We start from the raw sequence: 144,179 nt of genomic DNA, 5'->3' as shown, positions 1-144,179 counted from the left end.
GGTTTAAGAGCGGTTAAGACGAGCTTTCTGCTTGAAATGCAATTGTTTTATAAACGTGCTTTGAATACCACATCTTCCTCCTCCCTGGCCTAATGTTTTTTCACACAGAAAAGACAAACTATACTCCTCTTTAGAGACGTCTGTGAGCTTGTTTGAAGCATCTGCTGTCGGAGGAAGAGGAAGAGGAGGAGGAGGAGGAGAAACTGTCAGAGCAAATTGTTTTAGGCCTACCTGCCAGCGACAGACTGATAAGGAGCAAAGGTTGTCTCATGTCTTCAGTCAGGCCGGTCTGCAGAGAGATGAAGCTCTTTAATATACAAAATAATTCTTCAAATGATGATTTTAAATATGCTTTTTATTAAATACTTTCTACACAGATTATTAATGTGCTATGTGCTATTCAACTTAGATGAAACCTGACAAAAACAAAGAGTAGACATTGTCTCCTGAGCAGCGATAAGAGGAGCTAGATGTGTGACACTCACCAAAGTGTTTTCCCCCTGCCTTCATGTTTATATTCGTGCTGAAAGAAACCTCCGTATGGGTTTTGTGCTAGCAAACAAATGAGTCAACTTCCTGTCTCTGCGCTGTTACCTGTCAAGGACGCACCTGTTCTCTTAAAGGAGCCGCAGCCTGCCACAGGGACTGGTCTGCACCAGAGGAACCAGATCACAATCCGGTTTATAGTCATGTTGTTTTTCACGTCCAAAGAATTTCCTTTGCTGTATTGGTGCAAAACCCAAACATAGTAGAGTGAAGTATTGAAAAAAATACAATAAACATGAAGAAAAAGAAGAAAACTACAATATATATACAAAAAAATATTAAAAAGGGCAATAAACCCTTGGTTCAAAAAAGCTCAAATACTGTTCTTAAAAACAGCTTTGAGAATGCTGCATGTTTTATTCCACATACATACGTATATGTATGTGTGTGTGTGTGTGTGTGTATGTGTGTGTATACATACATACATACATACATACATACACACACACATACATGTACATACATATTCGTATATATATATACACACATATACACACATATTAATGTATATTATTATAAATATTATTATTTAACATAAGACACAATCTTACATTAATTTCAAAAGCTTTATTCAAACATAAGCCTCCATTTATGTCTAAAATGCCACATTTAAATAAGATTTAACATAAAAAATATTATGAACATTAATCTTCATAAATGTTTTTGACTTTGTAAAGTATACATTAATGGCAACCTTAGCTACAATGATATTGCTTATGCATTAATGCATTATTCTAAAAAAAAAATGTCATATATAATCATGAAAAATGATTCACAGATGCTGCTTTTACTTTTGATACTTTAAGTACAATTTGCTTAAAAATGTATAAATAACATTGTTGAAGTGGCACTTTTTTTTACTGTGTTTGGTGTTATAATAATGTGTTTTTACATAACTAATTTAAAATGTATCATATATATATATATATATATATATATATATATATATATATATATATATATATATAATGTAACTAAATACATATAATAAAGAAACTATAAATGTACTGGAGTCAAACATATTTTTGGAGGGGATTTATATAAATTAAATTCATATTTCTGAGACAATGAGGTATAGTGTCCCACTGATAGCTGTTGCAATTTTCAGAGAATAAATTATTAATTATTTTGTCTTTAGTTTGTGGTCACTTAAGGCAGCAACGATCTGATGAAGCAATTGATGAAATTATGAGGTAATAACATCCTTATACAATAATTTTTTGGCTCAGTTTACTCTTTGGTGCAAAGATATGGATTATAGGAGACGTAAATTATTTTCCATTTGAAGCATGTGTTGTCTGCTGCTGGAAAAGAGGCTAAAGTATGGACAAATTATAGATATTTTTCAGCTGATGTATTAGTGCCACCCACTGGTTAATTCCCGCTAACATCACTCGTCTTAAGTCAAAGAACTCAGTGGGAACCACAGCTGTGATTCCCATGATTATTCATAAGCCCCTCTGCAAATACAAATGGATTTATAATCAGTTTTATATCACTGGTTACATCTGTGCCCCAGGATGCTCTTCATGAAGTGAGAAACTGTGGAGCGAACCCTCTGAATAAATGATGTCATTATGTTTCGTTGCTCTAGTCGTGTAAAAAGAGGTCGGTAGCTGACAAAACAAAGCCTTTTTTTATAACTGCATAAGAGTTATTGCAGCCAGTTGAGGGTTTATTCCTCTTCCGCTTCATACGAATTAGAAAAGGCACGAATGTCAACTTGATGTGACTCCACAGAAAATAAATGTTTTGCTGATTTAGTGAGGCCTACTTTGTACTCTGAACAAAAATATAAACATATGAAGCGAATCAAAATTCATTTTTGTTAACCCTCTATGGTACGGTGTTCCCTCAGGCAACATATCCATTTTTATGTCAAATTTTTACAATGTATGTATTTGAGTGATGCGATACTTTAAAAGAGGGGGAAGAGTATAGGGAACCAATAGCAATGCTTTAATTTGTCACATGACCTCCAGGAGGCCATATTGAAAAACCATGTTTTGCAGACTTTTCCAAAGGAAACAGCTTTGCCATTTTGCACCACAAAAAAATCACTCAAGACATCATTTCCTGGCACTTTTCCATCTGAAAAAAATATATTCCTATTGATAGGTGAGTAAACCTTCATTTTTGATAGTTTCATACACTTAGATTGTTCCAGACATTCATTTCAATGGGTCGTTGGTTCAGTGGTACAATGTTGCCTACAGGCAACATTCAGAAAATGTAAAATGTTAAATTTAAAATGTTATGTATTGTACCCTGTTGAAACTACTGAATCTTTTACACATGTTTATAAAATAAATTATGTTAAAATTAATTTAAACTTTTTTTTTAACTTTCTTTTTCACTTGTGCACCATTATGGTACAATGTTGCCTACGGGCAACAAACCCCAAAAACTTCCACACAAAAAAAAAAAGAATATTTCTTCAGATTATGTTTATTTAGTCTACTTTAAGACAAAAAAAACACTCCAAACATTTTTTCCCTTACTGGCATCATAATGCGTACCATAGAGGGTTAATGACTAATCTTCAGAGCAACGTCCATAACATAAATTGGGGGTCAGGTTGAAGAAATTGCAAACCATCAAATCAGGTTGTCTACCATGGCCTGTGGAATGTTATTCCATTCTTTCCAGATAAGAGGGCAACACGGAGCTGGAGCACATTATCAGGAACTGGAACACGGTTGTGGACACATCATCCAGAACATCCCAAAGATGCTCTATTAAGGGACATGTCCGGAGAATACGCAGGCCAGTCCAGAACTGGAATATGCTCTGCTTCAAGGAACTGCATGCAGATCCTGGTAACATTCAGCTGCCCAGCGAGCGCTCTGGTGGACATCCCTGCATCCAGCAGCCCAATGGTACGTTCCCGCATGACCTGAGACATCTGAGGCATGATGACTTATGACAAAATTTGACATTTTGGGGTGCACTGTAAAAAAGAATGTTGCAGCTGTGGTTGCCAGAACTTCACCGTAAAAAATAGAAATAAAAGAATAAAAGTGAGTTTTCTACTGTAAATGTATATGTAAAAATAAGCGAAAACTGTCATTTAGACTGAGTGGTCCCTTTATTTTGGGGGTAATTGTGTCCTTGTGACATTATGGTATTTCTCCATTCATTTTACATGAAAAAACTGTGTTTTCTACAGTTTAGAAGTTTTGCACTATTCCTTGATTTACGGTAATTACAAGCGTCTTCTAGGGTGATATTACATTTTTAATTTTACGCCCTATTTCTAATGCAATAAGTCAGTGTTTTACTGAAATTTCTACAAACATTTTTTATAGTGTGGCCCTTTATTGTCCCCAGTATAAGGAGTGTCTGCTCATTCTGTGTACTGAGTGAAATCACTGCATCACTGAGGAAATGCTCACTGACAGAGAGATGGATTAAAAATGTTGCACAAACCAAGATAAATAATCCTATTGTACAAGTAAAAGTCAGCATATGTTCACTTAGAGTTGTTAACTCTATGTGGCATCAATATTTGACATGGGGCTTTTATATATTTGTTCAGCATATTTAAAAAGTTTTCCATTACAGAGAAACTAAATATTCCCAATGGAATACATATAAAATCATCAGAATTCCCTGTTTTTACGTGCTTGAAGGTGTTTCTCAATTGCATGCGAGAGACAATTATAAAAAAAATGAAATACAATGGAGTAATTCATGTATTATTACCACCTCCTCTTTTTGCATTGAATTGTGTCTGCAGGGCAAATAGTGTTTGTGCTGGATAAGAAGCCTGCAGTACAAAGCCTATTTCATAATGAGTTTCAACATTGTCATTGGTTTCCCTTCAAGAGAATACCACAGTTTTTTATCTCTGTTTACAAAATAGTGCAACAACAGTGGTGTGAAAATCCAAAATGGATCATGTTGTATTGTTGCGTGAGCATGTGTTTGGACACAGGTCAGGGGAGGGGAGGGGTGCGCTCACAATGGAAAGTCCACTTATTTAAAGCAGAAAAGGAGCCTATACTGTACAGGAAGGGGGGAAGCTGGCGAGGGAGGGCAGGAAAGAGTTTAAAAACAAGGTGACGCCTACGTGACTCACTCTCTGGACCTGACAGGCAGAGGAAAAAGCAGAGACAAGAAGTCCTGGAACATTAAACCGTTTTGATATTGTTTGCGGTAACAGCTGGGGAAGCCGTCTCCTTTAATAGATTATTCTTCTCGCAATGCAATGGCAACTGCTTTGAAGATATTGTTTTATTTAGGGCCATAAATCCGCTCACTGGGCGAACCTGCGCTGCACCTTAACCTCTGAGAAAGTGAAGTGGAAGAGCTCTGACTGTATTGTTTGTCTCAATTTTGGAGAGGTAGGTGAATCCCGTGCCGGGGCCCTTTTTGATGTGGATGGCTTCAAGGTAAACAGCAAAGGGAACTCCAGGTTTATATTTAATGCATGCAGGTTGTGGGTTGTGTGTCTGCGCTGCTATCACTGCTTCCTCTTTCTGTGTTTTGTTGTAGCAGCTGTGCTTGGGGGGGTTCATTTGAGTTTTTGGCAGTGAACCCCCATCCCTATTTTGTTTCCAACTTCTGATTCTAGTGCCATAATGCCAATACTGTTGTTCTTTGGATATTTCACAAATAAATTAAGAAATGAATACCCTAAACATTTGGAATTACGTTTTTCTAATAGAGGTACATGCTGCTTTAATTGTTTTTTGCTCTCATTTTAATTTCACATTTTCTCTGGAGGTGGTGTTATTATTCTTGCTGTGGTGGCACCCCTGCTGCATAAGTACAGAGGAAATGGTGTGCTATTGCTGAGGTCATGGACAAATTCCTCTCTCTGTTCTCTGTCTACATCAGCAGGTGTTATGGATCTACAGTATTTCCTGAGCTGGAAAGTTTCCCTGCTGCTTCTCTTGGGTAAGGCTTTTTGTTGTAACCCGCCATCCTAATGATTTCGGTTTAAACCCCCTGCTTGATTCTCCAGGAAGAAAACTAAAAAAAGAACAAAAAAAATGTGCTTTTGCACCTTGACACAAATGCAAAAAGAGCTCTTGTAATCTGCCTTTTTGCATTAATGCCCAAACTTGCATTATTCACATCTCCTTCATCCTTTCATCCAAGTTAAGACGTGTGATTAATACTGCTCCTGGTGTATGCACAGAGGCTTACCGGGCCCACTGCCATTTTGACACAGATTTTAAGATATTGATGTGGTTTGATGGATATCACATTAGGCATGGCTGTCATGTGCTATAAATCATCGCTTGACATTGTTTGACAGAAAGCAACCATACATATTCATAAAGTACATGCTGAGGACGGAGATGAAGTATTATGCTATTGTTTGTTTTATTAGCTTCCTGTTCTACCCAAACAATGCAGAACTCTCCAGAAGCCAAGAGGTCAAAACTTATGAATATGAAATACTGTGGTCATCTGAATACAAACTGCATGAGGCTCCATTCTCATGCAATAACAACATCTCTGTCCTCCAGTCCCATGCAGGCTCCAGTGTATGTCCGTGCACATCTTCGGTAAGCAGCCAGTGTATATGATGCCGAAGGATGACCTGGTTCTGAAAGCTCTGATCGAGCATGGACCCCTGGAAGAGATCGCCTCGATAACTTGGGAGCGAGAGCTCGAAACTGGGATCCCGCCGGAGACAGTGACACTGGCCAAGTGCACTGGCAGCAGTTTGAAATGTGCTCCTATGAAGCCGAAGGTCCATGTGAACGTAGAGCTGCAGGAGGCCAAGCTGCAGGCCACGCTGCAGATTAGTGACTACAAACAAGAGGACAGCGGCGTGTACGCAGTGACAGTGACGGATCACGCGGGGAAAAATACCACCGCACACTGCATCGTCAGGAACTACGGTACAGTCTGAAACTCTGTTTGTCAATTTACTGACAAAGTTATGTAAAAACGTGATGCACAGAAGTTCAGCGATGTTTGAATCACATCGTTTACTTTTGTTTTAACATGATTTGTGTTAACCATGTTCTCCTGACGTCTGTTTGATCCATCCACCTTCCACGCGACCCAACTGCGACTTCCATCATTTAACTATCGCACTCAAAATACTTAACTATCCCAGTCATTCATTATTTCTATGGCCGCCAGAGGGCGGGCAAGGACCGTCTAAAGTGTAAATATTGGTCGTATTTTGCTGCAAAAACAACCTATGTGGTCGTTTTTTATGGGGGGAGACCAGTCTCCAATGTGGAAGTGGCTAAAGCTGCAGTTCCTCAACTGGCCACTTGAGGCCAGCTCTAAAAGCACGTCGGTCCTTATAGACATCCATAATTAAAATGCTCAAGTTTACAGAAATAAACTGTACAAAAGCGTTTTTTATAGCTCACCCATTTTGATTACAGCTTAAAGTTATGCATAAAGAAGACTGCTTGGAGTGACAGGAGCCACCGACTTTGAGCTTTATTTCCACTTTTCAGAAACCTGTTAGTTACATCACGGAGACTACATTCATATTTTTATACAGTGTGCGGTTTTGATGCTGTACAACACATCCTGAAATATTAGGCAGCATCACATTGAATGCATTAACTTTCAAGCTAAAATGCAGTGTAATGATCAAATGAAACTGACCAACATCTGAAGTTTCCAGCTTCTCCAATTAGAAGTTTTGCACTTCTTCAATGTCATTTCAATTCAACTTCTTGCCAGAACAATTTAATCTCAAGTTCCAATCATATTATGTCCTCTGGGTTTACAGCTGGGGGTTGTTTGGGTTTTGTTGTTTTTTTTAGCATTTTTCATCTTTGTTAAATAAAAAAATGAAGGCCCAAATTCATTATTTGACACTGGGAACAACAACTCTTATTGAATTCATTTGGCTTTTTTTGACAGTTTTTCAGACAACATAAGTAATCGAAGGACATTTTGGGCTCCGTGGAACTTGGATTTGCATGTGTCCTCGTTTTTCCAATATTTTCTGGACTGAACAATTGATTTATTGCAAAAATAATATGTAAGATGAATGAGTTGAGCCGCCTGCATTACAGACGATAAGTACAGTTTTAAAGGCTCACAGAGGTAGTTGATAGTAGAAATACCACCTTTTATAAATCTCAGAGTAATGAAGTGAAAGCTGAAATCTTTTAAATGCTCATCAGCTGACGATGTCCCGGCCTTTCTAGTGTTAACTCCAACAATTACCAACAGCGTAATGAATGTGTTTTAATTTCACGCCGGCGGGCATTGTTTCTTTCTGATTGTGGATGTCTCATTTAATAATGAAACACTTGAAAATTAAATTTGCCTATAGGCTTTGCTGGCCCGCTCTTCCCTTTTGTTTCTGTGCATCGAGATGATTCCTCTCTCTGGTTTTATGTCAAAGCTTCTCTGCTTTTACTCTCATCTGTCTGCTTTAACAGTATCAATTCATCAGCTCCACTCTCCTCTACATCTGCTCTCTCAGCTTCCAGGGCCTTCCATCATCCAATTCTCCGACATTATGCCTCACTCTCCGGTCTCATTATTGTCTCTGAAACTGAGCCAGTTTCTCCTGACAGCCTTAAACGTCTCTCATGATTCTTTGTCTTAGACCCTCTTGGACGGCCGTGTGCCATTATTCTTATTTTACAACAGAGAGATGCCCAAAGCTCATCTTTCCATCCAGCTTCTCTTTTTTTTTCTCACCTCTGTTCGTTCTTATCCTCACCTTCATCCATCTGTCTGTGCAGAGCCGGTGCACCACGTCTCAGTCAGCATCAATGAGTCTCACTCCTCGCTGGTTTGTGGCGAGGCCTGGGGGACCGACCCGCACTTCAGCTGGCTCCATGAGAGAGTCGCCATCACCAAGACGGTGGGAAGCATCTCCAAAGATGGAACGACGCTGTTTGTGACCATCACCCCGATCTGTGGCCACTTCACCTGCTTGGTCAGCAACAAAATGGGCGACAGTTCTGCCACTTACACTGCAGGTACGAGCTCACGCCCTGTTTGTTTCTCTGGTCTTCTATAACAAAGGAACAATGCTTTTTCTTATGTAATGTACAGCTACACTGCAAAAAATGGGTGATGGAGAACAAGATAAAAACACTAAATCTGAGGGAAATGATCTTGCTGCATGGACAGATAATTTCACTTGACAAGATGTCTTGAATTAAGATTGTTGAATCTAGAAATAAGCATGTTGAACACTTAAAATTAGGAATTAACTCTTAAAACAAGATCCAACACTTCTAAATCTAAGTTTGTTTGTTTTTTGTGAACAACGTTTTTATTGCTTTTGAAGACAGAACAAGTACAGCAGTCTGATAAAATTAAAAGGTACATTGCAGTCCAATTTTTTTTTTAAATAAATAATATTAAATAAATACTAAAAAAAAAAATAGGAAAAATTAAAAAATAAAAATAAAAATGGGACCAAAATCAAAGTTCTTTTTATCTTGGTGAGGAACAAATAATTTGCAGTGTAGAGCAAAGTAGATTTATTATCTCTCAAACAGTGGCAGTTCTAGACCAGCCTTACTGTGGGGGCCAAAGAGGGGCCAGTGTTTAATCAGAGGGGCACATAAAAAAAAGTGGCAAAGATGATATTTAAGCATTGAAAACCTTAATTTTAGCTCATTCAAAATCTAATTACAATGAAATACATTGATTTTTCCTCCAGGTGCACTTGTAAACAAGATTATCTATTGAAATTAAGGTTGTTTACGAAAATATGTATATTATTGTATATTTGAGTGTTGAAAAGAATCAGGTGAGTTAGATTTTTGTGAGAGAATTGTCTTCATTTTATTATTAATTTGACACAGGGGCCAAGGGCTTCTTCACACGGACAGTGGCCCCTGTAGGCCCCTGTAGGCCCCTGTGTAGAACCGGCACTGCTCTCAAAGCTGCTCTAATCAATAATTTTTTTTATCAATAAATTATTTAATACAACAAGAAATGGCTCACTTGTAGTTACAAACCTCCAGTGGTGGAAAAACTACAAAACTTACTTAAATAAAAGTAGTAAAGTATCACTCAGATTCCAAATATATTATTATTATTATTATTATTATTATTATTATTATTGATGCATTTATGTGAGCTGCATTTTAATTTCCTCAATGTAGGGCTCACTTTAACTACTTAATGCACTGTTATGAGGCTAAAGTTTTTGAAATGTCACTTCAAAATGATCATGTTTTTTATGTTAAATCTCGACCTGAAAAGAGACTAAAGCTGTCAGTTAAATGTAGTGGAGTAGAAATATAAAGATAGAAATATTCAAGTAAAGTTTAAGTACCTCAAAATTACAGTTACAAAGGTACAGTACTTGAGTAAATGTACTTAGTTACTTAGTCCACCACTGCAAACCTGCAACTTTTGAGTTTCCCTCACCTCTATTTTATAGCCAATAGCTTTATAGTTATAGTTCACAGCTAAAAATTAGCATTGTTTCCAGTTTCTAGCCAAACAAACTGTGAAAAAACCCTCCATGCACGACCTGCCAAACATCTAATGGCAGACACACAAGCTCAGCAGATAACTGTTGAACTTAATGGAGCATTAAGCACCTAAAAAGACTTCACAAGTGAAGATTACACAATCACGACAATGTTTAATCCACATTTATCTAAAATAGCTGATTGGGTGGAAGGTGGCTGTGCTTATTGACATCTTATTTAAAGTCAGCTTCATGTGTTGCGTCATGGATATTCAGAAATCACTCCATCTTTCCACCGTGCCCTGTGTGTGTGTGTGTGTGTGTGTGTGTGTGTGTGTGTGTGTGTATCTGGAGCCGTGTCCTGATGCACTTTGTTCTGTGTATTGTATTACTGCTGGTGTTTCAGTGATAAGATTTTCCACAGTGCGATCAATAAATCACTTCTGCTGCTACCACTGCTGCTAAACAGGCGAGACAAATGCAATTCTTCGTATCTGCCAAGAGGCGTGATGATCCAAAGACAGTCGGGGTATTTTAGGACACCTCCTGTTAGCTCGTGCTGTTCCAGTCACTTTACTGACTGTACAGACTTGTTGAAAGGGACCTTTTTGGCCTTTTAAGGGCAGCCATGTCAGATGATGTTTTTTCTCTCTCTCCCCCTCCTCATCGGGTGTCTTTTTCCTGGCTGACAGCACCTTGTGAGACAGAGGGCAGAGGCACAACGGCGGCTGTAGTGAGTCTCCTCCTCCTGCTGCTGCTGCTGTCTGGAGGAGTGCTGGCATTTCTGCTGTGGAGGTACAGTAACCAGCACAGACCCAAGCTGGCAGGCATACTCACAAATCTCATTTCAGGCTGTAATAAAGCCGCGCACCGAGAGAGAGAAGACACTGGTAGGAGCTGCATTAAAAGCACACAAGTTTACAAGATGAAAACAGCAAATAGCTACACAGCAGCTAGCATCCTACAAAGAGATTGTTTCAAACAATGAGACATGACAATGACATTTCTCATTTTTGTGCACAATTTATTTTTTTATTTTTAAAGTGCAGTACAGTGAGAATTATATATACATATATATATATATATATATATATATATATATATACACATATATATATATATATATATATATATATACACATATATACACACACATATACATGTACACATATACATATACACATATACATATACACATACATGTACACATATACGTACACATATACACATACGTGTACACATATACGTACACATATACATGTACATGTACACATATACATATATACATATACACGTATACATGTACACATATACATATACACGTACACATACATATACACATATACATGTACACATATACATGTACACGTATACATGTACACGTATACATGTACACGTATACATGTACATATACACATGTACATATACGTACACATATACATATACGTACACATATACGTACACATATACATGTACACATATACGTACACATATACATGTACATGTACACATATACATATTTACATATACACGTATACATGTACACATATACATATACACATACATATACACATATACATGTACACATATACATATACACATACATATACACATATACATGTACACATATACATGTACACGTATACATGTACACGTATACATGTACACATATACATGTACATATACACATATACATATACACATATACGTACACATATACATGTACACATATACGTACACATATACATGTACATGTACACATGTACACATATACGTACACATATACATGTACATGTACACATGTACACATATACGTACACATATACATATACACATATACATGTACACATATACATATACACAAATACATATACACATATACATATATATGTACACACACACATACTATATACACACACACATACTATATACACACACACACATATATCTACATACATACACACATATATATCTACACATAGCTGCATTAAAAGGACACAAGTTCACGAGATGAAAACAGCAAATAGCTACACAGCTAGCGTCCTAAGTGACACACATGAGGCCCGACAGGCCGAGCTGCATCTGCTGACAAAACCACTGTCATGTTTACTGGAGCTGGTGTTCAGTTTGTCACCGCCGTTTGATCTAAATTGGACACTTGGTTGGTTTTCAGGCGACACAGGCACAGCAACAGAGGGGAGAGGCTGCAAGAGCGTTTCGATGACACCATCTGAGAAAAGAAGAAAAGGCCAAAGATGCACTTCTGTTCCTCAGAAAGGAGAATAGGAAATAGACTGTGAGGTTGCAACTTCCTGTCCTGCAAGCAGTATGACCTTAAACAGCATTGGAACAATGTGACGAGTGAACTGCTTGTTGGCAAATCATTAAAATAAAATCTAAAAATGGATATTCAGCATGAAGAGCCAGCAATGTCTTTACACTGCCTCCTGCAGGGCTGCACCTGAAACTGTGTATTTAACAAGGTATTCTTTTTTGTATGCTTGTATCAGCTATGCATTGTATTTTAAAATGTATCTTCAGATGTTACTTTCATAATAAAATCCCTTTTAAGAATGTGACAATGAGGATTGAATTGTGTTTTCTGTTATAAATCATCTCATTTGCTTTTATTTGTTGGATTGGTTTGATTCCCCAATTCAAGAAACGGCCAATTAAAGGTTGAAAACAGGAGTTGGTGATTGTGAAACTGTGTGAATACCACTGCTTAACATACAGTGGTGGAAGTAGTATTCAGATCCTTTACTTAAATAAAAGTACTTATACAACACTGTGAAATGACTCCACTACAAGTAAAAAGTCCTGCATTTAAAACTGCTTTAAAGTTTTTTAACATTTTTTTTAACTGGCCAGCCAAATGGGTTATAGGTAGGTAAGCTATATGACACTTATTTCTACATGTATTGATGTCATTTTTATGCTCAGAAATCTTGAAGATTTTTTTTACCTTTGACCTCAAAAATGAAGTTACTGCACTCTGGTTTTTGCTGTAAAAGGTTCTAATAGTAGTGCAAAAACAGAGTGCAGTAACTAAAATGTTGTTGTCTTTTTTCAGCTTTTATATTTTTTTTTCAGTGAATTAATATTTTCAAATTGATTTTTTACAAGTGTTTAACAACTATTCAAAGACTTGTGTATTTTACACTTAATATTATAAAGTAATGTTATATTTCAGTCTTAATATAATTTTATCTCACTTTTTTATTTAATCATTATCTAGACAATAATTTCCCTATCAAATAAACTTAGAATTTCTATTATTTTTTTGTCTTCAATATTCAACACAATGAAGAAATACAAGGCTACACAGGATCACAGTCAAAGCAGACCGTGTTAGATGCTGTTACTGAGCTCTGCTTTGGTTTTGAGTTGGATTTTGTACTTAAAGCAATTTTTATCTCATTATTTCTCTGAAATAAAGCAAAATTGAAATCTAAAACGTTGTCACAAAATAAAACAGACATCAATGAGTTCATTTTTAGTGATAACTCAATTTTGACCAAAAATGTATTTATTGCAGTTATAGGCTTTGTAGCTCAGTATCGGTCGAAAGTGCCGTTACAATAATTCCCCGGCTGCAGAGACAGTGCAGAGATGCTTAGAGCGTGCATAAGACCTGGAAACATTGACCAATCAGAGCAAACCTTTTTTAGGAGAGGGCTAAAAAGACAGGTACTTAATACAGAACGTAATATGTATATATAGGTATATTCAGACAGTCTGAGAAACATAATGTCTTTTTTGGATGATAAAGCATGTAAACATGTTCTGGTAGAGACTCAAAATACAAGTAATAACCTTAAAATGAGCATTTAATGCCCCCTTTATTTATATAGTTGTTGCCTATTTAGTCTTTGATAAGTTCCGGTTTTAGTGCAATATGTTCCCAACCCACTGTGGATATAACTTTGTTGTGAAATCTCATAGAAGTCTTGTTAATTTCTGGGGTTTTTATAAATGTTCTTGCTGTTCATCCAGAAATTGCAAATTGTGTGTGAAAGATAACACTCTGAATACACATACAGTGCTAACTTTCACAGTACACCCATCACGCCACATAAGAAATGAGCTCTCTAACCTCCAGCAGTGTTATGGCTCTGCATTGGACCACATGGAGGAAACGGGGCCAGGGGGGCCAGAGGTGAAACACAGGACGCGTTATATCGGGCGTGGGAGGAAAAAGCAATTGAACATCTGCCATGAAAGTTTAGGTGTGCCTTTGAGAGTGTTCGCCCAAGATCGTTTCTGCCTTCTGTGACTGTAATTTGAAGAAAGGACGCTCCATTTGCAGCTACAAAAAAGTCTTCAATATTGCCAAAGCTTAAAACTGATACACGAATAGTAGATACAGCTTATAGCTCCCTGAGGCTATATCCCAAGGTGAGAAAGACAATGATGAAATATTATGAAAATGGAATGAAAACTGTGGAGTGATAGGTGAGGAATACCAATCACTCACTACTGAAGACAGACATTTATATGCAACTTCTAAATATACCTATATGAGACAATGTCAGCTTCCTGTGAGTCTTTAAAGTTGCAAATGTAGACAATATATAAAACATACCATGTGCAGATTATCCCTCTAAAGAGCACTTCTGACAGTATAAGCTATAAAGAAGGGCAGGACATTTCTCACACGGCTCCCTCACACAGATTTGTGCCAAAATCTTCTGTCATGAGCCCATTAGCACTGCTCCCTTTGTGTTGTTAGTCTACCCTGTGCTCTCCCTTTTGTTCACATGCCTCCCATCAGACTACAGGGGAGATGGAGGTGCAGGGGTGGCACATCCATCATGTGGAGCTGAACCTGCGAGCAGGGGAGCCTCCTCTGAAGCTGGATGTACAAAAGTGGAGCTCCATTGTTGTCCAAAAACTGCAAACATGTCACTGAGCTACAACACTGCACTGGGTGATATGCTGCTGCTTTATGCCAAACAGCCCAACAGTCCCATTGGACTGAGAGCCTGAGACAGTCCTCCCCCAACAAACAATCCCATAGGTTTTTTGTACCACTGTATAAATAATGGACGCAGTCAGCCGTTGGTTTGTGGCCTGTTTGAGGCATCGAGTTCAGCGTTTCACTCGGCGCCATCTTGCTTCCATTATGGGGAGCAGACCAAAGTCGCTGCTAATTCATGTTAGCATTAAACCTCTGGGGTCTATGATTGTTGCGTCCTGATTAGATCATGTGACATTTAACAAAAAAACCAGGTCACATGGAGCGCTGCTATCAACTTCACTCCAAAGTACAGACTTGAAACTTTCTCCCAGTTTTTGTTTGACATTCCTAGGTCACCAAAGATATGATAGTAAAAAGAAATTTGATAGTACAGAAATATTTGAGCGTTAGTGTAGCTCTTTGTGTAATTTTGCACATAGTTTGTTTTGAAGAGTTGCAACTAACAAGGAAAAAAACACCTATAAATATACATGTTTTATCTGCCTTTTTTGTATATAGTTTTATTATATTTAAAATTTACCTTTTTATATGTTCATATTTGTATCCTATGTTTACATTTTCAAGTTACAAAACAGTTCATTGAGCACATTTGTGGTTTTTATTGTAGTAAATAGTATCATTTTTCAACTCAATATGTTGATAAAGTAGGTTAAAGTTAAAATGGATACCAAATATGGGTATAGTAAATATTTTTATGTGGTACATGAAGGGCAAAATCAAAACTATTTAAAAACGGCGAAAATGGGCTCAGACCCCAGAGGGTTAACTGGAGCATTAACTGGGATGTAAGTTTTGGCAAAAAACTAAAAACAAAATGTTTGTTACTTACCTCAGAAAAATGAACAGCGACTCCTTGGAGTGTCTGTTAGTCCAACCAAACGCTGAACAAGACATTTTTATTGAACAAAACGTTCAAATAAACTGTCATTAAGTGAAAATACAGTGAAAGGGTCAAAGTTATGAGATAAAACCGGTAAACATGTTTGTTTTTTATATGTATATAACGTTATATATAAACTGTTATATATTGTTGTATAAACTTTGCTTCTGCTGCACTCCTTGTCAAAGTTCGATGACATCATTCTTTATAATAATTAGACATGTGCTTCTGTTTGTTAGGGTTAAAGTGTGTATTCTTGTTGCAATGGGCCTCCGGAGCAGTTGTTTTTTTGTTTTTTTCTGGATAATGAGCTGTCAGAACAATGGCCTGGCACCAGGAGCATGCCAAATTCAATGACTGAAAATAGCCCGCAAACACAGAATTAACTTTTGAATTATGACGCATTTTTAAAGATTTTTTCTTGGGTCTGAGTGTCACAGAGACGGTTAGTAAGTACTGACAGATGGACTCCCCTCAAGGAAAGTCGGTAGAAATGTGGACTGGGAACGTCCTGGAACGCTTAGTGAGGAAATGTGATTGGGATTGGGCCAGGGGATCACAAAAATGATTTAGATTCATCTGGACATCATGATTGTCTGTCCAAAATTTGATGGCAATCCATTTATAGTTCAGAGAAATGGACATATAATAATGTCAACTGTCTTGATGGAGAAAAGACTGCAGCGGGTACTTTATTTTACATAATATCTCCATCAAAATGATCTGTAAATAATCACATTTATTATAGATTCATTGCAGGCCTCTGAGGACTGACAATAACCGAGACAAGGCTGCAAAGGACAACTTGTAAGAATGGTCCGTCATAATTCACACAGTCCATAAAATAGAAAAGACTGTCTGCTGATCCCTGACAGCTCAATAATATCTTATCACCATCTCTGCACTCAGTCACACACACACAAGCACACACACACAAAACACAAACAATAGCTGATTCATAGATTCAGATTCTTGTTTGAGGGCGGCATTGTTCTCTGGAGCTGTAAAGAGCAGTGCAATGATTCGTGACACATCCATGAGAAACATCAGTGACCAGTCTTCCCTCTGCTGACCCCCAATTATTCAGCGTCTCCGTGCATTCCAGCCATGTTACCCTTATCACGGCTGCACTTCCTTGCCAGAAAAATACGTATTCATGTTGATAGAGAAAGAGAGGGAGCCAACAAAGAGGGAATGGGTGGTGTGGTGTGATTAGAGAAATATGTGACTACTATTATTAGTCAGACTCAAGAGAAGGTATTTTCATTTTCTATGAACTTCTCAGCTCAGGGGGAAATGTGCTTTTTTGCTTTCTTGCCAATAGATTGATGAGTAGATCAATACCGCTTTCATATTTGTAGAGTAAATATGAAGCTACAGGAGACAGTTAGCTTTGCAAAAAAGGCTGAAAAAAGGAGTTGATCACCTACTTAACTCTGAACATTACCCGTTTTAAACTGCAACCTTGTTTGCCTATCCATCCCTCCATTCCCCATCCATCCAATCACTCCATCCTCCTATTCCTCCCTCCATCCCATCCCCCCATTCTTCCATCCATCCATCTCCCCCATTCATCCAATCCCTCCATCCCCCTATTGCTCCCTCCATCCATCCCATAATCACCATCCATCCAATCGCTCCATCCATCCCCCATTCATCCATCCAACCATCCCATAATCCCCACCCCATCCATCTTATCCCTCCATCCCATCCCCTTATTCCTCCATCCATCCATCCATCCATCCATCCATCCCCCATTCATCCATCCTCCATCCCATAATCCCCATCCATTTTATCCCTTCATCCCATCCCCCCATTCCTCCATCCATCCATCCATCCATCCATCCATCCCCCATTTATCCATCCATATATCCCCCATCCATTTTATCCCTCCATCCCATCCCCCCATTCCTCCCTCCATCCATCCCATAATCCTCATCCCCCATCCATCCAATCCCTCCATCCCTATTCCCATTCCATCCCCCTTTCTTTCATCCATCCCCCTATTCCTCCATCCATCCCATAATCCCCACCCCTCTCCATCCAATCCCTCCATCCCATCCTCCATTCCTCCATCCCTCTATTCCTCCCTCCATCATCAAGATTATTATTTGTTAAGTGACCTAACTTCCATGCATAGCCTGTACATTGCTATGTCACGTCTAACTTCATGCTTTAAATGTTTCCGTTGTCACAAATTGAAACAGTGTGTGTTGCTCTGTCTGCTGCTGATCAAAAGGTTCATGAGATGCAGCTCTGAGCTTCTAAGAAAACTGGTTGATCATTGGTCACCTGAGAGCAATTCATCAATTCAAGACACAGGGAGAAAAAAGCCTCATAGAATTGTATATAAATTATACATTAACAAACATTATGACAACTGGAATGACTTGTGCAATGAACTAAATGTTTTTTAGGGGGAAATACCATTAAAGCAGAAAACCAGTATAATGCATTCTGAGCACATAAGCAACTGATAATGCAGGAAGCAGGAAACAGTTTATCATTTGTATGAATGTGACAAAGCAATTGCAATTTGTGCAAAAGAATGAGAAGCTTCTTTTATAATGTGCACACGTAACTAGATGATGTGGAGGTTGAACAAGTAGTTTAGGGAATTTTTAATTCTGCTCTGAAAAATGTATTAAAGCAACAGAAAAACTAAATTAAATTTAGTTTTGACGATCAGCAGGAGAGGAGAAGAGGGGTTGATATAATTGAATGTAACTTTTCGGTGTAAAAGCACCAAACTTGTACAAAAAGTAACACATATTATAGGAATACACTCAGTATTTGTTGCTTTGTTTTTCAAAAAAAGGTTCCCTATTGGACATAAGTCTGCAACAGTACCAGCTGTTGGCTGCAGCCACATATTTACTGGACAGACATGAGAGTGGGTATAAATCTTCTCATCCAATTCTCTCAGCAAATAAGCAAATTCCCCAAACTGTCAAACTATTTTAGCATGTGTGTTCATCACTTTGGCTCAAATTTTTAAAAAGTTAAAAGTGCATCGAAACAGATCTGAGCTACTTCATCTCTTACAAGAAACCTTTTAAAAAGAGCCAAATATTTACTCAGCAGACAGTCAATCACAAACTATGCTTACATGCACAAAGACTGTGGTATCATTAATTCAATATTTGTTGCTGACTCTGCCCAGCAGACGCCAAGTCCTGTGCTGGGATGGCCTTCTGGGTGTCTTCTGCACGTTGACATCTGTGATAATTCCCTGTGCTACCAGGTCATTTGTCATCTACGGGACAGAGGAGATAGAGGTGTGCAGCCTGTGAGTTCCCTGTATATCATCTCCCATCCTTGTGACCGAGGCAGCCGTGGAGGTTAGAGGTAAAATAAAAACGTCACACGCACAAGATACAGAGCTGAAATAAAGGCGTCAACATCCTGTGAAGTTTGGGAATGGTGCCATCAGGCCTGATCTATTCCATAAGTCTCCATCTATGTGTCCAAACATCCGTCTGTCCTTTCCAGGTCAGGCCTCATGCACGGGACTTTATCTGCCTTCACCTCCCAAGACACACACTCTTTATATCCTGTTGTACATGTCATCCATGAGTCCCAACAGAGGACACAGTCCTTACCAGACCAGACTTTCTCTTGGTGAAGTGCTCCCACTCCTGGTGAGACATGAAACTGCAGGGGGATAGTAAGTCCAGGACATAGATGGCTGTAAAAACAAACATGGACAGAACTCAAATTCAGCAAATCATCTTTATCTTAAAGTGAAGAACCGTGACACCAGATCGCAGGACAGATCAGCTTTGGAAGGTCTCCATAACAACTCTAGACTAAAACACCAGCAGGGTGAAGTCAGGTAATCAAGGACACTTTTTGGTGGATTATAAAGAAAACCACTTAAAATTCTGAAGACTAGGGTGCACAGTGACGCTGTGGGCGTTGGAGGCGTGTCCCCACCTCCAGTTCAGTCCAGGAGTTTGCATGTTCTCCCCGTGTCCCCCGAGGTTCCCCTTACAGGGACCTCCCACAAAAAACATGCATTGATCCTGGTCGCTACAGTGCCTCTGTTATGACTGTGGTCATATTATAGTTATTGTTTAGCAAACTGCATTTGTATGTGTGCCCTGTGTTTTTGTTTTCCTTTTTTTGTATGCAGATTGGAGTGTGCCATAGCCGTGGTGTTATTGGTGGAGAGGTTCCACGCCTCATTATTATGCAGATTGGGGTGTGCCGTAGCCACGGTGCGATTGGTGGCGAGGTTCCACATCTGGTCTGGGATTGGCTGCAGCCGGAACCACATGGTTTAAATGGAGCCAAGATGGCGGCCGTCGGTGGCAGCAGGCTTATTCCTCATCCTCCTCTTCTCCCAACCGGTTCACACCTTTTGAGTTAACTTGTGGTTTTGGACTTAATTCCCTTGTTTTGAGCAGTAAGGGTGGTTTGCCAGGTTTTGTTTCTCGTTTTCTCTTGTTTAAGTAGGTAGGGAGGTAAGATTTTGTATCTTTTGGTTTTTCAGGTAAATTTCTTATTTTTAAGATAGAATCATTTTGTTTGTTATTTTGGCTTTAGTCCACCCCTAAGTTGAAGAATATTTGTATTTACTTAAGTTCTCTCTTAAATATTTACCCATTCTTCAAACCAATCTTTGTTTGTGGCTACTTGGGAGATGGGGAAGATGGGGCCTTTTCATGTTGTGCTCTAGGCCCCCTAGACTGGGGCATAACAGCCTCCCTCTGGTCGGTCGGGGCGCCTGATAGGAGGGAGAGGAACCGGTGGGAATAAAGTGATCCTCCCTCGCGCTACGTCCTACCGGGGAAACTCCCCCTGTCAGGTGACAAGAAGCTGCTAACTGCTCATGTCTCGGAGGAAGCATGAGTCCAGTTCAGGGCTCTCCCCAGACCAACAGGGACAAGGTGTCGGGACGAGGTGGCGCCCAGGATCACGATATAGGCAATTGGGTGGTTAACTCTATGGAGTCTTGGGCTATTTTGTCAATTTTTGAATCCTTGTCATGTCTTTTTTGGTCATTTTGTGTCTTTTTTAGCTGCTTTGTTTTCTAGTCTGCAAGTCTGTGGCGCTTTTGGAGACTCCAGAGGGTTAATTAATGGGTTACAAAGTTGTGGGATAAAAATTGTTTAAAAAAAAATTTAATCTGAAGACTACCTCTCCTATAAAGGATATATGATGCCAACCAAAACAGTTTAGAATCTTGTGGCCACATCAAGAACCCCGACCTTGATAAGGTGCCACAATGATCAGATAAAAAGCTTTTATCTAAAGCGACTCACAGAAAAAGGGAAACAATCAAGGTAAAGTGCAATAAGAGCCATTAGTGCAACAAAAAAGTGCTAGTGACGATTCTTTAAGGAGTAGAGTTGTGGTGTGGTGCTAGGAGAGAAGATGCTCTCTCACTAGTCTCACAGCCTCTAGTCGTGTTTTTCGGTTCTGTTGCAAACTCTTGTGGATTGTAGAATAGGTCAAAAAACTATTTATTGGGCTACGGTGTCGCTAGCTTGTCAAAACCGCTGGGTAGCTTGTCAGAGAGCATCTGAAGCATAATGTTAGAGATGTTGAAGTCATGTGATCGTGGTGTAGTTTACTGTAGCATAATGCTTTTTACTTCTGTCAGCTGCATTAACACTTCAAACATCATAAAAATGGTGTTCATTTGTGAAGATTATCCTGCTGAACAAATTACTATGCCATCATTTAGTGTGTTCAATGACTTATTGTACACGTTGGAAGTGACAATTGTAATTCTACCATTTCTGTAGTCTATTTGTTGCCATTTTCTTTTTAACTAATTAATTTATTTATTAACTGTTTTTTTGTGTGTTGCCAGTTTTATTGTGTCACTTTGTTTCATGTGTAGGATCCCGTCAAAAACAAGATGACCCATACAAGGGTTTATCTGAAATAATTACATTTATTCTTATTTCAAAACAGATCTGGATCTTAATGAGTTTTCCTAATAATCAAACTGGCATCTCTCAGTGTCACCCTTATGATGAAGCCTCTTTTCTCATTTTAAACCCAACTTTCATTTTGATTGTGAAGCATGTTTGCTGCATCTTTCTGAAAATAGAAGTCACTGCAGTTTAGCTGAACCTTGGATTGTGTACAATGCCTCACTTTAAAGACCTTAATGGCAAAAGATTCCATATGTACGTCTTTTTTCCCCAGAAGCCCCTCAACATCCTTGATTATTCTCTTTTTTTAAACAGCTACCTCCAACACAACAAAGCTACTGCATAGCAGACTGCCACAGAGTCTACTGCAGAGAGCTCCCGCTCCCTTTCCCCAAATCATTCCTTTTATAGCTGCCAGGTCAAGGTGTTTCAGATGCAGCTAATCATCGTTAGCTAATCAAGGACACCTGCTGAGATGACAGCAAGAAGCAGGAGAGAGAAAGAAAAGAAAATACAGCAAATGGGCCCCAACAAAGTGCACATTTCACTGTGTTTGGATTCATTTTGCACAATAGAGTTTTCAGTCAAAACAACTTTTAAACCTCTGAAGTCCAGGAGATTTTGGCTCAAATTTGTCATCTTCCTATGCATTCATTTCTGTCTCTGTTTAGCATCTTTCAGTCTGTCCTTACATCACATGCATGGCTCCTTTTTCTCCACACAAACTTGGCTATCAGTCAGATTTTTCCTTTTATTTTAATTAATAAAGTATAAAGCTGCCAGGAACCGGAAATACAAACAAAAGACACAGGTGTCTATGGAAATGTACCATTATTACAAACAGCAGAAACATAATAAATAATAAAACTACAAAACAGTCTATTTGCATGTATATCAAAAATAGTAATAGTTTTCATTGTAGAAAGAAAATTCACATTTTAAAAATGGTCTAGAAACATAAATGTCACACTGTGAAAGCTCCTACGATGCACTTTCAACTGGCTTCCTCAGCTTGTCTACACATCATATATAAATAAAGTTATTACTGTAAATAAAACATGTATTTTCAATAAATAGATGGACTCCAGAGGGTTAACGAGAAGAAAGATAAAACAATAAATGGACAGAATATGTAGCTGTCTGTCCCATTCACCCAATCAGCTGAAAGAGAGACACCCAGGCAGGTCTGTTTGCACATTCAGTTGTCTTTTTAATTCATTTATGAAAAATGGTGATTCGGAGCTGTATTAAAGCTGACACATGTTTGCAGTTGGCATTTATTTTAATTAGAACCATTTATGTAGCTGTTTTGGTAATTATGATAAAGCGTTGGCTGCCTGAATTGCCAGCAAGAATTGTATTACATGTGGCAAGAGGGAATAAACATGACAGGTACTACACCAACATGACTGGAATACTTTTAAAGGGATCTGCCTGACGATCCAACAAACCTCCGCCTCACAACACAAATTATTGAATTAACTTCTCTGACTGTCTGAGGAACAATCCTGTCCAGCAGCAAGACTTGGCTTTGATTTTTACTTCGCTCGTCCTTTCATGACAGTAGTTGATTAATTTCTAGCCTGACTTATATTTAATGCTGCTTTACAAGAAAATCTGTCAAAAAATCTGCCAACGTGTCTGTGAGAGCTGACTAACTCACCACACAGAACCAAATATTTACTGGCACCTCGCTTGATGTATAAAATCATGAATATCTAACATATCAGCAGTCTTGTAGAGTGATGCTCAAAGAACGACATACTGCTTTAATTTAATATCTGCAAAAACAAATAGATGACGCACATGCCCCTGTCTACAGCAAGTGAGGTTTAGGCTTCACAAACCGTGTCACAAACAAGTTTTCTGGTCATCAAACATCTCGATCCTGGTGAAAGAAAAAACTAAAAAATTGCTGGACTTTTTAAGGAAACTAAAAGATAAAGTGTTAGGAAGCACTTTTTGAAGTTTAGGGGAAGAAAACACACGTTTAGGCTTCAGAAGTGACGTAAAACATGACATAGAACGTGACATAGCTACCATAGACTGTATAAATAATTGACGTAGTGACAGTGACGTCACCTGTTGGTTTGTGGCCCGTTTGAGGCATCGAGTTCAGCGTTACACTCGTCGCCATCTTGTTTCCGATACAGGGAGCAGACCATATCTGGACTGTGGAGGAGTGAGAGGGATCTGATCACTGACTACAGCCTCTCTACACCTCAACCTGACTGAGAGAAGTCGCTGCTAATTCATGTTAGCATTAACTGGAGCATTAACTGGGATGTTAGTTTTGGCAAAAAAAACAAAAACAAAATGTTTGTTACTTACCTCAGAAAAATGAACAGTGAGAGAGTGTCTGTTAGTCCAACGAAACGCTGAACAAGACATTTTTAATGAACAAAACATTCAAATAAACTGTCATTAAGTGAAAATACAGTGAAAGGGTCAAAGTTATGAGACCAAACCACTAAACATCCTTTTTATATATATATATATATATATATATATAATTAATTATATAATTATATTATTTATTGACACGTTGTCGTGGATACGCATTGCTCTGCTTCTCTCCTGATGACGGCTCGTCTTGTTAGTGACCTGTCAATCAAAGGTAGCCACGCCCCAAATCATAGGACTCTTTATTTTCTATTTTCTTTTAAATGGGGCCATTATTTACACTATTAACATCAAATTGTCTTGAAGAAGATTTTTAACTAGCGATTGAGACCACAGTGTTGTCCTAAAAAAATGTCTGAGGTAATAAATCAAGTGAGCAGTTTTCTCATTTTGTATTGAAATGAATGGACCCAAATGCTTCTGCAGCCACCGTCAGCGCCCCCTGCTGGAGTGTTTGGTAGAATGCAGCTTAAGGCACTTCCTGGTTTGCCTCCCTGCTCAGACCCGGAGTTTGCCTCCTGGTAGCTACGCAAGTTAAAATAATAATGTTGACTTCTGTTTGACCCATCCAGCACCTTTTTCCATCCTTAGTGGACATTTTTGTTCTTTATACTCTGTATCCTCACTTCCCCCTTGGGTTTTACACTCTATAACCCAATTTCTGCTTAAGCTGCTGTGATAAATTAGGGGGCGACGTCTCACGATCATTTTCTGCAAGGACAGTCTCCGTCCTCCACACTCCATAATGACTTTTTTTTTCTTATAAAGTATAAAAGGACTACCGCTACATTTTGTTGTGCAAACGTGCAAAGCTACACAAATCAATATTAATTATATCCATATTTTTAAATTTATATTGCTAACTTATTTCTAGCTCGCACTGATGAATCCACACCAAAGACTGCAATTCTATCACTCAGTTCTATGGAAAGTTTTAACATCTTTCAGCTTGTTGTTTTGGTTTTACAACCCGCCACACAAAAAAAACCCTCAAAAAAAGTAAAACTTCTGTCATTGTTTACAGTCTTATGAGCAACCTGAGACACTAGACTGTAGTTGTAGTTGAGAGAGAATGTCTACAACTGAATTATTTCTCTAAATATGAATGCCGAAAAAAATTAAAACACTTATAAAAAGCTAAATCGTTATAAGATAATAGACTGAATGCTTCCCATACTAAAATCTGTATGAGTTGCAGAAAGATACTGTGTTCATATGTAGATGTTTGTTTGTTTTAACAACTTGCTTGTTAACGCAGTGGCACATTTAACTGCAAAACAGCCAAATATTTCCCTCATCTGTGACCTTCGAGCTCCGCAGTCTCCTACTGCACTCAAACAAGCCTCCGGGGAAATGTCAAGTCATTCTTTTTTTACTGTTTTTTAGCATCTTCAAATGTGTTTTTACGAGCTCACAGATGTCTAGTGTGCCACTCCATTCTGCTCTTCTTTTTGGCTCGACATATGCTAAGCCCAGGTGGCTGGAGCAGTGTATGGAAATATTAGATTTAAACAGCTGGTGTCACACATGACAAACATTTTATCAGTCCTGGCATACAGACGGAGGATAACAATAACGCCATTGAAGATACAATCTACTGCTGAGTTGCTGGTGGCACAAGTACGATTTTGACTTTAATTACAGTGTTTTAAAAAAAGGGAATATTGTGGGAAATTTAACAGGTAGCCATAAACACAATGGCAAATGAATGCTAATGTTGCTCAGTTTCTGCAGGACATCTTAAAAGGCAGTTTGCAAAAGTGTTCAACTTGCCAACTTTTTAAAGTGATATTGTAGTTTCTCTGTTGCCTCATGCAGCCAAAACAATCAGTTAATGCTTATTTAAGTGTAACAGTTGGTCTTTCTAGGTTGTTGCTCAGGATTCAGTGTTAGAGTTAAATGCAAGGCTAACCCAGGCGGCAACCTCCAGGTCTCAGCAGGGAGGCAAACCAGGAAGTGCCTTAAGCTGCATTCTACCAAAAATTCCAGCAGGGGGCGCTGACGGCTGCAAAAAGATTTCAGTCCATTCATCTCAATACAAAATTAGAAAACTTCTCACTTGATTAATTACCTCAGAATTTTTTAGGACAACACTATGGTCTCAATCACTAGTAAAAAATCTTCTTCAAGACAATCTGAGGTTAATAGTGTAAATAATGGCCCCATTTAGAAGAAAATAGAAGATAAAGAATCGTATGATTTGGGGCGTGGCTACCTTTGATTGACAGGTCACTAACAAGGCGAGCCATCATCAGGAGAGAAGCAGAACAATGTGTATCCACGGCAACGTGTCAATAAAGATTTTTGTGGACGTTTTGCAGTTTGGTCTCATAACTTTGACCCATTCACTGTATTTTCACTTAATGACAGTTTATTTGAACGTTTTGTTCAGTAAAAATGTCTTGTTCAGCGTTTGGTTGGACTAACAGACACTCCAAGGAGTCGTTGTTCATTCTTCTGAGGTCAGTAACAAACATTTTGCTTTTGTTTTTTGCCAAAACTAACATCCCAGTTAATGCTAACATGAATTAGCAGCGACTTCTCTCAGTCAGGTTGAGGTGTAGAGAGGCTGTAGTCAGTGATCAGATCCCTCTCCTCCTCCACAGTCCAAATATGGTCTGCTCCCAATTTCCGAAAACAATATGGCGACGAGTGTAACGCTGAACTTGATGCTTCCAACAGGCCAAAAACCGTCCAGTATTTATACAGTCTATGGGCTAACCCTATCCATGTACAAGTATCTATTGTTTAATGGACAGAAGTCAGAATTGGCCAGAAGTGACAACATGCTGAAAACGACTGAGCAGTGCAACTTTTAACTGTGGGTTTGGTGACACTGCGAATCATCATCATCACTGATGTGAGAAACTGTGGCAGCTGCATTTGAGCCCACAGAGGGACGCCTGTTGACTAAACAGTGGCTCTGCCTTATTTAAATGATGTTCTGAAATTAGCACCATCATCTTGTCAGTTGGATGTAGCAGGGTGTGGGGGGACCGAGCTGTTAGGAAGTGAACATAATCAGTGTTGAGTCCCACCCTGCAGAGCATCTGGTTTCTCACAGAGCATCCATCTCTCTGTGTTTTAATGATAGGAAGTGTTGCTGCTCAGCTACGATCATTTGCTCTTATTATTCTCTCATTATGCTGTAGCACATTTTTAAGCTTCAAAGCAGTAAACTAATACTGATGCAAGTGGGCGCCATGAATTCAGCACAACGTCACAATTCTAAAAGGTGCTATGTAAAGTTTTATGAAAATCTTTGTTTTTAGTGACACCGGTGGTTGTTAAGGGAACTGCAGGCAGCATCTTGTTCATTCTGCAGGCACGAACGACATAAAATAAACTTTTTTTTGTGCTAAAAAACATATTGAAATGGTGGATATCTACCCTAAATGCACTCATACATCGTTAGAAATTGAATAAAATGATTCAAATATTTTGGGGTTTTTTTCAGTCCGTTCCAGTGGACAGCGAATCTGAACATGAAAAGAGACCTTAATCAACAAAAAACAAGAGTTAATCCATTTTTTTCATGAAAGGTTAACTCATATCTACAGTCTTGGAAAAAATTATTAGACTATTTTGTTTCAATTTCTTGTTCATTGTAATGCCTTGTCGAATTAAAGGTACATTTGTTGGAACAAATATAAAGATAACAACCAAAATAGCTCAAAAGAGTTTAGTTTAAGAGCTGATATCTAGACATTTTCCATGGTTTTCTTGATAATAACCAAAATCATCATCAATAAAACCATGGAAAATGTCTAGATATCAGCTCTTAAATTAAACTCTTATGAGCTATTTTTATTTTTACATAATATTTGTCCAAACAAATGTACCTTTAGTTGTACCAGGCATTAAATGAACAAGAAATTAGAGAAAACAAGGGTGGTCTAATAATAAATTTCATAACTGTACATAGAAAAAGATGATTTTTTTATTTTATTAAATTGCCTACAGAAAACAACATGTTCCAAGTCTCCTGGGTTGCATATTCTGGATATATATTATATAAATTAAATTAAATAATTATATTTATTCGTAGCTCTAGATATCCGAGAAGTTATATCCTTATATATTTATTTTATTTACTGCAAAAGAGTTGTCCAGTAACTGAGGTCTGAGGTTGTATGTGCATAGAGGTTAAAAAGAAGAAGAAAAAAGAACAAGACAATATTAAATAAAATATAGGAGTGATCTTTTGAGTTTTAGAATCACTGTGGTACGATGTCTATTTTTCCATCTTCCTGGGAAGCCGACTGTGAAATGTGAAAATAATCGACTTTAAAATGTCCTTTAGTGTTCGTCTTCTACTGCAGAGCTGCAATTTCTTAAAACGTATGACATTGACATTTTGTGTTAATAAAACCTGTGCACATATAAAACTGATTTAAAGGGCTTTTTGGGCCTCACACTCTCACACAGGTGTTTCAGTTATCACGGCCGATTAAACTTCTGCTCAGACGGTGTTTGGAGCTCAGTTTAGATGTGAAATCCATACTTCATGTGCTAACAAGAATAATTTAGATATAATTTGTTCTGCCCTAACAGGTGCATTAAACCTCTGAAGTCCAGGAGATTTTGGTTTGTCAACTTCCTATGCATTCATTTCTGTCTCTGTTTAGCATCATTATGAATGATTGATGTATGTATGATATGCTGCTACTTGCCCCTGTCTCCTGTCCTATAGGGACCACAGTGGAAATAAGCCTTAGGGCTTTATTGTGTCATCCCTGACTGTTTTTATTTATATATATAACGTATGGCACAGGTTGCTGTTTCATATATTTATATCAAGAATGGTCAAAATCAATCAATCAATCAATCAATCAATCAATCAATCAATCAATCAATCAATCAATCAGTCAATCAATCAATCAATCAATCAATCAATCAATCAGTCAATCAATCAATCAATCAATCAATCAATCATCTTTCAGTCTGTCCTTACATCACATGCATGGCTCAAATTTGTGTCTCTCGACACAAATTTGGCTATATTTTTCATTTTATTTTAATTAACAAAGTATAAAGCTGCGAGGAACCCAAAATACAACCAAAAGACACAGGTGTCTTTGGAAATGGACCCTTTTTTTTTTTTTTTTTACTATTTATACACACAAAAACAGCAGAAAAATAATAAATAATAAAACTATAAGACAGTCTATTTGCATGTATATTAAAAATGATAGTAGTTTTCATTGTAGAAAGAAAATTCACATTTTAAAAATGGTCTAGAAACATAAATGGCACACTGTGAAAGCTCCTATGATTGAACTTTAACTGGATTTCTCAGCTTGTCTATATATCATATATAAATAAAAGTTATTACTGTAAATAAAACTTATAAATAATAAAATTTAGTGTATTTTCAATAAATAGATGGACTCCAGAGGGTTAAAAACTGTCAGGGAGGTGAAGGACAGTTTCCTACACAGGAACACAGTCAAAGAGGTCTAATAAGTGAAAACACCTGTTGGTTCACCACAGCTGTGTGGTGTCCCTCACTCCCACCACTCCTCAGGTAGGAGGACACCAACACATCACACCTGCAGACACTTTAGCTCATTAGTAGAAACGTTCTGCAGAGCAGAGCGTGTCCGTCCGGTTGTTGGTAGGTGTTCATGAGCAGCTGCTAACTATTCTCACTGATTATCTCCTCAAATGTGCTCCTTCACTCTCTGCTTGCTGTGTGTGTTTAAGTGTTGCATCCTGCAAAATAAAGACATCTCATCATGCGTTTATTTATACCGCCGAAGTCTAGACTACATAAAAATTGGATGCATTACCATAATATTTTGTACAGACATTTCATGGCCTGCAGATTATCCATCCTGATGACTCTGGAGATCTCCTCACTTGTCCTCTGGCGCCACCATGAGGTCAGTTTGACTTTTATTCATGACCAGAAATCTGCAAAACTAACAGGTGCATCTCAATAAATTAGAATATCATAGAAAAGTTTAATTTATGTCAGTAATTCAGTTCAAAAAGTGGAAATAACATATTATATAGATCCATTACACACAGAATGAAATATTTCATGTCTAAATGTATTTAATTTATTCTAATTATAATGATTATGGCTTACATTTAATGAAGACCTTAAATTCAGTGTCTCAAAAAAGATTTAATATTTCAAAAGACCAATTTTTAAAAGTATGTTTAATATGGAAATGTTGGCCTCTGAAAAGTATGTCATCTATATGACTCTACTTGGTTCGATCTATTTGACTTGAACTACTGGAAATGGACTTTTCCATCATATTCTAATGTATTGAGATGCAGCTGTATTCCCATCAGATGTGCATTGTGTTGGTGACACAACAAACTCAGATGATGAGCATGGTAAACATTATAGCTGTGTCCCAAATCCATACACACTGATTCTAAGCAGTATACTTTATACTTATAATCTAAATAAACGTGTTCAGTAATTAGGAGACAATTCACTTCCTACAACTTTTTCCGGAGTCATATTCAAGCACTTTTCATGCATTTTCACAATGCATTTTCATGCACCTCACAGCTCGAGAACTGCTAATTGACTTTACACTCAACAGTGAACTCCCCAAGGTCCTCAACAATACACCACCTCGTGTGAAGTCATTTTAATGAACGGTACTTTGAGATATGCAAAGGACAGGGTCATACATATATACATACATACATACATATGCATACATGCATACACAAACTGGAAAACAGATTCCTTCCTTTACAGTTGGGTTATGCTGCTACAGCACCACCTATTGGCCAAATGGCACCAACTTTGTCATGGTCACTCAGACATTATACAGTCATGGAAAAAACAAAAACATGGAAACAAAAATAGCTGGTAAGAGTTTAATTTAAGAGCTGATTTCTAGACATTTTCCATGGTTTTCTGGATAAAAACCAAAATCATTTGAAGAAAACCATGGAAAATGTCTAGAAATCAGCTCTTAAATTAAACTCTTATCAGCTATTTTTGTTGTTATCATTATATTTGTCCAAACAAATGTACCTTTAGTTGTACCAGGCATTAAAATGAATAAGAAATTGAAGAAAAAGTTGATCTTATAATTTTTCCATGACTGTCCACTAAATAATGTGGTTGCAGTTTTTGCCCTTGAGCAAAATTTTGACTGTCAGCCATAACAAAACTGCAGAAAACCTAAATCTGAAAACAAAAAGAACAAAAAAAACAATGTTGTTTGCCAGCCTGGTCCAAAGATATTCTGCAGTTTTGAAAAAAAAAAAAAGAATGTTAGAAAATGGCAATCAAAATTTTTTTTAAAAATCAGTCTTGGTGCAAATGGGTGTTGCTTAAATGGATAAATTCCTCTGGAGCCTCTAAAAAACATTCTAAAGCATAAGGCAAAAAATGTTAAGTTTGTTGTGATAGCACCACTATCTTGTTAAATTGCACCAAATTTAAAAAAGAAAAAGCACCCCAGACTGGATGAACGGTTATCTACATATTTATAGGACACACACACACAGATGTTTTGCTTTATAGTTATATTGTAACAAAGAATTGAAATAGTCTGTATATCTATTAGAGGTTATTGTGCGTTAAACAACCAAAATATTGTGTGATGTGTCATGACACTGTTCTATAGAAGACATTTAAAAACAAAGTTTTATGTTTCAATATGCGTCACCTGTTTGTATGTAGACTTTGCATCCTATATAACCTCATTTTTAAGCACTTTAAAGCACTTAAATCCTTGAAAACACTGCATTAAAATGTGTTTGAGCTGTGACCAGCCTATATGCAGTTCATACACCTTTTCCGAGGTCAAATTCAAGCACTTTTCAAGCACTTTAAGGTCCATTTTCAAGCTTTTCCAGCATCTTACAGCTGTGATAAATTACATATTTCTTCGAATACATACATACTGAAAATGATTATTTTACAATTTCATTTCAGGTTCTCCAACTAATTATATTTCTATTCTATAGCATTTTGTTGTTAAAGAAATGCAGATACAATTTTAAGCACTTTATCCACAATTCAAGCACTTTTCAAACCTTGAAATTAAAATTCAAGCATTTTAAAGGGTTTCAAGCACCTGTACGAACTGGTACAACGGTGTATTGTTAAATATTTGGCTATTTTTTAGCTCTCATACTCTGAAACATTGCCATCAGTTTCACTTTATTCGTATTAAAACAACAATTTTTCTCACACGATCTCAACAAGACAACGGAGGTAAAGCAAAGCATTTTATTGCAAGTATTAGTCAAAGATACACTTCAAACTGAAGCAAAGCAACACTAAAAGGCCAACAACCTATAAGAGAGTTACAAAAGAAAGAGACATTTAAAACTGAGAGGAATAGAGCTGTTGGTACAACAGAGCCTTTGCAACATACAGAGAGACTGAGACATGGATCATCTGGTGGTGAAGGTTCACTGTATACATCCGTTTGCTGGTGCATCACTCAGAGGTATCAGAGTCCAAGATCTTTCGTTTGAAATAAGACCGACACAAGAGTGATGCTACATTGAAGAAAAGAAAAAAAAACAACTGAACAATCAGCGTACACATAAAATGTTTTAAATCCTTGGCCACTGTCAAATATCTGTCTTCAAAACCATTATGTGTATACAAGGGAAACACGGCTCCAGGAGCCTAATCTCTTGTGCAATATTTGGTTCAAAGTCATTATTGGAATGCTGATGGGATGAAAACAGGTTAAAACATCTGGTAGCCGTGGGAGTAAACATTACAGTAAAGGTATTAAACCAAGGTGATTTGGTTTAAAAAGGACAGAGGGCCGTTTTACTTTGGGTTAGCTCTGACAGCACTCAAAAGCTCCATGTCTCCGATCCTCCAATGGGGTGAGGGGACAACCATCAAAAAAAATAAAATAAAAAAAACAGCAATTCATTACAACGCAGTTCATCCTTGGTTCATTATACAGGCACAGGTTTCTGTAATCCAGCACTCTGGGGAACCTCCTGGTTCCTGTCCGGCCCGGGTCGAACCGCATCTGGAAATATTGTTTCTTTGGATTTACCATTAATAACAACCAATAGGCTTAGTGTTTGAGTGTTATCAGGTCATTTTTGAAGTTTCTCTTATGATGTTTTCTGAGGCAGTAAGCACTGCTCCTCTGGTTACGCCAAGAATTGTTTCCAAATGCCGTTTAAACCCGGGGCCTTGTTTCTGTTCTGACATCAGTACAAATGGGACAGAGCGATCTTTGAAAGCTAACACTTGTTCGTACATCAGAGTTCAGTAAGTTCTGTAGAAATGTTAGTGGTTTACATGAGAAATGAGAAGATGCCGGTCGGGGGGGGCGGAATCGGGGCAGATCAAGTACGTAGGCTTGTTTTTCATGGTAACGCCACCCAACGCCGGCATCGCAGAGTCACATAGAAATCTGACGATGATGTAAGAACGCACTTAAGGCTGAGGCATGTCTTTTTCGTGTGGAATGAGACCTGTTGCTGCTGTAAAATGTTCTGGCACAAGAAGAAAAAAAAAGACAATTTCAGAGGAAAGACGTGAAGCTAAAATTTTCACCATGCGTCAAAGAATTGTGCCTTTCCTTTTCCCTCCCCGCCGCTTTCTTCTTTTTTTTTTTTTTAGTTTGACCCTTTCCCACCTGCCCTTTTTTACTGGCTCGGGGAACTTGCATGACTAACGTACCAATTAGCAGCTTGGGATAAAAAAAAAGAAAAAAGTCAGCTATTCGACACTCAGGTTGAGAAATGGTTCCCTTCGTCAGAGATGAGCTGCAACATGTGGGGGTTGGCGTTTGACCTTCTCAGGTGGTAAAAGAAGAGCGGAGGGTAAAGAATAATCAGGAAAAGAAGGAGGGAGAGTTGACGTGAGAAAAACATCAGCAGGTCAAATCCACCTCTTCCCTCTCCGCCACCTCGCACCCCCCTCCATATTGTTGTGCTTGCGTGTCTCGGAGAATAAGGCGTCAACATGGAGGGGGTGGGGCTAAAGGCCTCATCCTCCTGGCTCCGCCCCCACCATGCTGCAAAAAAAAATGATGCGGAGACTCCAGCCGCTTGTATGCACTCTCAATAAATACACCATAAAATATTCCGCATATATATATTTCATATATAAATTTAAAGAACGACACATTTAAATAGGACAACAAAACAAAAAAAGTCGGCTCAAGAACAATTTCTCAAAATCGGATAAGTGTTAAGACAAAACAGAGAATATTTTTTACAGTTATACTTATTTTGACTCTAAAATAGTTACCGTATAAGAATATCGCAATCAGGCATTACTCAAGCATTATATGTCATAATAAAAGCAATTTGCAGTTTTCTTTCATGTAGTATAACATATGCAGCATACCAAGGTAAGTGAGGTGCAGTGTTTTTTGTTTTTTTTTGAGATCTCTTGTAATAGAAAGACTTCACCCCCCCTGGACTGAAAAGGTACCCACAGAACTACAGACCACCCTTGGTTTTTAGTCGACCCCCTACCGGCTCAAGACAGGGATCCTGCAGGGCACACATTCCCTCCGTCAGGGACAAGACACATGGCAGGGCATTGCACTAAGATGAAGGAATGCCGTGGGCTGCTACTAGGGCTGGGCGTCGTGAGAGAAGTTTCAATACTGACACTGGTTCTGTTCATTTCATCTCTACACACTTCTCTACGTACTTCACTCGTTTTCAGTCATTCGTGCTTTTTCAAAAAGTTTTCTATCCCACGGAAGTTGCTTCGTGTAAATGCCCTTCAAGAAGAAAACCGTTATTTCTCAGTGCAAGAATCTTCAGTAACACTTTCTATTCTTTCTGTCTTTGGACGACCTGACAGCTCCTTTGTAAGTGAAGCCAAAACGGCTCAATCGCCCCCTGGTGGCAGGCTGAAGTATTGGTCATAAACCCCGCCCACTCGTCAAATTTTTTTTTTTCCATCCAAAAACGGCTTCCATTTCCAGTTCCATTTACACTTTTTCTGATCAGTTTTTATCCGTTATTTGATTCAATAGAACAGGGGTGTAAATAAAGCCATGATTGACAGCTCGCATTGTGCTCTGATTGGATCTGGCTGGGTGTTTGGGTGGGAACTTGATACTACTGAGACTCTGGCTCCAAATGACATCATCAGGGAAAGATGGCAGCGGCCGTATACAGGATATTTTGGCTTCACTTTTGTACAGTGGGAGGATCATCCATTTTTTATGCAGTCTAAAAAACATACTTGTGATATATTATAATCTGCTCATAGCAATGTATTATTATATTTAGAAGCATTCAGATACTCAATGCTTTCAAGGAATAATCATAACAACTTTAAAAGCATTTCATAGTGACTTATAAAGTCTACTACCATAATGCTTCATAATTGCTGGTCACTACTGTGTTATAATTTTCATAGCTGTAATAAATCATATTTTTTATAATGCATTATAATAACCGTTATTATGTAAGATAATGTCATTATAAGGTTTGGGAAGTGGGCTTATCCTGACCCTGTGAGTTTATATTTAGAAAATCAAATCAGTTTGACCATAAAAGATATTGTCTTTGTTGAGTTATTAATTTAATATACAGTCATGGAAATACATTATTAGACCACCCTTGTTTTCTGCAGTTTATTGTTCATTTTAACGCCTGGACATATATAATGACAACAACAAAAATAGCTCATAAGAGCTTAATTTAAGAGCTGATATCTAGACATTTTCCATGGATTTCTTGAAAATGATTTTGGTTATGATCAAGAAAACCATGGAAAATGTGTAGCTATCAGCCCTTAAATTAAACTTGCATGGGCTATTTTTGTTGTTATCATTATATTTGTCCAAACAAATGTACCTTTAGTTGTACCAGGCATTAAAATAAACAATAATCTAAAGAAAACAAGGTCGGTCTGATATTTTTTTCCCATGACTGTATAATGTCAAGAAGCATTTGCAAATGATTACATTCCGTTTTATTTACGTTTTACACAGAGGCCCAACCAGCAATTATAAAATACTATGATACTTGACCTTATAAGTCATTATAAAATATTTTATAATGTGCTATGATTATTGTTACAAGCATTATGAAGGATTATGAGTGCATATAACTTTTATAACACAGGGCTATGAGCGCATTATAATGCTCTATATGTATGTTTATAATGCACTATAGTTACTGGCTTCATAGAAAGTGTTACAGACTCTACGATTGTAAAAAAAAAAAAAAAGAAGAAGAAAAAAATAAAAGCCTCTGGGCTGCTTTCTTTTTTTAAGTTTGAGATGCTTCAAAATGTTGATGCCAAAATCCGGGAGGTCCTGATATCGTGTTGTGACACCCAGCCCTAGCTGTAACAAAGAGTCGAGTGGTTGACCACCACTCGAGAGCAGGCTGACTCAACCGAGCTACCAACAAAGTCACAAGAGCATGAGGCACACTTTTTTTAATGACCGACTGCTTTGTTTGGTAACACACATCCCTTCCACCCCTTGTTTACACTGAGGCTTGGATCCTCTCCTCCCCCGTTTCTCGGGCGGGAGGCAGGAGGACACTGTTGGACGGACAGAGATCGGAACCTCTTGGCTATGTGTCTGAGTGAGAGTGGCAGTCTCTAAAGTGCTGTGCTATGTTTGTCATTCGTGGGCTGGGCTGTGTCACACCACGCTAGTGTCAGCTATGAAACCCCCCCCTCCCCCGCCCCCCCCCCCAACCACCCAAACGCACATTCCACTGTACCAACGACACCATTGGTCCAAGACACTAAATGCACTAAGCGAAAGCTCAACCACAACCACATACTTGGCATATATTCTATTTCTATGTAGGTTTAACGTCTAAATACATGAAACACGAGTTTGCATTAGCCTCTCTACAAAACAAACGTGTACAGTGAGTGTGTGTGTGTAAGTGCAGCCGCTCCTGCACTGCAATGTGTTCTTGAGGAGGAGATTCTATTTCTTTGATTATTACATCTTTATCTTTCAATTTTACAGCACCATCAAGAGGAAAGGCACTTTCAGTGGACTTTTTTTCTCACTCCGTTGCTACCTTCCACTGCAAATAGAGAGCAACCGAAAATCAGGGATATTGATCGATTACTCAAAAAATGGAATAAATCGCTTCCATTTTTTTTAAAAAGGAAAGACATTGACCTTTTGGGGGTAATTTAGCTATTTTCTTCTCGACAGTTTGTGGGTACAAATGTTTGTTCTTCAGCTTCCATAAAAAGACTTTTCTGTTATTGTTAGCAATCCTAATGGAGAGCCAAAGGCCACAGCTGGCTGTAAGCCGTGAGGGTACCCTTTCGTTTCAATCAAGTCTAACAAGTCATTTTAATAGAACTGGAAGTTCCAAACAACTCTATCCCCCTCGCCGTGCAACACTGCTGAGGACAAATTGACCAAATAATTAATGTCTTCGTATCCCTCCAAGCGTTCACTTCCACAGGCCCTGAATGGTCTCTTGCTCATGTTAGGTCACTTCTCTACCAGCTGATATTTGCAAAGCAGAGCTGATGGCATTTCAGTTGTAAGCGAGGCAAACACATCTGCTATGTAAACATGTGTTCAACTGCCCTCAAGAGTGTACTTTATACACAAACTGAACATCAATTACCGACAGCAGAGACAGCGAGTTACAACTTGATTCTTGCGATCAACCTCTAGACTCGTTCGACTTCCGACAAAACCTGCCGCATAAAAGTTATTGTCGATTCCATCTAAATCACTCATACCTAGAAAGAAAACAGAAGCCACTATATCTTAACCGACCAGACCGCACTATTGTCCTTCAGCCCTAATCTTTCTCACGCCTTCCAGGGGGATTGGATGGGATTGTACGGCCGTGGAATGTAGTCCTCTGGCACAGGGGAGTAAATGTTTGGGAGCAAAGGGGAAAGAGAGCAACAATAAGCTTACAGGCTTTGTCACACCACAGATTTACCGGGAGGGTAGCTCTTTGTATTTTGCGAGCACATGAAGTGGCTCGGGTGAGGAGAGGAGTCTGAGGAAAGCAACAGAGGTTGCAATCCGACGTAAATCCCCCCGAGGCTTTAACACAAAGGAATGGGAAACTTCTAGCCATTGTTACAGTATTCTTTGATCACACGTGTCCTTGAAATGGATCAACAAGACTTTCAAAACCACATTCTTTTTCCCTCTCCGTCCTGATAAGGAGCAGGCGTCAGCACCAGTTGGAAAAAAAACAAAAAACGAGGACATTCGAGAGCAGAAACTCTGCTCAATGCATCAACCGGCTCTCCTTCTATTCTAGTATTTGTCGTCACAATAGGGATGTGACGTCTCAATACAAAGCCTTTTGGAGTACAGTATGTAATATTTTCTCTCTTGAGATCCTCCTCCCCTCTACCACAAACCTCCGACTGTACGAGCATCTACACAGAAAAAGGAGAGAAATAAGCATTCTTGCAGATTTTTTTTTTCCAAACATCAAAGCAAGAGGCGGTTTAAGTCCACATCCCTATGAATAACAGTATGACAGTCCAAACACACATCACTAGTTTTAACGACCCCACCACTGTTCACACATAAACTATAGTGACACAGGAACAAGTCAACAGTCTATTGCAATAATAAAACTTTTTGTTATTATAACTTTTTAACCATTACTTATCATGATACATTTATTACTAAGATTAATAATAATAATTAGACTACTTTTTTTTTTCTGTTAGCAAAAATAAGTGGTGTGCATTACATAATTTAAAATGTACAAATATACTTTCAATCTGGCTTTTAAAAAGGCTTTCAGACACGAGTGAAATCATGAAGGCTCAAACCCACTGGCTTCCACGCTGGAAGGACGTAGGGCCCGACATTATTCCTCACCGTCCGAGGGAACGTCCGCCAAAGTACCGTTTCTCAACGCAGATCACATCTACCTCAAACCATAGCAGTGGGACCTTCTCCCGTCCTTAAAGTGAGTGAGGTTTTCCGTTTTTTTTCTACTTCCCTACCCACCTGCTCATCCAAAAGTCTCACTTAAAGAGGTTCAGCTTCTGATTCTTATTCAGACAGAGTAGCACCACACCTGTGTTCAGTCCCGAAACACAGCTTCTTTTAGTGCAGATAACTTTTTAAAAACACCCCCCAAGACGAGCTTCAGCTGCCCAGAGGAGCGAAGTTGTGGCTACAATCCAGGTGCGCGTTTCATATCGACAACCAGCTGTTCTTCTGCTGCAAATATCGGTCACGAACTTAACTCCTCAGGCTTGTTCTGAAGCAAGTCGCAACTTTGGGGCCGGTTACATGGACAGGGATCAAAAGCCAAGTCCCAGACTCAGGTTATCAGTTAACGATGAGGCTGACTCCGTGCCCATGAAGCCGGCCTTTTAGGTACAAACACACTGTAGCAGCTGGATCCATGTCTGGTGAAGATTAAGCAAAAACACAACTCGGCCTACTTTGCTTGAACGCTGCTCCGAAGCAAAGCCAACAGCTAACACTGCTGTATAGGCAAACACAATAAATATATTGATCTTAGGATGATTTGAATGAGATGTATAGAAAAGTCAGGAGTATAAGAGGCATCGGGTGAAACTTTCTTGCTTTTACACCATCTTATGCTGTCCTTTTTTTATGGAATATGCTTCTTTTTATTATTATTTTACCCCACTGAAATAGGATCTTATGCAGCTTTTGACCATTTAACACTTAACTTCCACCAGGCACTTGAATACTACCACTTTATGGCCTTGACACTCCACTTTGCTGCCGTGAGGTGAAAACCTTTGTCACTTTATAGGAATTAAGAAAATCAGCCTCATTAGCAAACTGATGATCAGGAATTCTGAAGCTATGCCCGTTGATGATAAAGTATTCTCAAACCACAGAGGCGCATAAAATCCTTCAATTCAAGTAAAAACATGAAAATCAATCAAAACTGCAGTTGCACCATTTTAGCCCCCACAGCAAGGGCAAACTCATAAAACATGATGATCAATCAGCCCACAGAGGAGCAATACATGAAAGTGCCTAGCGAGTGGCAAACTGTTCTCCTTTCGAGGACGCTCACTTTCAAATGAAATATCTTAACTGTTCTTCTGATTCATTAAGTCCCCTAAAATCCACTTCCCTTCGTTCAACTGATTATTGCACTAGAGGAAACCATCGACGTGATCTCTATTTACCCATCATCTCAAACTCAAGAGAGGGGAAACGTGAGATAAAGCACTGAGGGAAACGAATGCATGACCACTACGAAAGATTAAAAACAATATGCGTACATGATTTAAATGATTAAAAAAAAAAATTCAGAATCATAAAATGTTTCACATAATGTAGAAGAAAAATAACAGTGTTATACTTTAAATAAAATCCATAGATGGCTGCGTTTGATATATCAGCCAATATAAACTGCCTTTTTAAATGTGACAGCTGACTGCTAAAGATAAATGATCTTATAGGACAACAACTCGTTTTGTTGTTGTGACTTTTAAAGGGGCAATTATACCTCGTCGCCAACAGGTGGCAGTGTGCTCAAAAGAACATGTTGCTTCATACAAGAAACTGGTGATTTCACACACACCCACACGCACACACACACACGCGCACACACACTGGTGAAAAGTGACAGAACAGAAGAAACAAGAGGAAAAAAGGAAAGTTAAAAGTGGCAACTGGGAGGACCTTTGGCCCAATGAAACAACTCAATTCATTAATAAATCAAACACCAACTCCATAGATTCTGACCCTTCCTCCTGGGCTCCCTCCTTTGAAACACTGGGGAGAGTCAACAGAATGTAAAAGTGCTGCTGCTCAAACTGACTTGAGGTACTGTAGATGGCAGAGGATCAGATTAGTAGACTAGAAAGAGAGACTGTGCTAAAGGAAGGGGGGGGAAAGTAAAAACAAACAAGATAAAACACCCACTAGGCCACAAGTAAAGGAGACAAACGGGGGAGAACAGATAGGAGGGGCTGTGAAAAGGGGGCCTGATAAGGGGTGAAAATAAACTAGTTGGCTGGTTTAATATTGCATAATAGTGCTGAGTTTCTCTCTTGTTTGTTTTTAAAGCAGCGTTTGCATCCTCAGTCCAGTGTGGGGGTGCCTCCTCCCCTCCCTCCTCCCTGCTTTCCTCTGCACAGTGTCAGGTCCGGATTGACTAGGCGTGTGGGGGGGTGGGGGGGGGACTTGCACATATGAGGACTCCTTGACTGGCAAGCCAGATGTGCATGGTTGTTGTGTCTGTGTGTGTCTGTGTGTTTGTAAAGGGTGGCAATGGTTGGGGTTCGGGTCAGTGGAGCTCAGGCGAAGTACATGGTCCTCAGGGTGTCGTGGTGGATCTGAACAGCTTTGGCCAGCGCCTGGGGGTCCCGACCGTTACTCTGACCAGACACATGGCTGCCCTCAGCGCTGCAGGAGAGGGAGGAGGAGAGGAGCAGTTAGGACGGGTGTCACACGATGATGTCATGCGTGCAGGAAAACTGGGCATGTTTTACATGTAACAAAAGAAATCAAAAGACCTCTCTGGAAAGAAAAAAAGCTCTTCTACGACGGCGTATTAGGGCCAAGTATGAAAAAAATTAAAAATTAAAAAATACGGGGGAGGGGGGGTTACATTTTGAGATAGATTATCAATATAATTGGCAATTATTTTAATAGCTGTCAAGTATTCAATTAATAGTCTAATAATCTTTGCAGCTCTACTCTGAAGTGTACGACGGTGTATGAGGGCCAAGTATGAATTTTTTTTAATAAAAAAATAAAAAAATGCTGTATATATGGACCCGGGGGCGGGGGTAATATTTTAAGAAAAAAATGTATTGTCTTAAATGAGTAAAGAGAAAAGGTTCATATTTAAGAAGCTGGAATGAGAGAATTTTTACTTTTCGTCTTTAAAAATGACTAAAAACGATTAATTGATTAATCTATATTAGGGCCAAGTATGAATTTTTTATTTTTATTTTTTAAACCCGGGGGCGGGGGGGGTAATATTTAGAGAAAAAAGTGACATATCTACCAGAAAAAAAAGTCACAGATTTATGAGATTAAAAGTGGTAAATTTGGGAGAAAAAAAGTAGCAGATTTATGAGAAAAAAAGTCGGAAAAATAGTGTTTTGTCTTTGTCAAGGATCCTCAATTCACCACAAACGCAGCGTGGAAAGCAACACCACATTTTAGCCTGTCTCCATGACACGTAAAAACGCATCACATGAGGTGATGGTACTACATCAGCACATTTCATTTGTTTCTACCCGCAGGATGTCTACTACTTTCCATGACTCACTCTGTTTTGGGTGTTTTATCAGAGTGATGGTTTATGAGTGATCCGACTGTGCGCTCCCCTCCAGCCTGTCTTTTCGACCCTATTCTGCTCCTAGCTTGACAGTCACAGTGCGTAAAGTTCATTTAAGCTTTTTTCATAGCAGCATGTTTATTGTTCCCAGCCTTCATTCCTCACGGGCATTCTCATGTGATGCGTTTTTACGCGTGCCATGGTGGCCAAGCCTGCTTTCCGGGCGGCGTCTGTGGCGAATTAAGGTTCCTTGACAAAGACAAAACACAATTTTTTCAACTTTTTTTTCCTCAAAAATCTGACATTTTTCTTGCAGATTTGCCACTTTAAATCTGGTAAATCTGCTACTTTTTTTCTCGAAGATTTGCCACTTTTAATCTGGTAAATCTGCAACTTTTTCATGTAGATTTGCCACTTTACATCTCGTAAAACTGCGACATTGTTCTTGCAGATTTGCCACTTTAAATCTTGCAAATCTGCTACTTTTTTTCTCGAAGATTTGCCACTTTTAATCTGGTAAATCTGCGACTTTTTCATGTAGATTCGCCACTTTATTCTCGTAAATTTGCGACTTTTTTCTCGAAATTAAAAATTTGAATTTAATTTTGCTTATTTAATTATCCGTATTATTATTATGTGCTTATGTAATTATCTTATTGTTTAAAGACTGACTATAATTGACATTGTTAGCTTTTTAATGCTTTTCAAGCTGTTCAACTGTTGAATATGGGGAGTTGTTACCTATAATATTGGTTACAAGTGAGAGTTTTATTTGCATGTACTTTAAATGCTATTTCAAAGCATTTTCTACCACCAAAACGTGCTCGTTTCAAGTATTACTGGCTTATTGTAATGTTACCATAGTTGGGCTTTTCAAGCCACAATTGCTCAAAATAAGTATATTTGGATTTCTTTCAACATATCATTGGTTTTTCCAGTGCCTACATATTTTTTTACTTGTTTAAAGAATTCATACAAAGAAACATTTATTTAAATTTACTGCACTAGCAGATATTACTTGTTTCAAGCATGTATTTGCTTAATTGTAGTTATTTATTTCTTATTTTTTGTCAGGTTTTTTTGCAGTGCTCACCTGTCATGTTCTTTGTCCACCAGATGGTAGCGGGCACGGAAGGCCACCAGGTGGGCGTAGTAGGCTGGCGCAGGGATGGAGACTGAGCGGGTACAGCGCACGTAGGTGTGGCACAACTGGTAGGTGAGCAGCTGGAACTCGTCAGCGGTAAAACAATTGTCGTCCCACAGTACATGGTAGTGGGAGGGCCGACTGGTGCCCTGAAAGAAGGGGAGTAAATGATACATTTGGATTATTATTATTGGACATTATTATTATTGGTTTTAAGATATGTTATTGCTATTTAAAGGTAATTGATTTAGTCGATAGGAATACAGTCATGGAAAATATTATTAGACCACCTGTGATATAATGATAACAACAAAAATAGCTCATAAGAGTTTAACTTAAGAGTTGATATCTAGACATTTTCCATGGTTTTCTTGAGAATGATTTTGATTTAGTGGTGCTATAACAATAAACTTAACATTTTTCGTCTTATGCTTTATAATTTTTTATGCTTTTTTAGAAATTATTCTCCTCGACTCTGTGTGTCCAGAGGAATTTGTCAATTTAAGAAACACCCATTTGCACCAAGAATGATTTTTTAAATATTTTAAATTCCCATTTTCTGCCATTTTCCATGGTTTTCTTGATAATAACCAAAATCATTATCAAGAAAACCATGGGAAATGTCTCGATATCAACTGTTAAATTAAACTCTTATGAGCTATTTTTGTCGTTATCATTACATTTATCTAAACAAATGTACCTTTAGTTGTACGAGGCATTAAAATGAACAAGAAATTGAAGAAAACAAGGGTCTAATAATTGTTGCCGTGACTGTTTATGGATGTATACTTGTGTTTTTTTTTATACAGACCTACTGTGCAGTTAATCATATGAATTCATAGTTCAAAGACAAGAAAACTCCACTGTAAAAATGTTTTCATTAAATAATCTGTTAATAAAAAAAATATTTTGGAATATGCTCTTATATTTTGATTTTGAAGTGAACTACAAGTCCGAGCTACGGAGCCAAAAACTACTCAAACATACAGTTTCAATTTAAATTATGACTCGTTTAAGTGAAGAAATTACTGCAAGGCAAACTCAGAATTTTGTGCCAGCTGTTCAATTCAGTTTAGTTGTACCAGGCATTAAAATGAACAAGAAATTAAAGAAAAACTGTGGTCTAATAATTTTTTCAGGACTGTATGCTTCAGAGAACAGAAATAATAAGTGCTGTTGCAGAACCTTAATGTCCTAGTTCTAACACTTTTCAGTCTTTCAAAAGAAGTGAGGAAGTTAAAATAGATAGTGAGCTGGAAGGCAGAAGTCTTGCAGAATCTTGTGTCCCGTTTTCTGCAGCTGAATGGTGTAAATTTCAGTGAGGAGTGGTAGCTCCTGGCGTATAATTTTTTCGATGCAGTTGGCAGGACTTTGTCAGTTCCTGGGGATCTAACTAAATAATTACAGGAAAGCGAAAAAAAATGAGGAGCATTTCCCCTCGTCGTCTCTCGCAACCATTTTATTCCTGAATCCGGTTGCACAGCTCTGTAAAAAGCACATAGTCTTCAGGCTTTAGATTTTAGTGAAGGAGAGAGTGATGAAATCCTGCTGGAAAAGGCAGCAGGCTCGGGCAAAAATACAAGAGGTTGGTCTGACCTGTATTCCAGCGTGACTGCAGAGGTAAAAGTCAAACTCGTAGGGATGTGTGATGTCCGTATCCACGGTGGTACCAGCAGGAATGTTTCCACTACGTCCAACCTGACAAAAGAAAAGTTAAGTTAGTTGCTGCTAATACCCTTTCACCATTTCCTCCCCCTTAAAAACAACAAGATGCAGGAAAATAGCAGCTGAAAACAAAGCTTTAAAAGCACTAAATGATGGCAGGAAGCAGAAAGTGTAATCACAAAAAAAAAAAGGACTAGTTGATGGAGCGAGCCAGGCGAAGGTTTACCAAGTGCTTCCCAATCAACCAATTAAAAGCCTAATGCTCTAGAGAGCCATAATGCTCTGCACTGAAAATAAGGTTGTTACTAACGGAGTCTTACTCTAGGGGCCTTGAGTGCCACTCCAGAGCTCTCGGTTTGTACTGGGCCCTAATGCTTTAATCGAATGTAATTACAGGGGTTAGGAGGGTGAACAGACCAATTGACAACAAAAGGTAATTAAGGAAGCCCATTTCGAGTACTTAACATGCTGGCACAGAGCATAAAAAAAGAATATGGACTAACACATAACAAACTGTACTCCCTTTAATGGGCACCATCGCTGTGTCATACTTAAAGAGAGCCAGAGTGTGTGTGTGTGTGTGTGTGTGTGTGTGTGTGTTTGTGTGGGGACTCACTCTCTCGTTGCGGTCGGCACAGAAGAGGCGTGTATGGTGGCGTTTTTGCACAACAATGTAGGTGATGCCTGGCTGGTACTCCTTCTCCAGGCTGATACAGGCCTCACGAATGGCCAGCAGCTCATAATACAGCACCTGAAGAAGAAGAAGAAAAAGGGAGAAGAAAGAAAAATGTTCATAGAAAAACCTCTCTCAACAATATTCTTCATTCACTGTAAAATAAATATTCTTCCTAATTCATGGTGTCCTATCATACAGTCATGGAAAAAATGATTAGACCCTTGTTTTCTTCAATTTCTTGTTCATTTTAATACTCTAAAGGTACATTTGTTTGGACAAATATAATGATAACAACAAAAATAGCTGATAAGAGTTTAATTTAAGAGCTGATATCTAGACATTTTCCATGATTTTCTTTAGAATGATTTTGGTTTAGTGGTGCTATAACAATAAACTTAACATTTTTCGTCTAATGCTTTAGAATTTTTTATGCTTTTTAAAAATGATTCTCCTCGACTGTGTGTCCAGAGGAATTTGTCCATTTAAGCAACACCCATTTGCACCAAGACTGATTTTTTAAATATTTTAAAACATTTTCCACGGTTTTCTTAATAACCAAAATCATTATCAAGGAAAACATGGAAACTGTCTAGATATCAACTCTTAAATTAAACTCTTGTGAGATATTTTTGTTGTTTTCATTATATTTGTCCAAACAAATGTACCTCGAGTTGTACCAGGCAATAAAATGAACAAGAAATTGAAGAAAACAAGGGTCTAATAATTGTTGCCATGACTGTTAATGGATGTATACTGTTTTTATACAAACCTACTGTGCAACTCCACTCTAAAATGTTTTTCATTAAATAATCTGTTAATAAAAAACATCTTTGGTATATGCTCTTAAATTTTCATTTTGAAGTGAACTACAAGTCTGAGCTACGGAGCCAAAAACTACTCAAACATACAGTTTTTATCTAAAACATCTGAATTATGACTCATTTAAGTAAAGAAATAACTGCAAGGCAAACTCAGAATTTTGTGCCTGCTGTTCAATTCACTCTGTGACTCATGCCAAAATTGTTTTGTGAGAGAAAAGTGGGCGCTGACCTGTCTGAACTGGCCTTCTGAAACTCCATCCCTGTAGAAAATGATCCTGGTGGGCTTGTAGCGGGTTGACTTGTAGAACTGGATGAGCAATTCTCGCACCATGGAGGCCAGGTCCTGGATGACCTCCTGCCTGGGCCTCTGGACCCGCACAGTGGCACAGTACCTGCTGGGGTGGGCGTCCATACTGCCTACCACCTGGAAGAGAGGGAGGGGTGGTGGCGACAGATTGAACGAGGTCAGTAAGAGATACTAATCATAAAGGAAATAAATCCAACCAATAGGTCAGCTGTAAACAGAGCAGTAAGAGGTGGACGTAGACATTGTGGATTAGGGTTCTGAAGCCTAGAGTTTGGCATCTTTGTGTCGTCACCGTGTTGGTTGTTTTGGAGCCAGAAGTGACAATATTTGGAGGAGAGGGTGACTTCCTTCTCTTTCTTTACAAAGTAAGTGTTGCAACTGAATGTCGTGTTTAATCACTTAGGCCTGTCACAATAACATTTTTTAGGAAGATACATTTTCCCAGAAACAATAAAGATTCTATAATACGGTTATTTCCCCAGAAATAAAGATTCTAAAATACGGTATCTTCCCAGAAACAAAGATTCTATAATACGGTATCTCCCGATAATATGGTATCTCCCCAGATAATACGGGATCTCCCCAGAAATAAAGATTCTATAATACGGTATCTCCCCAGAAATAAAGATTCTATAATACGGTATCTCCCCAGAAACAATAAAGATTCTATAATACGGTATCTCCCCAGAAATAAAGATTCTATAATATGGTATCTCCCCAGGAACAATAAAGATTCTATAATATGGTATCTCCCCAGATAATACGGTATCTCCCCAGAAACAATAAAGATTCTATAATATAGTATCTTCCCAGAAACAATAAAGATTCTATGATACGGTATCTCCCGATAATACGGTATCTCCCCAGAAACAATACAGATTCTATAATACGGTGTCTCCCAAGATAATACGGTATCTCCCCAGAAATAAAGATTCTATAATACGGTATCTTCCCAGAAACAATAAAGATTCTATAATACGGTATCTCCCGATAATATGGTATCTCCCCAGAAATAAAGATTCTATAATACGGTATCTCCCGACTGTGTAGAATGTTATGTGAGGGGTTTGATCTCGATAAACTATAGTATCGTTGTATCGATGTTGTTTTAGTTTTATGACGATATGAGAGCATAATAAGTACATCCTTTTCCACAGCAATGACTTTTTAAATCTTGAGAATATTAACCATTGGATTTGAAATGTGGAAAAGAAATATTAAAATATCCAAGATAAATAAAACGTAAATAAATAAACTACAACCAAAACCAATAAAAAATAGACTTTAAGGCTCTGTTAACAATAAATTACACTGAGATAAACTATGTTATTTTAATAATAAAATATAATACATAAACAGCTGGAAAGGCTGCTTGGGAAATATAGTTTTTTTCAGCAAATCATTCTGCCTGTCAAACATTTGCAGCATTACTTTAAATACAAAAAAGCACAAAAAGTCACTCATGTAAACGAGAACATATTGAGTCCAGAAAAAAACTATCGTGTCCATTTTTATATATCGAACAATCAGTCAATATAGTAATTATCGTGACAGGCGTAGAATTAATCAACAGCCGACTCTGTAGAGTCTTTTAGGACAACTGAACACCGTTTTAGGCGGCCAAAAATAACTTTCATGAGCTAAAAACACACTCCCTTAAACAAATTTACAGCAATTTAAAAGTACACAGTGCACCGTGGTTGTGACTTGGCAATCACAAGGTAGCACCGCCCTAAAGCATACCCTACTTTATCATCTATTTTACTCTAAATCACCATCATTTTCAAAATTAACATCATGCTTTATTGAATAACTGACCTGAACGTAGCAATTGAGAACATAACCTCATTATAAAAATGTTTACTGAGGTGATAAATCAAGTGAGAAGTAGGGTCATTTTCTCATAGACTTCCATACAATCAAGACTTTTTTTGAGTCGCCCCCTGCTGGTCGTTGGAAAGAATGCATGTTTAAGGCGCTTCCACATTGGCTTCACTTTTTTTCAGGGCCGGAAGTTTCCAGTTGAGTATAAAATGAAGATGAAACTCACTGCAGCAATTGAAGGCTTCTTCCCATCTCCAGCAGGTGGATGTGTAACATCTGCTCCCAAGAAGATAACTGGCTGCTGAAACACTGATGGTCTATTGATTGAGAGACATGTTCGTTACTATGGTGTGTATGTGTGGTTGTTTTCTGTGTACGTCATATCACTTATATAACTTGCATACATGTGAAAAAATTATTAGACCACTCTTTTCCTTCAATTTCTTGTTCATTTTAATGCCTGGTACAACTAAATGTACATTTGTTTGGACAAATAAAATGATAACAACAAAAATAGCTCAAAAGAGTTTAATTTTAGGGCAGATATGTAGCCATTTTCCATCTTTTTCGTAATAATAACCAAAATCATTATCTGAAAAACCGTGAGAAATAGCTAGATTTAGATTTTTTTCCATGACTGTAGCTTTATTTAAGAATATTTAACATTATTATACATGATATATGCAATTTATTACATATTTACCAGTTTAAGAAGGGAAAACTTAAAAAGTAAAGCACAAAAAAATATAAATTAATTTTACATTTTTGAAATTTTATTTCATTTTAAATAAAGAATAAATAAATATATAATAAATAGCGGTCGGCACACTATTTCTGAATCTTACCAAGCATTGTTTTTCTGCCTTTTGTAATGTGTAAAAAAACCCAAAATCATTATCAAGAAAACCATGAAACATAGCTAGATTTAGATGTTAGATTAGATGATAAACTGTCAAGTAGACTGTCAAAATAAGATGCCTTAAATAAAATATACAAGAACCCTTATTCTTCTTTAAAATAATTCTTAAAATATGCAATCATTAAGATTTAATAAAGTGTATATGATGGAAAATGTCTAGATATCAGCTCTTAAATTAAACTTTTATGACCTATTTTTGTTGTTATCATTATATTTGTCCAATCAATTGTACCTTTAGTTGTACCAGCCATTAAAATGAACAAGAAATTGGAGAAAACAACGGTGGTCTAATATTTTTTTCCATGACTGTATTGTGATATTCTGACACAAAAATGTTGCTCCAGGAAGCCACCATCACTAGAGTAGAGCAGCAGCATATAGATATAGATAGATAGATTCCATAGATACTTTATGTACTATATGTGAGGAGAAGAGAGGAGGACTGACCGTTGGTGAGGCACCAGGATGTTGTTGATGCCTCCCAGCTTCACATTGATTTTGAGGCAGAGGTTGGAGAGGGTCTGAGGGGACGTCTTCACCACGTTCTTCACCTGGACACACTGCGTGGCCATGCCCAACAGGGTGTCTCCCACACGCTTTACCTCGGCTGTGGGTGGTTACAAATAGTGAGAAAAGAGGAAACAGTTTTATCATTATTTGGATTATAAAAATACATAATTCTAATATTATTATTTTTGGTCATTTTGTTTCTTCTTTAAGTAATTTAGCTTTTTTCTGTCATTTTGTGTCTTTTTTGGTCATTTTATGTCTTTTTTGGGTCATTTTGTGTCTTTTTTCTGTCGTTTTGTGTCTTTTTTGGTCATTTTGTGTCTTTTTTTAAATAATTTTGTGTCTTTTTAAGGGTCATTTTGTTTCTTCTTTAAGTAATTTTGTTTTTTTTCTGTCATTGTGTGTCTATTTTAAATAATTTTGTCTTTTTTGGTAATTTTGTGTCTTTTTTGGTAATTTTGTGTCTTTTTTTGGTCATTTTGTGTCTTTTTAAAAAAAAGTAATTTAGTTTTTTTCTGTCATTTTGTGTCTTTTTTTGGTCATTTTGACACTGCCTCCAGCGGCCCCCAGGTAATTTGAGTTTGAAACCCGTTTTAAGCAGTTTTCTAACCGTAGACAGGAGTCTTTCCCGGCAGAATGACGATGATGAGCTGAAGTCCAGCATAGGTGTTCTTCAGGTGTCTGAACATGGGCTCCACGCTGTCCGCTCCCTGGGCGTATTTACAGAAACATGGCTGGCCCTGGATGGGCATCCCAGCGTCCTTAGAGATCTTACGCAGCTGGTCCGTGAAACCCCTGCACAAGGAAGAAGCAGGAGGTCAGTGTAGGAACCAATACAACTACAATCAAAGCTGCAAGCTTGTGCCTATGGTTATGGACAGCTGCAAAAATTTTACATTTTGAAATATGCTTAATATAGCCAGACAGATTTATTAGTTGACAGATACGGATACACCTTTGATAGGTCAATACCTGCTGATAATATCCATCAGTATAGGCACACATGTTGTCCGATTTGCACCAATATGAAAATTTTTTAACACATTACAAAAGGCAGAAAAACGATGCTTGGTAGGATTCAGAAATAGTGTGCCCACTGCCATTTATTATATTTTTATTTATTCTTTATTTAAAATGATCTGCAACTGACTGGCGCCCAACATACAGTGCTGATGTTTATTTAGGCATTTAAAAAAAAATGTTATGCTTTATTTTTTCCAGTTTTCCTTCCTAAAACTGGTCAATAATGTAATAAATTGCATGTATCTAGCTATTTTTCATGGTTTTCTTGATAATGATTTTGGTTATTATCAAGAAAACCATGGAAAATGTCTAGATATCAGTTCTTAAATTAAACTCTTATGAGCTATTTTTTTGTTATCATTATATTTGTCCAAACAAAAGTACCTTTAGTTGTACCAGGCATTAAAATGAACAAGAAATTGAAGTGAATTGAATTGAATCTTTAATAAAGCTTTTTGTTAAAGAAAGCCTTCTGAGTACCGATGGATTGTCATGACTGTGCAAAAGTTGACGTACAATCCAATAGATCAGGTCATTTATCATTCCAGCTCAAAAATTCACTACATCTGCTGCCATATTGGTAATAAGTGAATTTTCTCCCCTCTAAAATCTGTATCAGTAACCATTTATTTTATTATCCTACAATACAAAATCGAATTTAAGTGAATCACTGCATTTTCCCATGCAGCATAAGGCAGTCTGTTAGAAAAATAAAGGCTTTTAAACTTTCATGAATATACTAAATCCTCATTGAATGCACAGTGAGAAGAGAATCTCAGAAAAGGATTTTTAAAAACCTATTCAGTTTATATATTTTTTTCCATAGAAAAAATGCGGTTATCTATAGTCAGATTGCAAGAGAAATACAGTAAAATAGGAAATACCAGTTTGCCTTGTATACAGTACAGGCCAAAAGTTTGGACACACCTTCTCATTCAATGCGTTTCCTTTATTTTCATGACTAAACTATTAATGAACACATGTGGAATTATGTACTTAACAAAAAAGTGTGAAATAACTGAAAACATGTCTTATATTCTAGTAAGCAAAGGGTGGCTACTTTGAGGAATCTAAAATACAAGACATGTTTTCAGTTATTTCACACTTTTTTGTTAAGTACATAATTCCATATGTGTTCATTAATAGTTTTGATGCCTTCAGTGAGAATCTACAATGTAAATAGTCGTGAAAAGAAAGAAAACGCATTGAATGAGAAGGTGTGTGTCCAAACTTTTGGCCTGTACTGTATATGTTTGTCTGTTTACCCTATGTTTTGTTATTTACTTTGTGAATATACACCTTGAAAAAAAAGGAGAAAAAAATGCAAGGTAAAATATTGTAAAGAAAACGAAATGACTGATTATGTTTGTGAAAGGAAGAAGCCTTGCAATAAAGTATTAGAGAAATATAGTAAGAATTTCAAGCATTTACAAGCACTTAATCCAAAATCCAAGCCCTTTTCAAACCCTGAAATTCAACATTAAAATCCAAGCATTTTCAAGGATTTCAAGCACCCGTACGAACCCTGTAAAAAACATTTACAAATAATCATACTTTAGTATTTCTTCCCGACACTGCCTCTGTGTGGCGAAGCAGGCGATGGCCCACATCTTGATCTCCACCCCGGTGTGGAACTGCTTCCCCCTCATGTCCCACACCCCGTGGCTGGGCGTGGCTACGGTGCGGTTCTGAAACAACATTGCAGTCTCACCACATGTACTCATGATTATGTGGGCAAACACTCACATTCATACTGTTCATACAGACTCACTCTTAGACAGGCAGGAAGACAAGTGTGCACTCACTCACATACACACACACACACACACACACACACACACACACACACACACACACACACACACAAGTACACACTTACTTTCTGAAAACCCACAGAACCCACACACACCCTTCATCCATACCAAAATGTATTAAAACACTCATTTTTATACATAAATTCACACTTTGAAAGGAATACAAAACATGTCAGTCAAAGAAACATGCATTTGCAAAAAGTTGTGTTCTGTGCTCACCAGAGAAACATTTAACCTTCAAATCAATTCATTTAGATTTTATATCATCAAGTTGAATGTTATGGCAAAGGCAGCATGAAGCACTATGTGATGGAATCTACAGCTGCATCTCAATACAATAGAATATCATTAAAAAGTTTATTCCCACTAGTTAAAGTCAACTAGCTCCAACCAAGTATTGAGTCATATAGATGGACATACTTTTCAGAGGCCAACATTTCCATATTAAATATACTTTTTAAAATTGGTCTTTTGTAATATATATTTTTTGAGACACTGAATTTTAGGTCTTCATTAAATGTAAGCCATAATCATTATAATTAGAAGAAATTAAATAAATTAAGACATGAAATGTTTCATTCTGTGTGTAATGGATCTACAGTCATGGAAAAAAATATTAGACCACCCTTGCTTTCTCCTTGCTTTCTTGTTTATTTTAATGCCTGGTACAACTAAAGGTACATTTGTTTGGAAAAATATAATGACAACAACAAAAATAGCTCATAAGAGTTTAATTGAAGAGCTGATATCTAGACATTTTCCATGGTTTTCTTGATAATGATTTTGGTTATTATCAAGGAAACCATGGAAAATGTCTAGATATCAACTCTTAAATTAAACTCTTATGAGCCATTTTTGTTGTTTTAAATGAACAAGAAAACAATGGTCTTATATTTTTTTCCATGGCTTTATATAATGTATATCATTTCCACTTTTTGAATTGAATTACCGACTTAAATAAACTTTTCTATGATATTCTACTTTATTGAGATGCACCTGTATAATATGTATTAAGATGCTATTGTGTGTGTGTGGGTGTGTGTGTGGGTGTGTGTGTGTGTGTGTGTGTGTGTGTGTGTGTGTGTGTGTATAGTTTGTAACAAAGTGTGCATAAATATTTCATAGTTCTCACTAATAGTACATTTAAATGTATAATAGTATTATGTGATGTGTGTCTCCTTAACAGACAGATGTTAATAATCAATGTGATTCAGTCTCAGTAAGTTGCTTCTTTTTGCATATTTGAAAAAAGTCTTTAACCCACCCACTTTTTGACTTCATGAGAGAAACATTAACATTAGGGAATTTCTGGCAAAGGATACAGTACATAAATTAGAAGCAATCCAATCATGATTTGGACAATCTTGTTTGTTTTGTTTTTTTTAATTAAAAATGTCTTTGACAGACAAGAATGTTTTCTTCTCTGCTTTGTCATTCTCAAAAATACATAAAATTCACAAAGGAATAGCCTTCTCTTTAAGGTGGAATCAAAGTTTACATTACTGAGACTCAACCACAAAAAAAGCCAAAAAGACTGACATGATGAAGTACAAACAGAAGCCAGTTGAGTTAGTTCCCCTTAGAGACAGCGGAGTAAAGGCTGAGGAAGGGGAGAGCGTGTCAGACAAACAGAGAGAATGGGCGTGATTTAAAGGAAGGGTACCATAAAGTGCTCTGTGCTCACCCTGCCGCCGTACTGCAGCATGGGGGCGGGTAGCACTCGCCCCGTCACGTGGGCCATCTCGTCGCGCACCTTAAACTGGAATTCCTGCACAAAGGGGTCTGCCTCATAGTTGGCACTGCGCACCTGCAGAGAAAAGGGAAGATTGGACACAGAGTCAGGCCGTGGTAGGGAATGACAGCATGCGTAAAGACCATAGTTATAGTGATGTTGGACGGTTTTTGGAAAGGTTTATTGAAGTGAAGTGGAAGGCTGGCATTTAACTTAACCCTTTATTATTTTCTCTTAGGTTATCAAGTTTACTGATATACTGTATGTTTTATGTGGTAATTATAGTATTGTAATAGTACTGCGATATTTTGCGTGACAATAATATATCGATTCAAGTATTGATATTTAGTGTTCCGGCGGGCTTTCAGTATTTTTGCTTTTATTGTTTTTTCTTCTGGATTACGTAGTGGGCTCACTTTTAGGAAATATACTGGAGACTATAGGCACCATGTACATCAGGATATTGTGTTTGTTCATTAAATCAATTCATAATTAATTCTTATTAACGTCATCCACCCTGTTATTGTCTTGTGTATTTGTATAATTTCTCATTTTACTTCAATACGACAGCTGGGGGTGACTGAGACCCCTTTTTCTTCTTCTCCCTTTTCTTTTATTGCTGCTTTAAGAAAAAGTTTAGCGGTTCGAACATAAAATATATTGTCTTTGTACAGTTTTTTAGTTTATTATATGTCAAAAAACAATGCGATCCTTTAGCTAATCCTTTTTATTTATGTTTTGGACAACATCCCACCTTTCTGGGAATTGTGGTTGCCTGATTCTGAACCAAAGGGCAGCAGCAGTTCAGTGGGCATAAGATCACAAACCTTGTGCCATCATTGTTTGAGAGAGACCTTATGTCCATGCTGGACACTCTAATGAGACATTGCTTTACTTTCTGGTGTTTGTGTAGGTAGGCCAGTCACAATAACACATTTTTTAGGACGATATTTTTCCCTAAAAACTATCACGATAAACGATAGTATTGTTGTATCGATGTTGTTTTAGTTTTATAACGATATTAGAGCATAATAAGTACATCCTTTTCCACAGCAATGAACTTCTAAATCTTGAGAATAATAAACATTGAAATTGAAATGTGGAAAAGCAATATTAAAATAAATATAAATAAAACATAAATAAATATACTACAACCAAAACAAATGAAATAGACTTTCAGGCTCTGTTATTATTATTATTATTATTATTATTATGCATTATATTATTTTATTATTAAAATAACATATAAACAGCTGGAATTGCTGCTTGGGAAATATATATTTTTTGGCAATTCATACTGCCTGTCAAACAATTGCAGCATTACTTTAAACACGACACAAAAAAGCCCAAAAAGTGAATATATTGAGTCCAGAAAAAAACTATTGTGTCCATTTTTATATATCGAACGATAAGTCGACACAGTAATTATCGTGACAGGCCTATGTGTTTCCCTTTATGCTTCTTTGTGCAATTTGTCTATTGCAGATATTAATTATTTCAGAAGATGTCGGAGGAGAGGAAACATGGAATGGTAAATTGGTGACATGCTCAGAAATGTCAGGTGCAAGCAGCTTTATCCAAAACGACTGAGCACAAGCTACATGAGATCCAAATGTATTATAGAACTCATTATGTAGTTACGGCAGACACAGCTTATCTGCTTGTTTTGTCCCTTTCTGTCTCTCAACCTCTGCTATTCCACCCACACTAGCCTGTCAGCTACAAGCTACTGTGTACCTAAATGAAAACAGCATCACAGTGCTGTCTACAATGATTTCCTGGAAGCAAGTCCAGTCATTTTGCTCCTGAGTGAAGAGATAGGCAGACGTGGTTTAATAAGGTAACAGCAGGTACTAAATGTGCATTGCTAATCTGATCGTGTGTTCAGTCTGCCAATCTTTCCATAAACAATATGCTGCAGACACTGTAGCAGCCCCACACACATTAAGGCCATTAAAACGGTGGTATTTTGTTGACCCCAGGTAGGCCTGCCTTTTAATTGCTAAATGCAGTGGACAAGCACGCAGACATGCCTCCGTTAACAATAATAGATGAGAATCTGGTGATTGCAAACAAGCAATTTGATATCAGGATAAGCAGCATGGCAACCAGAGTGTTGACAACCTTAGCAACGCAGCGGCCATCCAGGATGTGTTTTGTCTTTGGCCGTGTCCAAACCAATTTTTTTTTTAATGCAAGAGCCCTAAAAATAGCTTGAACCTTATACCATGTATGCTGCCCTACAAAGTCTAACTGCAGTAACTACGCAAAAGGTAAAACTGAGAAAAACTGCTTCAAAGTTTTTTTTTAACATTTTTTAACTGGCCAGCCAAACTGGTTATATGTAAATAAGTGTAAGTTCATTTTTAGTTATAACTCATTTTTGTAGGGCAGTATGGTATAACCTGAAACTAACTACGTGAATGATGGTGCATGCTTAAATCACTGTACAACATGACAACATGACTGTAAAGAAACAGTTTTTTTGGGATCCAGTTCAAGGTTTTAATAATTGTTTTTAAGAGCTTAAATGGTCTGGTACCGTCTTATTTATCAGAGCTTTTAAAACCCCACAGTACTTCAAGAGCACTTACACCAATGGAAAAAATTATTAGACCACCCTTGCTTTTTTTTTTTCTTTTAATGCCTGGTACAACTAAAGGTACATTTGTTTGGACAAATATAATGAAAACAACAAAAATGGCTCATAAGAGTTTAATTTAAGAGCGGATATCTAGACATTTGCCATGGTTTTCTTAATCATGATTTTGGTTATTATGAAGAAAAACATGGAAAATGTCTAGATATCAGCTTTTAAATTAAACTCTTATGAGCTATTTTTGTTGTCATCATTAAATTTGTCATAAACATTATTTAAAACATTATTAAAAACCTATTTATTCTCCTTGGCGTTCAGTCTTAGTTAGGCAAGAATCCTTGGTTTTTTTATTTTCTTTAAAAAAAAACTCTAATTCTGATGTTAAATTTAGTTTTTTTATTACTATTTTATTGCTTTAGTATTATTTTATTGTTTTCATTTATTACTATATTTGCGAATGATTTTATTGTATTTTAATAACTATACAGCACTTTTAAATAAGAGGTTGTTTTTTAAATGAGAGTAATATATGAGTAATAAAAATGGAATTTAGATATAAACACTTTTCCAAGTGCCCACAAGTGTCGTGAATGTTTGAACTCTTAAGGTACTATAGTATTTTTGGTGATCTTTAAAATTAAACATTCAGAGGGTTAAGATGTGGTAAATAAGTGTCAAACATATATTATATACAGCATGATATTTGTGCTCTATAAATAAACTTTGACTTGACAAGATGTTCTGCCCACTATATGCATTCCAGTGGGAAAATCAGAAAAATTTGATGTACAAACATGATTTGTTTTTGTGTTCAACTGTTTTTTTTACCATTAGTAATAAAATACACTACAAAATGGTAAAACATTTTAACCAAAGTATTTTTTGCAAGTGCCTGCTGAGTAAAAAAAACCTCATCCAAGTATGTGAGTAACTTAATGGCACAGCCATGAATTTTTATTCTGTTGGTGTGATTACTTGACATCTACAGTCGACTTATCAACAGATGGCATCGGTTTCATTTCAGTATTCAAACAGGGTGACTGTGGAGTGATAGAGAAGAATTTGATCCAACTCACCAGCCTGCTGATCTCCTCCTGCCTGTCGGGTGCAGAGCGAGCTGTGGCTTTGATCATAGTGGAGGTCTGATTATCTGTCAGCTTCTTGATGCACCTTTGACCAGCTACAATGTTACACACCTGCAAGAAAATTAAAGGAAAACGTTTTGGTAATAATTTGATTATTATCTTATTCATATTAGGGATGGGCATTTGGAAGAAACCTGTCTTGATTATCTATAATGTTAACAATCAATTAATCGATAAATCTGAATGAATACATGGGCAAAATAAAAGATATATATAAAGTATTGTGCAAAAGCCTGTTTTGATAATGGACGCTTTTATTTTGAAAGGACGAAAAGAGACTTGATCCTGTCGATTAAACTAGATCACGTGAGATTAAACTGTAAAGATAATATCAAAGAGTTCAATGTTTTATGTTTTAGCCCCCGAAGAGGCATGAGGTTAGTTTTCACAGTAATCTTCATATTTAAATGTGTTTTGTTACTGTTTTGGATCAAATTAAACTCAGTAATTCATGCTAGCAAGGTTTATTCCCATCCCTAATTCATATAGCAGATGCGCAGGCAGACCTGGGACCTAACACTACAGATTTGATCATACTTGTAGTTATGTTTAAACTGAATCCCAAAGTAAAAATGGGCTATCAACTTGTTTTCTCTCACCTCCAGGGGCAGATAGGTGTGCTTTTGCTCCTGACCCACTTGTAGACAGGGCAAATGTGGATACTTAAGCTGCAGGTTGTACTTCTCCCTGAAGTACTGGGCTACAGTGCGCTCTACAGTCTGACCGTTTTCCAACTGTAGAGGGAACCTGCAGAGAGAAGAACATTTCATGTCAATATATATAGTATTTAAAAATCATTAACAACAGTATTATTTCTGTTAACAGAGCCTGCAAGTCTTTGTTATTATTTGTTTTATCTAGCATGTTTTAATATTTATTTTCCACATTTTATGGCAATAAGGTGATCATTTTAAGGACAACACAGAGAGATTTATTCTACTCTGGGTTGTTGAGACTCAAGATACACACACAGCTACTTTACTATCTGATGACTAATGTTGACCACATGGCTGTAAGATGAGTCAGCTATTATCTGGTTTATTTGGTGGTGAATTGGTGAGAGCATCCTCTGTGGTGTGTGCTGCCCGCCCCCATCCCATCCACACACTCCGCCCAGAGTCTCCTGTTCCCCCGCCCGCCCGCCCGCCCGGAAGCTGACTCACGTTTGATGGCTGGCAGGCCGACGGGTCACGTTGCAGACGCGGTACTTCCTCCGCATGGTTCCACAGTGCGTCACCTCCACCTTCAAACCTGGTCAACAACACCAAGTGTTGAGGTGGCGTTAGAATGTGTCACTTTGTGGATGGCACACATTATGCACTTTTTATTGATTGAAATGAACTGTTTCTCACATGCAGGCTCAATAAATACCTCGTTCTTTACCTTTGATTTCTTTGGTGAATTTGACCCGGTGCGAGTCGGTGAGAGGGCGAGGCTGCTCGTCGATGTTGTGGATGTCGAGCACTTCACACATGAACTGGATGACTGGCTGAGCCTTGTAGAAGGCGGTGGCAGACACTGCAAGATAACGCAAGGACGAGACTCAAAAAACACGTAATATCCTATGAAATTACTTGATTCTTTATTTTTTTATTTATTGTTGTTTGCACTTAAAAATATACAAACAAAGAAAGAACAGTACAAGAAACAGATAAAATGTGCAGGGAAGCAACCCTCCCTCTTAAACCTATAAATAACTATACTTTACTTAAATTACATAGCTAGATGAAAATAAAAAAATACAAACAAAACAATGATACAAAGATGTTTAGAACATCTGTAGGGATTTTGTGAGCTTCGTCTTAAATGTATTTAAAGAGGAACATGATTCTGTTAGATTTTTATGTCATTCCACCTTGATGGACAAATGAGAATTTAGCAACAGAAGTCCTACAGAAAGGAATATGTCAGTCATTCTTTCTTCTTGTAAGATGTGCATGATAATGAGAATTAAACTCAAAGTAACTATAAAATAAAATAGGTAGAGATGCAGGAAGGCAAATTACTTTATACAGAAGAATCCCTGTTTGATACTCATCGACCTCATAAATAAGTAGTGTAATGTGATTATATGATAATATGCAAGTAGTTGCAATTGTTTAAATAATGGTTTAGTTGCTTTTATGCAGTAAAAAAAGAAAATTGAGGTCTGTTTTTGGCTTTTTTTTTTCTCCAAGGCTACTTCTGAGGATTTGGGAATGAAGCTTCAAATGACTCATCATATTTTTGACATCATAACCCAGAAATTAAAAATCACTGAATAAAACCCTCAATTCGAATTAACACGAAGTCTGTCCGAAGAAAAAAGTAAAACCGAGGCAGGTTCCCTTTGTTCTGATCACAATACTTTCTCTCAAAAACTGGACTGGAAAGACTGAGGCACTAGCAAATCAAAATATATAATAGATGAGACGGCAGAGCGAGACATACAACATCAGAGAGAAGTGAAATGCTAGGGGAACGGGTATGACAAAACACAAAGCAAGAGCGGAAGAAATCCAAAAATGGACAGAGAGAGATGAAGAGAGCGCCGTTTGAGAAGTTGCTGACAAATAACCTGGCTCAGCTGTTGTGATGCAAGAAATCTCTCTTTGTGTTTGATGAAAAAGCACCGGTAGCATACATCCTTGAGGCAGATGATTGCATTGTACACACGTTCTCTTACACCTCTGATTTGTATCCTTGAGCCTTTCAACACTGACAGGCTGTGACATCACTCCTAAATCTCCTCCCACGCACTCTGATGTAATCTCTGTGTATTCAGAAGTGTTCATGAGTCATTCTTGCAACTGTAAAATGTCTAATTTCTCTGTATTTACAATTATTTGGTATATGCGCTCTTCATCACCCATGATAGCCGGCGTGGGAAGCAGTGTTTGTTCATGTGCATGAATTTAAAAAGGCCTAATAGTTTGCTTTGACAGTGCACAATGCCATACAGAAGTGTTAGAAAACAAATCTTTTGCAAACACTCAGAATTGTGGTTTGTTGTTAGAGAGCAGACAAGGGAGACTTGAGCTGGCCAACTGATTTCGAAGGATGAGAGGCGGGAAAATGAGACAAAAGGCAGCAGAGAGGGAAAGATTCAAATAGAGACAGAGGCTTCAAAGACTTGGAGCAAAACAAAAGCCGTCTCAAGGAAATGCTCCACACAGCTACCCTCCTGACCCAGGCAACACCCACCAGTCTCAGTCATGCCGCCACAACCACACACATACACACACACACACACACACACACACTAGCTGCTCTCCGTCTCCACAGCAACCAACGAGTCAGTTCCCATCCAACCAAAAACCCACCTCCCTCCAAGTTCCTCCAACACTCTCTCTCTCTCTCTCACACACACACACACACACACACTTTCTCTTCCGTCAGCAGAGACTTGGTCTCCCAACAACCTCCTGCAGTGTGCATATGGCAAAACACATTCTCCATCACCCTTCCTGACACTTAATCCACAAATAATAACAGATTGTAGCTTGCTATTTCAGGTCATCAAACAGTTTTTCTCCTGACAATATTCCAGTGTTAACGCCAAATACAGAACTACATTTTGATCTGGCTCAGTTCTAGGGCTGAACGATTAATTGCATTTGCAATTATATCACAATATAAAAATATGCGATTTTGTATTTATCAGAAAAGGAGCAATGTCATCACCATGTAAAGCTAAAATCAGAAAACCAGCAGTTAGAAGAACCTTTAGAACCTGCACCAGGGCCAAATGCCTTTTTTCACAACGCTAACCAAAGTAAAAAAAATAACTTGTGTAACTGCCTAGTGATTCGGATCTGCTCCAAAATGTAATGGGTTCTTCTTTGGCCCGTGCTACACACTTCCACCAAGTTTATTGAAAAATGGACCAGTAGTTTTTTCCTTATCCTACTGACAAACAAACAAACCGAACTGAAACAGAACCTCCCTAGCTGAGGCGATTACCCAAATAAAAGCAAATATATCTAATAGTTTCACTCTCAAGCCCATACACATAGTACTGCGTCAAAAAAAATTATTGGATCCCCCACCACAACTCTCCACCCTCCCTGATGCTGAAAGAGCCTTGAGAGCATCCTACAGACCTCATTCAGCTCCAATGAAATAGGTTTATCATGTGCGTGATTTATGTTAAAAACTGCTAATAAATTTCCTCAAACAAAACATCACTGAAAGTAAACTGATCATGGCCAGATCTCTAAAAATAGCCCGTATTATGGAGGCTCCATGTCATTCCGATCTGTTTAATTATTAAAATCTCATTTCCCAAGCTGGGAAAGGGAAGCAGAAAACAATTTCTGTGTGACTGTATAAGAGATGGCATATTTTTTTTCAAACAAAGATTGAATTACAAAGAAAATGCTGTGAATCTTGCATATATTTCAATATTTTGAAATATGAACAGCCGTACTAAAAGAACAACTCAAATTCCAAAGAAGTTGGGATGCTATGAAAAATGTAATAAAAGCAGAATGCAATGATTTGCAATTACTTTGTGACTGACATTCAACTGATTTCAGAGCAAAGACAAGATATATAATGCTCAACTGGGAAACTTTTGTGTTTTGTAAATAAATGCACGCATCCTGAATAGCCACGTTTCCATTAGAATAAAAAGTGGTCGCTGGGAAAGTCTCAGGCCACGCCCTCTCAAAGGCCCCAGAGGGATTAAGGAGACTCCGGAGGTGAGGTATGGTTTTTGACCATCGCGTAATCGCTTAGCGACATTTTTGACAGCATGCACAACAACTGCGGCCGCCGTCACTGACTGTGCACAGCGTCCGCCTCTTATTGTAAACAAACCGGCATGCGAACTGTACACAAAGTGTTCGGTGCTTGTTGTAAACAAAGAGAGTATCATGTAGTTGCTTGTGTTCTTGTTTTTATCTAATGTTTTTGGCTGTGTTTGTAAGGTGACCGTGACTGACGTGAATGGCGCCCATAAATAAAATGTATTATTATTATTATTATTATTATTATTATTATTATTATCCCGCTCAGCGTTCTATCCAATCAGCAACCAGGCTTTTTTCAGGGGAGAAAAATGGCCCCGCTCTTTGACAGGGCCAAAAAAACAGCCGGTCAAACAGCCGCTCGTGACGGCTCAAATTCAAATTAGGGGCGTTTCGGGGACGGAGACCTGCCTCATCCCGGGTAGTCGACTATAGTGGAAACGCGGCTAATCTGACGCATTCTGCTTTTTATTTATTTTAAAAAGTGTCCCAACTTTTGGGGAATCAGGGTTGTAGTTCCTCCTGAATGCATCTGATGCAGTAAGTCATAAATACAGATTACATATTTAATGCAGGGTGGAATTTGGTTCTTACCGTCAATGTTAAGCATCATCTTCCACATGGCAGGACGCACAGATTGATGAAAGCCAAACCAAACCTCCCTCCCACCTCCAAGGGGATGGTCATAGCCCTCTGGAGCTGAGAAGAAGGATCGACCCACCGGAGTGTACCTAGATAGAGGAAAAAGTAGTCATTGTTAGAGCAAAGATATTAAAGGAATAAAAGATAATGGGGAGGTTAAGTCAATCAAGACAAAAGGATGAAACGGAGGATAACATGGGACAAGAAGGAAAGGGGCAGATAAAAAGGAGACAGGAAATGTAAGATGAGTTCAAACATCCTGAATTGTGAATGTAGGTCAATATGTGTTTAAACAGTGTCACGTTCAGCTGCTCCTCAATAAGGCCTGAAACTACATCAGTGAAATGGAGGTGGTGACACTACCCGGACCTATCCACCTCTTATTAATCTGCCCAGGAGACACATTAATAACCTACATGGGCCACATTTTTCTTGGGGAAACCTGGACTGAAATGATGCTGTTGAGGTGCAATAACGGGCCCCTGGTGGCTGAGAACAAGGCTAAATGAAAGGTGTCGATATAACCACTTTTTAATAACGCTTTGAAAGAGATTTTCATTAAGGCACTGGTGATATTGTGCTCGACTGTGCTCTTGCTTGGGCTTAGGAAACTGATATCGAGTTGAAGATGGTATGAGGTCAAGTATGAGGCTTCGTGAAAGCCCATATAAGCTGCGTTTGATTTCCGTTGGGATCAGAGTGCTGATATTGGTGCCACTATGACAAAACAAATATATATTATTTACAATGAGTATCAGAGGGATCGTTTTATACAATGTGTTCTCTATCTTTTGTCTTTACGTTTGCTGACTGAAAATGAAGGTTGGGAGGATAAATGGGCTTTTTTTTTTTACTTGATCTGCTGTTGAAGATACTTTTAAACATTATCTCTGAATTAGGCCTGTCACAATAGTCACTATATCAACTTACTGTTCGATATATAAAAATGGACGCAATTTGTGGACTCAACAATTGTTGTTTACATAAGCCATCAACATTTTCGCCAGTCATGCTGCTTCTGTCCCTCTCCTGACGCTCAACCTGCTCTCTGTGGGAGGCGCAGCACAGTGCGGACGCTAGCCAGCTGAAGCACAGTGATTGTGTAACTCAAAGTCAGGTTTCCCTACGGCTGCACAACTCCAGAAATTTGGTGGAATAAATAGAATTAGTGCCAAAGCCCGTGTGGGAACATTCCAGATTTCACTGTTCAGCTCAGCAGCACAACAACTGCAGCCGTCGTCGCTAACTGCACAGCGGCCGCCGCTTATTGTAAACAAACCTGCATGCTAACTGTACACAAAGTGTCCGCCGCTGATCGTAAATTAAACGGTATCGCCAACTGTGCACAGAGTGTCCGGTGCTTGTTGTAAACAAATGGAGGTTGCTAAGTGAACACATGCTGCTGCAGCACATACACACTATACTGCTACAGAGCTAATTGTTAGCCTGTTAGCACTGACTGTCCTGCCTCTTAAAGGAGCCACGCCACTCTTATAGTGGACGCATTGTAACGCAGACTTTTTGTGCCATTTCAGTAATACTGCAAATGCTTGACAGGCATTAGGAATTGCCGAAAAAAATCTCAGAAATAGTTATTTATATATTATTTATAATATATCATAATATAATATTTATCAATTATAAAATGTAATCTCTCTCAGAGCCTGAGAGTCTATTTGATTTGTTTTATCCAGGATGTTTAAATATTTTACACATTTCAATTCCAATGTTTAATATTAAAATATATATATAATATTAAATAGAGATTTAAAAATGAATTGCTGTGGAAAAGAATGAACTCCACAATAATATCGTTTATCGCATTTCTGGGAAAATATATCGTCCTAAAAAATTTGTCATCGTGACAAGCCTACTCTCAATTATCCAATAACCATAAACCTAGGCCTCCAGCTATAATTAAAAGAGGCAACCATTAAAAAAAACAGTCCAGATAAAACCAGCAGCAGCAGCTCACTTCATGGAGGGCAGGTGTCGAAGCACTACATCCACTGCGTGCACAGGGTTGGTGCTGATGGGCTTGTCCAGCTCCAGAGGTTCAGGCATGCTGCGGCCAGTCAGCACCTCGTGGAGCATGTGCCAGCTGACCAGAGACACAAACTTGATGGAAACTTTAAAGGGCCGATCTTTTCCTCCCTCACCAGGTAGAGTCACATCCAGGTCCACCTGAGGATAAACAACAGGGTGAGACAGGACTAAGAAGGTTAGATCAGAGCAGAAGCAGTTAAAGAGGGGAAGGTTTCAAGTGGTTAAGATTCTGGGTATTCGTGTTTCTTGTGTGTTATAATACTGCAGATATGTTTTGCTTCCGGTAATGACAATTAGGCCTGTCACGATAATTACTGTATCGACTAATCGTTTGATATATAAAAATGGACACAATAGTTTTTTTCTGGACTCAATATATCGTCATTTACATGCGAGACTTTTTGTGCTTTTTTGTGTTGTGTTTAAAGTAATGCTGCAAATGTTTGACAGGCAGCACAAACTGGTGGAAAAAATATATATTTCCCAAGCAGCAATTCCAGCTGTTTAAATGTTATTTTAATAATAAAATAATATGACACATAATGATTATCTCAGTGCATTTTTATGTTAACAGAGCCTGAGAGTCTATTTTATTTGTTTTGGTTGTAGTTAATTTATTTATTTATGTTTTATTTATCTCGGATATTTTAATATTTCTTTTCCACATTTCAATTCCAATATTTAATATTCTCGAGATTTAAAAAATCATTGCTGTAGAAAAGGATGTACTTATTATGCTCTCATATGGTTATAAAACTAAAACCACATCGATACAACAATACTATCGTTTATCGTGATACTTTCTGGGAAAATATATCGTCCTAAAAAATGTGTTATCGTGACAGGCCTAATGACACTCTGTTGAGATTGTGTCTCTGAACACTAGTTATCATATATGGGCTGTGGTCAAGTAGTCAAAAAAATGACATCCTATATCTTTACCACTTTTCCTTGAACTTGATGGCAAACCTCCTTCTCCTATCTATTCCTTTCCTAAAGGATGGTCCAGTCTTATGCTAAAGGAGTTAAGAAAAGAAGCACTGAAGCTGCTTTTCTTAGCATTTAGAGATTGCAAACAGCTCTTATCATTGCTGGCACTTGGATACTTAGCAGTCATTTCACTCAGTTAGGAACCTGTAACCATGGTTTACATTGAGATGTTTTTGTGTGTTTCATATAAGTGTGTCAGAGTTGTCTCCTAAGCTTACCCCTGCGGGTGCCACAGGCAGTGGGTTGGCTGTGTACAGGCTCCTCTTTCCATCGTAGACGGGCCTGCGATCCCCAAAGATTGTCACCTTAAAGTGCTGCACCATTGAGTCAACCACCTCCCTGCACAACACAAACACAGTGGGTTAACGTTACACTGTAGGTAGTAAAATGCTGACATGTTTAAGACTTCAAAAACAGTGTTTAAAATGTCAAATCAACAATTATCACAGAAATCCAGAGACCACCTCTGAATTAAGGGACACAGATTCAACCCAAACCATATCTAATGCATCCATCAGCGTCATTTTTCTTTCGTTCTCTCACTGAAACACCGTATCTGTGAGAGGTGAAGGAGAGGTTTTAAAGATTCTATTAGAGGGTTGGGCCTACCTGTTGACTCGCCGGGGGCACTTGTCAGGCTTGATGTCCACCTCATAGAGGTAGACATCCATCTTGGGGATCTCCACCTGGAAGCAGTTGGCCAGCAGCTTGATTGGCTTCCCCATGGTGCCATAGCCAGGCCGCCGAGGCATGGTGAACAGGGACTGGGCCCCAACGGCTCCTGAGAGGAGAACAAGGTGATGAAAACTTTATGTCAATCTGATTCATGTCATTCAAAGGGTTCGTACACTCTTTCGGTGGTCAAATTCATACACTTTTCAAGGACTTTCAAGGTCCATTTTCAAGCTTTTCCAGTACCTTTGAACAGTTGTAAATGGCATGTTTTAGATGAGTACTTCGATACTAAAAGGGGTAATTTCACTTAACCATACCACCAGCAATGGTATTACACTTTTAATAACTAAAAGTAGTTTGCTAATCTCATAAAACATACTGGTATGGGAATCTAGGGGCTAGGAGCAAAAGTAAGCTCACAAAAATCATCAACCGGCAGCTGGTGGAACTATACACGACCCAAACTAGGAGGAAAGCCCCACAAATAGGCCGACTTCAGGAGTCCTCACATCCACTAGAAATTAGAAAAACTCCCTTCAGCAAGAAGATACAGGGTAGAGCAACAAGAATCATCTCAGAAAAGAGAAGACGCAGGCGAGACGCAGGCGAGACGCAGGCAGAGCGGTCTTCATTTTCCATTGAAAATGCAGTTATCTATAGTCAGATTGCAAGAGAAATGCAGTAAGAATTTCAAGCATTTACAAGCACTTAATTCAAAATCCAAGCACTTTTCAAACCTTGAAATTCAACATTAAAATTCAAGCATTTTCAAGAATTCCAAGCACCCGTATGAACTCTGCATTCAGGGTAAGCGTGTGCTAAATATATGCACAAATGTTATAAAATCCTGCCTCAGTTGAGAAGTTTGTCACAACAAGTTAATATCCAAACTTGAGATATGTAATAGTACATTTTAATCTCAGCTACTTGAGATGCCAACCTCGCTCCCCCATTCTACCATTAGACACCAAGGTCCTTTTTGTGTTTTAAATTGTAATGTCCAGACTTAATTTTGCACCTAAATGCAGGATCCTGCAGGATGCCCCACACCCTGGGAGGGGCGTCACCGGTGCCTCCTGTGGAGAAAGGGATGTGAACCACACCCTAGGAGACGGTATAAAATGCATAGGTTTCCCCATTGCTCGCGTGTTGATTGACTTTTTCTTTGCAAAGTAAATAAAAACCTTGTGTTGAAGTCTCCATCTCATTCTACACCAGCAGCAGAGAAATGTCCGGTATCTTTGCAATCTATAAAATTGAATAATGCCTTTCATCTACCTTGTCAGTGGTTTGTTGACACTGGGCGGTTAAAACCAAACAAACACAAAAAACACACACTCTAGTAAAGTAACAAGTGCCTGACGGTGAAAAAACCCCATTAACAGTGAAGTTCCAAATGTGTAGGGGAAACACCAAAGATAAACACATCTTATTTCAACATTTTTTAAAACACAGACTCTAAATGAAACCATACTGTTATACTTTCTATGTCACATGCCCTTAAATGTGACCTACTGAGAAACGTACAGAGACCAAAATCATTATCAAGAAAACCATGGAAGATGTCTAGATATCAGCTCTTAAATTAAACTCTTATGAGCTATTTTAAATATTGCTTTCCTTATCTTGTTATCTTTTTTTCTGATGCTTGCTTTGGCAATTGTTACGTCATGCCAATAAAGCCAGTTGAATTTAATTTAATTGAATATTTTAGTTGTTATCATTATATTTGTCCAAACAAATGTACCTTTAGTTGTACCAGGCATTAAATGAACAAGAAAGCAAGGAGAAAACAAGGTTTGTCTAATATTTTTTTCCATGACTGTAGATGTGTCAGAGGAATAAAACAAGTTTCAAAAACAACACAATAAGGAAAAAACATATTCAGGAAAGTAAAAGCGTACATGATCACATCAGGGCGCACCGACTCATTGATATTACACATGGGCTGGACGACACGTATACTAAAAACACACACACCCAGTATGTGCAGCTTCTGAATCAGGAGGTTCATGAATTGAAAAATGAAATAGGTCTGATGGCAATCAAAGACATTTTGGATGCAAGATAAACGTTTTCCATGAGGCGAAGCAGCATTCTGCCTCCTAAATAACACCAACATCATCATTATCAATTTAAAAAAAATACAGAGGATGAATAATGTGACATTGACTCCGAAAGCATATCCACAAGACTATTTCAAATTCACTGTGGTGGCAGTAAAAACAGTGGCCAACTAAGATGGCTGATGTAAAAAAAAAAGAAAGAAAAAAAAGGATACAATTTTCTTGATATTTTTTCAGGGTTGAATTTTACTATTCAAGGACCAGCAGGCAAAAAAAATGAAATCAATGTATTATAAGTAACCGGAATGATAAACGGTGACACATTTGCTCTTGGACTGTTAACTGTGTAGTGCTGCTCACAACAGAACATGTATTTGACAATCTTGCTGGGTCAAACCGGTCTTACATTTGTTAAGAAGGGGAAAAAAAGACACCATTGCTTATGTGCACTCACACACACACAAAGTCCATTAGATGTCTTAGACATGAGTCACTTTGATCCAGAAACAGCAAGTTCTGTTCAACTTAATGTGCCACACTCATGTCGGTGCTATTTTTGGGTCTGCTGAGGCTTGCCTTCCACATCACACTTGAAAAAACAAATGGCTTTGTGGACGTGCCCATACAATATTTGCATGATGTTATCATATGCTTTGCTATTGTTATGCAACAGCCATCTTTACACAAAAACTCAGATGAGACTCATCTGTTTGCCTGGCAAGTGTAACTTTGTTTATGCCCCTCTCCCGCCCCCACAGCCTTTTTTCCGGTTTCATTCAACTGTTTCATTCTGCCCCCACAGCCGTAGAACCAGGCACTTTCAAATGTCTACTAAAAAACTACCCTAAATGTGTCATTGATAAATGAGAGTCATGTTTGAGTGTGATTCATCACCGATTTGACTCATAGGCTCACATGTGTGGGTAGGGGTTGAGGGCCCTGCTCCGGGGAAGTTCATAAAAACCTCCCCGCAACAGAACAAAAACCTTCTGTGAGGTAGCAGCAGACAACATGAGCAGCCCTGTTTGTTTACAGTCAGGCTCTGGAAGTGTGTACTTTTTGCCCCGCTCTCTTTTTCTGTCCCTCCTCTGGTGGGCTGCGGAGAGGTGGCTAGCACAGTTGATGGGAGGTGAAGGCCTAATGTTTGAAATAGCCTGGTGGGATAAAATGATTTAAAAAAAGAGAGGAAAGTCTGGAATTCCTGCCACGGCTGTCCCTCTCACACAAAACTAAGTGCACACAAACTTTTGTAATGCTAATTCCAAAGAGGCCCTCAGTGAAAGTTGTGAGGTAAACCTAATTTCACACACTCCGAGTGACAAAAAGAAGACAGACAGATATTCTGGTAAATCTTCATTAAGGCTACAGAAATAAAGTTGTCTACCACGGATCGTGATCTGTCCCAATTCTGTGCCCCAGAGCCGACCCTCGATCCAAACTTCAACAGGGTCCTCTGTTACTGTGAGCACCTTTTTTTTCTGATGGTCCTGGTGAAGTTTGCAAGTAGGAGGAGGATAGCAGGGAGTGGCAGGATTAGAGAGTGGGCAGGGTTGGTGTTTTCCGGCTTTCATCTGCCTAAGGAACTGGCTTCCATTCAGTATGAGTCACAGAGCCACCACGGGAAGAGAAACACACAGAGGAGCATCCTTGAGTCCATGCTTCTGGATTCAGCAGTGGATTAACTAGCTAGAAAAAGACGACTTGGAGGAATCAAAAAACACACCACACATGTTTAAGTTTTGGTAATCCACCCCATGGAGAGATGCACTGTCAAGATGTTCTAGTCCATCTTAAAATACCCAGATCATCCGCTACACAAAAACCTTTATGGACCAAAAAAAAAAAAACAGCAGTGGACTGCTCCTTTCAAATTCAGATTCAATAGATCCTTCGCTCCTACAGACATCAGGCTGTCTCATTCTTCCAGAGTAACCAGACTAACTGAATTTCCCCTCAGGGATAAATAAAGTAATTTGAATTGAATTTGAATTTGCACACCCACACAAACCCAATCTTTAAAAAAAAGATTTAAAAAACAAAACATACAATTTGCTATAAATTACGCCTGACACAACACAATCTATGAGGCCAAACCTTAAAAAAAGCACCAGATTGCACAGACTAACCTGTGAAGACAAAAAGGACCTTAAAACGTCAGGCAAAACTAGGCATAGCAGGCTGCATGCTGTGATATTAAAAATCAACCAGGTATGCCACACAGATGTGTCCTGCCACATTTTCTGAATATCCAAACAGATCCCGATCATTCAGCAACACATCAGATACGTCCCTCTTATCTGCCTTTCTTGGAAACTGTGCGTCTCTGTTCCCTCCACAAACAGACATAACAAACATGTTTGTCCACATGTAGGAGCGAGAGGGTCAGAGAGGGAGCTTTAACTGGGAGTCTCAAGCTTCCACACATTTAAGTCTGCCTACTGTCATCGGCAATAAAGGGATTCAAAGGCAGCTCATGTAGTAATTACTGAAAAATGAAGGTTTCAATGTAATCAGCGTTATTGTTGTGTGATGACTAAGACCTTGACAGGCACTGTGGACATTTTCAGGGCTTGTCTGGTGTGTGGGAAGCTGTACAACCCCCCGACACAAAATACAGATGCTTGCATGAGTTTACAGGAACATCAGAAATTCTGCATGAATTTTAATCAAGAACATGTCAGAGATACAATGACCTCAGCTGTTAGTAGGCGACGTGTTATAGTTGGGTATGACAAATAGTGAAAACTCAACCACAAATCCACATAGACACATCAAAGGCTTATTGACTATTTGTACAGCGAGTGTAAAGGTTCAAGGAAACCTCCCCTTGTTGAGTGGAAAAATGCCACACTGAGTATGTTTGCGTGTGTGTGTGTTTGCCTGTGTGTGTGTGTGCTTTCAGATAATTACAGGAAGGACATGCTTTAACAAACAGAGAGTAGATTTAAACCTCTCCCTGTCTATCAGTATGTTTCTCATTTCCTGAGCCCTTACACTCAATGGGTGACAGTCGACAAAAGGAGGGCAAAACCCTTCACCGTGAATAAAATTAACCCCATCAGGGCATTTTAGCGAAATTGCAACAATTCATTGTGTGGATGGAAAGTGCCTCTCAAGCCTCTGGCCCATTGCATCCTGTTGAAAGAGTAGCTTAAGCCTCCTTGTTACCCTTTAATGTGCAGCAAACCATTCATTCATTCTATAAATTATGTCTAGTGTTGCTTGCCATTGTACAAGCTGCTGCTTATTCAAGTAAAATATAGTTAATACTAGTGAATAATAGGTATTTCAAGTAAAGCATACAGTTATTATAGTAATAAAAATGAAATATTTTAATGTTGCCAATATTCAGCAAACTTTATAGGGATATGCAGGCTAATATCTATGTTTTACATGCTTCAATCCTGCAAGCTTGAAAGGTGGCTCTTAAATGCAAGTAGTTTTCTCTTTCAGAGGGCAGCAGCTGCGGTCAGCTTGAATTTATGTTTCATACACTGTACTCCAACAGTAACATGGTTTCTCTGCAGAAATACAGTATCAAAACATCCATAGAAACTTCTCAAACTACTCCTACGAGTCCAGCAACATAATCCACTTTCCCGCTGTCCAACAGCATGCCCAATATGCTCCAAACACTCTGATTTAAGCCAATTTTTGCTGAACACACAGCTTCAGTTTGCTGCTTATACACTGAGCTGATTTTGTGTGTTGCTTGTGCGGTTAGCTGGCAATCCCCACTATTGGACGTTTTCCGGCACTTTTTGTTGGCGTTTCAGTTTTAAACAAGTCGTCTGGTTAGGTGAAAAGTTGCTGGCGCCTTTTACAATTTAATCAAATCACAAACTTACAAACATCCACAACATACTTATCAAGCAGAACGTGAAGCTGTGGTATCACTGTGCATTTAACACTAACACCAACAAGTAGTTTGAAAGTCTCATTCTCTTCTCTAACATGTATCCGTTCTTCATAAGTCATATCAGTAATGACTCAGTAACATTACATACATTGTGTTAGTGGTTTCTTGTGTATGTGTGGCTAGCATAAGGGTTGAATTTAGTGCATTAGTTGTAAACAAAGCTGAGTGATATCATTCTGTAAATGAGGCACCACAATAGTGCACATGGAATAAATAAATCAAATAGGCATCATAACACACCAATTATTGCAATGCCTTTCTTAGCGCATGAATATTCTGCAGAAACATCTCAGCAATGTGAACTCGTTCCACTCTGCAGCTTTGCAACACAACACAGTCACACTGTACACAGTGGGCCCAGAGCCAGAATAACTGGATAGTGAGAAGCAAGGCTGACATCCAGTGCCTGCGAACCCTCTCAGCCACATCCCCCTAGTATACAAACGTCCACGCTGCTAACGAGTGCACATGTCCACACATATACAGGCCCACACACCAACACACACACACACACACAATACAGCTGTTGTGTTTCTAATCCAGAGAGGCCTGAGCCGTCGGACAGGCCGAGGGCTCAGCGGCGAGGCACAATGGCGTCAGTCACAGAAGGCAGGACCTAGAAACGCACAGACGTACACAGAAAGACTGATAGCTGGCGAGGAAGGATTGATTCACGTCATACACCGTCAGACTGCTCCCTCTTGTTCCCTTCATCAACCTCAACAGTGTTTCACCTGGCACGCACGGGAGTCAACGCCACTCTCTGCCACAGGTAAACAGCAGCAGGCAGCCACATACTGACAGGCTGGTGGGGTCTGGTCAGTCACAACAACATGCAAATATGTTGAAATCCCCCTCAGGACAAACCTGAGGCTGAGTGATAGGCTGCATGTGTGTACATGACAGAGAGATGTTTTCAGAGAGCAGGAGTGAAGTTGGTGGGGGGATTTTGAGGGGGCTAAGATTCAACTATAGTGAGAAGCTGGTCTGACTCAGTGGCATTATGGGAGACCCATCAGTCTTACTGACACAGGAAGGATGGAGGAGGTGTGCAGTGTGTGTTATCCCCTACAGGTGGACGCCTGTGCGTGACTTCTGTTCATGTGGAGATGTTGCACAGATGGCCACCACACGGTCATTGATAGAGACGAACCTGCAACCAACAGCATGAACGCCTAGACAGGTGGAGGTCCCTCCATGCTCCAGCTTTCAGGCCCCATCAGACAGAGCACATTTTAGCAGCCAGGGGCATCTTTTTATGATTGTTTTTCGATGAGTGAAGCTTTTTGCTCGCTGCTTTTGCATTGCTGAGTGTGATATGCTTTTGCAGGAGCAGGAGCAGGAGCATCCTCGATGCCCTGAGTTGAAAAAACTCATAACCATTTTCTCCCCCCATTTCCCAATCACATCAATTGGGAGGCTAAACTAAAAAGGGCTTTGAATCCACCATAATTCAGGCAAAACTCCTGAAGCAGCTGGTAGTACTCCATTTGTTTTCTCCTCCCCCTGAGGGTCTCATGTGAGCACACTTATCCCTGAGCAAATGCCCTCCACCTGTCCATTTTTGATGCCATCTAATAGAATTATCAGGCACAGATCTTTGAGTTTACTTCACACCGGTTCGGCTGAGGACAGGTGATTCAGGGGTTGCCTAGCAACAATTTAAAAAAACAAAAGAAAAACAGGCACAGCAAACCATGCTCTGTCTGTCCAGGCCCTTCCTTCATCTCTACCAGCCATTGCGGCAATTCGCCTGTTTGATGGACACCACCTCCACCTCCACCTCTGTCTGCTCTGATGTTGAGATCTTTTTTTGGTCCTATATCATCTGGTAAAGGCTAACCAGACCGCCAAGGTTGCCCCTACCAGTAGCAAAAGTCCAGACGGCATCTTGGGATCTTTGGTACACACGAGCTTCTTTGACACGGCAAGGTGGCAACCCTCTGGAGAAGCAGGGATGGATGGATACGCGCACACACACATACACACACATAAAGTACTAGCTCTGTTAAACTGACCAGGAGATTCTAGTCAGGCACGTTAAATGGAGCCTTCTGTCCTCACAGTCTTGCTAGTCCGGCCTGAGTGGAACAGTGGAAGGGGGCCAGGAGCTGTTGACTTTTCATGTTGACTTGGGCAGGATGACTGCTCCGTCACTCTGAGAGTTTACATGGAGTCTAATAAATTAATTAGAACCAAAACAAGGTTATACTCAGTTTCTTGTAACTGTCATGTCAACGTCTTAATGAGACTTGCAAAGGTTTTAAGGCATCTGCTGCTGACACTGCAGTCAGCGATCTGATATAATGGAGGTAACTTTTTAACTTGTCATGCTCATAATATATAAAATGAGCATTGACGCATCTTTCCAGCTTCAATGTCTGCATACAGTTTTCCAATATGGATTATTATCCACAGAAGAAACAGTCCCTAGAATAGTTTCTTTCAATTGTTCAGCTTATCTTTCTTACAAGTTCTTACGAAATGTTTATTAAAAGCATATACAAAAGGTCCGGTAGACAGAGTTGCATGAGGCAACTTCTTCTTTAGCCTCAAATTTGAAGGTACTGACAAATAGTAAGTAGTGTACTCATTGCTTGGGAAAGTGTAATTGTTTTATGGCAGCCGCTTATAATGTCTGATTAATGTTTTGGCGGACTGATGAAAGGAAGACAAGGACTCATCTGTTAAATGTTTCCTTCTGTTTTATATTTGTTGCTGTCATTTGTTGCTCGCTCTGGTGTTTATTTGCTGCCTTGAGTAAAATAAAGGTTACACTTTTAATTACAACCAGCTGAGAAACAGTCAGGTCACACTCTTCAATTACATACAAATATATTAATTTTATGTTGTATAAAATGACTGACTGTCCCTTTAAATGTGAGAAAATGTAGTTGCTATTGAGCACTATTTTAACAATCACAATTTCAAGACTGTATGGAATAAAAAGGAGATATTTGAAATCTTTCTCGCTGCCACTGATCAACAGGCTCGTGTCTGTGCTCCATTGGGCCCCCCAACAAAACACACAGACTTCCACTTCCAAGGCCCTCTCTTCCTGTCCATAACCTCCCCCTAAAATGAGCCCCTTGCCATTCCCCCAAAAAACAGATCTCAGGAAGGGGGAAAGCAGGAGGAGAAGGAGGAGGAGGAGGAGGTGGAAAAGAAGTGTGGTCTGGCTGCTCTGGCGTCTAATCTCTGTGACACATCACAACCTCCAGTCTCCCTCCTCCTCGTCCCCACGCTCCTCTGAATCCCCCTCCTTCTCCCACACACCCACTCCATCCCCTGGCTTCCCAGCCCACTTGTAGGAGTTCGCAATGAGCCCCACACTCTGACAACAGCATGTGTCACCCAGAGTTGCCTCTTAGTCTACTACACCCTACACACTAACACATGATTAGTTGTTTGTAGGGAACCTGAGAAATTATATATTCCACACGGGGCCACAGGATTCACAAGACAAACAAATACATCACAAAACATGCTGTGAGACTACAAATTCAAGCATGTCGTTTTTGGTATTTGCTGTGTTTAGACTACACTGAATATCTGAGCTTCATTATCAAGTATCAAACTAACACCAAAAAAAAAAGTCTGGAAACAGTGATACTCTATTATTTAGAAATATATACAAATAAATACGTCAAATAATACTGCGTTTGTTATTTAACTTATGGCACTGGATATGATTTTACTGTTGGTATTACAATTCTCCAAATCCATGATCTGTTTAGACTTTCAATTTTATGGTCACGATTCCATTACATTTTTAATTTAAACTTTTTTTCAGCACTCAAGGCTATGCCAAGATAGTCTATCGAGTCTCGAAGACCATCAGATCATTGGTTATATGCGCTGACAGCATTCATATTTTCAATTTGTTCTTTAGAAATATAGGCTACATGGTCTCAAGTGTGATATAACTGCTGTATGTTTCTGGAATCTACCACACTAAGGCCATATAGTCTAATTTCCAATTTCTTATGATTTCAATAATCTAGAAAATCGGTTGAAATTGGCTTTCAATTGTATTTAGAACTGAAATTGTGTCATGATATATTAAAGAACCAGGATACTTAAAAGTATCTCATATTGTGACTTGAGTATTTTATCAACAGCTCCATGTGGATTCTGGTCCATAATACTTTTGATTGTTAGAACATTATTTCCAACATTAGCCAGATTTAATTATAGTATATGATCTGATTTAAAGAAGTATGAAACATTTAAAAAATGTAAGAGCTGTTAGTATAAAAGGGTATTTCATTTTCTTCCATACAACAAAGGCATGGGTAAATACAATCAATAAAACAATAAGCCTAAAAAGCAACGGCAAACGTAATTCTCCATAGAAACCGACAACAATATGCCAATGGTACGCCTTATGGTTGGCTGGGGTTGAGGATGGGGGTTGTCTATTGTCAACAGGCTGCTTGAATGAACTAAGTATTATGGGGAGAGACTGCAAATCAAGTGCTCAGCCCTCCCTCAAAGCCGACCCCACTGTCTGTATAAAATCCACAGAGAAGCAGCCTACAAGGAGAATGACAGGGAGGACAGAGTTTCCCACTGAGGCACAGAGAGGGAAACAGAGGCAGTAACCAAGGAGGGAGAGGGGGGTGGTGGTAACTTTCTGTGAATCAAAAAAAGAGCGGGAAACACACAGGAGTGTGAGAAAGAACGGGGGGGGGTTGGGAGTCTGGCCGATGAACACGAGTAAGACATCAATGGGACAAACAAGTAGAAAGTAAGCTCATTTCCAATCAGACGTTACCATCCATGAAACTAGTACTACTCCTCTTAAGTGCTGTGTTAATGGACTACAAAACCAAAACTGACACCAAGCTGAGTCATCTACAGCCAATTCAAAAGCCACCTGGTTACATAGTGGAGTGTGACAGGTGGAAGGTGGGGGAGACCCCCCTGTGTACTGTATCTTCCGTTTCATTGTCTTCCAGTAAGCTCAATCTCTCAATATGCATTGTGCGTTCATGTGTACATTTCGGCTCTCGTACAATCAATGGTGACAGGTTAGCCATCCTCACAGCTCAGCAGGTAGAAGAACATCTTGATATGGGCAGAAATGTGACATCTCTGACCAGTTCTGACATTGCATGTAACATCACATCAATATCAAGTGACAAGCTGTTTGTGGGCATACTGTGGGGTTAGCACATCATAATGGATTTGATTTGCTTAAGGCTTGAAAGCCTTGCACTCATTATATCCTTGGTGCTAAGCTCTGCAGAGCCATGGCTTCGATGCCACATGTGCTGCTGCTCGGACTACCACCAGGGAGAGGAGGCTGTCAGCTTCTAAGTGGGCTGTGCAATCAATTTGCATTTTCTCACGCTACTCTTCGGGCCACTGATTGACTGATGGAGGGCCCCCTTTTAATCATTCACCCAAGCATAGGACTCACTGGCTGTCATGTCGTGGTTAGTGATATGTAATTGTGAACCAACACGAACACACATTATATCAAGGCCATGCAGGGACCTACACAAACAAGCCACAACATTATACAGCAAAAACATGCCTCTCTCTGACTGTATTAATGCACTAATGCCTTCCAAAGTGAACGCATCAACCACACTCCTTAATACATTTAATGCAAGATGGACTAACAGTATAATCTACATGAAATTGCATTTCGAGTGCTGGGGAATACTGTGGTACAAGCGAATACCATTACACTCATCACGAGTCCCCAGGCCTGTGTTTATGCTGTCAACATAGATTGAGGAGCTTGACAGTTACGGTACAAGGACACACAAGTCAAATAAACACGGAATAACCATTAAATACTGTAGCTATAGGAGTCAAATGAAAATAATTAATTGAACCATAGACATCTGTTTCATAAGTCAAATTTGGTTATCACAAACGTGTCATTTTGGCTGTGAAAACACACCAAATCTAATCTAGTTCTTTGCATATTATAAGCTTGACTCACACACCTGCCCAAACACAGACACAGAACTGTTTTAGTTTGTTTGACTTCACTGTAGGTGCTTGGTTACTGGGAAAACACCTTGTGTTCCTTTATGTTACAGACACTGGGAAGTGTCCAAACTGAGAGGAGCAGAGACGTTAATGAGACAGTAGGCAGCAGAGAGGGATCTCCTCTTGAGGAGGAGGGGTTGGGTGAAGAACCAACTGCTGTATCATGTGTCACTGGCTGATCAAGAGTACCTGGCATTCAGTTTACGGTCACATAAAGTGGAAAGCTTCCGTTACAGCTGAGACAAAGCCAGGTGGTTCGGACTGTTCAACTGCCACTACGACCGAGAAAGAAACACTTTACTGGCCATGGTCTAGGTTGATTTTCTTTTTTTATCACCTGGACTAGACAGGAATTTGCAAGTTGACATGAGTTTTCTGTGGTAGATAGCATGTTCAGTTCAGTTCACCAGTTTTTTAAAAGGGATGGTGATATGTAGCTGGAAAAACAAATAAATATGCAAGCTAAACTTAGCAGGTTAAACTTGCAGCTATTTTTTTTAGACAACCAAATATCCTGTGGTTATCTACTCACTCTTGCACATGTAGTATGCACAAAACATGGGCATGGAAAACAGGTTACATCTCCTTAAACTGCAGGAGAAAAATACTGCTAAGATGTCGAGGTCAGACCGGGGTCAGTGGATGACAGAGAGATGAGAACACAGAGTATCCCACTGTCACAAGTTCTCAGGTGACTAGTCATGCTAGGTTTAAGATACAGTTAATTCTGCACCACGATGGCTAAAACCATGAAATAACTTGTGCTGGGGAATACCAGGCTTAACCTCTACACCTGTCTAATGAAGCCCACACACCTGGCTTGGGATGCCACTGACTTTAACAGTGACTGAGACAGAAAGCAAACTGCTCAGTACTTTGGTGGGAATGACTTGTAAAACGCCAAATATTTTACTTTTGAGTTCAAAGAAGTTTAATACGGTCTCGCATCACGAGGGCTGCTATTCACCAGTTCAATTGTGACTCATGTTTCGGCAAAGAAACATGCAGAAGGCTGAGAAACTCCCTGGTTACAGTTTAACACCTTCAGTAAGCTTCACCCAGGGCAGTCAAGCACAGATGAAACATCCTCCATCATCTCACTAACTAATTGTCACACTGTTAAAATAATCGCTTTAGTCATTTTTTGTCAAAATGTTTTTTTTTGCCTAAATCATCTCCTAATGATGCCGGCCACCTATGGTAAAATCGGCTACATCCTCAGTTGATCAGATCATGTGATTTTACCCGTTTAAGATAATGGCTTATGTCAAGTGTGTGACTTAAGCGGATTAATTTTAAGTCAAAATAAAATGTGACTTAGGCAATTTTTTTGAACATGCCTTTGTGACTTAAGCAAGATATGGTAACACTTTATTTTGAAGGTGTCTACATAAGAGTGACATGAGCGTATCATAAACATGACATGGGATGTGTGTCATGAACATTAATGACACTTTGAAGTAACACTAATGCTCATGATACTTGTCATGTCATGTTTCTGACAGGCTTGTGTGACTCTTATGTAGACACCTTCAAAATAAAATGTTACCATATCTTGTTTAAGTCACAAAGGCATGTTCAAAAAATTCCCCAAGTCATTTATTTCTCTTAAGTTACAGAATATACACACAGTGTTATTTCTATGCCAATAGCCATCCTTTGTTACATCCTTTTTGAGTGAAATGATCAATAAATGTCATATGTTACACTTTTGGTGAAGTTTTTTGTGTTTCCTGCAAAACTTGAAAAAATGAATTAGGCGATTATTTCAACAGGGTGACGAAATGCAATCACCGGGTAATTTAACTTTCACTGACACGTGCTCTGTAAAAAACAGTCATAAACTTAGCAAAAAGGACCTTCATTTACCTGTAGTTCCGATTTCCATTCATGAGGTCTCTGTCCGGATCACTTCCCGGATCACAGTAGTCAAACGTTTGGGACTCTGCCTCCGTTCAGTCCGGTGTCTCCTCCGGCAGTAGACCGCCTCTGCCTCGCTGAATGGCCGAGTGTCTCTGCTGCTGTTAGGTCCTCTCTCTCTCTCTCCCTGCACACTGTCAACAGGGGCCCTCGGCACGGTCGTGTCGCCGGCCCGGGGGTAAGGGTAGGGGGGGTGTCTTCGGTGTCCCCGGTGTCCGCACACCACCGTTGGCACACGGTCAACGTATCCAATCGGATTTCAAGCTCCTGGCTGCTCAACGCGACGCTGTGGCAGTGAAAACCTGCTAGTTAGCCAAGTTAGCTCGCTGCTAGCCAGGCTTGGGAAAGTGGCAGGAACGGGCGAGAGGAACTGTCAGGATATCATCACAGCGGGGTCACTGAGTCCAAATGAATCCCTACAGACAGATGAGCATTAGCACACGGGACATAAATTGCTGTCGACGGCGGTAGCGGCAGTAATTAGCTGCCTGGCTAGCTCCGCTGTCGGATAGTTGGGATTCTGACAGACGACGGCTACTTTTATCGCGTCAGAAACAGCCGTTGACGCGGCCCCGTTCCCCCGGCAACACACCCCGACGACGGCGTCTTCTGTAGTTTGCAGCCCGGTGCCTGAATAAAGCTGTCAGCAGCGGGCAGGGTCCGCCGAGAAGTGTCAAGGTTTTCAGTCCGGTTGACAGATCAACTCTGCGGGGCTTCGGCAAGCCAGCTAAATATGGTGAAGTTGCCTTTCTGACACCGACAGGAAGAGGCGGGCTCTGTGTCACCACACGTCACAAGAATCAACTCCGCCTTCACCCAGAGGTAACCCTATGTTTACAGTACTATCAATACATTAATCTATCTATCGATCCATCTATCCATCTGTCTGTCTGCCTGTCTGCCTGTCTGTCTGTCTGTCTATCTATCTAGGAATACAAAAGTTTTGAAGCAATTAAAAAATAACCACTTATTGTGATTTCTTTTTTTCAGTGCAAGAACAGCAGACCAACATTAATCTATCTATCTATCTATCTATCTATCTATCTATCTATCTATCTATCTATCTATCTATCTATCTATCTATCTATCTACCTACCTACCTACCTACCTACCTACCTACCTTCCTTCCTTCCTATCTATCTATCTATCTATCTATCTATCTATCTATCTATCTATCTATCTATCTATCTATCTATCTATCTATCTATCTATCTATCTATCTATCTATCTATCTATCTATCTATCTATCTATCTATCTATCTATCTATCTATCTATCTATCTATCTATCTATCTATCCATCCATCCATCCGTCCGTCCGTCCGTCCGTCCGTCCGTCCATCCATCCATCCACCTCACGGATGGGCAACATAAATGCTGGAGGGGGCCACAGTTTTCATCGACACGACCACAGGGCCACATATAGGACCGTGCGCTTAACCAGATATGATTAAACTGCAATTTTAAATATGTTTGCAGTGCAGTAACTTAACATATTTCATGCTCAAATAGGAATACAAAAGGTTTGAAGGAAATAAAAAATAACCACTTAAAAAAATTATCAGACCACCCCTTGTTTTCTTCAATTTCTTGTTCATTTAATGCCTGGTACAACTAAAGGTACATTTGTTTGGAAAAATCTAATGATAACAACAAAAATAGCTGATAAGAGTTTAATTTAAGATCTAGTTTAATATCTAGACTTTTTCCATGGTTTTCTTGATAATAACCAAAAACATTATCAAGAAAACCATGGAAAATGTCTTGATATCAGATTCTAATTACACTGGCTATTAAAAGCAGGACCCAGTAGGACTTTGTAGGCTTCAATCACTTAAATCATTAGATGTAAATTGTTGCATTAGGAGACCAAATGCACGTTTAATAAGAAGACAAATTACACAATAAAAAAAACCATCTTATATGGGAATATTATAGGGGCCACTTCTTGTGGACTGAAAATCAATAGATTCATGAATATGAAATAAACCTTAGATATTTCTGGTTTAATAGTGACATACAGTCTGATATCTAGACACTTTCCATGGTTTTCTTGCTAATGATTTTGGTTACTATCAAGAAAACCATGGAAAATGGCTAGACATCAGCTCTTAAATTAAACTCTTATGAGCTATATTTGTCATCATTATATTTGTCCAAACAAATGTACCTTTAGTTGTACCAGGCATGAAATGAACAAGAAAATTGAAGAAAACAAGGATCTATGTGTATGTAACCAGGATGACTGTAATTAATGAATCAGGTTTTTATCAATTATTAGCTACACTTGTTTAAATATTGCATGTTTAGGGCTAAATCCCCCCTCTGCTGTAATGTAAAATGTGTAAATCTCATTTTTATTTTTTGTTCTGACTTCAACTAAAATCCGACAATACAGTAATGATGCTATAAACATGTAAAGAGGAAAAAAACAGCAACAACAGGATTAATAAAAAACAATTTTATTTTCTTTAAAAAATAACCCGCCCCAACAGAGTTCCCATACTATCACATACAGAGCCAAAATAATATGCTTCCATGTCCTTTCATTCAAATCTATTGGGAAGTGCTATGACAAGGACTGTTCTTGATCAGTGGCTTCAATATTGCTTAGTCAGACAGTGAGGCTGTGTGGAGAGGGGTGGACTCTCCGGTGTCCCCATGATGCATTTCCAGGGTGACTGCCATTTCGTCTCCCCATTTTGCAAGGTGCTTTGTGGCTTCAGTGAGTGAAGAACTGCATCTGGTTTCAGTGATACTGGGAAATGCCCCCCAGACTGATTTATCTTTTCATTCTTTTTTTTTTTCTGCACAGAATGAGGGGTAAAACACTGGCCCCAACTGTGAAAGGCCCGGCAACTGGTGAGCCAAAATACATAACAGGTTAATATTATATATTTATATATACAAATCACCTTGGACACAATGAAGGATCAGTAAAACGGTGTACAAAGGCATTTTGATTATGCAAGTTAATAAACATGATTTAAAAATCAAACTCATCCGATCTCTTATCCTTTGATCCCTTTCAGCTCAAAGGGTCTCTGACCATCAGACAAGATTTGAGGCGCTTAAAGGGCAAATGAGGTGGAATTTTGAGACTGTCTCCACAGTGCCCTCTTGAGGATACACTCTGACACTAGTCACAATATTCATAATAATAATAATAATAATGACAAAAGAAAAAGCAGTCCTTACAACCATTACACAATCGAGGCAAAACGACTGACAGGCAGTTTCGAGCGCAAGGCTCCTACCTCTAAAGAAACCAAAATAAGGTGGCTCAGAATATCCAGTCATAAAAAATAATTACATGCATTTTTTTCATAAATCCAGAAAGTGACTAGATGTGAAGGCAGGGCACATAAAGTAGGAGTAATAGTGGCCCACCCTGTCCATTGTAGCAATCCCCTATCTGTGCCGCCCATGCACACAGAGCACCAATAGGGATTGGCTAACACAAGCTAGGGGATTGGGGCAGGGGATGCTGCAGGTGTGTGATTTTAAAGTGAGAATAGACGGCAAGGGTAGGAGGTGATGATGGAGAGGGTGATGATGAGTGATAGTTTGGCTTGGAGGGAGATAAGGGGACAAGTGCATTTGAGGAGGTTGGTCTCTACATGCTAAGAAAGAGACGGAAAGGTCAGATATGTGTGTGCTTCTGCTGTTCAGGCTATGAGTTGTAAATGCCTGCAGAGGGAAGAGCTTTGTGTAAGAATGGGGATAGGTGTGTGTGTGTGTGTGTGTGTGTGTGTGTGTGTGTGTGTGTGTGTGTGTGTGTGTGTGTGTGTGTGTGTGTGTGTGTGTGTGTGTGTGTGTGTGTGTAGGTACGCAAACAGGTGCGCAGGTGGAAGTCTTGAGTGCACTGTGTGGCGTCATCTCCACTGATACATGCTGGAATGTGCAGAATGATCAGAGCAAGGTCAATCGCTGAATGAGAGTTCAGCTTTGCAGCACTTAAGTGATCAGACTTTTTATTTGCCTGCATTCAAATCTACAGAGGAGTGTTGACCTTGCCTATTGCCTTAGTTACCTACTTATTCTGAAAGCTATGCAGGTGTGGGTGTGAAAACTTCAAACTAGTCTGTGTCAAGCTTCGGGACAGACAAGTCTCACCGTTTTTGAAGTAAAATAAATCGATAAGTAAATAAAAAAAAGTGCCTCGTAAATCCTAAAAGAGCAACGCATACAGAGACGAAAGATTATCTTCCTGTTTAAGTGCCCCTTTTCTATTGGTTGGCATCACTTTTGGCTGGTTAATAATGCTGGTTTAGGTGCATGGGGTGCAAGTATATTTGATACACTCTATGCAAATGGTCCCTCTATTGTTATGCTAAGCTTGCCTCTATAGGCTAAATCTCTAAGGGACTGGCCAACCAGCACAGAGAGTGCGGCAGGACTTCTCTCCTGTATCTACGATATGCTACACCTGCTCTTTCTGTCTCTGCTAATATAAAGACCAGAGGGCTAGTCTCACATGTACTAACAAATCTTATGTGCAGGACTGGTGGCACCTACATGCTAACACTAAGTGCTAATGTACCATACCTCAGACTCCTCAAGGCAGTTTAAAAAAATAACATTATTCAAAAAACATTAAAAACATGAATGTAGTTCATGACAACGATAAAATGATACTTGTAAGTGTGCGTGCCCAGTACCACCCCCTGGAGGATCCCCATTTTAAGGGGCTTGGAACACTGGCATCCGGCATTCGGATGGGTGAAGAGGCAGCATCGTGGTGGCAGTTAAAAAAGTTTTTTGTGATTTTTTTTTTTTCTCTTTTTCTCGCCTATTTTCCTCCCATCCGTATTGCATACTTACATACACAGGAGTGTGAAGGTAGCGCACAATACAATTACATAATAATACCCACGTTTAAAAATTCTACATAAAAAGAGCAATAGTCCTGGTAAAGTAAAAACAACAAAATGACAATAATAGTAATATTCATAACCGTTTGAGTGCATGAGGCTGTAGAGTCTGCCTGTGTTTTACAGGTGAAGGGCCTTATGTTTCTTGGGCTTGGGTGAATGACTGGCAGGTCTGTGGAGTATGTGTAGTGGGCAGTCATTGGGAATAAGGGATGGGGATGAGGTGGTGGTGGTGGGACATATGCCCACTCAGGTAGAAATGAGGTGGGAGGGGTCGATGGTGGCAATGGTTGGTGGAGCTCAGGCGAAGTACATGGTCCTCAGGGTGTCGTGGTGGATCTGAACAGCTTTAGCCAGCGCCTGGGGGTCCCGACCGTTACTCTGACCAGACACATGGCTGCCCTCTCCACTGCAGAGAGAAAGAACGACGATTAGCGACGCTTCATATGTGATTATTGGAACTAGGGTTGTCAAAAGTATCGGTAACGCTTTATAATAAGGTCCTTAATAACCATTAATTAACAAGTAATAAGGCATTGTTCTCGCTTTAGATCCGGTAGTTGCAAAAAGCATAGTTAACTTATAATAGATGAGCAATAAAGTATATTTTAATATCAATAAGCAAACAAAATAAGATTAATAAAGGCATGGCAAAGACATAATGGGTGGGTCATGGGTGTTTGTAATGCCATTATTAACACTTATAACAAGCTTATAAACACTCAATAATGTTAATAAGCATTATTACTTATTAATTAATTAACTTGTTAATTAATGGTTATTACAAGGACCTTAATATAAAGCGTTACCAAAGTATCGATACTCAAAAAAGTATCGACACTAAAACGCTGTATCCGGATACGATACTCATTTTCAAAAGTATAGTAGTTGCACAACTGTTTTTTATTATAAATATTTAACCTCTGGTTCTGTTCATTTTAACATGTTGCATTTTTCTTGTGAATAAAAATATTTCTGTGAAATTTTGAGGTCTTTGTTTTTATCCCAGTGGTATCGAAAATGGTATCGAGTATCGAATATTTTCCCGAGTATCGGAAAAAAATGTGTTACATCGAAAAAAAACCCTGTGTTACATCTTTTATAACCGCACTTACCTGTCATGTTCTTTGTCCACGAGATGGTAGCGGGCACGGAAGGCCACGAGACGAGCATAGTAAGCTGGAGCAGGGATGGAGACTGAGCGGGTACAGCGCACGTACGTGTGGCACAGCTGGTAAGTGAGAATCTGCAACTCATCAGCCGTGAAACGATTGTCGTCCCATAAGACGTAGTAATGAGACGGCCGGCTGGTACCCTGGACACAGAGAGAAGGTGACAGAAATTAGATGAAACAAAAGGCTATTGGGAATTTATTCTGAGATTTTAAAAAGCTAAATAATAGAGCACCAGAGAGCACTAAAACATTCAGTTTCTGCTATTATTACCTGTATGCCTGCGTGGCTGCAAAGGTAGAAGTCAAACTCAAAGGGGTGAGTGATGCTGGTGTCCACTGTAGTCCCTGCAGGTATATTCCCACTCTTCCCAATCTGTCAGAACAACAGAAAACACAAGATCATAGTTAAATAGATGAAAACAAGTAACAATGAAAAGACGAAATGGGTGATTCTCATGAAGTCAGTCTAAACTATGTCTGTGAGGATTATAAGGACATACTTTATTAAACTAAATATATTTCACTTTTACATGAATGAACAATATAGCCATAATGAGGCACAATTCATTGTTTTGTGTTAAAATTATATTTTCTATATTATTGATTCACAAACTTTTGACCGTAATGCATCCAGATAAAAAAGGTCATGGTTTCCCCACACTTATATACAATAAATATTTAATTAACTTCATCAAAATAAATACACATTTGTTTAAAAATGTATAATTTAACAGAATATAATCAAATATAATGTCTTTTAACAATGTATAAAGAACAAAATCTGAATGAAAATTGCTGAGAAAAAATGGTTAAATGTTATAGTAATGATAGAATTGTTTGCATTAAAATGTGTATATTTTAATAAAATACATTTTGGGATTATCAGCTACCCTTGAGCATATTTAAGTGCTTGCCAAGAAAAGAAAAAAAATGTTTTGTTGTTTTTTCATTTTAAATTGTGTTACGGTAATGAATTTTGCTCACAGTGTCTCTAAAAATGTCAGAAATACCTTAAGATTTTTAAATAGATTATACATTCATATTAAACAGTGACTTTAGATTGTATTTGTTATAAAGGGACAACGAAAATATGTATTCAATGCTCTTGGATTTTTGCTATGAGCTGCACCATGTTCATGAGAATCACCCAAATCATTTTTAATAATGTGTTAGAAATGGAAAGCTTACCCTTTCAGACTTGTCAGCACAGAAGAGGCGTGTGTGGTGGCGTTTCTGCACCACAATGTAGGTGATGCCTGGCTGATAGTCTTTCTCCAGCTTGATGCACGCGTCTCTGATGGCCAGGAGCTCGTAGTGGAGAATCTGCACACCACAACATTGTTTATTAGTACTAGAATTTTATAGAAAAAAAAAAGCTAAATTGCACTTTACTTTCAGCCATTTTTACATATTTAGGACAATCTAATGGAGTCTAGTATATCAGCCATCACTTTAGGCTACCAATGATTGACCAATGACCAAATCAAATCAAATCAAGTCAAATCAAATCAAATCAACTTTATTTATAGAGCCTTTTAAAACGGTGTTAGCTGAAACAAAGTGCTGTACATGGCAGGACAGACCAACAATAAAAACAGAGAACAAATAAAAACAACTAAAACAAAGTGAGTTTCATGCTGGTTAAAAACCAGTAAATAAAAGTGGGTTTTAAAATGAATCTTAATTTTAAAAACCACAAAGAACAGATAAAAACAAATAAAAGAGTTGTCGAAATAATTCTGCAAAGTTCGGCTTTTTTAAAAATGTTTCATTCAAAAAAATTGAGAGCAGTGAAGCTTAAAGTTTTTGAAAGTTTGATAAAATGCTGCAGTTGTTGTGGTCCATACATGTTTGATATCAGTTCAGTTCAGTTTGACTGAATACTTTGTTGGTCAGTCTGTGGGTTTGACTCTCATTGTGGAGTAATAAAACGACTGAATTGAGATGAATAGACTGAGAATTTTCTCTTATTTGACAAAACAATTCTTGATTGAATTTAATTTTGGGGACACAAAACGGTTAAATCGCAATATATTGTATCCTCACGATATTGCTAAATGCCTAAAATCACAATAATGTCGTATCGTGACTCAAGTATCGGGATAAAATCGTATTGTGGGGCCTCTGGGGATTCCCATCTCTACCAATGATGCCATCTTACCTGTGGCAACTGTCCCTCAGGAACTCCATCTCTGTAGAAAATGATCCTGGTGGGCTTGAACCGGGTCGACTTGTAGAACTGAATCAACAGTTCACGCACCATGTAAGACAAGTCTTCAATGATCTCCTGCCTGGGTCTCTGGACTCGCACTGTGGCACAGTATCTGCTGGGATGAGCATCCATACTGCCTACCACCTGGAAGAGAGAGGGAGGAAAGAGTTGATACCCACTGGTCACACATATGCAAAAACTGTATTGGGTATTTTGAGTTGATTTGCTTAAAGGCTCACGCCAAAATGTATGATGCCGAAACAAAGGAAATCACGTTAATAGACTCAATCTCAATTCATTTAATCATCAGAATCACACAACCAACTGGCACATTTGAAAGGCGGGTTTTCTTGAAAAACAAAGCAAAATGATTAGAAAAATGATCGTAGAATTTTACTATTGATCTTATCATGTGTGACGAACGCTTCCATCAGAAAAAAATTACCACATCTAAGCTCAAAATAGAGATAGTTCATAAAAATCACTTTATTCTACATGTCTCGTTTAAAATTCCGCCAAAAATAAACTATTTTCACGAACCAGATCTTTAAAAAACATTAGATTCTTCACTCCTCAATGCAACTGGGAAGCCAAAAATGACTCAGCAGAGACAAACAGTCACCTGACAAGAATTCAGTGAAACCTCAACAGAACTGCAGTCTTTAAAAATGTAAACAGTTCAACATGTATAGTATGTGGAGCCCCATTTTTTACGATATTGGTAACACCTGTAGTCACTTGGCAATATGTTTTTTTTCCCATAGTGGTGCAGGACTTATATATTGCAGTGCAAAACAAGGTCACAGTGAGTAAAATGTGGCAGGAGGGAAAAAAAGCCTTGAAACAGCTCAAGGTTCAGAAGGTTAATCTTTTTATCGCCATCATTTGTCCCATTGTGTACATTTGTACATTAGTGTCCCCTTGTGGCTGTCACTGGGAAGTATAAAAGGCTTGACATCGACCTTTACATTTTTCTTCCCTCAAATTGTTCCACTGCACTACAATCTACAATTTCTCACCAGTTTTCTCCTCAGTGAGGAGGAACACAGACCCACTCTCCTCTCCCATCCTCTCTGTGTGCGTTTGTCATAATTGCTAGGCAACAACACAGCCAACCACAGCTGAGCTGAGGTCAAGGGCGGACGACGGTTGACGTCATTTCCTTTTTGAACGTGAGTCAGTGATGAGCCATTTGTTTCCCTTTATCCCTCACTAGCTCCTCTCGCACTACTCCCGTTATCCTCGTTTGGCCTCATTTTTCGTGCATCCGAGTCTCAAGGAACAGTCCAGATTGAGAACAGATGCAGTTTCTTCTCAAATGGACTCTCACAGCAGCATTTGGCCCTCATTTAATGCATGACAAAAGAAACAAAACAAGCCACTTCAACAGTCCTCCAGGCTAATCTGCTTGTTAAGAGTTATGAACACCGTGAGAATACTCAATCGGTGGTGGAGGAAGTATTCAGATCCTTCACTTTAGTAAAAGTACTACTACCACATTGTGAATGTACTCCACTACCAGTAACCTCAACATCAAAATGTACTTAAAGTATCAAAAGTTTAAATACCCGCATGCAGAATGGCCCCATTATTACATACAGTATATTCCAAAGATATTACTGTATTATTATTGATATGGATTATTTAAAGAAGTATTTTACAGTTGTCATGGTAGGGCTAATTTTAACCACTTACTATACTGTTTTGCGGTTTCAATTGATCCTGTTTTTCATGTTAAATCTTGACTTGAAATTTAACTAGTAACTAAAGCTGGCAGCTAAATGTAGTGGAGTAAAAAGTTCAATGTTTGCCTCAAAAATGTAGTGAAGTAGAAGTTAAGTACCTTGTACTTTAGTATAGTACTTAGGTATAGTATATTTAGTATAGTACTACATTTAAGTGTACATAATTAACTAAGTATATCAAGTATTTCCCCATCTGTGGTGAAAATAAAAGGTATTAAATCTCTTCTGCCTTAAACATAATATTCATGTCTGCAGGATTCTTCTTCTACCAGCATCGCTGTGCGCCATGCTCACCCAGTGCCACTGTTACCAGGCAACCACAACCATGTGTGTTTGCTTTTCTATGACATCTTGAGGTCATTTGCATTATTTACATGCCCTTGTTGTTTTTCTTTTATTTGTCTATAAAAAGGTAATGCCCCTGCCAACTTAGCATCTAGACTTTCATCAGAGAAGCCGCACTGCATTAACATTTTTCCCTCCACTTTGTATAACAGTATACATATGGATACTAGGCAACAAAAAAGCTTCTATGGCTTCGGAAATAATTAAAAAATAGAAACCAAGGCTCAGATCCACAATCTATTGTTGCACTCGTAACCATTATCAAATAACCTGCACTTTATTTTAATTAATCAGATGATCATTTAGCCTCTAAATAACAAGAAATAACAGTATATAGAATAATAGTAATAATCACTAGTTACCAGAGACAAAACCACACACAGTGAGCTTAAACCTGCATGCCCAGATTTGGGTAAAGCTTTATATTAAGGTCCTTGTAATAACCATTAATTAACAAGCAATAAGGCCCTTGTAAGTCCTTACAAGATGCTTATTGACATTATTGTGTGTTTATAAGCTTATATAAGTGTTAATAATGGCATTACAAACACCCATGACCCACCCATTATGTCTTTGCCATGCCTTTATTAATCTTATTTTGTTTGCTTATTGATATTAAAATATACTTTATTACTCATCTATTATAAGTTAACTATAAGTTAACTATGCTTTTTGCAACTACCGGATCTAAAGCGAGAACAATGCCTTATTACTTGTTAATTAATGGTTATTAAGGACCTTATTATAAAGCGTTACCCAGATTTGTGGCTGGATTCAAATGTCCACCCTCCAGACTTGCAGACTTCAATAGTGCGTACAGTGATGTGTTCACCATCATCACATCAAGCCTGCGAGGGCGTGAGGCTGTTTATTTAGCCGCTGATTGACGGGCATAAAAGTCTGCTTCACTCATTACTGTGGAAACGTTCAAGCAACAATCTTGAACACAGCGTGTCCCTGCAGATAACGAGATGTAAATCCCATACAAAGGGTTTTTCTTGTGAGTAAACAAATGATATTCATATGTTTCTATACAACATAGAAACAGTACAGAAATGTTTGTAAATAAGAATCAAACTATGACAAAATAAACTGGGTATTATTTATTTGGAAGATGTTCTTTTGTATTTTTTTTCAGCCATTTTTCTGCCTAGATAAGATGAATAAAATGCATTTTGCCACTATAGTCTTTACCTCTTCATCGTTCTGTATTATAATGTCTTATAATCATAAAGTTTTAATGAAAAAAAGACTGAAGTCATGGTCTCTGGGAGCACTTCTGTGACCCACGTAGAGTGTTGATTTTATGACTTTATGTGTATACATGCATATTTTATTTTGTGCGGGCAGTGCATTTTATTTATTTTATTTTTATATTTTTTATTTTATCATTTTTATTTTATTCTATTTTTATTTTATCTCATTGTGTTTTATCGTTCTAGCGTCTACTTATCTTTTTATTGTGCTTTTATTGTCTATTATCTTTTAGTGCAGCACTTTGAAAACCTTGTGTTTGCTTAAATCGTGCTATATAAACAAAGTGGATTGGATTGGATAATGTGGTTGAATATTATTTATGGCCAATGTGATTCATAACACAGTAATTGTTTAAAACATTAGTTTAGTTTTTTTTAGTTGGAAATTGGAAAAACTAACATAATGGCATTGTGGACTGGTTGACCTGTAGACCTCCCAGGACCCAAGGTTATTATACGATTATTATACGTATTATACGTTATTTAACGAAATAACGAAAACCAGAATTGGAAAAAAATTTTGTTAACTGAAATAAAAATAAAAACGAGAGTTTTTAACAAATGATAACTAACTGAAACTGTATTGTGAGGTTACAAAACTAACTAAAATTATACTGAAATTGTCCTTAGTTTTCATCTTTGTCAACTTTTTTCATTCGTAAACCTTTTTGGTTGATATGAAATATATTTAATCTATCTGGTTTTATGACTTAATAAACTTATTGGGGCTGAGATGGATAATAAAAAGAAATAAAAGGCAGCATTTATTGTGACTTTTTTTAATCTTGCACCAAACAAATACCTCATTACAAAAAAAACCTAAAACTAATAGAAACTAAATTAAAACTAAGCATTTTCAAAAAAAAAAAAAACGAATTAAAACTAGTAAACTCACTCTAAAAACTAATTAAAACCAACTGAATTTGAAAACAAAAAATCAATTAAATTAAATTAAATTAAATTAAATTAAATTAAATTAAATTAAATTAAATTAAATTAAAACTAAAGCTAAAGAAAAGAAAAACTATTATAACCTTGCTCCAGACTAACTTTTTGCATTGGTTGCACTGGTGCGCCTAACTTTTTTTTTTTTTTTAACTATTATAACCTTGCCAGGACCACGCATGTAAAGTTTGCAAAGTTGCAAGTGCATTGAAGTTCAGAGATTTGGATTCAGCCTGTGTGACATGCAGTGGTTGCACATTCCCTTCATTTTCTGAGACTGTGTTAAAGGTGAAGTAACGTTGTCTAATGAAGGTGATATTTGTGAGACTTACAGCAGTAATGGAGGGCTTCTTGCCATCTCCAGCAGGGGGGTGCGTGACGTCTGCTCCCAGGAAGATAACCGGCTGCTGGAACACTGCTGACCTGAGAGTGCACATGGAGGAGGAGATTCTAATTACACTGGCTATTAAATGCCGTGTGTGGGGTTACTTTGTAGAATTGTGCTATCATCACAGGATTAAATACTGAGATGGGTAAACATACAATATGTCACCCAGCAGGACTTTTATAGGCTTCAATCACTTAAATCATTAGATGTAAATTGTTGCATTAGGAGACCAAATGCACTTTTAATGAGAAGACAAATTACACAATAAAAACAGCTTATATGGGAATATTATAGGGGCCACTTCTTGTGGACTGAAAGTCAATAGATTCATGAATATGAAATAAACCTTTTTAAGATAATTCTGGTTTCATAGTGACATACAGTCATGGAAAAAATAATAAGACCACCCTTGTTTTCTTTAACTTCTTGTTCATTTTAATGCCTGGTACAACTTAAGGTACATATGTTTGGACAAATATAATGATAACAACAAAAATAGCTCACAAGAGTTTAATTTAAGAGCTGATATCTAGACATTTTCCATGGTTTTCTTGATGATGATTTTGGTTATTATCAATAAAACCATGAAAAATGTCTAGATATCAGCTCTTAAATTAAACTCTTGTGAGCTATTTTTGTTGTCGTTATCATTAAATTTGTCATAAACATTATCAAAAACATTATTAAAAACGTATTTATTCTCCTTGGTGGTCAGTCCTAGCTAGGCAAGAATCCTTGGCTTTTTACTTTTTATTTCCTTTTTTTTTTAAAAAATTCTAATTCTGTTTTTAAATTTACTTTTTTTTATTACTATTTTATTGTTTTAGTATACTTTTATTGTTTTCATTGTTGTTATTTATTACTATATTTGTGTGTGATTTTATTGTATTATAACAACTGTACAGCACTTTTTTTGTCCAAACAAATCTACATTTAGTTGTACAAGGCATTAAAATTAACAAGAAAATGAAGGGGAAAAAATGGTCTGATCATTTTTTCCATGACTGTATGCATAAAATTTCAGTCCTAGGTCTTATATATGTAGCTATAACATATGTATATGTATATATATCTGTATATATAGCTTATATATGTAAGAGAAGTACAGTCTTATTAACATTCTCACTGTTGTCCCAACTAATTCAAAAGCATTCAAAAGAAAATTTTACCTTTGGTGAGGCACCAGGATGTTGTTGATGCCTCCCAGCTTCACATTGATTTTGAGGCAGAGGTTGGAGAGGGTCTGAGGGGACGTCTTCACCACGTTCTTCACCTGGACACACTGCGTGGCCATGCCCAACAGGGTGTCTCCCACACGCTTCACCTCGGCTGAAGGGGACAGTTTGAAAACGGGACATGAAGAACACCTACAGGACTGAGATCTGAGATTTTTTTTTTTTTTTAAGTTGAGCTTTTAAACAATCTGACTTAACCCTCTGGAGTCCATCTATTTATTGACAATATACATGTTTATACTAAATAAATAACTTTATTTATATATGATATGTAGACAAGCTGAGAAAGCCAGTTGAAAGTGCATCATAGGAGCTTTCACAGTGTGCCATTAATTTTTCTAGACCATTTTAAAACGTGAATTTTCTTTCTACAATGAAATCTATTACTATTTTTAATTCATATGCAAATAGACTGTTTTGCAGTTTTATTATTTATTATTTTTTCTGCTGTTTTTGTGTGTATTAATGGTAAAAAATAAAAATAAAAAAAATGGTACATCTCCATAGACACCTGTGTCTTTTGTTTGTATTTTCGGTTCCTGGCAGCTTTATACTTTGTTAATTAAAATAAAATGAAAAATCTGTCTAATAGCCGAGTTTGTGTGGAGAAAAAGGAGCCATGCATGTGATGTAAGGACAGATTGAAGGATGCTAAAAAGATACAGAATGCATAGGAAGTTGACAAATTTGAACCACAATCTCCTGGACTTCAGAGGTTTAAGGCTTCTTGGTGATGAAAAATGAACGTAGCCTACCATAGACAGGAGTTTTTCCTGGTAGGATGACGATGATGAGCTGCAGTCCAGAGTAGGTGTTCTTCAGGTGTCTGAACATGGGCTCCACGCTGTCCGCTCCCTGGGCGTATTTACAGAAACATGGCTGGCCCTGGATGGGCATCCCAGCGTCCTTAGAGATCTTACGCAGCTGGTCCGTGAAGTTCCTGAAACGGAACCAGATTAGTTAAGACAAAATTCAGCAAACATTTCAACTTTTTGTGTGTCATGTCTACGTTCTTATCACCAACTCAGACGCTTTTTCAGGACCCCTTGGTGTTACTTTTTAACACTTGGTAGCGCTGTGCGTCAGACTGTGATGCTCCACTACAGTATGTCTGCTGTTTTAAACATGTGATCAACACTGAAGAAAAAAACAGATCCTCTTGGTTATTTTAAGGCAACAGTTCCCCTTTTTTCCTGTAAGTCGCTTTGGATAAAAGCGTCTGCTAAATTACCAAAAGTAAATGTAACAAAACTACTTGATTGGGTTTAGGTAAAGATCAGAGTTTAGGTCAAAATAAGTATGTTTGTTACAAAATCAAGTAACCTAAGAGAAGTAGTCAAATTAACCCTCAGGCCTGTTCAAATTTGATGCACACTTATACTGCTTAGCACATAAAATGTGCTCCTAAAAAGCAAGCTATAAAAACTACTTTTATTGTACTGATTTTTTCCCCTAAAAAGTAACCTATTTTTTTTTATATCAAACACTAATTGATTTTTGAATATTTTAACCCTTTATCTGCCAGGTTTGTGTTATGATGCCACCATTTTTATAGACCTGGCTGCAGTCACAGCTGTGTAAATAATCTTTTTTTTTTCATGAGTTTGTCATGTCTCTCTAGATGGATTCATCATTAATGTGATTCAAGATTATCCATGTTTAGATTTATTTGAAGCAGTTTGTGCTTGTATGTATGGATCGTGTGTATAAATCATGTTTTTTCTCTGTATGCTGAATATGGTCAATGAATGAATAAATGACACAATCTGGTGGAAAGTAGTAAAAATGATCAATTCCCAAGCCAACGCCCAGATTGACACCCAGATTTAATAAAATGCATGAATTATGCTTTAATGTAAGTGAGATCAAAAATGTCATTTTGAATGGGTTTCAATGGCTCAACCTGAAGAGTGTAACTATTGTTTGTACACAGTGTATTTTAGCCTTACTGCAGGAGCTGAGCTGGAAATAACAAGATCAAATACAAATATACAATCTTGCCAAAATTCATGCCAAATGCATGAACACAGCCAAAAGTATTAACAAATGAAGAATGAAAAGCCCTTAAATACACTCAACCTGCCCTGAGGGTTAAATAATTAAATGCTGACTTATGGACATAAGTTGACACTTAACATTTGAGACTTAATGCCGTAAAAATTATATGGGAAAAGCAAAAACTGCGCAGTGATAAAAGGCGTCATTACTTTTTGTTATAAAGTGGTGTGTTACTTTTCCGCCATTTGATAATAGCCGACGGATCAATTTCATACTTTATTGTTGCCATGCACATCACAAAATATTATGGATTATATTATAAATAAATTAATGTGTTTTTAATATGCATTTTTTTCCTCTTTATAGCAGCTAAATAAAAATGGATCTAAAGACTTACCACTATTGCACGCAAAACAGACAAATTATGTTATAGGGAAGGTTATTTAAGTTCCCACTGTTACTATTCATCAGTACTTACTTGAGCACCTCTTCTCTGCACTGTTTCTGGGGGGCAAAGCAGGCAATCGCCCACACTTTGATCTCAATGCCGTTATAAAACTGCTTCCCCCTCATGTCCCACACACCCTGGTTGGGGGTTGCTATGGCACGGTTCTGTGGAGGAGAGGACCAGAGTGAGGAACGTTTGAAACAAATCAGATCAAGTGAAAAACTGTGTGAGGAAAACTTTTGTTTGCAGTGTCTCTACAGGTGCATCACAATAAATTAGAATATCATAGAAAAGGGTATTTATGTCAATAATTCAATACAAAAAAGTGGAAATAACACATTATATAGTCCCATTACACACAGAATGAAACATTTCATGTCTTAATGTATTTAATTTCTTCTAATTATAATGATTACTTCTTACATTTTATGAACTAAAATCCAGTGTCTCAAAAAAAAAATTATTACAAAAGACCAATTTTAAAAAGTATGTTTGATATGGAAATGTTGGCCTCTCAAATGTATGACTTTTTATCTTATAATTTCAACTTTTTATCTCAAAATTATGACCTTGTATCTCATAATTTTGACTTTTCAATCTCATAATTTTGACTTTTTATCTAATAATTTTGACTTTTATCTCATAATTTCGATTTGAATCTCATAATTATGACTTTTATCTCAAATTTGGATATTATAAAAGACCAATTTTTTTATTATTATTTCTTTTTTATTAAGGAATAAACAAAGAAAAGAACAGTGGATTACTTAGGAGCCACAATATGAAAACAAAACACTAAAACACAATTCTAGACAACAAAGACAACAAATCAGACATAATTTACACACAAATGACATACAAAGAATAATATAAAGGATAACCACAACAACAAAAATGAAAACAACGATACACCAGTACAAAGCCACACGGCGAAAACAGACCGACAAACATACGATAAAAAATAAAAGACCAATTTTAAAAGTATGTTTAATATGGAAATGTTGGCCTCTGAAATTGATGTCCATCTATATGACTCAATACTTTGTTGGGGCTGTTTGACTTGAACTACTGGAAATGGACTTTTCCATCATATTCTAATTAATTGAGATGCATCTGTATCATCACTCACAAATTGCTCCTTTCTAAAAAAAATAATAATAAATGAAGCATGTATTACCCGTCCTCCGTACTGCAGGATGGGGGCAGGAAGCACCCTGCCCGTCACCTCAGCCATGTCATCTTTCACCTTGATCCCAAATTCCTGAATGTACGGGTCCAGGTTGAAGTTAGCGTTCTTCATCTGTGGAGAGAGAAAAACCATCCGTCAGATCTCAAAGTCTTAAATTAACGAGTCATATCTTCCTGAACACTGTTATTACAACTCACCAGCCTGCTGATCTCCTCTTGTCTGTCGGGTGCAGAGCGAGCTGTGGCTTTGATCATCGTGGAGGTCTGATTATCTGTCAGTTTCTTGATGCACCGTTGTCCTGCTACAATGTTACACACCTGGAACATGCAAATAAGGGTGCAAACACTGGTTATTCACATGCATTCATCTTGAATGCATCTCAAAATAATTTAAAGAACTGTATCAAGGCCTGTCACGATTACACATTTTTTTTGGACGATATATTTTCAAAGAAACTATCACGATAAACGGTAGTAACGCTGTATCGGTGTTGTTTTAGTTTTACAACAGCAACAATTTTTTAAATCTTGAGAATATTAACTATTGGAATCAGAGGTAGACCAAAACATCGGCCCACCAATATAACAGGCCGATATTTGCGTTTTTTATTTGTATCGGCTGAAAAAAAGAAGAATGTTTTTTTGTTAATAAGTGTTTCTTTTTTTGTTTAAATTATTGTAACTTATTGTGTCATTTTTATCATGGAAATGGAGGGAGAAAAGGCAATATCAGCTTCAAGAATCGGCACAAAAAATTCGGCAGCACATATCGGGGATCGGTAAAGACTGATGTCAAAATAATCGGTATTGGCATCGGCCTTAAAAAACCTGTATCAGTCGACCACTAATTGGAATTTAAATGTGGAGAATAAATATTAAAATATCCTAGATAAATAAAACATGAATAAATAAACTACAACCAAAACCAATAAAGGAGACTTTCAGACTCAACAAGACTAACAAAACATTGCAATGAGATAATAATTACATATTATATTATTTTATTATTAAAATAACATATAAACAGCTGCAGTGGCTGCTTGGGAAAAAAAATTTCGTCAATTCGTACTGCCTGTCAAGCATTTGCAGCATCACACAAAAAGTCAACATATTGAGTCCAGAAAAAAACTATCGTGTCTATTTTTATATATTGAACGATAAGTCGATATAATAATTATCGTGACAGGCATAACTGTATTACAGTTCCATCATCCTTTAGGCGTTCCTCACCTCCAGAGGCAGGTAGGTGTGCTTCTGCTCCTGCCCCACCTGTAGACAGGGTAGGTGGGGGTATTTTAGCTGCAGGTTGTACTTCTGCTTGAAGTACTGGGCCACTGTACATTCTACTGTCTGCCCACTTTCGAGCTGGAGGGGAAACCTGGTGGACAAGACAAGAAACATGAACTTCTTTATGATCTGGTGAAAAGATGAAGAGGTTGTCTTTGCTGCTGCACGGCCTGTGTGTGGTGCATCAGTGACCTTTTACAGAAAAATGCCACAGTCATCGCAACGCATCACTTGCCAGCTGAGGATTTGCTGATTCATCCAGGTTGACTTTATGAATTATAACAATCACAACTTATCAGACATACAGTCATGGAAAAAAATCTTATAGGACCATTTTTCTTCAATTTCTTGTTCATTTTAATGCCTGGTACAACTAAAGGTGCATTTGTTTGGACAAATAAAATGATAACAACAACAATAGCTGATACGAGTTTAATTTAAGAGCTGATATCTAGACATTTTTCATGGTTTTCTTGATAATAACCAAAATCACTAACAAGAAAACCATGGAAAATGTCTAGATATCAGCTCTTTAATTAAACTCTTATGAGCTATTTACCTTTAGTTGTACCAGGCATTAAAATGAACAAGATATAAGATAAAACAAGGGTGGTCTAATCATTTTTTCAATGACTGTATTTAAGTTTTGTTACTTAGTTTGACCAGAAGCCTTAAACAGTATGATATTAACCCTCTGGAGTCCATGAAAGCGTAGTAATATGATTTTACTTTTTTTTGCAGAGATTTTTCTGCAAAGAGATTTTGCAGTGTGCATTCAGCATTTTTAATGTAATCCTTGTGTTCACTGTTTTTTCGTGTGTTTTTGTCATTTCATTGTGTGTTTTTATGTGTTTTTCTGTGTTTATTATGTGTGTTTTTGTAATTTTTGTGTTTTTGGTGTGTTTTTGTGAGTGTTTTTTGTATTTTTTGTGTGGTTTTGTGTTTTTTGTAATTTTCTGGTGTTTTTTTTGTGTTCGAAATGTTGATCCAATAATTGAAAATAAAAAAAATAATAATTTGGTCATATAGGTGAGGTTGTGCTGAAAAACTCAGAATGAAAAGGAGTCAAAAATCAACAAAATAGCTCCAAACTCCAAAGGGTTAAATAGTGCAAAGAGGAAGCAAGACTTACTGCTTTATTTTTATTTTATTAACCAAGCTTCCTGTCAACCAAATATAGTTTCAGCCCTAAAAGTGAATATACTGTAAGTAGAATTCTTGTTTATGTAAGAGAAACCTTTGCTACTATATAATGAGGGTTTTTCACTGCAGAAACTTTCCAGGGGATCAAGATCCTTTTAAAGGAAAGCAGGAACTTTGCCTGCATCAGCATGAAGTAGAGATTAATTTAGTTCCTTTAGGAGAGTTCCAGGTGCAAAGAAAGTGCCAAAAAAATGAGTCAGATAAAGAGAGACAGAAGGAGAGGCGGCTGTGAGGGCCACTGAGTGACAAAGAGTGAATAAGAGAGACGCCACTTAGGCAAAAATAAATATCCATAAAACACTCAGACAGGCGCTGAGTAGCTTCATTCCAGTAATTTAAACATCAGAAACATGCAGAGGACAACACGGTGACTGTTTTGCTGTTTCCTTGTGTGTGAAAATGCATTTGAAAATGCCACCACTTATTATTTTTATGTTTTTTTAATCTTTCACTGTTTGAAATCCCCTAATATTTCTGGTTCTTCAGATGAAACAGAAACAAAGGCAGGAATGTGCAAAGGGGAATTTACAGTTCACTTCCTTATATTTTGTTCCTGTGGCTCCTTAGTGGCTGAAACAAGCTACACGATGATTTCTAGTGAAAGCTGGTTATACAGTCATGGGAAAAAAATATCACACCAATCGTTTTCTTCAATTTCTTGTTCATTTTAATGCCTGGTACAACTAAAGGTACATTTGTTTTACTACTGTTTTATGGGAAACTGTCTGGTTGGATAGTTCTGCTAATTGTTATTTCTAATCTTAAAGAAATAGTTTTGGGAAATGCACTTCTCTGCTTTCTTGCGGAGATTTAGATAAGAAGATCAGTACCAATTCTTCTATCTGTCCTGTAAATTTAAGGCCACAGCCAGTTAGCTTAGCTTAGCATAAATGGTAAGAATAACTCACTAACAACCAAGAAGTAGTCCAGTTTATAATCCTTTCTTGAACTGCAACTTATCATTTTTACGCTGTTGTTTTTAACCAGAACAAACCTGACTAGATGACTAGACCTCGACCAAGGCCATGCCTCACAATGTTAACAAAAGAGAAAATATTTTGGGTATTCCTCTAGTTATTTGGATGCACTCCAAAATGTAATAGGTTCTTCCTTGGCCCATGTTAAATCTTTAAAGTTTCCTGAAAACTGGGCCTGTTGTTTTTACATAATGCTGTTGACAAAAACAGACAAACTAACCAATAAACGAACAATCCGGATGTAAAACATAACATCCTTGGCGGAAGTAATTTGTGAGATTTAGAGGTGCTAGTAGGTGCTAGGCCATGCTAAGCTAAGCTAACAGGCGCCCTGCTGTAGCTTCTTATCCACCATACACGCTTGAGTTGTGTTGATTTTTCTTCTTTTTTATTTCTTTTATATATAAGTTTTTATTCTTTTTTCTTTCTTCTTATAGCAAAGCAAATAAGACCCATATACTATGACATGCAGATATACAGTCATGGAAAAAAAATAGACCATTGTTTTCTTCAATTTCTTGTTCATTTTAATGCCTGGTACAACTAAAATATAATGATTTTATCCTATAATTTCAACTTTTTAACTCATAATTTCAACTTTTTATCTTGCAATTATGACTTTTTATCTTATGTCAACTTTTTATCTCACGATTTTGACTTTTTATCTCAAAATTATGACATTTTATCTCATAATTTCGACTTTTTATTTCATAATTTACACTTTTTATCTCATAATTTTGACTTTATCTCATTTTTTCAACTTTTTTTATCTCAAATTTATGACCTTGTATCTCATAATTTCGACTTTTTATCTCATAATATCTCATAATTAACAACAAAAATAGCTCATAAGAGTTTAATTTAAGAGCTGATATCTAGACATTTCATGCTTTTCTTAATAATGATTTTGGTTATTATCAACAAAACCATGGAGAATGTCTAGATATCAGCTCTTAAATTAAACTCTTATCAGCTATTTTTGCTGTTATCATTATAATTATCCAAACAAATGTACCTTTAGTTGCACCAGGCATTAAAATGAACAAGAAAGCAAGGAGAAAACAAGGGTGGTCTAATATTTTTTTACATGACTGTATAAGCAGATTATTCTAATAAAGAAGATGTATGAATAAAGATAAACTAGGGGTGTATTTGATAATGTCTGCATACTTACGTTTGGTGGCTGGCAGGTCGTCGGGTGACGTTGCATACACGATACTTCCTCTTCATTTGGCCACAGTGGGTCACCTCCACCTTCAGGCCTGGTTATGCCAAAAACAAATGGTGTAAACAAGCATCAACGCAAACAAACACAGAAAGTAAGACATGCTCATTAAAAGTGATTGAAAGGGTGATTTTGCTGATAACAAATGGCAGTAAGTTATGTACAGGTGCATCTCAATAAATTAGAATATAAAAGTTTATTTATGTCAGTAATTAAATTCAGAAAGTGGAAATAACACATTATATAGATCCATTACGCACAGAATAGAACATTTCAATGTCTTAATTCATTTAATGTCTTCTAATTAGAATGATTATGGCGTACAGACCTAAAAATCAGTGTCTCAAAAAATGTAATATTACAAAAGACCAATTTTAAAAAGTATGTTAGATATGGAAATGTTGGCCTCTGAAAAGTATATCTAGTAAGTCTATCTTATAATGACTTTTTATCTCAAAATTATGACTTTTTATTTTATAATTTTTACTTTTTATCTCACAATTTTGACTTTTTATCTCGTAATTATGACTTTTTATCGTATTTCAACTTTTTACCTCATAATTTCGACTTTTTATCTCATAATTATGACTTTCTCTCATTTTTTCAACTTTTTTTTATCCCAAAAGACCAATTTTAAAAAGTATGTTTAATATGGAAATGTTGGCCTCTGAACAGTATGTCCATCTATATGACTCAGTGCTTGGTTGGGGCTGTTTGACTTGAACTACTGGAAATTGACTTTTCTATGATATTCTAATTTATTGAGATGCACCTGTAGATCCCATCACTGAGAAGAGTTTTAAATGCATTTCCCAGCTGTGAGCCAAGAATCTGCAGACAGAGTTATGAGTGTGTACATTTATTTTGGTGTTGAGGGTTTATAATGGAGGGTTTGTGATGCACTCACTGGTCTGTAGCCCACCTTTAATCTCCTTGGTGAAGCGGACCCTTTGCGAGTCGGTGAGCGTCTTCGGCTGCTCGTCGATGTTACGAATGTCCAAAACTTCACACATGAACTCAATTACAGGCTGAGCTTTGTAGAAGGCCGTGGCGGACACTAGGGGGAGACAGAGAACAGCAATAAGACCACAACAGTTTATGAATGTGCACAACTTTAATGAGCCTTTGTTACAATTTAAGGGTCTCATCGAAGCCAATTCTATGTTACAAGCAGCCAGTAATAACATACAAGTATGATGTCATAATTATGAATCATATAATGGACTGGTGTTCAAATTCTCTTTGGTGCTAGCGTAGGCCTGTGCGATATATATATCGATTTAAAAAATATATCAATATATTTTAAAATGTGATATGATTTTAACCATATAGTGTATACCCGATATAGTTCAATTTTTTTTTCTTTATATATAAATGCTGCCCTTACTTGGGTTTGTCATTTTTTTTTTAATTTTAGTTATTCTTTTCTCATATTAATATATTTATTTCAGAAATATGTTAATCTGGAACAGACAGAAGTACTGTATGGATGACCCTGTAATGCTGTTTTTTACTTTATCATTTAATGTTTTACTGGGTTTTACTGGGTCTAATGATTAGTTTGTATTACTTATATTTCATTACGAAACTCCCTGGTGGATAATTTCTTCTTCTTTTCTTTTTTTTTTCTATTTGCTCTTTTACATATGCCTACCTTTCCCAGTTTGTTCAAAATTCTCAAATGTAATACACTTAACTTTCTGTATCTTGATTCTTGTTTTGCAAACAAAAAATCCTTGATTGTGAGTGGCAGAAAATACTATTGTATATTGTCTGAAAGTAAGCACTGTATTATAATGCTCTCACAAAATAAAAATAAAAAAATGTAAAAAATATATATATTTATTTCATAGGCTATTTTTATTTAAGATATTTTTTATTTAAATGTGCACTTTATGGAGCTTTGATTTTTATTTTTTAAAAGGTACTCCTGTTATACAGTATGTATGTTCACTTAAATAAATGGTTTCAATAAAACTACTTGTGTCATATTTGGCTTTGACTGAACATTTGCTCTCACTTTGCGATAAAATATCAGGACTTATATATTGTATATCGATATTCAGTCTTAATATACCGGGATATGACTTTTGGTCCATATCGCCCAGCCCTATCCTAGAGTGAATTTTTTTTTTTTTCATTTCTAACCCACCATCTCTGACCAGTCATGCATTTTCAGTAAAAACATTGAGATCACTGTCTGCACAGATTCACTCCAGTGACTCACCATCAATGTTAAGCATCATCTTCCACATGGCGGGGCGCACAGACTGGTGGAAGCCAAACCAGACTTCCCTCCCCCCACCCAGTGGGTGGTAGTATCCTTCAGGTGGGGAGAAAAATGAACGGCCCACTGGAGTGTACCTAATGGGAGGAGGTGGAAATGATGAATGTGCAAAAAGACTCGACGTAATTCAAAGCATGACCTCAGCATGACTTCATGTCCAGTAAAGTTGTCATCTCATAAAAGGGAGGTTTCAGAATAAATCAACTCTTGAAATTCGTTAGAACAAAACAGAGAAAACCTGCATGGAAAAACCCCACATTGGGAGTCACAGGGTTCACACAGCTTCTTAAGAGTCAAATTCAAGCAAATTTAAACAAAGTAGCTCAACAAAACATGTCCAGATACTAAAAGCTTCACTGCAAAAAAGGGGTATAAAAACAAGGTAAAAACACTAAATCTGAGGGAAATGATCTTGCTGCATGGACAGATAATTTCACTTGACAAGATTTCTTGAATTAATATTAGATGTTAAATCTAGAAATAAGCATGTTGAACACAATAAATTAACTCTTAAAACAAGATAAATTATCTTCTAAATCATATCAGTTATACCAGATGACGTATGTAGAGCGACAGAAATTGATGTTTACATAGCCGGACTAGCCCATCTCTACGTTGAGACTCAAATGCTCAATTCTGCTTCTGCAACGTTTTTCTGCAGCATGTTCTGACTCTGGCTGCTCTGTAGTTTCAGCTCACAGTCTACCGGCAGTGTTGATGTGTGTGAGAGACAAGGTTATAATAGTTTTGGATTTTTCATTAGTTTTAGTTTTAATTTCGTTGTCAATTTTTGTTTTCAATTTTAATTTAGTTTTAATTAGTTTTTACAGTGAGTTTGCTAGTTTTAATTAGTTTTTATTTTCTGGAAAATGCTTAGTTTTAGTCACATAAATGTTGCCTTTATTTCCTTTGTCTTGTCCATATCAGCCCCAATAAGTTTATTAAGTCATAAAACCAGATAGATGAAATAGATTTCATATCAACCAAAAAGGTTTACGTATGAAAAAAGTTGACAAAGACGAAAACGAAGGACATTTTCACTGTAATTTTAGTAAGTTTTAGTTAGTTTTGTAACCACACAATACAGTTTAAGTTAGTTATCGTTTTTCAAAAAACTCTCATTTTTATTTTTATTTCAGTTAACGAAAATGTTTTTTCAATGCTAGTTTTCGTTATTTTGTTAGTTTTCATTAACTATAATAACCTTAGTGAGAGAGTGTTGGAGGGAGGGGGGTTGCTTGCTGCTTTGCTTCTCCAGTTCTCGCTTTCTGCAAGATTATTTATTTTTACACCTTATCCCCCCTCATGTCATTCAGCCACACACATCCACTGATTTTATGGTCAATAGACGAGCTGCTGGGGGTCTCTCGGCGGCTCCGCTGTCCCCCGGCTCGTAGTGAGATCACCGTGGTTACAGCAGCGAGCGGTAGCGGGGCTAGTTGGTAGATTAGGCTTTGGCTAAATCCTGTCGGAAGCAAGGCTAAAACATCCTTTTTGGTGGTGAAACAGGAGTGTAAAGTCAAACGTTGTTCTTCTTTTAAAATAAACCTTGGCTCTAAACTATCTAGAACACTGTCTACAGCTAGATCAAAAGATAGCTTCGCGTCTGCTGCAGCCATGTTGGATCGGTAAGAAAACTACAAAACTACAAGCGTCCGTCTGTCCAATAGTACGCGTCATCGTCTCGCCGTCACTCCCCGTTCTGTGATTGGATCCCTAAAACAGGGCTAAGAATCGGCCATAGACACCAGACTGTCTGCAGGTTTGAAATGAAATTGAGCGCGCAAGGCAGTATGGGTATACCCAGGCTACATCACATCTACATTGTTTGCAAAATCTTGCAAATGAAAATAAATTAAAGCAAATAGTCTCCCTCATGACTCGAGAGAGCAAAGCAAAAATTAAAAAACGCTGCCTTAACATTTCTGTGCCCAATTCAGCTCAAACATCAAACAAATATGATCTTGGGATCATTTCTTTCTAATATTTGGTTAACATGACTAATTGTGTGGTTGAAATAGCAGATTATGTTGAAAATCAAGCATTTTCCAAGGGGTATTTTATATTCAAGCATTTTCTGAACCTTGAAATCGGTTAAAACGAAGCATTTTCCAAACTCTAGAGACTTTGTAGGAAGCCTGGAGGAACATCATGTAATAATCTGTAACAGACAAAAATGAGGACTATTACCAAACTCTTTTACAAACATCTGAGGCTCTTTTTTTTTTTCTTCTCTTTGACCATTTTCAGGTCAAGTCCTCAAGCCAGTTCTGGTGATTCGCTGCCCAGCATTGTTCTTTCACAATTTCACACAAGTCTCAGCTAACAACTTTTGTTTAGTGACTCTGACCCCTGGAGCTACGATGGTCTGATGCATGTGAAAGGAACAGCCCAGTTAACCTTTCTGGGCTGCACGGTTATTATGCCAACATCTTTACAATCTGAATTAAGATTTGCATGTATAGAAAATAGCCAGTTAGCCGACTAAACTACTACTTGGCAGGAGTAGGTGTTTTGCAGTGTGTGTGTGTTTGCAGGGCTCCAGAGTGCGACCAATTTGGAGTGCAACTAATCATTTTTCTAGATCACACTGGTGCACCTGACGCTGCCCGGGTGAAAACGAAAATAGCACTTGCGTATAAGTCCTCTCATATTCTCTAATGGGCTTTTTTTTTTTTACTTAATAAATATCCTTAATAAATCTGCATGCCGGAAATAACAGATCATGGAAGGAAAAAAAGCTTCCGTTGACTTCTGACTAAAAGGTAATAATATTATCGGTTTGTGTACCTGTATATCTAAATAAATAAAAACTTTTATTACAAAAAAGAAGGCATTTCACACTAAAGATGGTGGTAACTTGTAGTTGGCATTACAAGCTTAAATAGATTTTCTTTCCAAATTTCATTGCTGTATGGCCTCTAAGTCATGGAAAAAATTATTATACCACCCGTGTTTTCTTCAATTTCTTGTTCATTTTAATGCCTGGTACAACTAAAGGTACAGTTGTTTGGACAAATATAATGATAACAACAAAAATAGCTCATAAGAGTTTAATTTAATAGCTGATATCTAGACATTTTCCATGGTTTTCGCCTGTGCATCATCTCTCTGTGTTCTCCCGTGCATCCTGGCTTTCTTCACTTGCGTCTAAATCCTCTCATACTCTCTACTGTTTGTTATTTTTTGCTTTAATAATATCCATAATAAATCTGCATGGTGGAAAAAAAGCTTCTAGAACGATTTTTCTTTTCCATTATTATAAATGTAGAAAGATGTTTGTGGTCTTTTTGTTGTTTTTATTTTGCTTCGTGTTTAATTTGACATTTTTTTCCACTTTTTTACTATAATAACCTTGATCCCAACATAGACATACATATACAGCCACTGATAAAAAATTTTTGTAAATGGACAGAGTAATAATAAGACAAATAAAGAAATAAATAAAGTAAATAAAATTACAATTATAATATAATATAATATAATATAATAATAACCTTGGTCTGGAGCCCTGGTTTGTGTCCGTCTGTCTGTTCTGGTGTAACTAAAAAAGAAAGGGCTCCTATAGCGTACCTCATAGAGGCCAGGTGGCGCATGGCCACGTCAAGGGCTTGAACCGAGTCGAGGGGGACCTGCAGCCGACCGCTGACCAGAGTCTCCTGCAGCAGGCGCCATGACACTTTGGCCAGCCAACGGATGGACACCTTGAAGATTCGGTCTTTACCCTCACCTGGGATTGTTACCTCAAAATCCACCTAGAGACACAGAGGGCGGGAAAGGGACAGGCACGGAGAGGAGAGCCGAGGTAAAGAACAAGGCTGCATGTGGCAGAACAGGTACCGCAAATAAATGAAAATTAACTATTAGAAAGAAAAGCAAACTATCAGGCTGCACAGTATTATAGAAACCCCATTTCATACAGAATCCATTATTCAAGAAGACATTTAATCTGAGTAACGAGGAATGGTTAAAGATACAATCAACTACCAAGTAAAATAGAAAGGAGGATGGGGGGAAACTGACCCAGTAATACAAAGGTTTTATTTTACTCCTTGTAATGAGGTTTGACCTGTACCTGTGAGGTATTTAAATGTCTTATGACTAAAAGGTTTGTGTACATGTAAATAAATAAAAACTTTTATTACAAAAAAAGAAGGCATTTCACACTCAAGATGGTGGTAACTTGTAGTTGGTGTTACAACAGCACAAGCTTAAATAGATTAGAGAAAATCAACACAACCCAAGTGTGTATGGTAGATAAGAAGCTACAGCAGGGCACCTGTTAGCTTAGCTTAGTTTAGCGTGGCCTAGCACCTTCTAACACCTCTAAATTTCACAAATTACTTACTTAAGGATGTCATGTTTTACCCATTACATTTTGTAGTGCATCCAAATAACTGGAGGAATACCCAAAACTCAAATGTGTATGGTAGATAAGAAGTGACAGCAGGGTGCCTGTTAGCTTAGTTTAGCATGGCCTAGCACCTGTTTTTGTCAACAGGATTAAGGAAAAACAACAGGCCCAGTTTTCAGGAAACTTTAAACAGTATAACATGGGCCAAGGAAGAACCTATTAAATGTTGGAGTGCATCCAAATGTTAACCTCTTATGTGCAACCTGTGTCCACATTTGCAAGGTTTTAAATTCTTCATTAAGCATGTTTGTGGTTTGTAAGTAAAAGTAAACAAATTTTCAAAAAATGTTGTGAGTTTTTTGTGTTCAAATTGTTGATCGTTGATGTAAGCCAAAGTGAAAAAATAATTATCAGGTCATAAAGGTGAGGTTGTGCTGATAAAAAAAAGATATCAACACGACATGGTAAACATTGTTTTAAGTGGTGTACACAGGCAGATTGAAAAGGATTCAAAATGGCCAAAATAGCCCCAGACTCCAGAGGGTAAAAAGGGGGTTATAAACTGGACTACTTCTTGGCTGTTAGTGAGCTATTCTTACCATGTTTGCGAAGCTAAGCTAACTGGCTGTGGCCTTATATTTACAGGACAGATAGAAGAATTGGTACTGATATTATCTATCTCTCCACAAGAAAGCATTTCCCAAAACTATTCCTTTAAGATTCGAAATAACAGTAAGCAGGACTCTTTTTTTACTCAAACAAAGGCTCTCTAAGCAGACAGTTTCCCATAAAACAGTAGGCGTTATGAATACTGTGCAGGACATATGTGCCCTGCAGGAGATAAATAGCACCTTCTATTCAGTGTTTTCCATTTGTCCCTTCCTCCCCCTCGAGAAACACTGCAACTCCTGTTTGAACAGGGCTTAATATTGACTTTATTGATCCCTGAGGAGAAATTAGCTGGTGATAAGGGCATTGTGTAACAGTGTAAAAGGGAAACCACTGCAAATATCTACCTTCTCACTCCCAATAGGAAGCGCTAGCACCGTGTAGATGTTCTTCTTGCCGTCATACACCGGCTTCCTGTCGCCAAAGAGCTGGGGCTTGAAGTGTTGCACCATGTATTCCACCACCTCCCTGTAGGAACACGAAAAAAAAAAAAACACAGTATGGGATTAACAAGCGCCCAGAAACCAGAACGCTCTGCCAATTAAACCCAACGCCTGATCAGGAAGCTCCATTGTGATCGGTGGGGGGAGCACTACTCAAGATGATAGAATATTGATCAAGCAGGATGCAGCTGTTGGGTGCAATATCTCATGGTCACAGGGGTAAAGGCAAGGACAAAAAGAGCCAGGGAGTGGGCGGGGGGCCACCTTTCAATGCACGGTGCCTTGGCCTTCACAGAGGAGTGGGGGATGAGGAGAGGCTCTGAAAAGAAGAGGTCAAAGGGCTTGACCTTTGCATGCCTTCTTGGAACCTTTGTCTTAAAAATAAAAAAAGAGAGAGAGAGACCCTCTGAATGTTAGAGAAGGTGGCACGAAAACACACGCAACTTTCAGGCTTTCTTCCATTGAATTTCAAGTTTTCTGAACAAACAATTGTTCAGTTGCAAAAAGGAGATTACCGAATTGTTTATTTGTTTCTATTCACACTCTATTCCACTTGACACTGTGATTTTCTGTAAAGGATTAACAAAGGATCTATCTATCTACAGTCATGGAAAAAATTATCAGACCACCCCTTGTTTTCTTCAATTTCTTGTTAATTTTAATGCCTGGTACAACTAGGTACATTTGTTTGGACAAATATAATGATAACAACAAAAATAGCTCATAAGAGTTTAATTTAAGAGCTGATATCTAGACATTTTCCATGGTTTTCTTAATCATGATTTTGGTTATAATCAAGAAAACCATGGAAAATGTCTAGATATCAGCTCTTAAATTAAACTCTTATGAGCTATTTTTGTTATCATTATATTTGTCCAAACAAATGTACCTTTAGTTGTACCAGGCATTAAAATGAACAAGAAATTGAAGAAAAATGGTTAATTTAATAATTTTCCCATGGCTCTATCTATCTATCTATCTATCTAGCTATCTATCTATCTATCTATTCACATCCTTGTTAATTGGGAAGAAAACAAAGCACAATGACTCTCCTTGAGTGTTCTCTTGTCTTTCTGCAGAACTCTTTTTACAGACAAAAATAAATGTCAAGTTGCTCCCTTCAGGTTTGGGGAAGAGGAATCAGTTGGTCTTGAGGAAATATGCAAAGACAAATAATACCTTTAATTCATTAAAGTTGCAAGTCTAAAAAACAACAACATGTCAACAATAATGTCACATCTGGTTTCAAAGGGAAACAAACAACAGATGTCATTTTTGTCCAAAACAAAAAGAAAAACAACCTTCTGTTATGGTTTTCTAAACTGAAACAGACAGATTCTCATCATTTTACAACCATGCATCCCCATCTTTCTAGATGGTTATTGATGATTCTCCAATGGGCCAAGGCCATTAGTCAGCCACACATGGACAGTAAATTGAGAGTTCATGGATCGGACCGGTGCGAAGACACAAAAACAGCTTTAGCCGTTCCTTTCCTGGTTCCCTACAGGACATGAGATCGACTTGGTAATGAAGTATCGGTTCTTGTGACATCCCTACTTCATACGTGTTATATTTCTGCTTCGCTTGTCCCCGACACCTGACACACGTCTCCACACAGAAGAAAACTATGGAACATGATAATCAGATCTTGTTGACAGCCAGTTGATGGTTGGACACAACATTTTAGGTAACACTTTAGACTAGGGAACACATATTCAACATGAATTAGTTGCTTATTAGCATGCATATAAGTAACATATTCGCTCTTAATTAGTCATTATTAAGTAGTTATTAATGCCTTATTCTGCATGGCCTTATTATACAACCAGTAAGACATTAACTAAGAGTTTTCCCTCAATAACCTCAGAATTATTGCTTATTAGTAGTAAGTAAGGAAGTTGTTGTATATGAGTTATGATCTCAATATGCTTTTACTTTGTATGGACTTTATAATTCTCTACCTAGCGGTGAACGAAACCATGGAAACGGCAAATAGCCACCTTCTCCAGACCTTTGACGTGACTGGTGGCTCCTTTTGGATGATTGGATGAGGATTGGTAGATTGTCAATCATTACTCTACAAAGCGGGTCACTGGTAGACTAACATTGGCAAAAGTGACCCACTTTGTAGAGTAATAATTGACATTACAATCTACCAATCCAATCATCCAAAACAGGGATGGGCAACTTAAATGCTGGAGGGAGCCACAATTTTTCACCGACACTACCACAGGGCCACATATAGGACCGTGCACTTCACCAGATATGATGAAACTGCAATTTTAAATATGTTTAAAGTGCAGTAACTTAACATATTTCACGTATAACAGTAAAAATAGGAATACAAAAGGTTTGAAGCGAATAAAAAATAACCACTTACTGTGATTTATTTTTTTTCAGTGTAAGAACAGCAGACCAACATTAATTGCAAGAAGTAATTTTTTGCATTTTTACACAACACTTTTAAGATTTCATGCTCATATGCATGTAGTTGTACTGAGGGCCACTTCAAGTGAGGGTGCGGGCCTTTTGCGGCCCCCGGGCCTCCAGTTGCCCATCCCTGATCCAAAAGAAGCCACAAGTCAAGGTCTGGAGAAGGTGGCTATTTGTTGTTTCGATGGTTTCATTCACGGCTATATAGAGACTTATAAAGTCCATAAAATAAGCAATAATTCTGAGGTTATTGAGGGAAAACTCTTAGTTAATGGCTTACTGGTTGTATAATAAGGCCATGCAGAATAAGGCATTAATAATGGCTAATTAAGAGCCAATATGTTACTTATTTGCATGCTAATAAGCAACTAATTAATGTTGAATGTGTTCCCTAATCTAAAGTGTTACCAAATTTGAGTCTAAAGCAGAGAAAGCTGAGTAAAAGGCTAAACGGCATTCATGCCTTCGTGGGTTAATTGTCCTACATCAATGATGACAGATCACAGTTATTGAGTGGAATGTTGCTATTACCCCTCAAAGGCAGACGAGTCTTTTTAATTTAAAAGAAGTGGCTCTCTGGAGAGCCATGACAAGAATCTGCAAGACAGACATCACATTCCCTCCTTGAGTTTTGTAATTTATGTTTATGAACCGTTTGTTGCTTGGATTACAGTAATAAATGTGACAAATCGTGACCACAGCAACTCTCATTTGTTTTTAATTTGTTACAGCTGAAAAAAATACTGATGCTTGTTAAGCAGGAAGGAAGCAACAGACTTCTTTTTTTCTTTTTTTTTTTTTTTTTAAATAAACCTGCTCCGCTGAGTCTTAGACAGAAAAAGCATATTCTTTCCAACTAATAATATTCTTTGACCTCCTCCCAAATGAGTAACTTTTGACACAAACAATTTGATTCACAGAGCATCTGACAGCAAATGATTCAGCTACGCAATACAAGGGCTTCTTCAAGCTCACTCTGATGCATAAACACCCGCCAAGGTGAAAGGGTCAGTTAAGTTAGATTCATTTCCGACTCCACCATCTGTCCAGTCCGGTGACTCGGGCAGAGCGAGCACAGGAGGAGACAGCTTCCTCCTGCTTAATATCATCTGAAACCCATCCATACTAAATTCAGTTCATTTATGCCTGATTCTGCACAGAAGTATGGTTTTCTCTCTCTCGCATTACTTTTTGCATTTCAAGACGTGATGAGGAGTAACACTGGTTATGATCTTCATAGAGGCTTTTTATCTCATACAGGGATGGGCAACTTAAATGCTGGAGGGGGCCACCATTTTTCATTGACACTACCACAGGGCCACATATAGGACCGTGCACTTAGTCAGATATGATGAAACTGTAATTTAACCCTCTGAAATCTTGGGCTATTAGGTCCATTAAAAATCTGTTAAAAGATCTTTAACATGGCATGTTTGTATCAGTTTTTTCTTCGCAACCTCACCTATATGTCCTAATAATTCATTTTGAACCCAAAAGAAACAAAAGAAAACATAAAATCTGACCTTGAAAATTATGTTTCACACACACAAAAATGTGCATGTGCATGCAAATATTAAAATATATGCAAATATAACGTATAACAGGTAAAATGAGGATAATCTCTAGTTCTATATTTTTATACTAAATATATTTGACATTATCTCCGGTTTTGCTTGGCCGAATATCGTTTAAAAAAAAATCTGGTATGGAGTTCAAGCCAGAACTTTAGAGGGAAGCTGATGGCAAGATTTGACGTTGCTTCATTTTTATGTTAAATATGTTTACAGTGCAGTAACTTGACATATTTCATGCTCAAATGCATGTATAACAGTATAAATAGGAATACAAAAGGTTTGAAGCGAATAAAAAATAACCACTTATTGTGATTTATTTTTTTTCAGTGCAAGAACAGCAGACCAACATTAATTGCAAGAAGTAATTTTGTGCATTTTTACACTGCATTTTTAAGATTTCATGCTCAAATGCATGTAGTTGTACTGAGGGTCACTTAAAGTGAGGGTGCGGGCCGTATGCGGCCCCCGGGCCTCCAGTTGCCCATCCCTGTTCTAATGTATTGAGATGTACCTGTATAATGCACATTAAAGCTGTAAGACCAATCCATGTAAGGTATACTTGAGAGCTGAAGACTTCTGCTTTAGCTGCAGTAAATTCTTTTTCTGCACACAAAAACATGGTAATCCACCAGTAAAAATAAATAAATAGTTCTTACAAAGAATTACATTTTACTCCCCGTTTGCATTGTCCATGTTGAAAGGAACTGTTGTTGCTGCCGCCTCATGAAAGACTGACAACATAGTGATTACAAGTGACTGTTGAGCTTTCATTATCCAATTTTCCAACTGCTCAGCGCTGCAGACATTTCAGCTGCTTGATGACTTCTTAAACTGCACGCCTTGCTGCCACAAGTTAATAACCGCTTATGACACCTGAAGGCTGACAAGTACTGATCTTTTTTTTTTATTAACGTGCGACACCAGAGACAAGAAATGTGGCTGCCGTCAGACAGAAGTGTATGCCTGACACAATAACACATTTTTTAGGATGATATATTTTCCAAAAAACTATCACGATAAACGAAAGTAACATTATATCGACGTTGTTTTAGTTTTACTTATTTGCATGCTAATAAGCAACTAATTAACGATGGATATGTGTTCCCTAATCTAAAGTGTCTAAAGTCTAAAGCAGAGAAAGCTGAGTAAAAGGCTAAATGGTATTCATGCCTTAGTGGGTTAATTGTCCTACATCAATCATGGCAGATCACAGTTATTGAGTGGAATGTTGCTATTACCCCTCAAAGGCAGACGAGTCTTTTTCATTGAAAGGAATAGTAATTATTAAATTTAAAGATATGGTGATTATGGTGACAGGCCTATCGCCGCGTGTCCTATTACCTGTTGACTCTCCGTGGGCACTTGTCGGGCTTGATGTCCACCTCGTAGTGATAGACGTCCATCTTTGGGATCTCAACCTCGAAGTAGTTGGCCAGCAGCTTGATGGGCTTGCCCACGGTACCCATGCCTGGCCGGCGGGGGGCATGGAACACCTGCTGCAGGGGTGGGGGGAAGGCCCCCATGGGCACTGGACAGACAGAGGATAGGGAGCCATGGACAAGGACAGGTGGGACAGAAGGGACGAGGTCCGGAGCAAAAAGACAGCAGGAAATGAATGTGATGAGGAAAGTGGGTGTGCAAAGAAGCAACAGAAAAAAAGAGCGAGGGGAAGGGTACAAGCAAAGCAGGCACACATGAGATAAAGAACAGTTAAGTGAGGAGGAGGCAAAGGAAGTGGTTGTGGGTTCCAAGGGGACAGAAAAATGTGGCATATGCAGGGAAGGAAGCGTGGGCAGGGGTCAGGGGGACATGATAGGTGGACAGAAAAAGACAGGAAGAGTGAGAGGAAAGAGAGGACAAGAGAGAAACCAGGAGAGTGGAACAGTCGAGCAGCAAAATGTGCATTGGGGGCCAGAGAAAGGGGCAGATGTATGTTATATAAGTGGTAGGATAAAGGATGATGGAGGAGGATATTGACAAGGCAAAAGGAAAAGGAGGAGGGACGACCACATAAGGTCAAGGGAGGACGGATGAGGGAGAGAAGGGGGAGGGCAGTAGGGAGAGGAAGAAAAGGAATACATTAGAAACATTCTTATTTATACATTGGAAGTCTGCTAAATATCCTTCTATTTCCCGTTGCCTTAAAGACATCATGTTTTTTTTAAGGCTTTAAAAAATTAAATATAGTAAGTACAGTCAATTTTTTTTCACAAATGGCAACCTTTTATTTCCTATTTCACTAATTTAGAGGTAGTACATAGGGTTGTCACGATACTAAAATTTTCAACTCGATACCGATACTCAAGAAAATATTCGATACTCGATACCATTTTCAATACCACAAGGATAAAAACATAGACCTCAAAATTTAACAGAAATATTTTTATTAACAAGAAAAATGCAACATGTAAAAATTAACAGAACAGAATATTTTCTCTTAGGTTATTAAGTTTACTGATATACTGTATGTTTTATGTGGTAATTATGTTTGATGTTTGTTTGTGTCTAGTTTTAGTTTTAATGTTATTTAATGTGTTAAAGTTCTTATTTATTATTGTTGTTTTATTTATTTAGGTTTGTTTTGTGATTTTGTTGTTGTTCTTTTTCTTTCTTTTTTTTCCTTTTTACTATGTTTGTCCATTGGTGACTTATGTTGTGTTTTGTTTAAATTAATAGAAAAAAGAATAATAATAATTTTTTAAAAATTTGTATCGATACTTTTTTGAGTATCGATACTTTTGACAACCCTAGTACTACATGATTGAATTTCTGCCTATTACTGTTGTTGCGCATCTTATATTGCATAAATGACCAATGTGTATATGTGACTGTTTACATGTACATATATGTATAAACAAATAAGAAAAGGATAATTGTATTCCTGTAATTGAATATTTGTTATTGTATTTTTCAATAAAAATATTTTGGAAAAAAAAGAAACATTCTTATTTATGCAACAACATAGCAACAGGGATGAGAGAGAAAATTAATAAACTTGCTTGCAATGTTGTGTTGTGTGATACTGTTCTGAAAACACGTAATCAATTATTAATTGATTTACATGCAGAGATTTGTAGCAGGCAGATTGTACAAAAACTTCTGCCATGTTGGATTATAGGGGAACCGTGATAAAAGCAGGTGCACATCTCACTGTTCTGAATGCATAAAAAAAAATAATACTCATATTTTATGCATGAAGTGGTGTGTTCTTCATCTTGACAGTTTTTCTAAAATTAGATTTTATAGAAAAAGAAAAATTATATACATTCTGAAGATTTTTTTCTGAATTTTCCACTGTTATTTTACATTGTATCGACCAAATGATCAATTAATTGAGAAAATAAATAATTTATAAACAATTTGGTAATGAAAATAGTTAGGGTTGGGCAATGTGAGGATATTTTCAGTCAAAACAGTACAAAAATGTGTCATTATGGGAATATTTACATGATTTAGACATTGCTTTCTATTCTGATCCTTGCACATGAGCACAAAGCTGGATCGAACCATAGCGATGCTGTTTTGTTAACATGGGAGTATGGAGTGTACAAAATATGCTGTACCATGAGGTAATTTGACATATTCATACATTTTTTTTCATTGACTTACAAGAAAACAATACTATATTGTGATATACAGTCATGGAAATAAATATTAGACCACCCTTGCTTTCTCCTTGCTTTCTTGTTAATTTTAATGCCTGGTACAACTGAAGGTACATTTGTTTGGACAAATATAATAATAACAAAAATTGCTCATCAGAGTTTAATTTAAGAGCTGATATCTAGACATTTTCCATGGTTTTCGTGATAGTGATTTTGGTTATTATCAAGAAAATGATGGAAAATGGCTAGATATCAGCTCTTGAATGAAACTATTTTTGTTGTTATCATCATATTTGTCCAAACAAATGTACCTTTAGTTGTACCAGGCATTAAAACGAACAATAAATTGAAGAAAACAATGCTCCAATATTTCTTTCCATGACTGCATATCATTGATTATATGGTAGATTTTGGCCATATCACCCAGCCCTAAAAAGAAAGTTGCACAAGTTGCTATAAAATATAATTTGCGCTTTCAAACATAACACAAGTCAAACATAAGTCTAATTTCTGAAAGTGTTTTCATCCAACACACACTTCTTTCGGTGGGCTCAGTGTCCATACGAGCATCACGTCTTAAAAACAAGTCTGAGCCGGTCAGGAGGTCTAATACAGAGGGGGTGCTAGACTGGGTGCTAAATGTGAGGCTAGCTGTGACTCCTGCCTGAGAGGGGCCCAGCGCCTTAACCTCTGGGTCCCCAGAGAACAGCCCTCCTCCACCACAACAACAAAGACCCCAGCTGCCCTGCTCCTCCGTCTCACACACACACACACAAAAATAGACGGGGTGCACGACAGAGGGAGCGCCCTTGCTACGGTGAACACACACCCTGATACACACAAACACAGGGGGCCCCCTCTACATTCCCAGCCTCACCATGGAGACACCAAGGCAACACAGCATTGTCATGGATATCAGGGGACCTGTGTGTGTGTGTGTGTGTGTGTGTGTAGGGCTGTTGGAGGAGGCAGGGTGCCACTGTGGTCCTGCTGAAGAGACCTTGGCCTTTTTGGTCCTGAGTGAGCATGTTTCCACATCGGACCAAGGCCCCTGTGTGTGTGTCCCTTACTGGAAAAGCCCTGCTTTAAATAGCTGCTATGGAAATCCTTGGGTCAAACATACCAACCAATCATATGTTCCATAAGCCTTCAGAAAGTGCCAAACTGACAGGAAGAGTACCACTGGCGATAAAACACACAAAGATGCTATGCTTAGCGTGTGTGTGTGTGTGTGTGTCTATGTTTAGAATCACACCTCACCACAACACATCTGACAAACACCATAAACACAGACACCAGACATGTGTTGACCACACATAGCCCGTGTGCAAGAAAGCATGTATGTGTGAATGAGCGTCTAGAGTGAGTTGCGAGGGACGCACACTCACACAATGACACACACTTCGCCCTCGTGCCAGTGAAGGCAGATGGCGAGAAGCGGAGCCAGCGCTTTCACATATCCCAAGACAATAGCAGTCTTTCCCGGGCGATAAGACTTCAAGCAGAGCTTCGGTGCTGCATCATAACATGAAGACACTTTCTGCTTACCGTCTTTACAATGACGTAACGAGCAATAAGCCCACGTCACATGGGAAATTACTACTTTAAAGTCATGTCAAGATTAATGTGTATATTTTTGTGCACTCTATTTTTGGTTAACTTGCCAGATTCGTGAGATCTGCAGTACAATACATTTTTAAGCATACAGTACTAGACAGTAAGTTTTTACATCCTGGGTTCAGTTTGTACCTTTTAAATAATTCAATTTTGACTTTGTCGGTAATAGCAGCTCTCAAGTGGAGCTAATAATAAAGTGCCACTGAGCTAAAATGCAAGTACACGCTGAAACTGAACGATTCCATCGCAATGAAATGAGCCATTAAGATCTCAAAATAGGTAACAGTAGTTTATGTTTACAAGGACACCCCTTCCCTCATCAGGAGATCACAACGGGCCAAGTACATGAATGAGAAGGAACAGCCAATTATGCATCAATTGTTTTGGCCAAACAGTTTGGCTCTCTGAATAATTGGCTGTTGACCATGAGCTAAACATGGCAATCAGCTCAATCTTGGAAATAGCACATTGAATAATCACCCTTCAAACACAAAAGCAGACTTTGAGAACAGGGGCCCCAGGGACCCATCCCCCCATCCAAAAAAAATAAAAACAAGCCTATTCAACTGAATTCAAGGTTCAGAGTCTATAATGACAATGTAATTTCAACCTCAGGCCTACTTGTACGAATAAAGAAGATATCCATAGATGGTTCTGAGATAGTTAACATGGTCTATAAGTTCAACACCTTCTTAATAAAGTCAAAATTCAATATATAAACCATATAAATCTTCAAGAGACAAGACTCAAGGCTGGATTGTTAATGCCAGGGTTCAAGATTTTGCACAATAGGTGGACTTCAGACTTTGGCATAAAGTTAATCTCCACCTAGTCTCCATTTAAATTGGCTGCCTCCACACCTCATCCAAGAAAACTGCCAAATAAAGATCATCACTAGTACTGATAAGCATTAGCTGTAAATCTGAACATGAAGCATGCCGACAGAAACCTCACATACAAATCGTCACCCTGTTGAAATAATCGCCTAACTAATTTTTTCAAGTTTTGCAGGAACCACAAAAAACTTCACCAAAAGTACAACATATGACATTTATTGATCATTTCACTCAAAAAGGATGTAACAAAGGATGGCTATTGGCATAGTAATAACACTGTGTGTAAATTATGTAACTTAAGAGAAATAAATGACTTAGGCAATTTTTGGAACATGCCTTTGTGACTTAAACAAGATATGGTAACATTTTATTTTGAAGGTGTCTACATAAGAGTCACACAAGCCTGTCAGAAACATGACATGACAAGTATCATGAGCATTAATGTTACTTCAAAGTGTCATTAATGTTCATGACACATCCCATGTCATGTTTATGACACGCTCATGTCAATCTTATGTAGACACCTTCAAAATAAAGTGTTACCATATCTTGCTTAAGTCACAAAGGCATGTTCAAAAAAATTGCCTAAGTCACATTTCATTTTGATTTAGGCATAATAAATCTGCTTAAGTCACACACTTGACATAGGCCATTATCTTAAAGGGGTAAAATCACATGATATGATCAACTGAGGATGTAGGTGATTTTACCATAGGTGGCCTGCATCATGAGGAGATGATTTAGGCAAAAAAATCAATTTGGACAAAAAATGACTTAGGCAATTTTTTTTTAACAGTGTGACAAAATGCAATGCACTGCACATGCTCTTCAGTCTCCCCAAGTCTTCTGTCAACTCAGATATCACAATTGAGGATTATTTTTGGTTCAACGTAAATAAATAATGCACGTGTCTCTGCAGATGTTAGGCCTACAGTGTCTCTAATGTGCGCATGTATGAATAAGAGTTAAACTCTCTTTGGACACCCTGGCCAGTGTGAGCAACCATAGCCTGTCAGTGAGAGGGGAGGCTGTGTGGGGTCTGCGGGGTGCAGCCAGCTGCTGCTGCTGCTGCTGCTGCTGCTTGAAGGCGGGCTTCACCTCGTCCCTCCTCACCCAGATTCCCACGACCTCCCTGCCCCCGCGCATGGCTGAGGATATTGTCAGCGCTCCAAAAGCCTTGTCTGCAGCTATAAATCTGGATAAATAATACCATTCTCTACAAAGTGGTGTGCATGCAGGCTGCAAAAAGAGCCCCCTCCATGTCTCTGTGTCTTCTATAAACGATGCAACAGACAGGGTTGTCACCAAGCCTCCTCTTCTACATCTCCCCTGACGCTAAGGCCAGGCTTCAGTGCCCCGTTTATTCCCCCCAACTGCAGTCTATCTGCAGCCACAACTTGGGTATACCAATTGATCCTATGTTGCATTTAAAAAAATACACCTACCAGCGCCAGACGGTCCCGGCTCCATCCCATTCACTTAGCCGCGCGGGTACAAGCTATCTTGTCCGGGGTGCTGTGGCCAAACCGCCGGCCCCCTCAGGCTGGAAGCGTATCAGACTTCCAGCCCCCTCCTCTCGGCGTGTAGTCTTCTCCTTTTCTCGGTGTACCCCCGCCCCCTGCCCCTACCAGAACCCCCCAGACCCGCAGAGGAGTCGAGGCTAACGGCGGTAGCTGCTAGTTGCCTGTGTGCCCGTTGACCCTGGAGGTAGTAGCGGTAGAGCTGCAGGGTGGTACCGGCTGATTTCTGACCGCTCTTCCACTCTGCTTCTCTTCCCGGTGCCGTGATTTGGCCGATTGTCCGCGGCGCTGTGGTTTCTGTGGCGGTCTGTTGTGCTCCTGCTCACCGTTCAAGCAGGATTCTCCAGCGGAACAAAAAAAGGCCAGCCCTTCACCCCCCCAAAAATCTGAAACTTCTTCTCTGCCATTGGGAAGTGCAAAGGAACTGTTGATGAACTTGCTGTCACACCCCAGAGGCTGAAGGCGGTACTGCACTGCAGATATGCAAATTCAGTCATGGACAAAATTATTAGACCACCCTTTTTCCTTCAATTTCGTGTTCATTTTAATGTCTGGTACAACTAAAGGTACATTTCTTTGGACAAATATAATGATAACAACAAAAATAGCTCACAAGAGTTTAATGTAAGAGCTGATATCTAGCCATTTTCCATGGTTTTCTTGATAATAACCAAAATGATCGAGAAAACCATGAAAAATGTCTAGATGTCAGCTCTTAAATTAAACTTTTCTGTAAAGGATCAATAAATGATCTATCTATCTATCTATCTATCTATCTATCTATCTATCTATCTATCTATCTATCTATCTATCTATCTACAGTCATGGAAAAAAATTATTAGACCACCCTTTTTCCTTCAATTTCGTGTTCATTTTAATGTCTGGTACAACTAAAGGTACATTTCTTTGGACAAATTTAATGATAGCAACAAAAATAGATCATAAGAGTTTGATTTAAGAGCTGTTATCTAGACATTTTCCATGGTTTTCTTGATAATAACCAAAATCATTATCTAAAAAAACATGGAAAATGTCTAGATATCAGCTCTTAAATTAAACTCTTATGAGCCATTTTTATTGTTATCATTATATTTGTCCAAACAAATGTACCTTTAGTTGTACCAGGCATTAAAATGAACAAGAAAGCAAGGAGAAAGCAAGGGTGGTCTAATATTTATTTCCATGACTGTATATCACAATATAGTATTGTTTTCTTGTAAGTCAATGAAAAAAGTGTATGAATATGTCAAATTACCTCATGATACAGCATATTTTGTACACTCCATACTCCCATGTTAACAAAACAGCAGCTATGGTTGCCATGAAAAATGTCTAAATATCAACTCTTAAATTAAACTTTTCTGTAAAGGATCAATATTTGTTCTATCTATCTATCTATCTATCTATCTATCTATCTATCTATCTATCTATCTATCTACAGTCATGGAAAAAAATATCAGACCACCCATTTTCTTCAGTTTCTTGTTCATTTTAATGTCTGATACAACTAAAGGTACATTTGTTTGGACAAATATAATGATAACAACAAAAATAGCTCTAAAGAGTTTAATTTAAGAGTTGATTTCTAGCTATTCTCCATGGTTTTCTTGATAATAACTCAAACCAAGAACAAAGTCTAGATATCTCTTAAATTAAACTTGTATGAGCTATGAGCTACAGCTATTGTTGTTATCAATATATTTGTTCAAACAAATGTACCTTTAATTGTACCATGTATTAAAATGAAAAAGAAGTTGAAGTAAATTCTAATACTTTTTTCCATGCCTGTAGATGACGAAAGAATCAATTCACCACAATAAAAAATATGTAAGCCATTTTCCATGGTTTTCTTGATCATGATTTTGGTTATGATCAAGAAAACCATGGAAATGTCTAGATATCAGCACTTAAATTAAACTCTTATGAGCTATTTTTGTTGTTGTCATTATATTTGTCCAAACAAATGTACCTTTAGTTGTACCAGGCATTAAAATGAACAAGAAAATTGAAGAAAACAATGGGTGGTCTAATATTTTTTTCCATGACTATATATGAGCAGGTGGCACTGTGAAGTGAAATGTCTAATAAATAAATTATAAAAATAAATAATCATACCAACATATAAACATTTTATTAGATAAATAAGCAGATTTGGGCAAAATCATTCTCTCTCTCAAAGTTTAAATGTAGGCATCATTGATAAACTAATTGAATTCTGCATCATCTCTCTCCTTGCATCTCTTTTAACAGCTGTATGATATGCCTATTAACAGTTATTGACATATGTATCTCATATTTATTGTTTTCTTTGTTTTAGCTATTGCTTCTTTTTTTCCTTTCAATTGTATTATTTTGTTTGTTGTACTCACATGTTTGATAATAAAAACATTTACTATTTAAAAATTGAATTAGGGTTCTTTGTTGAAAAAAAAAAACTAATTTTAGTTGTCATTTTATTTCTCTTTTTGCTGTGACTTTTAATATGACTTATTCAGCGTTTTAAAAATGACACCAGCACAATCTTTTTTAAATACTAAATGAAATGTGTTTTTGTGTGTGTGTATGTTTTGTAAACTGTGCTAAACTAAGGGTTTGTTTTTAGACCTAGCATTTGGGCTTCTCAGACATTCAAAAACAAGCCTTCATCTTGTGTGGAGTTCCCCAAGGTCCTATTCTGGGTCCCATCCATTTCTTATCTATATGCTCCTGTAATGTCACATGTCACACAAAAACCTAACCTCTCTTTTCAATGGTACACCAATAGCATGAACATGATTAGTCTTCACTTATCAATAACAGCAGATTAAGGGGCCTAATCATCTTCAGGATAAACCTGAATCTCCGTTCTTACTCTTCATCCAAGTACGTTTTTCAACTTTTGTGTAATCACATGCAAAAAATAATAATTAAATGAATAAATTAAAAACATATATGTCATCATATTTTCATGATTAATCACTTAATTGTTTGGTCTAATATGTCAGAAAAAAGAACAGTCCATCACAAATTCTTAAGGAACAGGTTGACGCCTTCTACCCAAAGAGTACTGATATACTGATGTTGTGTATTATTGCTTGAACAGTGTTTCATTGATTGTACAAATCATTTCAGTTTCAATTCACATTATTTAGGCTTTTATCATAATGTCAAATGTATTTATAAAACTTCAGACACTTTGGATCTCCATATACTTTTTTTCTGTCAACACATTTTTACTTACAATTTATTTAGTTATCTCCCCAATTAAACTTTATTATATTAATACTATCCAAGTATTTTAAAAGTAAGCTGCATAACTAGTAGGTTACAAACATAATAAATATGAGTATGGCTGTGGTAGAAAATAGCCAAGCACATTCAAATGTGTAAGAGTAGTATTGCCATTTTTATGCTAATGATACTTCGATACATTTCAGAACGTAATATTGTACCCTTTTAACTATATTTTTATCTCTTGGTGTCTAAATATGTAAACTAGTATTACACTTCACCTCTGTCTGACAGATGGCATTGGATTGTCATACAACTGCATTAACTGAAACTAACTTATTTATACTATTTTTTTTAGTATGTACACTTGTTTGTTGTACAGTTGTTTTTGGATAGTTTTAAATATTTTTTTTTATATTTTGTATTTTGTGTGTGTATTGGGAGGTTTGCAAATACTTAATTCATTCCTTCATATTAATATTGTTTGCTTTTCACATTTATATGATTATCTGTTTGAGACCCCATAAACATAATAATGCTTTTGGGTAAATATCATATTCATTGTGCAACGGGGAGAAATTCTAAGCTTTCCTTTTCTGGGTTTATTAATGAATTTAAATTATTTTTCTTATCCCTTAATAAGGTAAAAAAGCAAATATGCCATTAAATTGATGATATAGTATTGTTTTTCTTTTGCAAAAGGAAAGTCAGTGATGCCAAACAGTATATGTTCAAAGCACAGGGACAAATGAGGTTCAATCGAAAAAGAAATCAGGTTACAAATATCTTCCCATAATTTAGTTGAGAAAGGGCAAGACCAAAATAAATGAAAAACATCCTCAGCGTGTCCATCGCACAAAGAGCAGTTTAAGTCTATGTCTTTCTTAAATCTTTGTAAAAAAAAAACAAAAAACAACACTTTAAATGGGTAAATTCTGTGAATTATCTCAAAAGATGCTTCTTTAACCTTATTATTGATTATATTATATCTAGCGGGTAAATTCCGGATCTTTTTCCAGTTAAGGTTATTAATAAGGTTATTCCAATAGGTTGTTACATATGGAGTTGATACGACTTCTTTCTGAAATAAAGAGCGTATATTACAGTTACTATTGCGTGTAGAGGAGAAACAAATTTGGCCGATTTCAAGTTTGGTTGGATCAAAGGGTAATAATGATGGATTTTGTATCAATGTACTTTTAAATAACATAATTACACCTAGAGAGATTGCATTTATGACAATATTAAAGTCGCCAATAGGAATTGGGATTCTATATTTTATGATAAATTCTTGATATGCAAGTAATGATCCGTTTGAGTTAAATAACTGATGAACTAAGACTATTTTGTGAATAAACCAATAGGGGTGGAATAAGGATTTGTTTCTAAATATAATGTCTTTATTGTTCCATATGTAGTATCTATGCAGGGAAAAATTATGTTTATAGATTAATGACTAGGAAAGAAGCATCTGTTTGTGAAAGTTGGATCATTTTAAGGGGATTTTTTCAATATTGTAATTACAAAATAAAAGGAAATTTAGTCCTCCTAATTTAGAGAAAATAAAGTTTGGTATGACGTTCCAAATTGAAGAGGGGTTCTTAATGAATTGTTTTAGCCGATTACTTTTGAATGTATTATTCAGAGTGTGAAAGTCTAAGAAGTTAAGACCACCCTTATCATATGAATTAATTATTACTGATTTTTTAATGTAATGGTTTCTGTTTCGCCATACAAAGTTAAATAGCATCTTATCAATATTTTTATTTGAGATTATTATTATTATTATTATTATTATTTGAGACCTTTTTATTAACATCAAGAGATAAAGCAGCATATGTAAAACGGGAAAGTCCCTCAGCTTTGGTTAGCAAAATTCTGCCTCTCAATGTGGACGGTTGAGTTCATCCCATAGACTGTATAAATAACTGTTTATCCACATAATTTGAAAATCTACCAACGTCTGACAGGAAGTCGTCATCACGCTGTTACGTCACTTTACTCCAATGCGGAAGTGGTCGTCATCGTAAAGGCTGTGAGTTGGAAGGTCTGTGAGATGTGATGAAATTACAGTGATTTTGGGAGTAGAACAGCGAGTGGTTCAATAGTTTGAATGAACGAAGCAGTTTCTGTCAAGAGTAGGTGTTTTTCTGGACGATATGTGACTCTGTTTGTTCTTTTTTAGCCTCATAGCACTTAAGTTCATTGCATGTCATGTGAGCCGTTAAATCAATCACTGGCTGCATGTAAAAATGACACATTTTTCACTAAATTACACGTTAATAACACGTCCAGATAATCTTCTTTCCGTACAAAAAGCAGCGTGGTGATTTTTTTTCTATCTACTGCAGGGTGGGTTACAAGGCTGACACTTTTAAAACCATTTTAATCACCTGTTTTTAGACCCTTAAGAGCCCCAACATGTCGTGGATAAGAGAAGGTGAATTAAACCTGCTTGAAAAGCTTTCAGCCAATATCCTGAAGGTAAGTCTCAATCTTTATATTCTTCTATACCTTTTTGTCTGTACAACATTAACCAGACTCTTAACAATATTAGACCACCCTTTTCCTTCAGGCTCTTGCTCATTTTAATGTCTGGTTGTTTGGGCAAATAGATCTTAATTATAAGTTATACAATATATATAAAAAGCTTGGGCTTCATACGTCAACATTAATATGAATATATTGATATTAAAGAGACATGCAAAATACAAAAAGAATGCACTGTGTTTGGCTCTGTTGTGGCTGGCACAAATATGTTGTTCAAGGCTTATGGCTTTATGAATAAACTTTAAAATATAACATTTTTATTGGTAAAAATCCAGTGGTTTACTCTTATCTTTGATAGCTACAACAGATAACGATTTGTTTGCAGGTTAGCCGGTCTGAATACAACATTCAGTCATGGAAAAAATTATTAGATCATTGGTTTCTTATATTTCTTGTTCATTTAATGCCTGGTACAACTGAAGATACATTTGCTTGGACAAATATAATGATAGCAACAAAAATAGCTCATAAGAGTTTAATTTAAGAGCTGATTTCTAGACATTTTCCATGGTTTTCGTGATAGTGATTTTGGTTATTATGAAGAAAATTATTATCAATCTTATTTTCTATTATTTGATGAATCATTTGGTCTATAAAATGCTGGAAAATAGTGAAAAATGCTCGGAACAATATGTAAGAGCTCAAGTTGGTGTCGAAATAGTTGTCAAAAGATTGTCCAAAAATATTGATTTTGAAAAGAAAATCACCTTTTTCTACAACTTGGATGCCAGGGGCTTATATGCTGTCCACTGACAAAGACTATGAGATGATTTGAAAGCTCTTTAAAGGTTTAAGAGGACATTTAGTCAAGGTTCTTTTTCCCAGTGTACTGTTTCTAAGATTCAAGAATGAAACTTAACAGGCAGGGAGATGTTCCTATGAAGCAGAGGCTATTTGGCATGTCACAATTGTTGCATCATTACTTTTCTGATGACTGACTTGTTAGTTTAGCTCTATACAACTGTATTAATAACAATTTGTCTCTGTAAGTGTAACATAAATCTCTCTTCACTCCCAGGCTGGACCCATGCCAAAACATGTGGCCTTCATCATGGATGGTAACCGCCGCTTTGCACGTAAGAAAAACATGGAGCGCCAGGAAGGGCATATGCAGGGCTTCAACAAGCTGGCAGAGGTGAGTTTGCTTTGGAATTAAAGCTTCCTTTTAGGGATGCACGATATTGGATTTTTTGCCGATATCCGATATGCCGATTTTTTACAACTCATTTAGCCGATTACCGATACCGATATTTTTTTCCCGCACAACTAATACCCACAATCAGGGCAAATTTGGCAAATTTCCCTATTGACATAATAAGTAAACATAACCTGTGTTCACTGGGAACATGTGAAAAATGCAACTGTACAGCAATTAAACCCCAATTGAATAAAACTACATGTACCTTACAGACTGTTGCTTAAATTTTAATTTAACTTGAAACAGGAGCCCAATATATGATGACTCAATCTGCACTGTGCAAACAAAATCACAAAAAGTACAAAAAATATCTGTAGTTGCCAATAGTTGGCCGATGTCCAGTAGTTCATTTTCAAGCCAATATCGGCCGATAATATGCATCGTGCATCCCTACTTCCTTTCTAAATAAATGTTACCTTTAGTTACTATAGGTTTCCCATGTATGTGTAACCCTTTGTCCCTTTCACACCAGACATTACGTTGGTGTAAGCATCTGAACATCCAGGAGGTCACAGTGTACGCCTTCAGCATCGAGAACTTCAAGCGCACTAAAAACGAGGTGGATGGGCTGATGGAGCTGGCGAAGCAGAAGTTTGAAAAGCTGCTGGAGGAACGGTGAGTTTCAAGTTCACAATTTAAAATAGCTTTGCACTTTGTGGGAAAAGTCACATTTTATACATCATATGATTCACAGCTTCCTTAAAGTTAGGTTGAGAGGAACCAAATGCAGTGACTGCTGTGTAGTTCAGTGTCTTGTTTCAGCAAAAACTAAAGATGGTTTTTATAGGCCTGTCACGATAACAACAACACTGTCTTTTATCGTGACAGGCCTTACGACTTATCGTTCGTTATATAAAAATGGACATGATAGTTTTTTTCTGGACTCAATATATTGTTGTTTACAGGCGTGACTTTATGTGCTTTTTTATGTTGTGTTTAAAGTGATGTTGCAAATGTTTGACAGGCAGTACGAATTGCCAAAAAAAACAACCTAGATTTCCCAAGCAGCCATTCCAGCTGTTTATATGTTATTTTAATAATTAAAATAATATAATACGTAATGATTATCTCATTGCAATGTTTTCTTAACAGAGCCTGAAAGTCTTTTTTATTAGTTTTGGTTGCCGTGTATTTATTTGTTTTAGTTATCTAGGATATTTTAGTATTTCTTTTTCACATTTCAATTCCAATGCTAAATATTCTTGAGATTTAAAAATTCATTGTTGTGGGAAAGGCTGTACTTATTATGCTCTAATGTCATTATTAAACAAAAACAACATCAATACAACAATACTATCGTTTGTCGTGATAGTTTCTGGGAAAATATATCGTCCTAAAAATGTGTTATCGTGACAGGCCTAGGTATTTATAAGTAGCAAGAACTTTTTCAAACCTCCAGGTATATGCTTGTAAATCAACACATCTCACAGGTGCATTTAGAAAACAACAACACTGAGGAAATGTTGGATTTGTTTTGCTGCTACTGGAAACAAAAGCAGTTAAAAACACCGACACAAAAACACCTACCACTACATGTGCCATTCATTCTGATATACTGTGGACTGATGCTGGAATGACCAAGAGGAAACGAGGCTGGACTTATCATCAAATCAAATCAAATCAAACTTTATTTATATAGCGCTTTTCATACATAAAAATGCAACACAAAGTGCTTTACAAAAAAAAATAAAAAAATAAAATAAGAAAAAACAAACAATAAAAATGACAAAACCCACCCCTCCCTCCCCCACATACACATCTGTAAGTATACATACACAAACATGCACATACGCATTTAGTCATGCACGCACACAAACACACACTCACAGACTCACACACAGCACATACTGATTGACAGTGTAGAGACATGGCAAGGCACCGAGGATCCAGATGAGGAAAAAGCAACCTGAGGGAGTCTCCACACTGAGAGGTGGCAGAGCCCACAGCTATAGAGGACGCCATCACAGAGACCACCAGGACCCGGGGAGACCGGGGCGGACTCCACACGTGGTGCAGAGCCGCCCAGTCCCCCGGGCCCAGGGAGTCTCCAAGACCCCACAGGCAGACCCAACACACCCCCCAGTGAGGAGGCCCCCATGAGGGAACACTGGAGCTAAAAACTAAAAGACTAAAAGACAACAGGATAGAAAAATAAAAGATAAAAACTAAAATACAACGGGAATAAATAAATAAATAAATAGTAAAATAATCAGTTAAAAGCTAGACCAAACAGGTGGTACAGGTTATAAATAGTTGTGCACAATATCAGGTAACACTTTACAATAACCATCATTTATAAATGGTAAACAGATAGTTTGTTAATGTTTATTCATAATTTATAAACCCTATATAGGCCATTTAGAATTGTAAATACATAATTTATTAATGTTTAACTAACTACGTCATTTATAAATGACAAATAGATGGTATATTAATGTACGTTTATAGATACTTTACCATTAACAAACAGTCAAATTAAAATTAATAGTTTATTAATAGTTTTAGTTGCACTCATTTTAACATTTTTAACACCATATTAAGTATATTAATGATTTTTGAAATGATTCATATAACTTTAAGAAATTGGTTGACATTTTTTTAAGATTAAATATGTATAGCATTTTGTTAATGTTAATAATTGGTTTATAAACCATCTATAAACATTATTTAGTTGGTTATTGTAAAGTGCTACCCAATATCAGTTATTTCCATTGCTGTTTTGGCAAGGTAAAAAGGGTGGCTAGTTTTGCAGCATACTTGCTTGAATGACTTAAGTAATCGCCCCGAATCATCTTGAAATGATATTCTTCCCTACAGCAGTAACACTGCAGAAAATAAATCATCATATTTATGTGCCACATTGGACATAATGAGGCATTTTTATTAACATTCATGCAATTATTCCACATTTTCTGTGTATCAAGATGTCTTGGAACCTTTGTTTGTTTAACCCATAAGAACCCTCGGTGACACGGGTGTAACAAACACTTTAAATCTTCTAGAATCTCCCATATTCAGCTTTATGCTTCACCTTAACTCATTAAATCCCTAAGCGACACATACTCAACACCCTGGTGTGGTGGTTATGTGACTTTGACAGGAAGTGACTTCTCCAAAATATGTGTGTGTGACTGAAAACAGAAATCTAAAGAGGTAGCTAATTTCAAAAAGCTTATTTTTTGTTACAAGGCTAAATTTAAACCCATTTAAAAATTCTAATCTGTTAATATGGTGTCCTTTATTGCATTAAACCCTATTAGGGTTTGTTATTTGTTTTTATTTATTATTGATTTATTATTATTTTGTTACTTAAAAACAAATCTGAAAAATAATTTGTTATTCAACAGCACTATTAATGTCACAATTTTGGTATATGTTGTGGAGATGCAGAGAACAAGGCAAATTTCTGTTTCTGTAAACAGAAAATGTGTCCAGTTTATTTATTTTGAAATAAGAAAAATCAAACACAAATTCCATAAACACCCAATGTCACGTATATGTCACATCACAGATCTTTGACATTTAGGGGTAGTATTTTTTTTTTTTTTTTAAACATCATAAACGTGTTCTATGTGGTCCACTTGGTCTGTGGTATATCCCCCATAATTTTCCTTTAAGAATAAATAGGTCTAGGTTCTTATGGGATAACTACAAGACTGCTGCTGCTGATGGACGATGGTGTTTTTGTGTTGACAAACCAGCTTAATACAGAACATTTGATTGCTTTAGGAAAACTTGTAGTTTTAGTGGAAATTCCTATGTAAACACCTTTGTGATCTCTGGTTGGGAAATGCAGGCAGACATGTTTTAGCAGCCTTGTCGAAATGGACTGGTCTTCTTGTTCTCCCTGTCTTTCTTCATGCTTGTCTTGATTTTTTCTACTCCTCCTCCCACCTCTCTTGCAGGGAAAATTTGGAGAAGCACGGTGTGTGTATCCGGGTGCTCGGCGACTTGAACATGCTGCCACTCGACCTTCAGCAGCTTATTGCGAAAGCTGTGATCACAACCAAGGAGCACAATAAGTATGTGTGTTATTAATTAGCACCTCTGGTTCTATAATCCTCATCATTAGTGATTCACCTTTGCCACCACACTTGACATGTGACATAAACAGACTTTATATGATATCTGTTAAAATAATCGCCTAACTCATTTTTCAAGTTTTGCAGGAATCACAAAAAACTTCACCAAAAGTGTAACATATGACATTTATTGATCACATCTGTGTGTAAATTATGTAACTTAAGAGAAATAAATGAATTAGGCAATTTTTTGAACATGCCTTTGTGACTTAAGCAAGATATGGTAACACTTTATTTTGAAGGTGTCTACATAAGAGTCACACGAGCCTGTCAGAAACATGACATGACAAGTATCATGAGCATTAATGTTACTTCAAAGTGTCATTAATGTTCCTGACACATCCCATGTCATGTTTATGACACGCTCATGTCACTCTTATGTAGACACCTTAGAGCCCGACACCCCCAGGTGGGCGCCAAAGATCCACGGGGGGTCGTGAAGCCCTCTTGATTTTAAGGGATGTAATAAATCTAATGTGTTAAATATAGATGAGTCAGCATTTAATTCATTAGTGTGACAAAAACAACAAAATAAGGGCTACATTAAACATTTATTCATTTATTTAAATGAAAAAATCACTATAGAAAAGTTAAAAAATAAAGGCTATATCACGAGAATATGGCCATGTGTAACATCCTTCCTGCAGTATACACAGGTAACCTCACCTAGCAACAGAAACACAGAGCTAATGGAAAAATGACAAAGTGTCAGGGAGACGAGAATGCTGAATATCTCAAAAAGAAAAAGAGAGGGTACCATGAAAGTTACACTGAGTTCGGCTTCATAGAAGCAATGGACAAAATTAGAGCCAAATCCATCTTTTGCAGTGAGAAACTGGCAAATGAAAGCAGTGAATATATTAATCATAAATTCATATAAAATAGGGGGGGGGGTCACCAAAGTTTACAATGGTAAAAATGTGGGTCCCTCAAGAAAAAGGTTGGGAACCACTGCCTTAGAGTAAAGTGTTACCAATATTAGTGTCAACAATAAAACACTGATAAACTAAACTGATAACTAAACAATTTCCCTCTAGCTCTTCTTTGCTGGGTTCTTATCTGATGTCTATGAATGTGGAGAATTGTCAAAGAAGTGATGATCTTAAAGGGGTAAAATCACATGATCTGATCAACTGAGGATGAGGGTGTCATGAGGAGATGATTTAGGCATAAAAAAAACACAATTTTGACCAAAAAATGACTTCGGCGATTATTTTAACAGTGTGACGATAGATTATAACTAACCACAGATATCCGAATGCTTGTTTTGCAGATGCTTCCTGAATGTGTGCTTTGCCTACACGTCCAGATATGAAATCACCAACGCAGTGAGAGAAATGGCCTGGGGAGTGGAGCAGGGCCTGATCAAAGCAAGGTAACGAATGGCGAAGGCAATATTGAGCTGATCTTGTTGATTTCCTGCCATCATCCATAATGCAACACAGATTATAAAAAGATAACCTGGGGAGTTGCTGCTCTAACAAGCTGTCTTTGTGTTCTGTGGTGCACAGTGATGTTTCAGAGGCGTTGCTTAGTGAGTGTTTGTACAGCAATAATTCTCCCAATCCTGATCTGCTCATCCGCACCTCTGGAGAGGTGCGACTCAGCGACTTCCTTCTTTGGCAGGTGAGGATGACTGTGTGGGGAAATGACGATAGTTGTTGCCTTGAAAGACCTCACTTTAACTTTCAAAGCACTAAAGTAACATTGGAGATTTGAACTCCCAGGCACTGTATTCAGGATTGTTTTCAGGCAAAGTAGCTGTAATCCTGGTTAGACTTGTATTTCAGGTTGTTCAAAAGGTTCACCACCAAACATGATTTTAAACAAGGCTTTTAGTTGGTCTTTAATGGCAACAAACACATTGGGAAAAATATGAACATATGTGTCAGATGTATATTTATCTGTTTCCTTAGAATAAAAAATATTTTTTTAAAGTTGTGTATGCTTTATACAGTCATGGAAAAAAATATTAGACCCTTGTTTTCTTGAGTTTCTTGTTAATTTTAATGCCTGGTACAAATAAAGGTACATTTGTTTGGACAAATATAATGATAACAACAAAAATAGGTGATAAGAGTTTAATTTAAGAGCTGATATCTAGACATTTTCCATGGTTTTCTTGATAATAACCAAAATCTTCATCAATAAAACCATGGAAAATGTCTAGATATCAGCTCTTAAATTAAACTCTTATCACCTATTTTTGTTGTTATCATTATATTTGTCCAAAAAAATGGACCTTTAGTTGTAGCAGGCATTAAATGAACAAGAAATAGAAGAAACAATGGTCTAATAATTTTTTCCATGACTGTATGTTGTTTTCGGACCGGCTAACCTGCAAACAAATTGATATCTGTTGCAGCTATCAGAGATAAGAGTAAACCATTGGATTTTACCAATAAAAAATGTATATTTTAAAGTTTATTCATAACGCCATAAGCCTTGAACAACATATTTGTGCCAGCCACGACAGACCCAAACACAGTGCATTCTTTTTGTATTCTCTTTAATATCAATTATTTATGTTTTTATTTATATTGTATAACTTATCATTTTTATCTACAATAACAAAGTCTTATTCAACAAATTAGGGTTGCAATCTACAACCCCGATTCCTAAAAAGTTGGGACAGTGTCTAAAAAGTAAATAAAACAAAATGCGATCATTTGCTAATTCGTTTTGACATATGTAATAATATAATATAATTAATATTCAACTCATAAATGGTTGTTATTTGTGCATATACACTCTGAATTATGAATTTTTACTTTCATTTCACATAGGAACTTTTCTGGCGTCGCCGTTATATGATAGAGAGTATTAACCAAACAGACATAGACAGATAAATAAATGATTTGATCATAATGTCAAACACTTTGCAGCTTCCCCTCTGAGACTTGTATTGATTTTTGTTTTATCTTCTGCTCTGCAGACTTCCCACTCCTGTCTAGTGTTTCAGTCAGTTCTGTGGCCCGAGTACTCCTTCTGGAACCTCTGTGAAGCCATTCTCCAATATCAGTTAAATCACAAATCCATTCAGGTAAGGCCTATACTGAGACACAGCCTTTTTTGTCTGTAATATGGGATTTGCTATGGACAGGGTTTAGGTTTATTTATTTATTTATTTATTGTTAATTTATCTATTTGCACAGTTAGAATGACATAAAATGACAAAGATAACAAATAGTGTAAAGTGCAGAAATCCCAGATGGGCTTATTTAAAGCCTCCACCTAAAATGTCATAGTTATAAGAAAGTAATAACTAACTGATAATAGAGAAAACACATGTATAACATCAACAACAAGTTATAATGACAATAATAATATAAAAACAAAAATATGAACACGATATAAAAGTGTATTTGTGTGTGAATAAGAATTTTAAAACAGCAGTTAAATGGGCTTTTAGACATCTTTTGAAACATTTTATAGAGGTGGAGTTCTTTGCCAGATGGGAAAAGGTATTCCATAATTTAGTCCCTAAATGTAACAATAAACTGACCTCTGCATGTAAGAAATCTTTGAGAATGAAGATCTAAAGATTGACGCATTGGATAAGAGTGAACCTGAGAATTAAAAATAAAATAAGTCTTAAAGTGCTCTGGAAAGTTTTCCTGATCTGAATATACCTTTTAAATAAAAACACATATTTGAGAGATATTGATGTCATGAACAGTAAGTATCTGAAGTTTCTGCAAAATGTGACTCAGATTGGGGTTGCCATCCTAACAAAACATTTCTGAAGAACCAAAGGCCGGTTCAAATTGTATGCACACTTTTACTGCCTAGTGCCTTTGATGTGATTCAAGATGATCCATTTTTTTATTTATTTGAAGCAGTTCAAGCTTGTGTGTATGGATTGTGTGTATAAATCGCTTGTTTTTCTCTATATGCTGAATGTGGTCAAAATGACGCAATCTGGTGGAAAGTAGTAAAAATGATCAATTCCCAGGCCAAAGCCCAGTCTGGGTATACCCATGCTGCCTTTTGCGCTCGATTTCGTTTCAAACTGCAAGGCGGCATGGTGTCCATGGCCGATTCTTAGTCCTGCTTGTGGTATCCAATCACAGAACGGGGAGGGACGGCGAGACGATGACTCGTACTATTCGACAGACGGAAGCTTGTAGTTTATTTTAAAAGAACAACGTTTGACTTTACACTCCTGTGTCACCACGAAAAAGGATGTTTTAGCCTTGCTTCCAACAAGATTTGGCAAAAGCCTAATGTACCAACTAGCCCCGTTAGTGGCTAAGCTAATACGATTGGCTAAGAGCTACGTACAGACGCTTGATAGACATTCTTCGCGCCCAATAAACGACTCTGGAGTATCGTAAACCATGGCTTCTCTATGGAAAAATGAGTAGGTGGTCTCCAGAGTATATCTCATTTGTGATATTGTCTTGTGATTAATCCAGGCTAGCCAAAGCCCAGATTGGCACCAAGATTTAATAAAACGCATGTATTACACTTTAACGTAAGTGAGATCAATAATGTCATTTTGAGTGTGTTTCAATGGCTCAACCAGAAGAATGTAACTATTGTTTGTACACAGTGCATTTTAGCCTTACTGCAGGAGCTGAGCTGGAAATAACAAGAGCAAATAAAAATACACAATCTGGCCAAAATTCATGCCAAATGCATGAACACAGCCAAAACTATTAACAAATGAAGAATGAAAAGCACGTAAAATGTGCTCAACCTGCCCTGAGGCAATTCCTCCCTAATTTGAATTTGAATGTGTGTCGTATTGTAGAAAGCCAGAGACCTCCATCGAGAGCATCAGGCCGTGCAGCAGCTCGAGGCGGACCGTGCCTGTGTAGCAGAGCACCTGCAGCATCATGGGAATGGAAAGCCTGTCGACGCCCAGAGGAGACAAGAGGCCCTGCTGCACTACTCGACCTGCCGGGAAGAACGGATTCAGGATTTCCTAGAAGCACTGAAGCACAAGAGAGACTCTTTCTTTAGCGAGTTATGGAGCAGCGTCGTCTTGGCCTAGAAAGGCTCCGAAGAACAAACCCCATGTTGAAGTGGGGATGAAACCTCTCCTGGCCTCTACCCAAAAGGGCTTCTGTGGAAAAGGTGAAGAGTGGACAGTAACTGGGAACGGTTTCATTGTGTTACTGATTTGTACAAGACGGGAGGGCAATTTTACCCCTATGGGGCTGTAGAATAATTGATATTTATGATTGTAGATTTAAAAAAACAAAAAAGTCTAATATGTGGAAATGTCTGGTCAAGATGTAGTTAAGTGATTGTGTAAATTGTCAGTCAAATGCATGCAATGGATTGGAAGATTAAATTCTATGAGTGAAAGCCAGGGATCCGTCCAGAATAATATAAGTCAGTACAGTTTGAGGCCCAAAGAAGGTGTTGTTTGTTGAGTGTGATGTTGAAGACATAACTAGATTTTGACCAGCTTTCTTAAACAGAATAAAGCAATTACTATATGTCAGATATGAGTAAAGGATGTATGATTTTGTCCTTTGTTCTTAATGTACCACATGTCAATGTTGTGGCTGTCTTTAAACGGTTGCCCCAGTTACTGTCTCAACCTGGCTTTGAGTATATTGGCATGTAATGTCTTAACTTGTGCAGCAGAAAATTATCTTTTTTATGTAAGGTCCATGCTGATGATGTATAGCATCTCCTGAGAAACCAAATTGTATCTGTATTTGGTTTCCCATTAGATTACTGTGGCCTTTCTACAACTGCCAAAGTCATACAGCCATATCAACTAAACCTTTAATTTCTCCTAGTAACTGTCGGATAAGTATTGCACCTCTCCACTTACTGATATGCTAAATATATTGTTTAACTTAAGAAATCTATTGCATACATTAAATCAATATGATTGTATATAGTTCCTATTTTGTTCAAAACAAATATTTTGCTAGTAGTTGTAATGTTGTAGTGCATATAAAGGTGGGTAAAATGAGTCCCAGTCAGTGATCTAACACAAGTAAAGAAACGATAATATTTTTTAACACTCTGCTTATTGGTTTTTGTTCATTTGGGATAACAGAAGATTTAATGCAAAGTCATAATCTTCAGTTTTATCTTCCAGGTAAGTTGAAACTGCAGACCTCTTCCTAATCCACTTGCTGGAATGAATCCCTGAATGTCCTTTAACTATAAATATACATTTTTACAAAAGCAATATTCATGCTTATGTCACTTTTACACAATGGAGAACAATGTAAGTAAAGTGTAATGATGTAAGTAAAGAAAACCAATAGCTCTGATATACGCCATTACAGGTAAAGGCACATCAGTATATGCAGAAAAAATTCATGTAAAGCCATGTTTATTATAAATAAATAATTGGACATACATTAATAACAGTAGAATTGTAATACCAGAGTTGAGCTAATTTTAACTACTTTATATACTGTTGAATAGTCCAGTCTATAACATTGCACAGTGGTGGAATGTAACGAAATAAGTTTACTCAAGTACTGTAATTATATTGTATATTTTGAGGTACTTGTACCTTACTTGAGTATTTTTCCATTTGAAAACACGATACATTCAAAGTTTGACCTTTTTAAAAAATTCAATGTCATAACAGTATATTAAGTAGTTAAAATTAATTAAAATGTGCTGACATAAATGCACCAATCCAATTGATATATCTGGGATATATAGTAATGGAAAAAAATATTAGACCATTATTTTTCTTCAATTTCTTGCTCATTTTAGTGCCTGGTACATTACATCATTATATTTGTCCAAACAAATGTACCTGTAGTTGTACCAGGCATTAAAGTGAACAAGAAATTGAAGAAAAAATGTGGTTTAATAATTTTTTTCCATGACGGAATATCTATAACAATCTAAGTGGGTCCATTTTGCACAACAAGCACTTTTACTTTTGAATCTTTAAGTACATTTTGATGCTCATACTTTTGTACTTTTACTAGTAAGTTTTGAATCGTGGACTTTTAGCTGTAGTGGAGTAATTTCAGTAGTAATAGTACTTTTACTCAAGTAAAGGATCTGATTACTTTTTCCACCAAACTGATTACCTTTTGCATGAAAATCTGAAAGTAAAACTAAGTTGTATGTGTTTATATGTTGATGGTCATACTTTAAGGTAAGTAAGACTTACTTAGGGTGAACTTATAGTCTACAGGTGCGTCTCAATAAATAAGAATATCATTAGAAAAGTCTGTCTGTAATTAAATTAAAAAAGTGGAAGTAACACATTATATAGATCCAGTACACACAGAATGAAACATTCCATGTCTTAATTTATTGAATTTCTTCTAATTATCATGATTATGGCTTACATTTAATAAAGACCTAAAATTCAGTGCCTCAAAAAAATTCAATTACGAAAGATTTTTAGATGTTTAAGATGGAAATGTTGGCCTCTGAAAAGTATGTCCTATCTACAGTCATGGAAAAAAATATTAGACCATTGTTTTCTTCAATTTGTTGTCCATTTTAATGCCTGGTACAACTAAAGGTACATTAGTTTGGACAAATATAATAACAAAAATAGATCGATAGATAAATTTTAATATAAGAGCTGATATCTAGCCATTTTCCATGGTTTTCTTGATAATAACCAAAATCAATATCAAGAAAAACATGGAAAATGGCTAGATATCAGCTCCTAAATTAAACTTTATCTATCAATCTATTTTTGTTATTATTACATTTGTCCAAACTAATGTTTCTTTAGTTGTACCAGGCATTAAAATGAACAACAAATTGAAGAAAAACAATGGTCTAATATTTTTATCCATGACTGTATATAACAATCTAAGTGGGTCCATTCTGCACAACAAGTACTTTTACTTTTGAATCTTTAAGTACATTTTGATACTTTTACTCAAGTAAAGGATCTGAATACTTTTTACACCAAACTGATTACCTTTTGCAAACTAAATTTTACGTGCATACATTTTGATGCTCATACTTTAAGGTAAGTAAGACTTGCTGACTTAGGGTGAACTTATAGTCTAATAAAATGCCTTTTATTTTTAAAACCGTTGGTTACAGCGCCCCCATGCGGCCCTAATCAGTATTTTCCAGGCTGGGTCCTGCCCCTTTAACAAGTGGGCGGTGCCTGGGAACACGTGACGCATTTGCAGCCAATGGCAGCGACCGAAACACAAAACTGGTTCTAACCAGTTTCGTTCTTATATTTCACCGTATAAACTACAAAAACATTCGTTTGCATTATACATTCGCCATTTTACACAGCGCCCGCTCGGTTGTTGTGTGTTATCCTCTCCGAAAAAACACCCCGTTTTTACGCTTCTATTTTCCGTGAACTTCCCGTTCATTTCCTACCAGCAACATGGCCAAACCGAAGGTAAGAATTTTTATTTATTTTTTATTATAAAATACACTACGTGCAGTAGGCTCGTGTTGTTAAGTTGAGGCTGCGTTTGATATCTCTGCATCAGAGGAACGTCATCATCACTAACACACGGTGCAGCCATGGCGGTCTGACGGGAGAGAGAGAGAGAGAGCTGGGCGTGCATCCTCATTGATCGTCGAAAATAAAAGTTCGTAGCTTGGCCAATAACATAAAACTAATCCCAATCGGTTGCAACCGACTCATAAAGCATATTATGATATTTTCACGCCCTGCACCAAAGCCCAGACGTGCAGAAGTTCAGTCGTAGACATTGCGCGGTCTGTTTTTTTTTTTTTCTTCTTCTTCTCCCCTTTGGCTGCAGGTTGGGGGGGGGAAATCTTGACAGGTTACATTAAATAGGTCGCTGCATGCAAAATAAATGCTAAATCTGATCTGCTTGGTACATTACATCATTATATGATATACCCTTTAGTTGTACCAGGCGTTAAAATGAACAAGAAATTGCAGAAAAAATGTGTTTTATATTTTTTTTTCCATGACTGTTTATAACAATCTAAGTGGATCCATTCCCACAACAAGTACTTTTTATTCTTTAATTAAATTAAACTAAATTAAAAACTGGTGAGGTGGTTTTCTAAACAGATCGATGGAAGTTCAACTTGCAATTTTGAGGAAGGAATTGGGGGAGGGGAGCCCGCATTTATTTATTCCTCCTCGCTGTGTTTTGAATAGGAAAAGTCGTTGGGTTGCACGTTGATTCAAAACAGGTTTAACGTCTCCGCAGCCAGATTGAATTGAATCGTTTTTTTAATAACGGCTGACATAACTATGACAAGTGACCTTAATAGAAAAATTGCCAAATGTAGCCATATGAAATGTTAAATAAGATTTTTCTTAATAATGATTTTTTTTTTCATTTGGATTAAGTTCATTTTGGCGTGTCTGCATTACACATCCTGCAGCAACGTGTGTAATTAATACAATTATCAATTTGACATTATAATGATAATATTAATAATAATAAAAACGGTTTTTTTTTTTTTTTTTTTTTTTTACACAGAAATGTAGATTTTAATTTGTCTGCAACCTCTGCAGGCTTTCGTTTGGCTGCGTCTATTTCATGGCAGTAGCTCCAGATTAGTGAAGTAGTAATCTTCTCAGCTGTCTGTCTGTCGGCGCGCACTGATACAAAACAAAGGAAGCTGTCAAGGCGCCAACACGGTGTCATTGTGACAGCACAGCCCACATTTGAATTCAAATATGCGCGGGAAGTTCATAATCGTTTCTAAATTAGTCTTCAGATCTTAGGCGGGTTTTTTTTTTTTTTTTTTTGTCTTTTCTTTTTGCCAGCACGAGATCATCCTTATGCTTAGATATTAATGCTACATGATTATGAAATTATAGTGTTGTTTGAGTTGTCATATATAAAACCGTTATTCAAATTTTAACATTGTATTTTTCTGTTTTTTTTTTCTTTCAGACTCCCTCCACCGAGGTTTGTATACAAAAAAAACGTTGTA

At 37.5% G+C, this 144,179-nt stretch overlaps 5 protein-coding genes across 14 annotated transcripts in view; 2 read left to right on the top strand and 3 right to left on the bottom strand.

Annotated features, from left to right (window-relative positions):
• LOC131976696 (uncharacterized) overlaps nt 1-580 on the bottom strand; it is an 8,464-nt gene extending 7,884 nt beyond the window's left edge. The window contains exons 1-2 of the mRNA XM_059339843.1: nt 486-580; nt 232-289 (exon numbers count right to left, since the gene is read on the bottom strand). Coding sequence (XP_059195826.1) covers nt 232-271 — 40 coding nt within the window. The 5' untranslated portion in view covers nt 272-289; nt 486-580. The remainder of the gene's footprint in view (nt 1-231; nt 290-485) is intronic.
• A 4,072-nt stretch (nt 581-4,652) lies between these two features.
• si:dkeyp-97a10.2 (uncharacterized) lies at nt 4,653-12,521 on the top strand. Of its 4 annotated transcripts, none has more exons than XM_059339594.1 (6): nt 4,653-4,940; nt 5,389-5,448; nt 6,027-6,404; nt 8,232-8,471; nt 10,618-10,720; nt 12,099-12,521. In XM_059339594.1, exons 2-6 carry the CDS (start codon nt 5,397-5,399, stop codon nt 12,157-12,159), a joined length of 834 nt encoding a protein of 277 aa, XP_059195577.1. In that variant the 5' UTR covers nt 4,653-4,940; nt 5,389-5,396; the 3' UTR covers nt 12,160-12,521. The 4 variants fall into 4 exon arrangements, with proteins under 4 accessions (XP_059195577.1, XP_059195576.1, XP_059195575.1 ...); XM_059339593.1 differs by having other exon boundaries at nt 4,653-4,892; nt 5,392-5,448; nt 12,099-12,520; XM_059339592.1 differs by having other exon boundaries at nt 4,653-4,892; nt 12,099-12,520.
• A 25,388-nt stretch (nt 12,522-37,909) lies between these two features.
• On the bottom strand, nt 37,910-82,171 carry ago3a (argonaute RISC catalytic component 3a). Of its 3 annotated transcripts, none has more exons than XM_059339056.1 (19): nt 81,395-82,171; nt 67,466-67,637; nt 67,075-67,195; nt 65,796-66,004; nt 63,773-63,909; nt 59,820-59,966; nt 59,612-59,699; nt 59,048-59,195; nt 58,380-58,499; nt 54,636-54,779; nt 52,713-52,846; nt 50,746-50,930; nt 50,073-50,232; nt 48,933-49,023; nt 46,805-46,999; nt 45,695-45,829; nt 45,010-45,111; nt 43,363-43,562; nt 37,910-41,386 (listed from the first exon to the last, which is right to left on the bottom strand). In XM_059339056.1, the coding sequence occupies exons 1-19, from the start codon at nt 81,411-81,413 to the stop codon at nt 41,278-41,280; spliced, it is 2,616 nt and encodes an 871-aa protein (XP_059195039.1). In that variant the 5' UTR covers nt 81,414-82,171; the 3' UTR covers nt 37,910-41,277. The 3 variants fall into 3 exon arrangements, with proteins under 3 accessions (XP_059195039.1, XP_059195042.1, XP_059195041.1); XM_059339059.1 differs by having other exon boundaries at nt 54,657-54,779; XM_059339058.1 differs by having other exon boundaries at nt 59,832-59,966.
• A 2,089-nt stretch (nt 82,172-84,260) lies between these two features.
• On the bottom strand, nt 84,261-123,351 carry ago1 (argonaute RISC component 1). 4 transcript variants are annotated; one of them, XM_059338282.1, is made up of 19 exons: nt 123,210-123,351; nt 117,048-117,234; nt 111,601-111,721; nt 109,804-109,985; nt 106,171-106,307; nt 104,851-105,000; nt 103,893-103,980; nt 100,482-100,629; nt 99,450-99,569; nt 99,241-99,363; nt 98,094-98,227; nt 96,373-96,557; nt 95,552-95,711; nt 94,327-94,417; nt 89,653-89,847; nt 88,680-88,814; nt 87,763-87,864; nt 87,433-87,632; nt 84,261-86,726 (listed from the first exon to the last, which is right to left on the bottom strand). In XM_059338282.1, the coding sequence occupies exons 1-19, from the start codon at nt 123,232-123,234 to the stop codon at nt 86,618-86,620; spliced, it is 2,592 nt and encodes an 863-aa protein (XP_059194265.1). In that variant the 5' UTR covers nt 123,235-123,351; the 3' UTR covers nt 84,261-86,617. The 4 variants fall into 4 exon arrangements, with proteins under 4 accessions (XP_059194265.1, XP_059194266.1, XP_059194263.1 ...); XM_059338283.1 differs by having other exon boundaries at nt 104,866-105,000; XM_059338280.1 differs by lacking the exon at nt 123,210-123,351 and having other exon boundaries at nt 117,048-117,792.
• A 5,154-nt stretch (nt 123,352-128,505) lies between these two features.
• Nucleotides 128,506-140,311, top strand: dhdds (dehydrodolichyl diphosphate synthase). Of its 2 annotated transcripts, none has more exons than XM_059338290.1 (9): nt 128,506-128,541; nt 128,898-128,978; nt 130,063-130,179; nt 130,715-130,857; nt 134,148-134,264; nt 135,598-135,699; nt 135,836-135,950; nt 137,260-137,367; nt 139,081-140,311. In XM_059338290.1, exons 2-9 carry the CDS (start codon nt 128,916-128,918, stop codon nt 139,321-139,323), a joined length of 1,008 nt encoding a protein of 335 aa, XP_059194273.1. In that variant the 5' UTR covers nt 128,506-128,541; nt 128,898-128,915; the 3' UTR covers nt 139,324-140,311. The 2 variants fall into 2 exon arrangements, with proteins under 2 accessions (XP_059194273.1, XP_059194272.1); XM_059338289.1 differs by having other exon boundaries at nt 128,514-128,632.
• The last annotated feature ends 3,868 nt before the right edge of the window (nt 140,312-144,179 follow it).

The sequence above is a fragment of the Centropristis striata genome, chromosome 8 (assembly GCF_030273125.1).
Source record: "Centropristis striata isolate RG_2023a ecotype Rhode Island chromosome 8, C.striata_1.0, whole genome shotgun sequence".
Taxonomy (NCBI): Eukaryota; Metazoa; Chordata; class Actinopteri; order Perciformes; family Serranidae; genus Centropristis; species Centropristis striata.
Note: the sequence above shows the minus strand (reverse complement) of the source record. Positions and strands in the feature narration are given on the sequence as shown.

Excerpts from the sequence above, each read along its gene's own strand:
- si:dkeyp-97a10.2 (XM_059339591.1), top strand. The coding sequence starts at position 5,130 with ATGCCAATACTGTTGTTCTTTGGATATTTCACAAATAAATTAAGAAAT. Across the intron at positions 5,218-5,388 it reads ATTACGTTTTTCTAATAGAG|CAGGTGTTATGGATCTACAG; the intron begins GTACATGCTGCT and ends TGTCTACATCAG. Across the intron at positions 8,472-10,617 it reads TTCTGCCACTTACACTGCAG|CACCTTGTGAGACAGAGGGC; the intron begins GTACGAGCTCAC and ends CCTGGCTGACAG.
- ago3a (XM_059339056.1), bottom strand. Across the intron at positions 50,233-50,745 it reads GGGAAAGACTCCTGTCTACG|CCGAGGTAAAGCGTGTGGGA; the intron begins GTTAGAAAACTG and ends AACCACCCACAG. Across the intron at positions 49,024-50,072 it reads ATCCTGGTGCCTCACCAACG|ACCATCAGTGTTTCAGCAGC; the intron begins GTCAGTCCTCCT and ends CTCAATCAATAG.
- ago1 (XM_059338280.1), bottom strand. The coding sequence starts at position 117,478 with ATGCCACATTTTTCTGTCCCCTTGGAACCCACAACCACTTCCTTTGCC. Across the intron at positions 100,630-103,892 it reads CGACCTGCCAGCCACCAAAC|GTTTCCCCTCCAGCTCGAAA; the intron begins GTAAGTATGCAG and ends CTTGTCCACCAG. Across the intron at positions 87,633-87,762 it reads GCAGCCACGCAGGCATACAG|GGTACCAGCCGGCCGTCTCA; the intron begins GTAATAATAGCA and ends CTCTGTGTCCAG.
- dhdds (XM_059338290.1), top strand. The coding sequence starts at position 128,916 with ATGTCGTGGATAAGAGAAGGTGAATTAAACCTGCTTGAAAAGCTTTCA. Across the intron at positions 134,265-135,597 it reads ACAACCAAGGAGCACAATAA|ATGCTTCCTGAATGTGTGCT; the intron begins GTATGTGTGTTA and ends CTTGTTTTGCAG. Across the intron at positions 135,700-135,835 it reads CAGGGCCTGATCAAAGCAAG|TGATGTTTCAGAGGCGTTGC; the intron begins GTAACGAATGGC and ends TGTGGTGCACAG.